At 38.6% G+C, this 144,179-nt stretch overlaps 1 protein-coding gene across 1 annotated transcript; it reads left to right on the top strand.

Annotated features, from left to right (window-relative positions):
- The first annotated feature begins 32,282 nt into the window (after positions 1-32,282).
- Positions 32,283-103,701, top strand: SLC27A6 (solute carrier family 27 member 6). The gene is made up of 10 exons (XM_052643912.1): positions 32,283-32,808; positions 46,354-46,557; positions 60,191-60,349; positions 61,629-61,753; positions 82,043-82,237; positions 89,443-89,533; positions 92,971-93,169; positions 94,171-94,268; positions 95,439-95,569; positions 103,525-103,701. The coding sequence occupies exons 1-10, from the start codon at positions 32,283-32,285 to the stop codon at positions 103,699-103,701; spliced, it is 1,905 nt and encodes a 634-aa protein (XP_052499872.1).
- Positions 103,702-144,179: the final 40,478 nt, after the last annotated feature.

Below are 144,179 nucleotides of genomic sequence, written 5' to 3'. Positions count from 1 at the left end.
GCTTCGTTGCCATAAGAGATACAAACTCTGACCACTTTTCTCCATCTTCACAATGGTCAGCCAGGTCCAAGGTACTCCCCTTCCTGGAATAGATGAGTGCAGTAGCTTCCTAACTGGTCTCCTGATTCTTCTCTGTCCCATCAGTTTGTTTTTTACCCAACATCCAAGGTGACTTTGTTAAATCGTATGGTAACCTTGCTCTTCTGCTCCCAAACACCAGTGGCTTCCCATCTCACTCAAGAATGGTTAAACCAGCAATACCAAGCAGGGATACCCTCTGACATAGGCACTTGCTTCTTACCCCTGTGATCTCAACTCATGTCAGTTCTCACCACCCCCACCGCTCACTCTGCTTGTTATACAAAGTTCCTCTTCACTCACATAACAGGTTCTTTGCCATTTCTTAAACATGCAAACCAGACTTCTCCAGCAGGCTGTTTAGACCTGCCTGGACCACTCTTTCTCTATATACCTGCTATGACTATACCCTCACCTCCTTCAAGCTGATGCTCAACTTTTACATTTTCACAGAGGCCTCTCTGATTACCGTTACTACATTTTACGTCCTCCGGTAACCACTATCCCCATGTCCTGCTTAATTTTTCTATAATTCAGGCTACTATTACCTAACATGGTGTATTTTCCGTTAGTTTTGCCCATTGACTTTCTTTTTCTACTATAGCATAAGCTCCATAAAGGGAAACTGTCACTTGTGTTTTAACAGAGCAATTGTGATCATGGAGAGGGCTGACAGTCCGCCACTTCCTTCATCTTATCTGCCGAGAGCAACCACAAACAAACATTTGAATTGCCCAGCTAGAGCCATGATACTTTGTTATGACTAATCACATATGTATGCGCTTTCCTCATTAGATATGATCCTCTTGTTCTTGTTCAGTCTGTACGTTTTGTCTGACTCTCTTTGCAACCCCATGGACTGTAGCACGCCAGGCTTCCCTGTCCTTCACTATCTCCCGTAGTTGGCTCAAATTCACGTCCATTGAGTCAGTGATGCCATCCAACCATCTCATCCTCTATTGCCACCTTCTCCTCCTGCCTTCAATCTTTCCCAGCATTGGGATCTTTTCCAACGAGGTGGCTCTTCGCATCGGCCAAAGTATTGGAACTTCAGCTTCAGCATCAGTCCTTCCAATGAATATTCAGGGTCAATTTCCTTTAGGATTGACTGGTTTGATCTCTTTGATGCCCAAGGGGCTCTCAAGAGTCTTTTCCAGCACCATAGTTCAAAAGCATCAATTCTTCAGCGCTCAGCCTTCTTTATGGTCCAACTCGCACATCCATACATGACTATTGGAAAAACCATAAGTTTGACTATATAGAACTCTGTCGGCCAAGCCATATCTCTGCTTTTCAATATGCTGTCTAGTTTTATCATAGCTTTTCTTTCAAAAAGCAAGTGCCTCTCAATTTCATGGCTGCCGTCACCATCTACAGTGATTTTGGAGCCCAGGAAAATAAAGTCTGTAACTGTTTACATTTGAGATATTTTATTTTGTTTCATTTTTATTTCTATCTCCAGCAAGGTGGCTGGATGACGAAAGATATTCAGTAAACATTTTAACTGAAAGGGACCATATAAAAACCTTCATAGTATATAGCTAGAACATAACAGTATATTAACAAACACACCAGAATTTATAAGTATAATGGAATATTTCTTTTTTATTTATCTTCAAAGAAGTTCCACTTTGTTACTGAGTCCAAGCTCATACTTCATGCCACATGACAGGCCAATAAATCAAGAGAGAAGCTGTTAGGGCAAGAAATAGTAACTTTATTCAGAAAGCCAGCAGACTGAAAAGATGATGGACTAGCTTTCCCCAGAACTACCTTGCCTAAGTTAGAATTCAGGCTTCTTTTATGCGAAGGGAAGGAAGTTAAACCAAACTTCCTTCTGGTCAGCCTCTGGAGGGGATGTGTTAATTTCTTCCTCCCTGTAGACATTCAAAGTAGGTCTGGTCAGAATGTTCCCTATGACCTAAACAAAGGTATTTTAGCTTAATGTTCATTACCCAGAAAGCAAGATTTCCAGAGATGGGTTATTATGCATAAATTAAGCTTATAAGCAGTGTCCCTTTGGTCATTAACTTGTGGTGGTGGTGGTGGTGGTTGAGTTGCTAAGTTGTGTCTGACTCTTGTGACCCCATGCACTGCAGCCTGCCAGGCTCCACTGTCCATGGGATTTCCCAGGCAAGAATACTGGAGTGGGTTGATTAACTACTAATAGAATATAAAGGTTCTTCCCTATTACATCTTGGGAGTCAAAAACATACAATTTGCCTTTGTGGGGAGGAACATTTCCTTTGTAATTGCCTTCAATGTCTGAACCAGGTTTTAAAAATCTTATCAATAATGTCAAATCATCCTTTGAAGGTAGATTTGTTATAAAGGCAACTCAATTTGGAGCTAAATTTAGTGAATACAGTGCATGTCACCTGGAATCCAAAACAAGTTGTGGTGATAATGTAAGATTTATCTTGTCTCGTATAACTTGTAAACTGGCTCTGATTATAAATTTTTAAAATATATTTCAATGATGATGACTAAATAATCCAGTGATAAACAGACCATCTAACCTTACTTGGAAGTGTAATGTGTATTTTTGATTTTTTGAAAAATTAGGAACAGTCTTTCAGGCACATCTTGAAACAATCTTATTTTTTCCAAAGAGTAAAAGTGAGACAGTAGCAGGCTTAACTACATATTCCACAATGTCAGAGTAAGACATACTAAAAACAATACAAACTAGGAAAAAAATACTCAAAATCTTTATTGAGGTCCTGAAGATGTTTCTTGACCACATATCCAAGTCATTTCCCGATGTGGTCACATATAAGATATTATATATTTTGGGGACTTATGTAACCAAGAGACCTCATATTAGTTTCAGTTTTGCTAGATCATTCTACTTGAACTCTCTCAATACTCATTCATTCAACAGACAAAAATGGTCCGTTAGGAGCAAAACATAATTGTTAGCTGGAAAACAGTAAAGTCTCATATACAGGAGTAATTATTATTTAAATACCTAATTAGAGAAACCTGATTAAAGTTTAAAATAATAATCAACGAGATGGAGAAGTACATAATTAGGTGCTAAAATAAGCAGATGAAAAATTAAGTGCTACAGGAATTCATATACATGACTGCCAAAGATATTGAGATATTTTAAAAACAAATTGGGCTTGAGCTAAAGAGCTGAGAGTTTAAGGGGCAAGCGGCATGAAAAGCGTAAGATAAGACAAAGTTGGAAGAGCACAGTTTTGAGGCACAGAGCAGTATTAAGTATTCATAGAAGACATAGGTGAATAGTTGAGGGGAAAAGAGTAGTTAGAAAGCATGTTATAAGCAGGATGGGAGATTCGAGTTCTGTCTTTCAAGATAGCTGAGGGGTTTTGAGGAAAAGAATGACCTAGAATTGGTATTTTAAAGATACTAATACAGCTGCTGAGTGAAAAATGGGTTGAAACAGAGATAAATTGTTTTTTAAAAAATAATGATTTCAAATAAGAAGCTATTGCTGAAATCATCCAATGCTCTCATCTGACTCAACCAGTCCAACATCTACAGCTCTGGCTGTGCACGTTTAGCTTTTGTGTCATCATCAGTCAAGCGCAGGGCTCGCCTGGTGGTTCAGATGGTAAAGAATCTGCCTGTACTGCAGGAGACCCCAGTTTGATCACTGGGTTGGGCAGATCTCCTTGAGAAGGGAGATGGCTACTCTTGCCTGGAGAATTCCATAGACAGGGGAGTCTGGCTTGCTACAGTCCTTGGGGTCACAAAGAATTGGACATGACTGAGCAACTAATACTTCCCCTTTTAGTCAAAGCATACACGGATGTTTCCCGCATCTATCTACATGAAATGTCTCTAGTATAGACAGTTGTTTTTTTTAAAGTGTGGATTCTGACCATCCTCTAACTCTTGGGTCTATATTGTGGCTAATTCTGTCTACTGCTTGACTATTAAAATGTAAATTGAAAAAAAACTCATCTGTGTTTATTAAGTTAGTTTATTAAAAAGAACTCATGGGGATCTATCTCCAATGAAATTAACACACTTATCTTTAATAAGAATATTTTCTAAAATCCTTAGACTTACCATTACTTTTGTAGACTTAAAAAGAAATATTCACAGCCTAAAAGTGACATTTTTGATTAGATTTTCAATTACTTCATGTTCATGAAACTGTAAATGATTTAAAAGTGGGGAAGTGAGAAATATTTGTGATGTGACCATGAGGAAGGTCAAAATATTCTCTGTTCTATCCAAGCAACTTGTAAACTAGGTCAGTACAGTCCTTGGCTCAATTATTTCTTTCTTTATACTCAACTTTGACTCCAGATAACTTGAGTTAGCCTATATAAAATACAGGAAGATTACTCAAATGCTCAAAGTAGAAGGAGAAAGAAAAAAATAAAACATGATCCTAGGAAACATAAAGTCAAGTCAGTAAAAGCCTTGTTTTAAAAAGATCTATAAAATTAACTTGATTATGGTAGTCTTTTCACAGTGTATACATTTATCAAATCATCTTATTGTACAGTAAAAACATACAATTTCATTTGTCAATTGTACCCCAATGAGACTGGAAAAATAAATAACTAAAGCCACAATACTTCTATATATATACAAAAATAGATGGATGAAAGATCTAAATAGGTATTTCTTCCAAAAAGATGTATAAATACCAATAGCACATGTTAAGCATAATTACTTATCATGGGAATGCAAATCAAAAGCACAAGGAGATACCACTTCACAACTATTAGGATGGTAAGTAATCAAAGAGAATAATAACAAACATTAGTGAGGAGGTGAAGAAATTTAAACCTTTGCACACTGATGGTGAGAATATGAAATTTGAAAAATATTTTGGAGAACAGTCTGGCATTTCCTTAAAATGTTACCAAAGAGTTACCAAATTATCTAGCAATTCCAAAAAGATATTTGGAGAGTAAGGTGAAAATTATGATTAACGTGCCCTTTTTTCTGGAGAAATGACAGGGTCAGGCCTTCATAGAGTATTTGCTTCTCTCTCCACACTTGAAAGGGCTTTCCTTGTAGCTCAGTTGGTAAAGAATCTGCCTGCAACGCAGGAGACCTGGGTTTGATCCCTGGGTTGGGGAGATCCCCTGGAGAAGGAAATGGCAATCCACTCCAGTATTCTTGCCTGGAGAATCCCATGTACAGAGGAGCCTGGTGAGCTATATAGTTCATGGGTTCACAGGAGTCAACTTAGCAACTAAACCACCACCACCACCACCACCACCACCACCACCACTGTAAATATCTTCCTCAATTCCTGGAAGTATAATAGAGATCTCTAAAGGAAATGTTCAATAATTCCACTAGAGTTCTGTTTTCTCCTCTCTTTGAGATTAAGACATATACATCCATTTAATATAAAGGAGTGAAACTTTACAGATTTTCTCAAAAGGTATATAACATAAACAAACCACCATTTGGCTACCATAGCTATTGGAAATGAATTGCTAAATGAAGAGAAAAAATGTAGGCTAAATAAGGACCTGGTAATATAGTTTCTGTTTCAAGAGACAAAAATTGTAAGCATGTTAACAAAGCTAATAACTTTGTTATTAATAAAGCAGAATAACTTAGCATTCAAGGCAAGAGAGAAAAATAAATGAATTATAATTTATAAAGAACTGAACCAAAATATCTTGCTGAATTTAGAACTTACAGCATTTTGGGCATTTTATATTAATCCCTTGTTTACCATATGGTCTATATATAAGTCAGTCTGTGATTGGTATTTTTTTTTAATTTTTTATAGCTGATCTACAATATTGTGTTAGTTTCAGGTATACAGCAAAGTGAATCAATTATGCATATATCCAATTCTTTTTAGATTCTTTCATTATTAAATGAAAGATACTATTTAGGAACTCTATTTCCTTCTAGTAAGATAAACTGTGCCTATTTTGAAGAAGGATGTTTTAGTACATTTACCATTTTGTTAACTTTAACAAAATGATGTGTTAATGTCCTATTCCTAGACCTCCAGGCCTAGGATACACCTTTTTGGGTCTTGCCTTTGCTTCTACATCAAAGTAATTGACAAGTTCTACATACATTCTTTACTTGGTTCCATCTTCCCTGCACTGCAATATGGCATTGGCGTAAAAATAGACACCTAGAACAATGGGACAAAACAGAGAGCCCAAATATAAACCCATGCATACATGGTCAATTAATTTATGACAAGGGAGCCAAGAATATACAATGGGGAAAGGTCAGTCTTTTCAATAAATGGTGTCAGGAATACTGGACAGTTCAGTTCAGTCGCTCAGTCATGTCCGACTCTTTGCAACCCCATGGACTGCAGCTTGCCAGGCCTCCCTGTCCATCACCAACTCCCAGAGTTGACTTAGACTCATGTTCATTGAGTCAGTGATCCCATCCAACCATCTTATCCTCTGTCATCCTCTTCTCCTCCCACCTTCAATCCTTCCCAGCATCAGGGTCTTTTCAAATGAGTCAGTTCTTCCCATCAGGTAGCCAAAGTGTTGGAGTTTCAGCTTCAGCATCAGTCCTTCCAGTGAACACTCAGGACTGATCTCCTTTAGGACTGACTGGTTGGATCTCCTTGCAGTCCAAGGGACTCTTAAGAGACTTCTCCAACACCACAGTTCAAAAGCATCAATTCTTTGGTGCTCAGCTTTCTATGTATCCAACATCCACTGGATCACTGAAAAAGCAAGAGAGTTCCAGACAAACATCTACTTCTGTTTTATTGACTATGCCAAAGTCTTTGACTGTGTGGATCACAATAAACTGTGGAAAATTCTGAAAGAGATGGGAATACCAGACCACCTGACCTGCCTCTTGAGAAATCTGTATGCAGGTCAGGAAGCAGCAGTTAGAACTGGACATGGAACAATAGACTGCTTCCAAATCGGAAGAGTACGTCAAGGCTGTAAATTGTCACCCTGCTTATTTAACTTCTATGCAGAGTACATCATGAGAAATGCTGGGATGGATGAAGCACAAACTGAAATCAAGATTTCTGGGAGAAATACTAATAACCCCAGATATGCAGATGATACCACCCTTATGGCAGAAAGCCAAGAAGAAGTAAAGAGCCTCTTGAAGAAAGTGAAAGAGAAGAGTGAAAAAGCTGGCTTAAAACTCAGCATTCAGAAAGCTAAGATCATGGCATCTGGGCTCATCGCTTCATGGCAAGTAGATTGGGAAACAGTGGAAACAGTGAGAGACTAATTTTTGGGTTCCAGAATCACTGCAGATGGTGACTGCAGCCATGAAATTAAAAGACGCTTGCTCCTTGGAAGAAAAGTTATGACCAACCTAGACAGCTTATTAAAAAGCAGAGACATTACTTTGCTGACAAAGGTCCGTCTAGTCAAGGCTGTGGTTTTTCCAGTGGTCATGTATGGATGTGGGAGTTGGAATACTGGACAGTCACATGCACATTGAAACTGGACTCCACCTGGGCTACTCAAAATAGATTAAAGACTTGACCATAAAACCTGAATCCATGAAATTCTTAGAAGAAAAGTGGTAAGCTTTTCGACATTGGTCAAGGCAATGATTTTTTTGGATTCATAAAAAGCGAAAGCAACAAAAGCAAAACTAAACAAGTAGAACTATCTCAAAGTAAAAAGCTTCTTTCTATACAGCAAAGAAAACTGTCAACACAACGCAAAAGCAGCCTATGGAATGGAAGAAAATATATCCAAAACATTAATCTGATAATGAATTAACATCCAAAAAAAATCTGTGAAGAGCTCATGTAACTCAATAGCAAAAAGCAAGCAAGCCAGTTTAAAAATGGGCAGAGGGTCTAGTTAGACATTTTTCCAAAGAAGACAAACACATAGCCTACAAGTACGTGAAAAGGTGACCAACATTACTAATCATCTATAAAATGCAAATTAAAGTGATATTTCACTTTCACTTTGGTTTCTAACTCTTGTTAGAATGGATATTATCAGAAGACAAGAAACTATAACTATTGGCTGGGAATCCTAGTGCCCTGTTGGTGAGAATGTAAATTGGTGCAGCCGCTGGAAAACAGAATGGTTGTTCCTCAAAAAATTAAATCTAGATCCAGCAATTGCCTAAGATCCAGCAATTCTCCTTCTAGGTTTCTATTTGAAGGAAACAAAAACAAGAACTCAAATATCTGTAGCCCCATGTTAATTGCAACAGTACTTACAATAACCAAGGCATGCAAATAACCTAAGTGTCTGTTGATGGATGAAAATGTGGTATATATACACACAATGGAATATTATTCAGCCATAAAAAGAATGAGAGCTTGCCATTTGTAACAGTATAAATGAATCCCAAAGGCGTTATACTACTGAAGTAAGTCCAAGAAGAGAAATATTGTATAATTTCACTTAAATGTGAATCAAAAAAAGAAAAAAAAATGACCACATAATTAAAAATGCAAAGAACAGTTTGGTGATTACCAGAGGTGGGGGTGGGAATGGCGTAAAATAAGCAAAGGTGGTCAAAAAGTACAAACTTTCAGTTATAAATAAGTTTTGAGATACACTGTACAGCAGGGTGACTGTAGGTAATATTACTGAATTGCATAGGTGAAAGTTGCTAAGAGAGTAAATCTTAAAAGTCTTTATTATCACGAGAGAAAAAAGTATTCCCGTGTGTGGTGATGGATGGTAACTAGACACACTGTGGTGATCATTTTGCTAATTATTATACAAATATATATATCAAATAATTTATATAGTGTAACTAAAATTAGCACAGTGTTGTACATAATTATATCTCAGTTTTTAAAAATGCACTATCTTTACCTCTTATATTTCTTACTCTCTAGCAGTTCACAGTCTGGTATTTCATATTCTCATGGATGACTTCTCTTTGTAGTTCCTGTGGATCACAGCACAGGTAAATTACAGAACAGTGTTTAATCAGCAGATAGATTATGCAGTTCATTGCGTCCTTCATTGCCAAGAATAGACGCTTTGGTGTAGTATACAGGGAGATCAACACGATGGTATCATGAGATACTAGGCCCCCCATAAGAATAAACAAGTAGTCTGGCTCTTAATTTGTTCAAGCTAATGATAACTCCCAGTTTTAGGGAGACCAGAAAACAAATAATGACAGAATATGGCAACATTAAACCTGTCTAGCATTACTGTAATTTGCAAAAATGCCAAATTATAAGCTTATACTTTATAGACCTTTTGATGAAGAATTTTTACACTGTGAAAAAAAAAACAAAGCAATTTCTACATGGTTTCTACTGCCTGTTCCTGTGTTTAAACTGAGATATTTCCTGCACTATCCACACGATTTTTTACCAGCCCCCACTGCTGCTTAGAACTATTAGAGGAGCTTATCATATGATCAGAAAATTGAGTCAGTTCTTTAGAAATCAAACTTATTTCCTAGAAAAATAATATTATGCTTATAGCCTACCTGATGGAGAAGGCAATGGCACCCCACTCCAGTTCTCTTGCCTGGAAAATCCCATGGATGGAGGAGCCTGGTGGGCTGCAGTCCATGGGGTCGCTGAGGGTCGGACATGACTGAGTGACTTCACTTTCACTTTTCACTTTCATGCACTGGAGAAGGAAATGGCAACCCACTCCAGTGTTCTTGCCTGGAGAATCCCAGGGACGGGGGAGCCTGGTGGGCTGCCGTCTATGGGGTCACACAGAGTCGGACGCAACCGAAGCGACTTAGCAGCAGCAGCAGCAGCCTATCTGATTCACACTTTGCTCAAATATAGCAGTAATAACACTGTTGACTCCAGCACTGTACTCCAAGCCCTCTCAGGGGATATGCAAAATGAATTCTAACTTGTGATGACAGGAACCAGATCCCACTGCTGAAACTTTTTGAACTTTTGTTCAATCACAGAATGATTATTAGGAACCGGATAAAGAGTTCAGGGGCTTCCCTTGTGGCTCAGATGGTAAAGAATCTGCCTGTAATGCAGGAGACCTGGGTTCTATCCCTGGGTTGGGAAGATCCCCTGGAGGCAACCCACTGCGGTATTCTTGCCTGGAGAATCTCCATGGACAGAGGAGCCTGGCAGGCTACAGTCCATAGGGTCGCAAAGAGTCAGACACCACTGAGCGACTAAGCACAGCACAGCAAAGAGTTCCAGACATCTGAGGCTTGGGTGAAGGACAGTGGAGAGTGAGGATAGTCCTCTGAGGTCCTTCCTTCTATATCAGCTTCTAAGCACATTTCTCATAAGGCCCTCTAAGGACATTTCTGAGAATGGCCCACTGATTCTCCGTTCTACTACACTGACCTGTCCCTCCTTCCCATAGTTTGTCTCCTCCCCCAGGCCACTGCCCTGCAAAACCGAAGTTATTCTCTAGTCTCCACATCTGTGGACATTGTTCTTTGGAGCAGAGGTTTTCATTTTTTTAAAAAAATTAAGACCCACAGTAATAGAAGCATTTTACATCATAATTAAACAGATATATTCTTGTGGCTCAGCTGGTAAAGAATCTGCCTTCAGTGTGGGAGACTGGGGTTCAATCCCTGGGTTGGGAAGATCCCTGGAGAAGGGAAAGGATACGTGCTCCAGTAATCTGGCCTGGAGAATTCCATGAGCTGTATAGTCCATGGGGTAGCAAAGAGTCAGACACGACTGAGTGACTTTCACTCTCACTACATATATACATAACTGAAAAAAAAGTTCTATGGACAAAACTCAACATACTATGTGATACGCTCAATGAGAATTTCTGTTCCATTCTAGTGTATTAAAAACATGTTTGTGAAATGAATCGCCAGTCCAGGTTCGATGCATGATACAGGATGCTTGGAGCTGGTGCACTGGAATGACCCACAGGGATGGTATGGGGAGGGTGGTGGGAGGGGGGTTCAGGATGGGGAACACATGTACACCCGTGGTGGATTCATGTTGATGTATGGCAAAACCAATACAATATTGTAAAGTATTTAGCCTCCAATTAAAATAAATAAACATATATAAAAAAAATGTTAGTCACAGCTCACTAACTGATTTCATGACTGACTTATAGGTTACATCCCCTTGTTTGAAGAACTCATTTTAAGGTTAGTGGTGGATTCATGTTGATGTATGGCAAAACCAATACAGTATTGTAAAGTAAAATAAAAATAAATAAAAATATATTTTAATAATAATTTTTTAAAAAGTTTAAACTAACAAGGGAAAATTCACAAAATTTCTAAAATGTGACTCTGCTGGTTTGACTCTCTAGGTGTTGAAGCTCATTCCTACTTTTGGAAAATTCTCCACCTCTTGATACCTGAGGAGGCAGGGCTTTCTCCTACTGCAAAATAATCCCTTTCCCCTACCCAAACACCCTCTTTCTCTGCCCGCTAGAAATGAGGGATAAGTACAACCTTCCTCCTTGGTCTGGAGCATGAGATCATCGGGCAGCCTGAATTATTCTTGGCCACAGACACCATGGTATGACAGTGTACATTATCCAGTGCCGGGTAGACCTGTACACGAGATGCTGCCTCCAGTATCTGTCGGGAAGAACAGCAGTGTCTGCATCCACAGGGTGTTTGGTGGTGTGTTTTAGCCGCAGTCATGCCCAGGCTCCTTCAGTTTTTGCCTTGCTTATGTCTTATTCTCTGCTGTACTGACAATTCTTCTCCTGTTTAAATCGGCATAGTGTAAGTTGATTTCTCTTGTTTGCAATCAGTTGCAATAATTTCCCTAAGGTTTAATTACATTGGGGATTTTAGCTCTACTTTATGCAAAAAAAAATATTCTGTCTTGGCGATTCTCAGCAAAATGTGCGTTACAAGTCCAGGAAAGATAAGGTTGGGGAATTCTGAGATGAAGGTTTAACTGGGAGATTGAGAATGTGGCTTGCTGATGAGGCATTATGTTGAGGAAAAATGCGTCTTGGACTTTTCCACCTTTCCCTTCCAGTTAGCTTGCTCATTATTTTCCTTCTTATTGACAAAAACTATGGGGCTACTAAAAGATCAAGATTCAAAGTCATAGGCAAAGAAAAGAAAGGAACCCTAGTTGCAGCATTGGGGAATAAAAGCAAGCCATCGTGGTGACTTCCAGAGATAGACTTTCACATGCAAGAGGCCAGTCCCGGGTATGTAAGAGTAGAGAACTATGCTGCTGCTGCTGCTAAGTCGCTTTAGTAACGTGTCCAACTCTGTGCGACCCCATAGACGGCAGCCCACCAGGCTCCCCCGTCCCTGGGATTCTCCAGGCAAAGAAGCTAAAATACATATCTACTACCCATGAGCATTCATCTGAGTAAAAATAATAATGATTCTTATTAAATAATATAAATACTAAAATAATTAAAATTATTTTATTTTATTGACAGGCTGTGATATCCAGTTTAGTGCTTCCCGATCAAGAGCCAGATTAACAGTATAAATTCTCTGGTTGGTTCATCCGGATGGTGCTCAATTTCTGTACAGTTTCTAGTCAATAGGACTGAAACAAGGAGTACCCACGTATTACAAAGATGCAGGTTGGTTGGGGCAAACACTCATTAAATTCCAGTGCTGCTCTTATTTGAAACATTATGTTGTCGCACTTTGGCCATGCTTACCGCACAAGAGATTTCAGACTAAATGTTTTGTGTACAACTCTAGTACAGATATGTTGAAAACTTTAATTCACACCCCAGATATCACCAGACTACCAAATCTGCACTGGATTGACAGATGTGTAAATGTGATGACTCTTTATGCCTCCTCCTAAGATGAGTGAGCGCAAATACATTTTTGTGAGCAAGTAAGTGCTTATGAAATATCTACGGAAACAAACTTGAAATACCAGTAGATTCACAAAAACAACAACAAAAAAGGATGACGTAAAAAACAATTTCATTTAAACTTAGGCTAATTTATCTTTGGTAGTGAACATATAGGTATAATTAATATAAATATTCTTTTAATGTCTAAATATCAATTTTAATATTAAAAATTTGGAAAGCTAATTTTACTGGCATTGATCTCATGAATTTTCATTAAAAATATAGACTTAGACGTATTTTATTTATTTTCTTAGACATTTTTCTTTTCTGAGGACTTTTCTTCACCTGCATTGTGATAATGAGTTATAGATATAAGGCAGATATTTTGTTCATATAGACTTTTGTGCAGTAGAGATTTTTGAACAGGGTGAATAAATGATCAAAGGGTATTACCTGTCATTTCAGACTTGAGTATAATTAAAGCTGTGCTGCGTACACTTGATGCAGTTCTGAGATGTGAAGAAAGAGATCTTTAGGGGCATCATCTAGTTTATCCAATAAAGTATTAATGTGTTGGAAAAATAATTCTTGCTAAAGGTAGCTTCCAGAAACTGACAAATAAATGTATCTTCACAAATAGTTACATAATCAAAATGAGAAGGAAAGTACCTAATACATTTTAAGTAAGAACAAATAGTTTTATAGTTTTAGTCTTTGATCCAACCGATAAAAAATAATTAAGGGTTTATCAAAACTATATGACTATTTAAAAATAATGTTTTTGAGTGTTGCCTTCATTAGGAATGAGAAGTTCAGGATCTAAACCTATTTAGAGTCAATAAAAATGAAAATAAATTCTGTTTCTAGAAGAGTTTAAATTAACTTTGGAAGTTATTTATGGAGATTAATTACCTGTGTGTCTGTGGCTAAACAGCTTCTCTGGGTTTACTTTTCCTCTGCTGTGAATCCTGAGCTAGATGGTGTGTACTAATACCTGATAAGATTAAATAATCATATAGTAATGCAAAGAGAGCAAGAAAGGATCATATCTACTAGAAACTTACTATGTGCAAAACAATGCTGTTCTTTATCTCATTTATTGTCCATAGTAGTCATGATGGTAAGTGGCTAATGTAAAACACAAGGAGACTAAGTAGCCTGGCTGTGTAACAGGAAGACCCAGGGGACACCCAGGTGGTCTGCCTGTGACTAGAGTACCCCTACTCTGATATGAGAAGCCTCAGAAAAGCTCATTTCAAGTATTACTTCCTTTAAAAAGATTTCTCTGGCTCTCCCAAGCAGTTCAAGAAATGTTTCCTTTTGCCCCATCAATATACCATATTAATATACTTTATACTTTATATTTATTATGCTTTATTGGGCTTCCCTGGTGGCTCAGATGAAAAAGAATCTACCTGCAATGCAGGAGACCCAGGTTTGATCCCTGACTGGGTTGGGAAGATCTCTTTCCTCAGATAGGGGGCTGTGATATTTCATGTTGTATCCCCAGAATATATAAAAACAAACTATACAGTAGGTACTAAATGTATATCTATTAAATAAGTGAATGGAATATTTAACATATTTCTATGGAAATAAAAGCTAATAGGCTGATAATCGTGCCAAGTGCATGCTAAGTCACTTCAGCCGTGTCCGACTCTGACCATCAGTTTAAATAAAATAAGACTATTATACTCTCAGTGGGAATGTAAACTGGTACAGCTGGTATGGAAAACAGTACGGAGATTTCTCAGGAAACTAAAAATTGAGCTACTGTATGATCCAGCAATCCCACTGCTGGGCATATATATCCAGAAAAAACCATAACACACCAAGATTCAGGCACTACAGTCTTCGTAGCAGCACTGTTCACAATAACCAAACCATGGAAATGAACTAAATGTCCATCAACAGAAGAACAGATGAAGATGCGGTACATGTATACAATGGAGTATCACTCATCCGTATACAAGAATGAAATAATACCATTGGCAGCAATATGGATAAACTTAGAGACTGTCATACTGAGTAAAGTCAGTCAGATGGACAAAGATAAATATCATATGATCTTACCATGTGGAATCTAAAAACATGATACAATTGAACTTATTTACAAAACAGAAATAGAATCACAGACTAAGAAGAAAAACTTATGATTACCAAAAAGGAAAGGCTGGGGAAAGGTTAAAGTATAACTTTGGGATTAATATATACACACTACTATAGAAGCCAGGTAGTCAACAAAGACCTGCTATATAGCACAGGGAACTCAGTATTCTATAACCTATTAATACATCCACCAATATCTAATTTACTAAAAGATAATTTGCTGAACTATTGAGAATTTCTTTAATGTTTCAAGGTTTCTGTTTTGCTTTTTGCATCTCTGTCTATTACTACCAATATCTCAGGCTTGCCCTTGTACCTTCCAGAGGCCATCAGACAAATACTAGAATGTGTGTAAAACAATTTATTCCAGCCCTATTTGCTACTTGAGGCAGGGAAGGGGTAGACCCTATTGCAGGAGCTGGGTGGCATTAAGCTGCAAACAGAATTTAAGGCTTAATATACCTTCAGTATGAAAGAGGAGGGTTAACACAGGGTCAAATGTAGATGGTGGAGCAGAAGAATGTGTAGGAAGCAGGGACACTAGTAGCAAGATGGAAACTTTCCAAATAGTCTAAGACTTTTCTTTCCAGGCACAGTGCTTGCTATATTTCCTTGCAGTGGATTGGGAGAAGGGTGGAGTAAATGTACAGATTACTGGAGATAAAACTCTGGGAGATAGTGAAGGACCGGGAAGCCTGGCATGCCACAGTCCATGGGATCACAAAGAATCATACATGACAGAACATCAACAATGGAGTTAGACTGAGGAAGGGATTAACAAATATGAATGAAGTGTTTTTTTTTTTTTTCTTAAAGCATCTTCAGTTAAGTTCAGTCACTCAGCCATGTCCAACTCTTTGTGACCCCAGGGTGCAGCACGCCAGGCTTCCCTGTCCATCACCAACTCCCGGAGCTTGCTCAAACTCATGTCCATCGAGTCGGTGATGCCATCCAACCATCTCATCCTCTGTCGTCCCCTTCTCCTCCTGCCTTCAATCTTTCCCAGGATCAGGGTCTTTTCCAGTAAATCAGTTCTTTGCATCAGGTGGCCAAAGGATTGGAGTTTCAGCTTCAGCATCAGTCCTTCCAATGAATACTCAGGACTGATCTCCTTTAGGATGGACTGGTTGGATCTCCTTGCAGTCCAAGGGACTCTCAAGAGTCTTCTCCAACACCACAGTTCAAAAGCATCAATTCTTCTGCGCTCAGCCTTCTTCACAGTCCAACTCTCTCATCCATACATGACTACTGGAACAAACCATAGCTTTGACTAGACAGAACTTTGTGGCAAAGTAATATCTCTGCTTTTTAATATGCTGTCTAGGTTGGTCATAGCTTTTCTTCCAAGGAGCAAGCATCTTTTAATTTCATGGTTGCAGTCACCATCTGCAGTGATTTTGGAGCCCAAAAAAATAAAGTCCGTCATGGTTCCCATGTTTCCCCATCTATTTGCATTAAGTGATGGGACCGGATGCCATGATCTTCGTTTTCTGAACGTTGAGTTTTAAGTCAACTTTGTCACTCTCCTCTTTCACTTTCATCAAGAGGCTTTTTAGTTCCTTTTCACTTTCTGCCATAAGGGTGGTGTCATCTGCGTCTCTGAGGTTATTGATGTTTCTCCCAGCAATCTTGATTCCAGCTTGTGCTTCATCCAGCCCAGCATTTCTCATGATGTCCTCTGCATATAAGTTAAATATGCAGGGTGACAACATACAGCCTTGACGTACTCCTTTCCCAATTTCGAACCAGGCTGTTGTTCTATGTCCAGTTCTAACTGTTGCTTCTTGACCTGCATACAGATTTCTCAAGAGGCAGGTCAGGTGGTCTGGTATTCCCATCTCTTTAAGAATTTTCCACAGTTTGTTGTGATCTACACAGCCAAAGGCTTTGGTGTAATAAATAAAGCAGAAGTAGATGTTTTTCTAGAACTCTCTTGCTTTTTTGATGATCCAATGGATGTTGGCAGTTTGATCTCTGGTTCCTCTGCCTTTTCTAAATCCAGCTTGAACATCTTGAAGTTCATGGTTCACGTACTGTTGAAGGCTGGCTTGGAGAATTGTGAGCATTACTTTGCTAGCATGTGGCTTCCCTGGTGGCTCAGAGGTTAAAGCGTCTGCCTGCAATGCAGGAGACCAGGGTTTGATCCCTGGGTCAGGAAAATCCCCTGGAGAAGGAAATGGCAATCCACTCCAGTATTCTTGCCTGGAGAATCCCATGGACTGAGGAGCCTGGTGGGCTGCAGCCCACGGGGTCACAAAGAGTCAGACACGACTGAGTGGCTTTACTTTTTTACTTACTTGCTAGCGTGTGAGATGAATGCAATTGTGTGGTAGTTTGAACATTTTTTGGTATTGCTCTTCTTTGGGATTGGAATGAAAATTGACCTTTTCCAAATGCTTGTTCAATAGATTAAAAGTAGAGATTCATCAACAATAGAAATGCATATACAGAAGTATCTACTGCTAAGGCAGTCACAGTAATATGTGGGTTCTTTTGTTTGTTTTAACATCTCAGCAAGGCAAATAATTCAGAATTAGTTTATGTGTCTATATGCAAAGTAATATATGTATGTATACATGTATATGTATGTACATATGTATATTATTTCACTGTAATATCCAATAATAAGAAATCTTATTATTAGTCAAATGTAAATGTTTTTACGTGACTCAGTGAATTTCTTAAGAACATCTTGTTTGTTTAAACAACTTTATTGAAGTGTAAAATATGCTAATATAGAAAAGGTAAAAATTCAAAATGTACAACTTAATAAGTCTTGATATATGTTTATGCCTGTGACATCATCACCAGTCAAGATAATGAAAATATCTATGAACCTGCAAAGTGTCTTCCTTTGAAATCCCTCCTTCCTGCCACTCCCCACCACCCCTGCCCCACTCCTGTCCCCAAGGACCTCCTTGACAATGCTTTCTCTCATTATACGTTAGTTTGCATTTTCTAGAATTCTATAAAAGGAATCATAATGTGCACTTTTGGTTTGGTCTGGCTTCTTTCATTCAGGATAATTTATTTTGTATTAAGCTATTTTGCTCTAAGTGGAAATGACTTATTTCTTTATATTGATAAATAGTATTGCCTTGAATGAACATGTCACAACTTGTTTATCCATCCACCTTTTAAAGAAAATTTGAGTTTTTTCCCCAGTGTTTGGTCATTACAAGTAAAGCTGCTATGAACATTACTGTATAAATATTTGTCTAGACATATTCTTTCTGTTTTCATAAATAAATAGCTGGGGGTAGAATGGCTGAGTCATAGGATGAGTATCTATCTAACTTTAGAAGAAACTCCCAAAATGTTTTTCACAGGGCTTGGACAACTTTTATTCTCATTGACAGTGAATGAGAATTTCAGTTGCTCCACAGCCTAAAAAACACTTAGTAAGCTAAAACATTTTCATTTTAGACATTCTAATATCCATGCAGTGATACCTCCTTGTGATTTTAAGTTTATATCCCTAGTGAGTAATAATGCTCTACTTATCAAATGCTAATTTGACATCCTACAACTTCCTTGGTGAAGTGTCTATCCAAATCATCTGTCTACTTTGTATTGTATTTTTTGTTGTTGTTATTTCCTTGTAGAGTGTTGAGAGTTCTTTCCATAAATATTCTGGGTAAAGGGTCTTTATCAGTCTGTGATTTGGAAACATTTTCTCCTAGTTCCTCAGTTTCTTTACTCCCACTCTCATCCCAGTTTTCATGAGTGTCTTTCAAAGAATAGAAATTCTTTATTCTGATGAAGTCTTACTTATTTTTTCTTTTATGATTCATGCTTTTTATATCCTATTTAAAGTTCTTTTGCCTAAGGTTTCATAATAATTTCTACTTGATGAATATGAATTTTAGGTTTTATGTTTTCATTTATGATCAATTTTGAGTTAATAATTTATAGAGTATGGAGTATGGATTAACTTCATTTTCTGATATATATTTCAGCAACATTTGTTAAAAAGACTTCTTTCTGCACTAAATGTCTTCTGCAACCTTGTTGGAAACCAGTTGTCTATAAATGAATGGTTTTATTTTTATAATCTCTCTACTGTTCTGTATGTATCTGTACAGACTTTTTTCAATATTATCATTATTCTAGCTGTAATCTTAAAATATGATATCATTTGTCCTCAAATATTAATTTTCTATTTCAAAGTCATTTTGGCTTTTCTATATCTTTTTGCATTTCCATTTGAATTTTAGAATCAGTTTTTCAATTTCTACGAATAAATTCTGTGGAATATTTATTCAGAAAGCATTGGGTTTTTAGATCAATTTAGAGAAACTTGATATCCATCTTAACATCATTGATCTTCCACACCAGTAACAAAATATATCTCTCCATTTATTCAGTCTCCTTTTAATATCTGTCAACAGCCATAGGACTGGAAAAGGTCAGTTTTCATTCCAATTCCAAAGAAAGGCAATGCCAAAGAATGCTCAAACTACCGCACAATTGCACTCATCTCACATGCTAGTAAAGTAATGCTCAAAATTCTCCAAGCCAGGCTTCAGCAATATGTGAGTCGTGAACTTCCTGATGTTCAAGCTGGTTTTAGAAAAGGCAGAGGAACCAGAGATCAAATTGCCAACATCCGCTGGATCATCGAAAAAGCAAGAGAGTTCCAGAAAAACATCTATTTCTGCTTTCTTGACTATGCCAAAGCCTTTGACTGTGTGGATCACAATAAACTGTGGAAAATTCTGAAAGAGAAGGGCATACCAGACCATCTAACCTGCCTCTTGAGAAATCTGTATGCAGGTCAGGAAGCAACAGTTAGAACTGGACATGGAACAACAGACTGGTTCCAAACAGGAAAAGGAGTACGTCAAGGCTGTATATTGTCACCCTGCTTATTTAACATATATGCAGAGTACATCATGAGAAGTGCTGGACTGGAAGAAACACAAGCTAGAATCAAGATTGCCAGGAGAAATATCAATAACCTCAGATATGCAGATGACACCAGCCTTATGGCAGAAAGTGAAGAGGAACTAAAAAGCCTCTTGATGAAAGTGAAAGAGGAGAGTGAAAAAGTTGGCTTAAAGCTCAACGTTCAGAAAATGAAGATCATGGCATCCAGTCCCATCACTTCATGGGAAATAGATGGGGAAACAGTGGAAACAGTGTCAGACTTTATTTTCCTGGGCTCCAAAATCACTGCAGATGGTGATTTCAGCCATGAAATTAAAAGACGCTTACTCCTTGGAAGAAAAGTTATGACCAACCTAGATAGTATATTCAAAAGCAGAGACATTACTTTCCCGACTAAGGTCCGTCTAGTCAAGGCTATGGTTTTTCCAGTGGTCATGTATGGATGTGAGAGTTGGACTGTGAAGAAGGCAGAGCACTGAAGAATTGATGCTTTTGAACTGTGGTGTTGGAGAAGACTCTTGCGAGTCCCTTGGACTGCAAGGAGATCCAACCAGTCCATCCTAAAGGAGATCAGCCGTGGGATTTCTTTGGAAGAAATGATGCTGAAGCTGAAGCTCCAGTACTTTGGCCACCTCATGCGAAGAGTTGACTCATTGGAAAAGACTCTGATGCTGGGAGGGATTGGGGGCAGGAGGAGAAGTGGATGACAGAGGATGAGATGGCTGGATGGCATCACTGACTCGATGGACGTGAGTCTGAGTGAACTCCAGGCGTTGGTAATGGACAGGGAGGCCTGGCATGCTGCAGTTCATGGGGTCGCAAAGAGTCGGACATGACTGAGTGACTGAACTGAACTGAACATTATGTTGGAAGTTTTGTTGCACAGGTATGGCCAGGCTTTTGTTAGATTTATAAAAGTAATTCATAATCTTGATATAGCTATATATAGTATTTATAAACTTTTTCAATATCTGATTTTTCATTGTTGGTACAAAGAAGTAATATTGATTTCTACTTGATAATCTTGTGCCCTGGAACAGTTGCTAGAAAAGGCAGAGGAACCAGAGATCGAACTGCCAACATCCATTGGATCATCAAAAAAGCAAGAGAGTTCCAGAAAAACATTTACTTCTGCTTTATTTATTATGCCAAAGCCTTTGACTGTGTGGATCACAACAAACTGTGGAAAATTCTTAAAGAGATGGGAATACCAGACCACCTGACCTGCCTCTTGAGAAATCTGTATGCAGGTCAAGAAGCAACAGTTAGAACTGGATATAGAACAACAGCCTGGTTCAAAATTGGGAAAGGAGTACGTCAATGCTGTATGTTGTCACCCTGCTTATTTAACTTATATGCAGAGGACATCATGAGAAATGCTGGGCTGGATGAAGCACAAGCTGGAATCAAGATTGCTGGGAGAAACATCAATAACCTCAGAGACGCAGATGACACCACCCTTATGGCAGAAAGTGAAAAGGAACTCAAGAGCCTCGTGATGAAAGTGACAGAGGAGAGTGACAAAGTTGACTTAGAATTCAACTTTCAGAAAATAAGGTCATAGCATCTGGTTTCATTACTTCATGGCAGATAGATGGGAAACAATGAAAACAGTGAGACATTTTATTTTCTTGATCTCCAAAATCACTGCAGATGGTGACTGCAGCCATGAAATTAAAAGACGCTTACTCCTTGGAAGAAAAGCTATGACCAACCTAGATAGCATATTCAAAAGCAGAGACATTACTTTGCCAACTAAGGTCTGTCTAGTCAAGGCTATGGTTTTTCCAGTGGTCATGTATGGATGTGAGAGTTGGACTGTGAAGAAAGCTGAGCACCGAAGAATTGACACTTTTGAACTGTGGTGTTGGAGAAGACTCTTGCGAGTCCCTTGGACTGCAAGGAGATCCAAACAGTCCATCCTAAAAGAGATCAGTCCTGGATGTTCATTGGAAGGACTGATGCTAAAGCTGAAACTCCAGTACTTTGGCCACCTCATGCGAAGAGTTGACTCATTGGAAAAGACTCTGAGGCTGGGAGGGACTGGGGGCAGGAGGAGAAAGGGACGACAGAGGATGAGATGGCTGGATGGCATCACCGACTCGATGGACATGAGTTTGGGTGAACTCTAGGAGTTGATGATGGACAGGGAGACCTGGCATGCTGTGATTCATGGGGTTGCAAAGAGTTGGACACGACTGACCGACTGAACTGAATTGAACTGATGTTACCTCAAGGTATGCTTAACAGTCCCAGTATTTGCTAAAATTTTGTAGCCAAGGCTTTACATCCAATGTGACAGCAATTCCCTCATGCATATATCATTAATAATCTACTGTAACTGCAAAAAAGAGAAATAATACTTTTGACACTAAATGGCCATGATATTCTTTAGACTCCAGAGAAAACTGATTAAAATAAAATCTTTTTTGAAATTGCAAAACCAGTTCTTCTTACACACGCAGTTAGGAAAAGTTTAACTTGTTGAAATATATTTTTGGAGCTCCAATTCTGCCTGGGAAACAAAAACAGGCCTAAGAAAAAACCTAAAGTTAACTCTTATCATGTCCTTGGGATACACAGCCCACTCTATCTGGGATTCCAGCCATAAACAAATTGGTGGAACTCAGAAAAAAAAAAAAAAATATATATATATATATCAAAAAGATATTTTAAATTTCAAGCAGAAAACTATGTCTGTCTGTCTATCTAAAATTATCTATGTCTCAATGTATGTCTTTCTTTTTGGATAATATGAAGTTAATGAGCTCTATTTAAATTCAAGTTTATATGAACTAAAAAATATTCAATATTAAATATAATGTTTTCACATATAAATATAATTTAAATAGATAATTTAAATATGATTGTTTGCTAATCTAATTAAGACATGTCTTAAGTCATCAACATTGTATAATACTTTTATTATGCCTAGATTTAAGGTAAAACTAAATTTGTCAAGAAAAAGATAACTCTTTATATAAATATATAAATAAGATGAAAACTTTTAGATAAACTATTAAAAATAATTATATTTTAGAAATGATAAACTAAATGATAAAATTTTATTAAATAGCTAGGTCATTTTCAAATAAAGTAAGATTTTAAAACATTAATTACTGAACACTAACTTCCTCTTACAAAAAGTTTTTCTTACAGAAAAACTAAAGAGCTTTTAGACTATTAATAAATATATAAATATAAATATATATTATATATTATATAATATAATAATTATATTCACCAATCTATAAAATGCTAACATACAAGACACTTCATAGTTGCTAAAGAAAAGTAAGACATATGATTTTAATAAAAAAATGTAAGAAATGGCAAATAAAATGATGAATACAAAAATATAAAAAAGGTTTAAGACAAATGAAAGAGAATTTTATGGCACATGGATGTAACTCATTGCCCTGAACTTTCTTCCTGTTCCTTCTTACATGTCTCAATCGATACAAATTCTTCTTTTATATGGGCCAGACCTCTCTGAGGTGAAACTACAGGACATGTTATAACCCACCTGTTATCTTACTTTGCAATAATGAGAACACCTAATTCTATAAAAACAGACAATGGCCCTGCCTATATTTCTAAGCAGTTCAAACAATTTTTACATTCATTCTCTATTAAATTACAGACATTGCTTATAATCCACAAACACAAGACATAATTAAACAAACACATTACACCTTGAAATTACAAATAAAAAATTAAATAAGGGGGAACACTTCCTTATCCAGAGCAGACTTTACTAGATTCCAATGCAATATATTCTTTAAGCCTATAACTATTGTTAATATAGCTTTATTTGTTTTAAATTTTTTAAACCTACCGCAAGGAGATATTTTGACAAAAGCAGAAAAACATTTTGAGACATTGAAGGACACCTCCCTTCCTCTGCCCATTTGGTATCAAGACGGGTTAACTAATCAATGGAAATCTAGGAAACTAATCTTACAGTGAAAGGGGTATGCTTCTATTTCTCCAGATGGATCCAATGAACTCACATGGCTTCCTCTTTGGAAGATTTGACCTAAGGGGGCCCCCAACATTCAAACTAGAGATGAAACAGCAAAAACCCCGGGAGGAAGAAATTCCAGTACAAGCCATGGTGGCTTTAAAGATTTCCAAAAAATGCCGCACTAGACGTCATTGACCTTATGATCTCCCTACTTGGAGAGAGATAAAAACCCTTACGAACCAAGCTGAAAATCTGATTCCTCAACAGGGAATGCCTCAGAATCCTGAAAATATTTTTGTCGGTATGCTTGCTTTGCTTGCTTTTGCTTCCCCCGCTCAGGCTGACTTGATTCATCACACTTATTCGGCTTATATACCTAACCCCCCTTTTTATTGTAGGTAAACAACAGAATGGGAAAGACTAGAGATCTCTTCAAGAAAATTAGAGACACCAAGGGAACATTTCATGCAAAGATGGGCACAATAAAGGACAAAAATGATATGGACCTAACAGAAGCAGACGATATTAAGAAGAGGTGGCAAGAATACACAGAACTGTACAAAAAAGAGCTTCAAGACCCAGATAATCCCAATGGTGTGATCACTCACCTAGAGCCAGAAATCCTGGAATGTGAAGTCAAGTGGGCCTTAGAAAGCATCATTATAAACAAAGCTAGTGGAGTTGATGGCATTCTAGTTGAGCTATTTCAAATCCTGAACGATGATGCTGTGAAAGTGCTGCACTCAGTAGGCAAACAAATTTGGAAAACTCAGCAGTGGCCACAGGACGGGAAAAGGTCAGTTTTCATTCAATCCCAAAGAAAGGCAATGCCAAAGAATGCTCAAACTACCGCACAATTGCACTCATCTCACACGCTAGTAAAGTAATGCTCAAAATTCTCCAAGCCAGGCTTCAGAAATATGTGAACCATGAACTTCCCGATGTTCAAGCTGGTTTTAGAAAAGGCAAGGAACCAGAGATCAAATTGCCAACATCCGCTGGATCATGGAGAAAGCAAGAGAGTTCCAGAAAAACATCTATTTCTGCTTTATTGACTATGCCAAAGCCTTTGACTGTGTGGATCACAATAAACTGTGGAAAATTCTGAAAGAGATGGGCATACCAGACCATCTAACCTGCCTCTTGAGAAATCTGTATGCAGGTCAGGAAGCAACAGTTAGAACTGGACATGGAACAACAGACTGGTTCCAAACAGGAAAAGGAGTACGTCAAGGCTGTATATTGTCCCCCTGCTTATTTAACTTATATGCAGAGTACATCATGAGAAACACTGGGCTGGAAGAGACACAAACTGGAATCAAGATTGCCGGGAGAAATATCAATAACCTCAGATATGCAGATGACACCAGCCTTATGGCAGAAAGTGAAGAGGAACTAAAAAGCCTCTTGATGAAAGTGAAAGAGGAGAGTGAAAAAGTTGGCTTAAAGCTCAACATTCAGAAAACGAAGATCATGGCATCTGGTCCCATCACTTCATGGGAAATAGTGGGTCCCACTTCACTGGGGAAACAGTGGAAGCAGTGTCAGACTTTATTTTTTGGGGCTACAAAATTACTGCAGATGGTGATTGCAGCCATGAAACTAAAAGACGCTTACTCCTTGGAAGGAAAGTTATGACCAACCTAGACAGCATATTGAAAAGCAGAGACATTACTTTGCCAACAAAAGTCCGTCTAGTCAAAGCTATGGTTTTTCCAGTGGTCATGTATGGATGTGAGAGCTGGACTGTGAAGAAAGCTGAGTGCCGAAGAATTGATGCTTTAGAACTGTGGTGTTGGAGAAGACTCTTGAGAGTCCCTTGGACTACAAGGAGATCCAAACAGTTCATCCTAAAAGAGATCAGTCCTGGGTGTTCATTGGAAGGACTGATGCTAAAGCTGAAACTCCAGTACTTTGGCCACTTCATGCGAAGAGTTGACTCATTGGAAAAGACTCTGATGCTGGGAGGGATTGGGGGCAGGAGGAGAAGGGGACGACAGAGGATGAGATGGCTAGATGGCATCACCGACTTGATGGACATGAGTTTGAGTGAACTCCGGGAGTTGTTGATGGTCAGGGAGGCCTGGCGTGCTGCGGTTCATGGGGTCGCAAAGAGTTGGACACGACTGAGCGACTGAACTGAACTGAACTGAAGGAATTGTTAATTTTATCTTATGTGATTATGGTACGGTAATTAGGTAGGCAAACATCCTTTTATCAGATATGCAGGCGCCCAGAGGTATTTATGGTAGAAATAGTCTATGTCATCTCTAACTTAAATATTTCAGGAGAAGAAAAAAAACGGTTGAAACAAAATCAGCAGAATGTTAACAATTATGAAACCCAGGTGATAAGTATGGGGGCAGAGGGCAGGCAGGTGGCCTTGTGAAATCAAGTCCCCCTAAACTGAGCTCCCCTGCTGAGTTTGTGATTAATGTCTCAATCAAAAACGTTATTCTCTTTCTTGCTCTCCCCCCTGTTCCTCTCAGGATTGAGGAGTAGCAAAGAAGAGGGAAGACTGAAAAGCAGGACTCTGCAGGGCCTTCCTGGGTACAAAAGCCCCTCCATATCCTCCATTTCTTGTTTGTAGAAAAAGGCTTTGGTCTCCTAGGCCTTCCCCAAGTTCTGAGGAGTAGACTCAAGTAATTACAAATTAGAAAGTTGAGGGAATGCAGAAACAAAGAAAAACACTTAAGCAAGAAAAATATGATAGCTTAAAAAATAGTTCAGCAAAAAGAGTCCTATTTCCTCCTGAAGGGATATGTATAACAATCTGATACATATATTTGAGTTTCTGCCAAAACTGATGCCTTGCCCCCCAAATAGAGGATGGGAACTACCATACTGACCACAAGCAGTAGACGCCAGACCGACTGGAACAAGGTTAATTGAAATTCCCAAAATATTACCCTGTTACCTCACTGCCAACAATCAGACGAAAACCCAAGAGCTGATCAGATACCCTACAACCTTCCCCCCTAAGTTTGACATTAAGAACCCTTCCCTTAAAGTCATCAAGGAGTTTTGGGCTTTTGAGCTTGTTCTTGCTTGGCTCCCTGCAGTACATACTGAAATTTTTTTTCACCACAACCAGGTGTCCTTAGATTAGCTTTGCTACGTGTTGGGCGAGCCAAACCAAGTTTGGTTTGGAAACAATTTTTTTTTTTCGCATTATTTCTCTTTTTCTATCTCGATGTATATTTGAAATTTTTCATTTAATAAAAGGCTAAAGAGTGAAACTTAAACAAAGAAACACCCACTAGGTGACTTCCCTGGTCCCCTCTGTCCTCCTCTTGGTGGCTGGGTATGGGCAAGAGCTGAAGTGACTGCCTTGCTTTTTTTATGGAAGGCACTCCCTGAAGTCTGTGGAGTCATGTCAGCTCTGGATAACACAGCTACCCAGGGAGAAATCATTACTATAATTAAGCCACTGGGGAACTTCTTAAAAATTTTAGATGTTATAAATTTGCAGATGTGTCAAGAAATTAGATCTATGCTCTGAACCTCAGAAGTCCTACTCACCCCTCCCTCACCTACCAGGCTAAACCTCAGGCTTTATCAGACATGCAAAAATTGGGGTCCTTGAATAACTCACTGCAATATTCAGAACATTGTTAGTTCCTAATAAAAGTTGCCCAAGAGTTACTTTGATTTATCTCACTAATGATCAAATAACCTGCCTCAATAAAGGTTCAGTTCAGTTCAGTTGCTCAGTCGTGTCTGACTTTGCAACCCCATGAACCACAGCACACCAGGCCTCCCTGTCCATCCTCAACTCCCAAGTCCACCCAAACCATGTCCATTGATGCCATCCAGCCATCTCATCCTCTGTTGTCCCCTTCTCCTCTTGCCCTCAATCCCTCCCAGCATCAGAGTCTTTTCCAATGAGTCAACTCTTCACATTAGGTGGCCGAAGTATTGGAGTTTCAGCTTCAACATCAGTCCTTCCAATGAACACCCAGGACTGATCTCTTTTAGGATGGACTGGTTGGATCTCCTTGCAGTCCAAGGGACTCTCAAGAGTCTTCTCCAACACCACAGTTCAAAAGCATCAATTCTTCGGTGCTCAGCTTTCTTCACAGTCTAACTCTCACATCCATACATGACTACTGGAAAAACCATAGCTTTGATTAGACAGACCTTTGTTGGCAAAGTAATGTCTCTACTTTTTAATATGCTGTCTAGGTTGGTCAAAACTTTTCTTCCAAGGAGTAAGCGTCTTTTAATTTCATGGCTGCAATCACCATCTGCAATGATTTTGGAGCCCAGGAAAATAAAGTCTGACACTGTTTCCACTGTTTCCCCATCTATTTGCCATGAAGTGATGGGACTAGAAGCCATGATCTTAATTTTCTGAATGTTGAGCTTTAAGCCAACTTTTTCACTCTCCTCTTTCACTTTCATCAAGAGGCTCTTTAGTTCTTCTTCACTTTCTGCCATAAGGGAGGTATCATCTGCATATCTGAGGTTACTGATATTTCTCCCGGAAATCTTGATTCCAGCTTGTGCTTCCTCCAGCCCAGCATTTCTCATGATGTACTCTGCATATAAGTTAAATAAGCAGGGTGACAATATACAGCCTTGATGTACTCCTTTTCCTATTTGGAACCAGTCAATAAAGGTGGTTTATATTAAAATAGAAATGAGGCTACACTGAGGACTCAGAATCAGTGATAAAACACTATACAAGTGTTTTATCTTTTCCAAATAGTGTATTTCACCAACACTGAGGAAGTTATCATAAACAGAAGTATTTGGGCATATGCAAACTCTTTTTAAAAATCATGAATAAAATATGAGTGTAAAGTGTCTTCCTGGCAGAATTCTGACTGATAAGAGTTTCTTGGCATAGTTTGTAGTTTGTAGCAGAAATGATAATTAAATATTTAGTTTATTTGGGAATTGTTCCCCAGACTGCTTTTATAGAATCACTTGTTTCCTACTATAAAAATTTTATACTTCAGGAAGTGTTTAGTGTATCTAAGACATATGATAAAGTTAATGCCTCCCAACTCTCTAACAACAAGCCTCATCATCTTTAATGTTGAGTTCACTTCATGTATCCTTGTGAGGAATAATTGTGGGCAATAATTGTTCATTAATACAAACAAAGAGATTGCAAGCTTCCCATTTAAAAAAATAATAAACTCTGATCAGAGAGTAAAACACTAATTAAAACTTGAGCAAAAGTCTGTTCTTTAACAGAATTTTAAAGGGAATAAATCTTACACTCAGCATTTCTCACCCTCCTTTCAGCATCTTTCTTCCTCACACATTCTACTCCATCCCCACCCTTTCCCCATGTGCCAGCTGCAGTGTAGGAACTCATTGCTTCTTGGCATGGTGCAAATACCTGCTGTGGTATTTTGGTGCCAACGTAGCATCATCTGGTGCCTTTCTAAGCTTCTGCCTTTCCCCCCATACTTCCCATATTTTAAAATGTGACTGCTGTACAGTTTCATCAGAAAACATGAACACAAGTAATTGATCTGCACAAAGTCAAAATTTTTAGCTTACATTGGTAAAACCCTATGGGCGTCAAGATGAGTCATGGCTCATCATATGAAGCTTTGTTCAGTTTTACTTTGATCTACTCACTAAACAATTCATCCTCAACATACTAAGGCTACAGAGGTGGGTAGGAGTGGATTAGAGAGGAAAGCAAGTCAGAAATGAGAGAGGGGTAGAGTAGAGCATATTTAGACTGAAAATAAGCATAATTTTTCTTCTACATAGATTTGTATTTAGTCACAATAATTATTTTCAAATTACATTAAAAAATACTTTTGTTTTTATATTCCCTGAAGGGGAACCTGAGAAATAGTGCATTGTTCTTAAATGTTAACAGAAATGTCTAGACTATGTGTATGTGTTTATTTCTCTTTATTTTAATTAAATGACAAGCTTACTTGTAATTACTGTTACTGCCTTTCCCCCATTATTAATGTAATAATTAACATTTATAATTAATGATTATATCTATTTTTACTTAGCTGTCTTTGACACTATTTGAAAGTGAATCAACATCCCTGGAAAAAATGAAAACAGATTCACAGGCTGATGTAGAAATACACACAACACTTCTAGCTGTCCCAAGATGATCACTGATTCCTTCTTTTGTGGTGAGATTTCAGGCATGGAATTGGCTCTGGCCAATATAAATTTTGGCAACATATATTTTAAGTTTTCCTAATAAATCAAACTGTCTTACATTTATGGTGCCAAATATTTTCTCAACTCACATACATCAGTAGTTACTAAAAATTTTGTTCCATGCCCTGTGATCATGTTAGGAGATCCATAATATGAAAAATCAGTGTAACACATGAGTTTTTCATGAAGTTAATTTGATTTATTCTCAAAGACTGTCTTTTATTATAATGGTATTCCTTTTCTTCTTTTTAATACTGAAGTAAATTCTTCTGTTTATGAAACAATGGTCACAGTAGATGATAATTGTTTTAATGTGAGCTTCATGCTTTTAATTTTACATATTAAAAATATGGCACACCTATGTTTCTTTACTCATTTTCCACTAGAGAAAGACAGATTTTACTTGTATTGGAATTCAAAAGTCTGAGACCAAGTGCTACATATTCTATTCTCTGCTTCAATTATTGTTTTCTAGGAGGTGTCTGATTCAAACTAGAGCTAGGAAAGAAAAGCATAGCATGTCAAAGATGCTTTTCAAGTTGTAAACTAACTTCTCAGTTGTAAACTACTGGATACTAATACTTCTCTTCAAATGGAAAGGTGTTTCTGAATTGAAAAGAGTAGTGTTTCTGAATAAATTTAGAAAGGATTTTCTTGATCTACACAAAAGAGTTTTAAGATCCTCATTCTTTTAAGCTTTTCACTATGACTTCAAAGTAATCATTTTCAGATTAATAAACCAAAGTCTGCCTTGGAGTTATAGTTTTTCATTTATTAGGAAATCTGAGGTTATCTAGAACCCAGCTGGAGAACATGATTGAAGAAGGAAAAGCTGACAAAGTGAGGCAGTGCTTAGTTATTTCAATATGTGCAATTAACCGTTTATACACACTTCTTAAAGGCAGAGCGCTGGAATGGTGGTATCTACAAGGAAAAAAATACATAATTAAGTACCCTTCAGTTTATCTTCAGTAAAATTTCACCGTTGTATAAAATTTATTGTTATTTTTAATTACCTGTTGCCTCTCCACTTTGCCCTCCCCCCTTTTAGAATCTTTAGTTTGATGTTCTGATCGTTTTTTAAATGATCTCACTGGAAAAAAATCATTTTATCCTTTTTTTTTTTAATGTGGTTGTGAATATGGACTTAAGCTCTCACTTCAAACAGTACTTTGGAAAATTTTGTAAAAAGCACCATCAAGGCACTCTAAGGATTGAACTTTAGTATAAATGTCAATACCAACCTACTAATATAAGTTTTCAAAACTACTTTTTGTATAACTGCAAACTCACTTTGTGATGTTTTATGAACAAAGAGTTCAAATATTCCTGCATCTGTCCAATTCATAAATATCTTTTTCGTCGCCTGTTTCCCTGTTCCCTGCCTATCCCGCCCCCGCCGCCCCCTCTCGCCCCCCCTGTTGGCAGCTTTAGTTTTTCTTGTCTTTAATTCTTCCCCTCGCCTCTGTAGCCTCTAGTTTAATTTCCTTTATTGACCATTTATGGAATGAATGAACTCCCCTACCGGGTTCCAGGAGCCTGGCTGCCCTCTGCCCCATGCTGTGCGGCTTTATCTCCTGGGACTCGGGTCGCTGCACACCAGCCAGCGGAGGACGGGCGGAGGAAGCTGCTGCATCGACCGCGGTCCAAGCAGGGTTGGCCCGGCGCCTGGTGGCAGACGGGAGGCGAGCCCCTTCGTTGGGGCTCGGAGGAGAGATACCCCAGCTCAAGAACCTAGCAGGGGAGCTGCGATCCGCGTAGAAGGCAGCTTTTCCCAGCGGGCGCGGCCGTCACCTGGGAGTAGCGCGGGGACCCATCTCGCCCGAGGGGAGCCCATTGGGCGCTGGGCTGCTACGCGGGGCACAGCCGAGGCGGCGCTGCGGGCCCGGAGATCCCACAAGACCTGGGGACACCCTGGACGGAGGCGTGGCCCCGACACCCTGCGCGGTTCTGCAAGATTGAGGCAGGAAGCCGCTGTGTATCTCAGTCTTCGCCACCCCAGCTTCTCTCGACTCGAATTCAGCCTCCAAGTTGCAGGCACCGGAGAGTATCTGCCCCCGAGGGTGGTGGGGTATTCTCAGTTGCTTGAGAGGCACCGGGGACTGATCCAACCAGCCCGGAGAGAACTGGTAGGTGCCTCAAAACTCCGCAGGGCGCGGGCCGCCGTCGGGGTTCAGAAGTCAATGTGTGCTGTGCTGCATTCCTCGATGCACCCCGGAGGCCTCTGAGCTTATCTCACACTCGAACTGCTCACCCGCCAGGTGTCCTAGGCCTTATCCCCAGCATTCTTTGGAGCACCTTCTGTGCAGAAGACTTTTAACTCAGTTTCGCAAGAAGTCTTCTCCCTCCCATAAAGGTTGGGGCGAACTGCAGGTGCTAGCCTTGCACGCTGCTGACTGGTGGTCTCGGCAGAGAGGGGCCCCCGGGAGAGAACAATGGCAGAACCGGGATCTGGGCTGCCTTCTGGTCTTGCGGCCCCCACGTTCCTACCGTGGCTAACAGGACTAGTAGCTGGAATGGTCTTCCTGAGCTTCTTGCAGAAACTCCTGTACCCTTACTTCTGGAGTGACCTCTGGTACCTGCTGAAGGTGGTTCGCTGTGGACTTTGGACAGGAAAGCACAGACAGAAAGGGGAGCTAGTCACTGTCCTGGATAAATTCCTGATCCAGGCCAAGAAGCGGCCGCAGAAACCTTTCATCATCTACGAGGGAGACACCTACACCTATGAGGATGTGGACAGGAGAAGTAATAAAGTGGCCCATGTCTTCCTGAACCATTCCCTGCTGAAAAGGGGTGATACTGTGGCTTTGCTGATGAGCAACGAACCAGATTTTATTCACGTATGGTTTGGCCTGGCCAAGCTGGGCTGCGTGGTGGCCTTCCTCAACTCCAACGTTCGATCGGTCTCCCTCCTGCATTGCATCCGCAGCTGTGAGCCCAGGGTCCTCGTGGTGGGTGCAGGTAAAGTGTGGGAAATGAGCTGCTTGAGCAGAATGGCAGCCCTGCCTCCTGTCCCACCCCCACCCGCCTCATTTTTTTGTTAGAATCAATTAGCAACTAGTATCCTGGGTATGTGATGAAGTATGGATGTTAAGGGTACAAGTGGTTTAATTTCCCCTTCTCTCACTTCAATCACTGTTGTAGATGACTAATTATCAGGACAGCTTCTGAAGAGCTTTACTGAAATCTCAGACTTTTCTGAAATCTTATTATTTTAGCAAAGGGACAGGATGAGTCTAAGGGGCACATTTTACTGTTCTTGCTACCTTCAGTGAGTACAAGAACACAGAGAGAGCTTGGTAAATTCTAAATTTTGTCAGATCTGACAAAATTATCTGATGTGAAGGAAGATGATCCTGTTTCATTGTTGAATACCTTCTGCCTCTAATAGTAGCACTATGGAGGTTGACTGCCTTTGCAGAAGAAACATGTTTAATTAGAAGTGCATGAATTCTTGTCTTTACATCTGCCCTTATTCTGCACTGCCTGCAAGCTAGGATTTGCCTGGCAAAGTTGGACTCCCACCTCCCAGCCAGTGGCAAGCTCTTGGCAGACTCTCAGTCTCTTTCTCCCCCGTCTCCTTACCCCACCGGTGCATCATTTATTTTTCTTTCAGTAAGTGCTGACCTTCTTCCCCTCCCCTTGGATTTAGGCTTTGGATATGTGTACTGACAGTGAACTATAAAGAAAAGGTTTTGGTTGAGTGCCTGACTAATGAAGAATCTAGGATGATAAGTTGCATAACAGGGGAAGTGAAGTATGAAAATTGGTAACTTATTTGGTATAATCTAAGTGGTCTATGCATATGTTTCTTTCATGAGGGTAGGAAGGTAGAGGATCATGGCAAAGACCTTAGTGAAAATATTTAAGTATTTTAGGTTAATAGATACATTCTGACACCTCATATGGACTTCTCAGATGACACTAGTGATAAAGAACCGGCCTGCAAGTGCAGGAGACATAAGAGATGTGGTTTCGATCCCTAGATCAGAAAGATCCCCTGCAGGAGGGCATGGCAACTCACTGCAGTATTCTTGCCTAGAGAACCCCATGGACAGAAGAGCCTGGTGGGCTATAGTCATATAGAATCTTTAGATTCACAGAGAAATATGGGGAGGGGGGATCTACATTTATATACCAGTGATTTATAAAGTATAATACTTTGTGTGTACCCTTTCTTATATAATAATTGTATAGCACATGAAAATGAGTTAGCCAATATATAGTGAAAAAAAAAAAAGGTTATTTATTCAAGGCTTTCACTTTTGCTTGTTTCATTTGTCCTCCCAGCTCAATTTGTGACTAGATGAAGAAGCAAAATGTTTGTTCTTTTTAAAGGCATTTTATTTTAAATATAGCAGTGTGTACATGTCAATCCAGGCTCCCAAATGTGTCTTATTACTCTTAAGGACTGATTTTATCTTAAATTGCTGGAGTGGAGAAACCAGAAATCCTCTTTTTTTTCTTTTTTAATTCAACAGTCATATCCTCCGAGATTGAAATTCAACTCTTCACCTTGGAAAATTTCTTTGAACTGTAGCAATAAGCAGAATAAAGGAGTCACACTAGGTTCCGTAACATGGTGAAGCAATGTTTACCTCTCGTGCCATGGGCAGTGACAATATGAATACAGCAGGGAAAACTATCACAGTTCATCTTTGGATATATTCTGACATTTTAGTTGCTCATTCTAATTTAGATTGCAGTTTCTGGAGCCAATCTAAACCTTAAATTGTGCAAAGAGATTAATAAAGCCATAAATTCTCTTTAGAAGAGCAAACTAGAAGGGGCACAATATCTCTGAAAAGATTTCTGTGGCTATGATGTTGAAGTCAACCTGAGAAACATCCCATATCCTGTCCCCTGAGGGACTCCTCCTGAAGTGTGTAGGGCTGTTTAACTCTCAGAGTTTTCAGACTTTGGTGTTGACTGAGCTGTTGCCCAATTAGGACCAATTAATTCTGCAGTTTTACTTGTGCCAGCTTTTGCTTTGCCAATAACTAATAGCATTGTTTCCTTGTTTTTGATTTTACCATTAGCAGACAAGTTTTGTATATGAAAGCCACCTTGGCATGCTGGAATTTTAAGCCAAACGTGTTTAATTACTTTGCTCAGTAAGTAGGTACCTGGAGAATTCAACCTTAAGTCCTAGTAACAGTTCTTTATAGCGCACCTCCAAAATATGTAAATAGCATATGTTTCTTTCAAAGATGGGACAGTTCCCTTTTAATTAACTGCTAGTTTTGTTTTGTTTTATAAGACAGCATGGTTTCCATCACAGTCACTTTTCTGTATTTGAAGCTCTTACCCTGAAAACTGTATTCTTGGCATCCTGAGTCTAATCCATGAGCAATATATACATACAATTTTTAGAACTTTACATTTCAGAGTTCTTAAATTCTCACTGGATGTTTCTAATGGAGATGTACTATTAAATCCTTATATCTCCAGCAAGAGTGTATTAAAGTGGAAAGCGCAGACAGTGGTTTAGAGAAGCTGGACAGCCCCAGGTCTCACTTCTGATCTGCCACTTCTTAATTGTGTGATTGAAAAACAAGGTCCTCAGCTGCTTTGAGTGATACTTCGCTTTGCTGTGAATTGGTGATAATACCATCTCCTTCACAATGTAATTCTGAGGATTAAATGGCAAAGTTTTGGTGAAATGACTAGCTGAGTCAGTAGTGCATACAAAGTAAATCCTTGGTGAATCAAAATAATTGCTATTATCATTGTAAAGTCATTGGAGGCTTTTACTAAGGGATTTCACTTGAATTTTGATGCCACTTTCTAATTTGGTATTAGCTACAAAAAAGACTAGTAACTCGTCTGTTTGGTCTAGGACGTTTAACACTTTGCTATGTTTTAGCAAAATTCATAAGTTATGTAAAACCAGTGTCAAACAAGTTTTATAGGCAGGCCAGATAATGTCCATGGTGGTCCGTGGTGATAGATGACATTACAATCATGACAGTTGCCTGATAGTTCTGTCTCCAGAATAAGAATAAACCTTATTCTTGCTCTAGTGCTTGCTAACAAAGATGTCAATGTTTCCATTTACTCAAGGCTGACTATGTAAAAGGTGCACCCAGTACCTTTTGAAAGGCAAGTGCACAGCTATAGTTTAGAAACGGAGAGGGAAAGAAGTTCACCTAGGGTCTAGGGTGACACAGCTTAGTAGGTGCAGAACAGACTCAAAACCTGGTCTCTGATCTATGACTCTGCTGTATTATACATTATAGCCCAGTGGTTTCTGGGGCTGTTAATCCCCTTTTGCTATAACCATGAAAAAATTGCATTCCAGTTATATAAATATAGTAAAATTAAAAGCTGCCAGTGTTAAAACATCAGGTTTTTCATGCTCCTATCACTAGAAAAAATGTAAATGCTTATAAAACTATTAGTCCTTTTTCTCAGTCTGAAGACTCAAAAATAGTTGCAAAGATGTATTAGTGTATTTGTGTAGTTTGATTTAGAAGATGTACCAAGTGGCATCCCAACTTTCTTTGGAAAATTTCAGCACTTATTGAATATTAAATCATCTTAGATCAAACCTAGTCCTTCCCCGCCAATATTTCAACTCTGATTTTGCCAACAATACCTACAGCCAATATTATCATCTACCTATATAGGCTTTCCTCTTTACTCAGAACAAACATGAAATGTTGAGGTATTTGTATGTAGTATTTAAAAGTTTATATAATTATATCCTTTGACATATTTAGCAATAATAAATGTCTTCCTGTTTAAAGCACTATGTAAGTAATAAGGTGTTTTTAGACACATTGCCTTTTGTCATCTTCACCACAGCTATAGTCTGGTTCCGAAGAGGAGGGAAGCATGGATTGGAGTGGGCAAGTACTTTGGTCAACTCGTGCATTTAGCAGAGGCAGTGTGGGAACGGGAGCCTGGATTTTCTGATGTTGAGCACACCTTTGTCTTTGTCCTCATTTCTGCTCTTGCCCATTTCCTCATCTCCATCTTTTCCCTTTCTCTTCCCTTCCCTCCAGGCCCCTCCGTCTGCCCTGCTGCTTTCCCGCAGTTCTCTCTGTCAGCTTCCATCTGGTCACCTACTTGGTTTCAGTATTTTCCCCACCAATCCTCTTGCCTCTGGCACTGTGTGCCATGGCTCTCTCAGTGACTTAGTGGAATGGCAAAGATGTGTTTGCCAGATCACGTAGAGGTACTTGTGCAACTTGGAGGACATGGCCAAGAGCTCAGATGTAAGCTCTTTGAGCTGAGGAAGTTTGTTCTGTTTGCTGTTAAATTCTTGGAACTTAGTGTAAAAGAGATGCTCAATAAGTAATTACTGCCTGGATGAATGAATAGGTGATTGACCTAATGAAAAACTGTAAGGTACACAAGGGGCATTCAGTAACTCTTTACTTACTTGCCTGTTTTTGCCCAGGAATTGTCCCTGTGCTGTTCTTCTGATAGTTGATTTTGGCAGTAGATATATCAGTGAGTTACTGGTTATGTTATTTTATATCAGTGTTGCTAAATGTTAGAATCATGACTCCCTGAAAGTCAAAAGCATTTTAAGCTTTGTAGTCTTTAGTTTCTAGACTTAGTATCCCCAAAATTTCAGATTTACTTGCATTTTTGTATTTTCTGGGCTCAGCAGTAAAGAATCTGCCTGCAGTGTAGCAGACGTAGGAGATATGCATTCGATCCCTGGGTTGGGAAGATTCCCTGGAGAATGGCATGGCAACCCACTCCGGTATTCTTGCCAGGAAAATCCCATGGACAGAGGAGCCTGGTGGGCTACGGTTCATGGGGTTGCAAAGAGTCAGACACGGCTGAAGCAACTGAGCATGCATGCATTCATGCATGCGTGTACTTTGCACTCTCTCCTTTCTCAGTGTATCACATATTAAATCATTATAATTATAAGTAAATAACTGAAAAGTATATATTAATATTACCCTGGCCCTTTTTACTTTAGATTCAATAGTATTTTGTGTCTCAGCCTTCTGGGAAGGGTTTTGTTTCTTTTCACAAGAAATCCGCTCTTATGTCGGTTCTCTAAACTTACAATAATGCGTGCAGTGTTGTCCTGTCTGTTTTCATGATCTGTCGCATTCACACTCTGCAGGGGCAAATGTTCCAGTGAACAATCAAACCATTGTTATTCTCCAAATGACTTTCAGCCGTAAAGACATCTGCTTTTCAAAGACCAAGGGGAATAGTTAGAGGAAAAAATAAAAACCCTTTAAGTTCTATAGAAAGGAAGATGTATTCAGATAGGTATGTGGCTCCTGTGAACTTGTATTATTTTATCCATGTACTATGCTAGTTTTGACATATCTATTTTCATTTTCAAGGCATTTTTATACTTTTATGTAGAGTAGAATGAATGGCCATTTTGCCTTTTTTTTTTTTCTCCCATTTTAGACTCAGCTAGGTCAAGGAATACCTCCATTCCGAAAATATATATATATATATATATATATAACTAATTTTGATTGTTCATGATTTACTAGTTGGAAAAGGTAGTATTCTAAGGATGATGGTTTTCTTCACTGATCATGAGGATACCGACCCTGGAGTTCTTATATACAGTTTATGCTGAACACATGTTTGCTATAAGGGAATGAAACTTGAATACTGACAGGAGCAAAAACAATTTAAAGAGGGACTGTGCCTCCTCAGAGAAGTCGCAAGGCCAAACTGGAAAAACACACATCTGAGTAATAATTATTTATTGGAAATAGAGTGTGTTGAAATAACAACAAATAAAGTATTCTACATTTTACTTTCTTGCACAATTTTGCCTATAATAAATATACTGTCTATGCCCTAAAAGATGTGGGGACAGCTGAAAATGAAACCCAGAAACCCATTTACAAACTTGTGTGTACCCATTCAGAGCAGTTAATAAAATTGCTTCAGGGAGGAATATGTTATCATGAATGAAATAATAATGTACTTCCTAAGGCTATTATTATCAGTAAACTATTATTTGTAAAAATAACTGACACATTGTTGATGATGAGATTAGTGTCTGGCCTGATAAGAACTATTGTTATCTACATCATGATATATATTGCTTTAGGATTGCTTACTTAAGCATCAGTTTCCTTAGGCACCATAACCTGCCCAGGTGTTTTGTGAGAAACCCATTAAGCTGTTGTTAAGCACCAAATTGGTAGTTAAGAGCATGCGATGAGATCTACAATTTCAATTTGGTTTCTGTGTAAATATTGCTTTGCAGTATGGAAACCTCACGTTAACCCTGTATAGTTGAATTTCATATTAGTTTTAGTAATGCATAGAAGTTTATTTTTTAATATAAATTTATTTATTTTAATTGGAGGCTAATTACAATATTGTATTTGCTTTGCCATACATTGACATGAATCCACCACGGGTGCACATGTGTTCCCCATCATGAAGCCCCCTCCCAGCTCCCTCCCCATCCCATTCCTCTGGGTCATCAGAGTGCCCCAGCCCCGAGCATCATGTATCATGCATCAAATCTGGACTGGCGATTCATTTCACATATGATAGTATACATGTTTCAATGCCATTCTCCCAAATCATCCCACCCTCTCCCTCTCCCCCAGAGTCCAAAAGACTGTTCTATACATCTGTGTCTCTTTTGCTGTCTTGCGTACAGGGTTATCGTTACCATCTTTTAAAATTCCATATATATGCATTAGTATACTGTATTGGTGTTTTTCTTTCTGGCTTACTTCACTCTGTGTAATAGAGTCCAGTTTCATCCACCTCATTAGAACTGATTCAAATGTATTCTTTTTAATGGCTGAGTAGAAGGCACTGGCAACCCACTCCAGTACTCTTGCCTGGAAAATCCCATGGACAGAGAAGCCTGGTAGGCTGCAGTCCATGGGGTCGCGAAGAGTTGGACACGACTGAGTGACTTCACTTTCACTTTTCACTGTCATGCATTAGAGAAGGAAATGGCAACCCACTCCAGTGTTCTTGCCTGGAGACTCCCAGGGACGGGGGAGCCTGGTGGGCTGCCATCTCTGGGGTCACACAGAGTCGGACATGACTGATGCGACTTAGCAGCAGCAGCAGCAGCAGCAATACTTCATTGTGTATATGTACCACAGCTTTCTTATCCATTCATCTGCTGATGGACATCTAGGTTGCTTCCATGTCCTGGCTATTATAAACAGTGCTGCGATGAACATTGGGGTACACGTGTGTCTTCCAATTCTGATTTCCTTGGTGTATATGCCCAGCAGTGCGATTGCTGGGTCGTATGGCAGTTATATTTCCAGTTTTTTAAGGAGTCTCCACACTGTTCTCCATAGTGGCTGTACTAGTTTGCATTCCCACCAACAGTGTAAGAGGGTTCCCTCTTCTCCACACCCTCTCCAGCATTTATTGCTTGTAGACTTTAGGACGCAGCCATTCTGACTGGCGTGAAATGGTACCTCATTGTGGTTTTGATTTGAATTTCTCTGATAATGAGTGATGTTGAGCATCTTTTCATGTGTTTGTTAGCCATCTGTATGTCTTCTTCGGAGAAATGTCTGTTTAGGTCTTTGGCCCATTTTTTGATTGGGTCACTTATTTTTCTAGAATTGAGCTGCAGGAGTTGCTTTTGTATTTTTGAGATTAGTTGTTTGTCAGTTGCTTCGTTTGCTATTATTTTCTCCCATTCTGAAGGCTGTCTTTTCACCTTGCTTATAGCTTCCTTTGCTGTGCAGAAGCTTTTAATTTTAATTAGGTCCCATTTGTTTATTTTTGCTTTTATTTCCAGTATTCTGGGACATGGGTCATAGAGGATCCTTCTGTGATTTATGTCAGAGAGTGTTTTGCCTATGTTCTCCTCTAGGGGTTTTATAGTTTCTGGTCTTACATTTAGATCTTTAATCCATTTTGAGTTTATTTTTGTGTATGGTGTTAGAAAGTGTTCTAGTTTCATTCTTTTACAAGTGGTTGACCAGTTTTCCCAGCACCACTTGTTAAGGAAATTGTCTTTTCTGTATTGTATATTCTTGCCTCCTTTGTCAAGGTGTCCATAGGTGTGTGGGTTTATCTCTGGGCTTTCTATTTTGTTCCAGTGATCTATATTTCTGTCTTTGTGCCAGTACTATACTGTCTTGAAGACTGTGGCTTTGTACTAGAGCCTGAAGCCAGGCAGGTTGATTCCTCCAGTTCCATTCTTCTTTCTCAAGATTGCTTTGGCTATTTGAGGTTTTTTTGTATTTCCATACAAATTGTGAAATTATTTGTTCTAGCTCTGTGAAAAATACCGTTGGTAGCTTAATAGGGATTGCATTGAATCTATAGATTGCTTTGGGTAGTATACTCATTTTCACTATATTTATTCTTCTGATCCATGAACATGGAATATTTCTCCATCTATTAGTGTCCCCTTTGATTTCTTTCACCAGTGTTTTATAGTTTTCTACATATATGTCTTTGTTTCTTTAGATAGATATATTCCCAAGTATTTTATTCTTTTGGTTGCAATGGTGAATGGAATTGTTTCCTTAATTTCTCTTTCTATTTTCTCATTATTAGTGTATAGGAATGCAGGGATTTCTGTATGTTGATTTTATATCCTGTGACTTTACTATATTCATTGATTAGCTCTAGTAATTTTCTGGTGGAGTCTTTAAGGTTTTCTATGTAGAGGATCATGTCATCTGCTAACAGTGAGAGTTTTACTTCTTCTTTTCCAATTTGGATTCCTTTTATTTCTTTTTCTGCTCTGATTGTTGTGGCCAATACTTCCAAAACTATGTTGTACAGTAGTGGTGAGAATGGGCACCCTTGTCTTGTTCCTGACTTTAGGGGAAATGCTTTCAATTTTTCACTATTGAGGATAATGTTTGCTGTGGGTTTGTCATATATAGCTTTTATTATGTTGAGGTATGTTCCTTCTAGTCCTGCTTTCTGGAGGGTTTTTATCATAAATGGATGTTTAATTTTGTCAAAGTCTTTCTCTGCGTCTATTAAGATAATCATATGGTTTTTATTTTTCAGTTTGTTAGGGTGGTGTATTACATTGATTGATTTGTGGATATTGAAGAATCCTTGCATCCCTGGGAGAAAGCCCACTTGGTCATGATGTATGATCTTTTTAATGTGTTGTTGGATTCTGTTTGCTAGAATTTTGTTAAGGATTTTTGCATCTATGTTCATCAGTGATATTGGCCTCTAGTTTTCTTTTTTTGTGGCATCTTTGTCAGGTTTTAGTATTAGGGTGATGGTGTCCTCATAGAATGACTTTGTAATTTTACCTTCCTCTGCAGTTTTCTGGAAGAGTTTGAGTAGGATAGGTGTTAGCTCTTCTCTAAATTTTTGGTAGAATTCAGCTGTGAAGCCATCTGGTCCTGGGCTAAAAGTTTAAAGTTAAATGTTCGCCAGTGTTTTAAGAGCTATGAGCAATTACCTTTGAAAACATCAGTTTGTTTTATGTAGAATAAAATAATTTATGGAGTCAGAAACGGCAACCCACTCTGGTATTCTTGCCTGGGAAATCCTGGTGGGCTACAGTCCACAGTGTTGCAGAATCGGACATGACTGAGCGACTGAGCACAGCACAAGATCATTTTAAAATAATGTCTGTAAGTCAGGCAGAGAAACACAAATATCATATGGTATCACTTATATGTGGAATCTAAAAAGTGCTTCAAATAGATTCAAATGGACTTATTTACAAAACAGAAACAAACTCAGAGACATAGAAAACAAACTTACAGTTACCAAAGGGGAAAGGAGGGAAGGGATATATTAGGACAGTACTATATATAAAGCAGTTAATCAGCAAAGTCCTGCTGTATAGCATAGGAAACTGCATTCAATACCTTATAATAAGCTATAATGAAAAAGAATATATATGTATGTATGACTGAATCATTTACTGTACATCAAAAACTAACACAGCAATGTAAATCAACTATACCTCAATTTAAAAAAAAGTTTTTAATGCAGAATGAATAGCATAATTCACACTAATGGTATATTCAAGGGATATATTACATTTTTACTCACTGATTTCATAGTCTCAGAAATGTGAATGAAACATAGCAATGGTATAGAAACAAGAAATTAATTTGTACAAACAGTGGTAAATGTTTATAAGCAGAGATCATAATTTACCTCTTTTTATGCTTGCAAACCCACCTAAACCAGTGCATGCGAGAAACAGTGTGTATTTCTTGGAAGAATCTATTGCTTTGAAAAGAGAGATTCAGTCTTTTCCTGTGTTGTAGACTTTGTTAAATCTCATAGAATTTTCATCTGTCTCAATTTCTTATGGTAATTTACTGTTACTACCTGTACCTACAGTGGAGCCCATGAGTTGCATTCCATACCCAGCGCCTATGGTTGTATGCCAGGCACAGCTGGTGAAAGGGTAGAGTAGGACAGCCATTATTCTTTTGAGGTGCTTACAGTTCTGTGGCTTTCAGTGGTAGGACACTTAACTAAGAGTAAATCTTCACGAAACACAGCCAAGTTTCATGAAGTACTTAAACAAAAGCTATTTTGGGGGGCAGGAATAAATATGTAAAATTTACATTCAAAGTGACACTAAAACTTGCCATTTAATCAAGAAAGCCTGACAGTGACAAGTAAATAATGATCCTTTATCCCCTACAAGATTTTTCAAATTTCTATCTCAATTTTCACTCTCCTCATCCATACTTCCTACCACTATTAAAGAAATAACTTGTTTAGATAAAATTCTGTTTGTTATTTCTAAATGTCTCAGCTAAGTCAATTTCATTATAATGTATGAAGGAGATTAAATTGTATCTCCTCTGATTCCTAGAAATCCACTCACTTCCTTTTTCTTATAAAGGTCATGACTCTTAGTAAATACTATGATTTTTCTAGAGTCTACGGTTCCAACAAAGATTTTGATCCACAGTTAATCATATTGTAACTTTCTTGGCACCTATTTTGCCAATTTAGACACACATATATTAAGAACATATAAAATTTATCTTGTTAATTTACAGTTCCACGTGACAGATTTGAAGTTAAGGGAATGAAATGGGTCAGTTTAGACTTGTACTTATATATTCAAAATGCCAGAGAGAATCATTTAAGCAAAATCTAGTGCCAAAAATTAAGAAAAAATACAAAGTCCAGATCATTTGCTTGTCTTGTTTTTTCATTTATTTATGACTCATCCTTCCCCTAGTATTCCTTATGATTTTTTCACTTCTCCTTCTTATCTAAGCAATCTGTATACAGCAATATGCTGTGTATGCTCAGTAGGAAAAGATTTTTCTCTGGAATCTGACATCTTATTTTATTTGGATTTGTTAAAAAAATAAAAATTAATTCAAAAAATTTCAATCGCCAGTTTGCCTCCCCAATCCTAACATATCAACTCCTTACCATTTTTCTGGGTTTCCTTAGTTTTCTTATGAGTTTCCCAGTCCTATTTGATATATTTCTCTTGCTGCTCCTTTGTAATCAATCTGGATTATAGATTTTGAGGAAGTAAATCATGAGTATTTTTTTCAAATGTTTTGTATTTATAGTAGAACTGAGTCAGGGCTGACAGATGGCTGTTTGAAAGAACCAGACACTGCTTTACATTTCTAGAAGTATGTTTAATGCAACACCCTGAATTTAACTTTAAAATAAAATATATCAAGTGATTATTTTTTAATTCTTGTTTAAAATTATTTTTAAAAAGTACTTAAATGGACAGGTCTATAATTGTGTGGACTTTACCATTCTGACCAGGGTATATTTTACATTTAGTTGTATTTTTATCACTGGCTTCATTTATGAGGTAATATATAGATTTTAGAGTTAGTTAGACTTAGGTTAGACTAGCAGTTCTATTCACCAACTTGTGACCTTGGTTGAGTTAGCTTCCCAGGGCTGCTGTAATAGAATAATACAAACTGGGTAAGCTTAAAATACAAAAACTCATTCCCTTTCAGATATGGGGACTAAAAGTATACAATCAAAGTGTCTGCAGGCCCATGTCCCCTCTGAAGGGTCTAAGAAAAAAAATCTTCCCTATCCTCTTCATAACTTCTGGTGGTTGCTGGTGACCTTAAGCATTCCTCACATTAACTCCAAAAGTGAAAGTGAAGTCGCTCAGTTGTGTCCAACTCTTTGCGACCCCATAGACTGTAGCCTACCAGGCTCCTCCATCCATGGGATTTTCCAGGCAAAAGTACGGGAGTGGGTTGCCATTTCCTATTCCAAAAGGCCACTGCTTAATGTCCCTGTGGATGTTAACAAAGATTTTAAAATAAATAATGTAGCACTCAGAAATCCCTTTTATCTCAAAAAGTATGATGTGTTGTAGGACTGTGAAAATAAAACTCCAGCACCCATGTAGAATATGAAAGTGAACATGGTTAAAGATCCATGTTAAAGGAAGGGAGCATTACATTTTAAAAGAATTTAAAGAATATCAAGAACTGTTTGTCTGTCTAATCTAGTGAGAAAAAAAAAAGATGCCTCACTTGCTTATACATCATCCAGGAATGATGATGCTCTGCTTCTTTTGTGTCCCATAGAGTGCCAGGTACCCTCACACTAAATATTTCCTCTTCAAGGATTTGCACCCACCTTCTAGCTCCCTCCTTTTCTACCAGTATTGTCCTCCTAGAGAGATGACAGTTTCTCCTACATTGAAGAGCAGATTAAAAAGGTCTAGTCAATCTCCCAGAGTACCTCAACACAGTCTCCCCTACACAATCACTCTTTGGTTATCTGTACAATAGATGATTCCTGAGATGAGTATCCCTTTGCCTTTCTCAAGCCTGGATTTCAACCCAGACCCTTGATATTGTGAAAATGCCTAAGCTCTTCAGGCCTGAGGACACCCGCGTTTGCAGATTTCTACTCTTTTGACTTCTTTTTTGCTTGATGCTGGTTCTAATGAGGCCTTGGATCCCACTGCTACTGTGCACTGTGAATCCTGCCACCTTTTCTGAAAAGCATTCTTTTGCTTTCAAAGACCTTTTACCTTTAATAATTCTGATCCAGAGGAAACAGCATCTCTACATCTCCTCCTTTAACTTTTCACTCTGAAATGGCATCTAAGGCAGACTGTTGTGAATCTGTAATCTGGAATCTTGTGCTTCCGGAGAAGTCAGATGTTTCTCTTGGATTGTTGCATTACAGTGGAGCTGAGCAGTGACAGACAGATGGTTTTTTAGAATAATGAGATACTGAGTTGTATTTCAGAAAGAATGTTCAGGGCAGTGTCCAGAATTTAAATTTAAGGCAAATTACAGAAACAGAGTTTTATTTAAAAATTGGGGGGAAAAAAACACATCCAGATCCCTGGATAATGGGATCTCCAAATTTCAGTTTGAATTGGGTTTTTTGCATTGATGAAATTAGGTAATAACTAGATTTTCCTCTAAGTTGGTCATGTTGAAACAGAATCATAAAATGGCTAGGATGTTACTTATCCAATGTGAAAACGAAGTTGGCATTGTATTTGCATTTCATCCCTGTTCCAACAGGCAAAAGAACGCACAAGGTGAGTGGTTTGAGATTTATGTCTTATTTACTTTTTCCTAATCCTTTGGTTTTTAGATTTTCTAGAAACTATAGAAGACATTCTTCCAAGCCTCCCGGAAGGTATCAGCGTTTGGGCAATGAAAGACTCTGTCCCACAAGGCATAACTTCACTCAAAGAAAAACTGAGCACAGCAACTGATTGTCGGGTGCCACGCAGCCACCATGCTATCTCAAACACCAAGTCTCCTTATCTTTATATTTTTACTTCTGGAACAACAGGTATGAGCCATTTGTTCTTGAAACTTAAAAAGAACACAATGTGTTATGTTTGAAAAGCAACCAGTTTGGACAAATCTTTGCCATGTGTAGCTGTAACTGAGCAAAGGACTTAAGTACCCAAGGTATAGAAAGCCAAACTCTGATAGCAGGAGATTGCCAAAAAATAAGGATTTATTGCAGCCCACCAAGCCTCAGATCCACTTCAACTTGACCTTTGAGTTGGGGGTTTCTTAAAGGAGAAGAATAAAGAAGCTAGGGTTAGTCATCATCTTGTGACAGTTCTGTGACAATTTTGGGAGTCAGGATGACTCTGGTTTACAAATCTCTGGCAAGGTGGTCTATGGCTTGAGGGTCTGTGAGCTCATCTTGCCCTGGAGAAACAATCTGTTAACAATAGCTATGATAATTACTTTAGTGCTTTAATTATGTCATCAGCAACAGCAATTTTAGTCATCTGACACTGGTTGATTACTGTTCAGTTCCCGGGGCGGGGCGGGGGGGGGGGTGGGGGTGAGGTCGGAGGGGACAAGCAAGGGAAGAAAGCTTTGGACAAAGAGTTGGTAAAAGAATTTTAGGTTTTAGTGGGGCTCGGTTTCATAGCTACCAAAAATCTGAGAAAGCATGTATCCAAGAAGACCTGGGTTTCTTTAGGTCTTTGAACTCTCAAACTTGGATGGAAAATGTAATTGCTTTACCTTTAGCTTGGCAAGTCACCATGTTCACTTGGCCATTGTTGCAAGTGGAAAGATTTTCAAGTTTGGTAGTACAAATGGCACTGGAATATCTGAAGACTTGATCCAGCCCAGTTACTCAGAGTGTGAAATTTGGACTGCTTCTTTGGCAGGATCTTTGCTAGCTTCCCTTAGATGCCTGATATATAAATGAAAAGATGTTTACATGTTTGTAATCATCCTTCTGAATTAAAAAATCCATTAGTCTACTTTAAAACAGGTTTCTCTATTCTAGTATAAAATGTTAATTCCTAAACACAATCCAAGCATAGAGCTGGCATTTAAAGACCTGTAGTAAGCTCTCCTGGTTTTCCTTGGGTTGACTGGAACATGTGAGAAACAGGAAATCTTGAGGTTTTTGCACGTTTGGGGGAGGTTACAAATAAGAATTTAAGAAACTAACTTTCCTTTTATCAGGTAAACAACACACACACACTTTGTGACGCAAAGAATAATGAAACTACCTGGGAATTCAAAAGAAATGTTAAACTTAATTCATTCTGAGAAAAATTGAATGGTATTCATGGTAGTTTGAATAAACTTTTGTAATTAATTTGAAGATGACCGGGAGTTTGAATTGAGATGTGTTAAAAGCAGGGTACAGTCCATGGGGTTGCAGAGTCAGGCTTGACTGAGCGACTTTCACTTCACTTCAAAAGTATTGATACTTATTTCTTATACACAGGTAGTATGGTAAGCAAAACTACTATTGCATAGTAAAGTTTCCTTTGTTCTTTCTTTTTTTCTATTTGGAGGTTAACAATAATCTCTCTTATCCTGGAGATGTGTTGTGCTTTTCTGTTGTTGCTGTTTTTCAGTTCAGTTTAGTTCAGTTGCTCGGTGGTGTCCGATTCCTTGCAACCCCATGAACCGCAGCACACCAGGCCTCCCTGTCCATCACCAACTCCCGGAGTTTACCCAAACCCATGTCCATTGAGTTGGTGTTACCATCCAACCATCTCATCCTCTGTCATCCCCTTCTCCTGCCCTCAATCTTTCCCAGCATCAACTCTTCACATCAGGTGGCCAAAATACTGGAGTTTCAGCTTCAACATCAGTCCTTCCAGTGAACACCCAGGACTGATCTCCTTTAGGATGATCTCTTTGGATCTCCTTGGAGTCTAAGGGGCTCTCAAGAGTCTTCTCCAACACCACAATTCAAAAGCATCAATTCTTTGGTGCTCAGCCTTCTTCACAGTCCAACTCTCACATCCATACATGACCACTGGAAAAACCACAGCCTTGACTAGATGGACCTTTGTTGACAAAGTAATGTCTCTGCTTTTCAATATGCTGTCTAGGTTGGTCATAACTTTTCTTCCAAGGATTAAGCATCTTTTAATTTCATGGCTGAAATCACCATCTGCAGTGATTGTGGAGCCCAGGAAAATAAAGTCTGACACTGTTTCCACTGTTTCCCCATCTATTTCCCATGAACTGATGGGACCGGATGCCATGATCTTCATTTTCTGAATGTTGAGCTTTAAGGCAACTTTTTCACTCTCCTCTTTCACTTTCATCAAGAGGCTCTTTAGTTCTTCACTTTCTGCCATAAGGGTGGTGTCATCTGCGTCTCTGCGGTTATTGATATTTCTCCTGGCAATCTTGATTCCAGCTTGTGCTTCTTCCAGCCCAGCGTTTCTCATGATGTACTCTGCATATAAGTTAAATAAGCAGGGTGACAATATACAGCCTTGACATACTCCTTTTCCTATTTGGAACCAGTCTGTTGTTCCATGTCCAGTTCTAACTGTTGCTGCCTGACCTGCATACAGATTTCTCAAGAGGCAAGTCAGGTGGTCTGGTATGCCCATCTCTTTTAGAACTTTCCACAGTTTATTGTGATCCACACAGTCAAAGGCTTTGGCATAGTCAAGAAAGCAGAAATAGATGTTTTTCTGGAACTCTCTTGCTTTTTTGATGATCCAGCAGATGTTGGCAATTTGATCTCTGGTTCCTCTGCCTTTTCTAAAACCAGCTTGAATATCTGGAAGTTCATGGTTCACGTTGTTGTTGTTACTCTATTTAAAAAACAGCTCTGATAAATGAACTGGGAAATGCTAATGTGTATCAAGTTGTCAACATAAAGATGACCTGACTTAACTTTGAAAGAGACAATAAAATTTTGGAAATTATATCTTTGAAAACTTCCAACAGAAGGTACTTGACAATTTGTCTTTATGCTGTTTTCTTATAAAAAGTGACTCTGGTCTTCAAAACAGTCTTTACCACTCTCCTCTCCCCACAACCCTCCTTACCCCAAAGAGAATAGTGTGGAGCAGACTATTAACAGCTCCTGTTCTTGAAGATTAAAACCAGTGTTTGATACATTTGCACAGCAGGCTGAAAGCAAAAGCACTATTAATTTTTTAAGTTGATATTTATTCATATTAAAGTTATACAGTACAAAGATGAAAATGCTAACAGTTTTAGAAATATTGAGTTCCAGAAAAACATCTATTTCTGCTTTATTGACTATGCCAAAGCTTTTGACTGTGTGGATCACAATAAACTGTGGAAAATTCTGAAAGAGATGGGCATACCAGACCACCTAATCTGCCTCTTGAGAAATCTGTATGCAGGTCAGGAAGCAACAGTTAGAACTGGACATGGAACAACAGACTGGTTCCAAATAGGAAAAGAAGTACGTCAAGGCTGTATATTGTCACCCTGCGTATTTAACTTATATGCAGAGTACATCATGAGAAACGCTGGGCTGGAAGAAACACAAGCTGGAATCAAGATTGCCGGGAGAAATATCAATAACCTCAGATATGCAGATGACAACACCCTTATGGCAGAAAGTGAAGAGGAACTAAAAAGCCTCTTGATGATAGTGAAAGAGGAGAGTGAAAAAGTTGGCTTAAAGCTCAACATTCAGAAAATGAAGATCATGGCATCCGGTCCCATCAGTTCATGGGAAATAGATGGGGAAACAGTGGAAACAGTGTCAGACTTTATTTTCCTGGGCTCCACAATCACTGCAGATGGTGATTGCAGCCATGAAATTAAAAGACGCCTACTCCTTGGAAGAAAAGTTATGACCAACCTAGATAGCACATTCAAAAGCAGAGACATTACTTTGCCAACTAAGGTCCGTCTAGTCAAGGCTATGGTTTTTCCAGTGGTCATGTATGGATGTGAGAGTTGGACTGTGAAGAAGGCTGAGCACCGAAGAACTGATGCTTTTGAACTGTGGTGTTGGAGAAGACTCTTGGGAGTCCCTTGGACTGCAAGAAGATCCAACAAGTCCATGCTAGAGGAGATCAACCCTGGGATTTCTTTGGAAGGATTGATGCTAAAGCTGAAGTTCCAGTACTTTGTCCACCTCATGAGAAGAGTTTACTCACTGGAAAAGACTCTGATGCTGGGAGGGATTGGGGGCAGGAGGAGAAGTGGATGACAGAGGATGAGATGGCTGGATGGCATCACGGACTCGATGGACGTGAGTCTGAGTGAACTCCAGGAGTTGGTGATGAACAGGGAGGCCTGGCATGCTGCAATTCATGGGGTTGCAAAGAGTCGGACACGACTGAGCGACTGAACTGCACTGAACCCTGCTTACCTATTCTGAAACCAATTGCGTTCGGTATTTTTCTTGTTGTTGTCGTTCAGTCACTAAGTCATGTCCGGCTCTGCAACCCCATGGACTGCAGCATGCCAGACTTCCCTGTCCTTTACCATCTTTCACAGTTTGCTCAAACTCATGTCCGTTGAATCAGTGATGCCATCCAACCATCCCATCCTCTGTCACCCCTTCTCATCCTGCCTTCAGTCTTTCCCAGTATCAGAGTCTTTTCCAGTGAGTCGGTTCTTTGCATCAGGTAACCAAAGTATTGGAGCTTCAGCATCAGTCCTTGCAATGAATATTTGGGGTTGATTTCCTTTAGGATTGACAGATATGATCTCCTTGCTGTCCAAGGGACTCTGAAGAGTTGTCACCAGCACAGATCTTTCTGTAATCACCTCTAAATATCTAAATAGCTTGAGAATTTTATTGGGTACTTAATAGGTGCCCCCCTCAAAAATAGATACTGCTTGTCCACAATGGAAGATGAAAATTTTATCTTCTTTCTTTACCACTCTCTCCCTCCAACTCAGATTTTTTTCTCTAATACAGATACTTTCTCTCTCTGACATCAACTCTATATATTGTTTCATCATAAATATTGGTTTGATTAGTTATCAATATCATAACTTAGTATTGATAGTTTGGTAGTTATCAGTATCATAACTATTTCTAGCTGTCCTCTATAGTATAATAAAATTATATTTATTTTCTTTCATGTAAAACTCTCCCCAATCTGGAATTGATCATTTGTTTTTTCATTTGCTTGCTTAGTTTTCTCTATATCTATGACCAGTTTGTACCCATCCTTCTATCAAAAAGTAACTCACCTTTAGACATTGAAAAGCTTGTCTGTATTTTATCAAGCCTATATTCTTTTTGTTGCTGTTGTTCTATTTTGTTTTGATTGGGGTAGAGTTGCTTTAGTTCCTCTTTAGTGAAGAGGAACTAAAAAGTCTATTGATGAGGGTGAGGGAGGAGAGTGAAAAAGCTGGATTAAAACTAAATATTAAAAAACTAAAATCTTGGCATCCAGCCCCTTTCAGTTCAGTTCAGTTCACTCACTCAGTTGTGTCTGACTCTTTGCGAATCACAGCCCGCCAGGCCTCCCTGTCCATCACCATCTCCCAGAGTTCACCCAAACTCATGTGCATCAAGTCTGTGATGCCATCCAGCCATCTCATTCTCTGTCATCCCCTTCTCCTCCTGCCCCCAATCCCTCCCAGCATCAGAGTCTTTTCCAATGAGTCAACTCTTCGCATGAGGTGGCCAAAGTATTGGAGTTTCAGCTTCAACCTCAGTCCTTCCAATGAACACCCAGGACTGGTCTCCTTTAGGATGGACTGGTTGAATCTCCTTGCAGTCCAAGGGACTCCCAAGAGTCTTCTCCAACATCACAGTTCAAAAGCATCAATTCTTCAGCACTCAGCTTTCTTCACAGTCCAACTCTCACATCCATACATGACCACTGGAAAAACCATAGCCTTGACTAGACGGACTTTTGTTGGCAAAGTAATGTCTCTGCTTTTTAATATGCCATCTAGGTTGGTCATAACTTTCCTTCCAAGGAGTAAGCATCTTCGGTCCCTTTACTTCATGGCAAATGGAAGGGGAAAAGGTGGAGGTAGTGACAGATATCCTCTTCTTGGACTCTAAAATCACTGAGGATGGTGACTGCAGCCATGAAATTAAAAGAAACTTGCTCCTTGGCAGGAAAGCGGTGACAAACCTAGACAATGTGTTGAAGCACACATTACTCTGCTGACAAAGGTTCATGTAGTCAAGGCTGTGGTCTTCCCATTGGTCACGTATGGTTGTGTGAGCTGGACCGTAAAGGAGGCAGAATGCCAGAGAATTGATGCCTTAGAACTGTGGTGCTAGAGAAGACTCCTGAGAGTCCCTTGGACAGCAAGAAGATCAAACCCATCAATCTTAGAGGAAATCAACCCTGAATATTCATTGGAAGGACAGATGCTGAAGCTGAAGCTCCAGTATTTCCGTCTTCTGATGCAAACAGCCAACTCATTGGAAAAATCCCCGATGTTGGGAAAGACTGAGGGCAGAAGGAGAAGAAGGATCAGAGGATAAGATGACTGGATGGCGTCACCCATGCAATGTGCATGAACTTGGGCAAACTCTGGGAGATGGGGAAGGACAGGGAGGCCTGGCATGCTGCAGTCCATGGGGCTGCAGAGTCCGACACAACTGAGCAACTGAACAACAAAAACAACATAGTTGCTTTACGTTGTTGTGTTAGTTTCTGTTACACAGTGAAATGAATCAGTTAGATGTATACATATATGCCCTCATTTTTGGATTTCCTTCCCATTAGGTCACCACAGAGCATTCAGTAGAGTTCTCTGGGCTATACAGCAGGTTCCCATTAGTTGTCTGTTTCATACATATTAGTGTATATACGTCATTTCTTGATCACATCTTTCCCAAAGCTTTCCTCCCTATGATTTCAATCTTGACGTGTCCTGGGTTCATTTCTTACCATCACCCTGAGAATTCCCTTCAGACCTTCTTTCCAATCCCCTGATTCTTAGATTCTAAATTTATTTCCTTTGTATGCTTTTCATTTTATCACTGCACTTTTTTTTTTTTAGCAGCTGCTTATTAGTAGGTAAGTTGAAGTTCTCACATGCCTGAATGTCTTTTTTTTTCCTACCCTTACACTTGTATAGATTTCTAGGTAAGAAATGATACTGGTACAGGGGTTTGAAGGCATTGCTTTTTTATCTTCTGTCTTCCAGTATATATATTGAGAAGTCCTTTTTTCTGCTTTCATATCCTTTACGTCAACCTGGTGTTATTTTTCTTTCTTTTGGCGGGGGCAGGGGTGGTGGGTGGCAAGGGGGAGGAATTTTTAGAATTTCATGAGCCTTCAGTATTCTATGATTTCAAGATTATTTGTACTGGGACTAGTCTTACTTATCCATTTTGCTGGTAAATTTGTCAGCCTTTTAAATCTAGAAACTCATGTCTTGCAATTCTAGATACTTGAAAATTTTTTTAAAGATGACTGCATGTTCTTTTCTTTATTTCCATTTTTTTTCTGCCCATTCTCTCCTTCTATTATTTTGTTTGTTTGTTCATTCTTTTATCTCTGGATGTCTAACTTTTTAAAGGTTGGCCTCCTTGAACTGTTATTAATTTTCTAATCTCTTCTATTTTCCTTCTCTTACCTTTTGGTTTATTTTTTGAGAGATTTATATTTTAGCTCTATGTTCTCTGAATATTTCTCATTTTGTAGCATGTTATTTTTGTATTATTGATACTTCATTGTCTCATACCTCTCAGATTATTAATATTTTTAAAAAAATTTTTTTCCTCTCTACCTTGTCCCTATTTTCTCTAATGTCCTTTTACCTTTTATTTTACAGTGGCCTCTGTTCTTTACTCTAGAGGATTTCTTCAAATATTGGTTGACCTTTGGCTGCTCATGTTTAAAGTTTAGCCACCAAAACACACATACCAAAACAAACAAAATCCTAACTAGAAGCTCTGTGTGACTGAGCGGGATTGAGAGCTGGTTAGTTTCAGTGTCCAGGACATTTTGTTGGCAGACTCATGACTATCAGTTTTACTTCTAGGTACTTTAGATTCCTCAGACCAGAATCTTGAAGGGAAAACTAGTAAACTGTAAAAAAGGAGCTGGAGGAGGATGCCCACTTTCTCTTATTCCCACGATATGTTCAGTCTCTCTCCTTGCTGATGTTTCCAGAGGCTCATCTTTTTCCAGAGAATACATATCAGATCTTTACCAGTGTGGGGGAAGCAATATGGTGCTGTAATTTCATTTTATTTTTTACATTTTAAAATGTCAAAACCATTTATTGACATTCTTTCACATTTGGAATGTGGATAATCCTATACAGGAAAAGTTACACAAATATCATCTCTCTTTAGCTTAAAGTTTTGAGCAACTTGGGGTCTTATAGAGAGCAAAGCAACATATAGAATTGGGCATACAGTAGATATCATGCTTTATAAATACAAAACTGTCAAAAAATGTAGCAAAATCACATTTGCTACAGACTAGGGTCCTTGGACTCTTTAATCAATAGAAAATGGAAAGGGATCAGATGAGGAATTCAGGCAAGGCTTGATTGGGACTCATGCCACAGCACAGAGAAGTGAAAACAAGTAACAAGCGCTCTTGCTGGCTCCCTAACTAGGGAGGGCAGGCTGCTTCCTAAAATGGGGTCAGGGTAGGGGTGGATTGGTGGGTGGGCTGCAGGGGTGGCTTAAGTGGTCTGCCCACCCCCTTGGAGGTGCTATTTACAGGCATCATGTACAGTAACCTCCTTTTGCTCCTGGCACCTCAGAAATGGCAGTTGATTTGTGCCCCTATTGAATGTTTTCATAATTGCCTGAACTGTACATGCATGCAGTTATTTTTAGTCCCTTATAGTTTCTTCTATTCTGTCACTTGAGGTACAGGGAGCCCAAGTAAAGGATCACAGGCCCCAGATCCCAGCCTGTCTCACACTGAGCGTCATTAAAGATTGAATTGATGTTTTTTTATTAAAAGCGTCTCTCTCTCTTCCTTGATTTCTCTCCCTCTAAACTGATGTTTTGCAGCTCGAAACCCAGAGCTGGATTAAGTGATAGTAGTTGTAATGATCATGAGAATTTATATTAGTGTTGCCTACTATCATAAGAATCAAACAGATTTTCTCAAACAAAAAATCTTATAATGTTGATAATGAAGTAAGTGTTGATGTAAGTTAGGGAGTGATGTAAAGAAGTGAGACTTAGAAAAGTTAAAAATGATGGAAGCAGTGTCTGCTCACAGGCCCTTTCAAGCAGGTTGTATGGGAGCCCTTTGGATGACATCAAACCTTCCCTAATCATTTTACTGCTGTGAAGCTCACCAAAATATTATATCCATCGACCTAGGGACAAACTTAGAATGTCTCTGAGTAAGGAAAGGACTGAGGTCAATTTTTATACCATTCATGCGTCTTCGACCTGGGAGATTCTGTGAGATCTTGATGAGCAAGAGAGGCTCCCCTTATTTATGACCAATGGAATTGCTTCTTAAACAGAACTCCCATTTAGCTCCCTCTTTATAGTTCCATATTGATACTCCACTTCGGGAGGTACCTAGTCTCCAAGTTTCTGAGCCTTGCTGGGATTTTGTGGGAGCAAATCAGCTTTCTTCAAGGCTCATCTTCTTGGGTCTGCTGTCTCAGCTGTCCACCTGCTTTTCTAAAATCACGTTGCTGTCACCTCCAATTCCATTCTTTTTTTGACTTGAGGGCCTATGTATGTGTTCAGTCTGCCAGTATCTACTTCTGAGCTGGCTCGTTGAGTTTCGTTAGGTGCCTCAAGATCTCCAGGAAAGGCTTTTTAACCCTGGAAACAGCAGCCTTCTGGTCAGCCACTCCTGCAAGCAGTGGAAGGAGAAAAAAGATGGAACTGCCTTCCAGGCTGCACTGGGACCGGTTGCAATCACCACTAAGTTTATTTCCTTTTGTCTTGCCTGCTTAATCTTAGGGATTCTTTCCTATTTCCAAAATCATCCCCAGATTCCCTAGATTTTTTCATCCCTACCCATAAATTAGTTTTGTCTTAATAGCATCTCTTCTTCCTTCTTCCTGCTAATCACCAATTCACTGGACAGAGCCTCACTCCCACCTTTATGCCTGGACCTCATCACAGTGGTCTCCCCACATCTGTGGACATGTGGAGAGTTTTAATGCTAGGGATCCACAGAAGGTTAGAAAAGCAGAGGATTTCAGAGACCATCTAAGGTAGCATTTTTCCAAGCTTGTGCCACACATATCCCTTCATGTCTACAAAGAAAAAAAATTAAACTTGAAGAGGTGCTTTATGACCACAGGAGTTTGAGAAACACTGTTGAAAAAAACAAGTAACATTTTTGCACAGTTGGGCCCCTCAAAGGCTTTAGTATGTTAATAAACCAACTCTTTCAAGAGAGACTCTAAGTTGCGGTTTTAACAAGCTTCATTTATTCTGTTGTTTTTTTTTTTTAAACTTTAAGCTGCATGAACCTTTGATCATTTTCATTGTTAGATAAGCTCCTGTTGTCTCCTTTATCCAAACATCTGAGTACCTTAAATAATTTATAATAACTTTTATAATAAGTTAATGAGATCATTATTTGCTTAAAACTAACCAAATAAAGAACCAAAACAGGAGTAATTTGTTTGCTACTAAAGCGCATTACAGGAGTGACATAACCACACAGGTGAAAAATAACTAGATAAAGCATCCTTATTTTTTGACACACTTCCAACTGAAAAATTATTTTTAAAGCTGGGCTGCCATGAGATCAGAAACAATATGGAAAGTAGGGAATGTGGTCACTGAAGAACAGCAGGTAGGAACTTCTCAGAGGCAGAAAATGAATAAATATTAGATTCTCTGGATGAAGACGAGAAAAGCAATTACAGTATCAAGAATCAAGGATGCTAGTCTCACTCAAAATCTTTATAATGGCTTTGACAAGAAATTTTGGAGGGATCCTCTATCCATGTGGAGACAAGAAGCTCTTTCAGGCTGTGAGATGCCTAGCTATCAGAAAGAGCCACACACACACACACACACACACACACACAAAGACTAATGATGCTATAGGCCATCTGTATATTTTCTCTTTTGAAATAACTGGTAAATCCTTCTGTCCATTTTAAAAAATTTTCATTGTTTATCTTATTATTATTGAATTGTAAGCATTTTTTAATCTTTGTCTGATTTATGTGTTGTGAATATTTTCTCTCAGTTTGTGGTTTGCCATTTCATTTTCTTAATTGTGTCTCCAGAAGAGTGAATTTTAAATTTTAATGAATGTTGATTTATCATTTTTAAGAAAAAAAAAAAAAAGAAAGAGCCACAGAAATTTCTTTTGAAAAAACTTAAAAAATGAATTTTAGTTAGGATTGTAGGCAAGACCATGCCAATTTTGTGTATGAGATCAAGTCTCTTCCAGTTGATGAAACTGAAGCACAAAGGCCATCAGAAAATGTCGAAGCAGGTGCAGAAACAAGGCAGACATGAACCTCACTCTGGAGGAGTGTCTGGAAGTCACTGTAGACTGGGGTTTGCAGTCACATGTGCTGCTCTCACTAAAAATTCCATGACAACTTTAGTTTTATTCAGTAAATAGGTCAAACCAGAGAAAAAACTGTGTATTTGGGGCATTTTTCTAGCAAATATGGCTCTTTGAAGCTTCCTAGATAAAAGAAATGCAAAAAAGCAAAATGGCTGTCTGGGGAGGCCTTACAAATAGCTGTGAAAAGAAAAGAAGTGAAAAGCAGAGGAGAAAAGGAAAGATATAAGCATCTGAATGCACAGTTCCAAAGAATAGCAAGGAGAGATAAGAAAGCCTTCCTCAGTGATCAATGCAAAGAAATAGAGGAAAACAACAGAATGGGAAAGACTAGAGACCTCTTCAAGAAAACTAGAGATACCAAGGGAACATTTCATCCAAAGATGGGCTCGATAAAGGACAGAAATGGTCTGGACCTAACAGAAGCAGAAGATATTAAGAAGAGGTGGCAAGAATACACACAAGAACTATACAAAAAAGATCTTTACAACCCAGATAATCATGATGGTGTGATCACTCCCCTAGAGCCAGACATCCTGGAATGTGAAATCAAGTGGGCTAAGAAAGCATCACTATGAACAAAGCTAGTGGAGGTGATGGAATTCCAGTTGAGCCATTTCAAATCCTGAAAGATGATGCTGTGAAAGTGCTGTACTCAATATGCCAGCAAATTTGGAAAACTCAGCAGTGGCCACAGGACTGGAAAAGGTCAGTTTTCATTCCAATTCCAAAGAAAGTCAATGCCAAATAATGCTGAAACTACTGCACAATTGCACTCATCTCACACGCTGGTAAAGTAATGCTCAAAATTCTCTAAGCCAGGCTTCAGCAATACATGAACCGTGAACTTCCAGATGTTCAAGCTGGTTTTAGAAAAGGCAGAGGAACCAGAGATCAAATTGCCAGCATCTGCTGGATCATGGAAAAAGCAAGAGAGTTCCAGAAAAACATCTATTTCTGCTTTCTTGACTATGCCAAAGCCTTTGACTATGTGGATCACAATAAACTGGAAAGTTCTGAAAGAGATAGGCATACCAGACCACTTGACTTGCCTCTTGAGAAATCTGAATGCAGGTCAGGAAGCAACAGTTAGAACTGGACATGGAACAACAGACTGGTTCCAAATAGGAAAAGGAGTATGTCAGGGCTGTATATTGTCACCCTGCTTATTTAACTTATATGCAGAGTACAACATGAGAAACGCTAGGCTGGAAGAAACACAAGCTGGAATCAAGATTGCCGGGAAAACTATCAATAACCTCAGATATGCAGATGATGCCACCCTTATGGCAGAAAGTGAAGAGAAACTAAAAAGCCTCTTGATGAAAGTGAAAGAGGAGAGTGAAAAAGTTGGCTTAAAGCTCAACATTCAGAAAACGAAGATCATGGCATCTGGTCCCATCACATCATGGGAAATAGATGGGGAAACAGTGGAAACAGTATCAGACTTTATTTTCCTGGGCTCCAAAATCACTGCAGATGGTGATTGCAACCATGAAATTAAAAGATGCTTACTCCTTGGAAGGAAAGTTATGACCAACCTAGATAGCACATTGAAAAGCAGAGACATTACTTTGCCAATCAAGGACCATCTAGTCAAGGCTATGGTTTTTCCAGTGGTCATGTATGGATGTGAGAGTTGGACTGTGAAGAAAGCTGAGTGCCGAAGAACTGGTACTTTTGAACTGTGGTGTTGGGGAAGACTCTTGAGAGTCCCTTGGACTGCAAGGAGATCCAACCAGTCCATTCTAAAGGAGATCAGTCCTGGATGTTCATTGGAAGGACTGATGCTAAAGCTGAAACTCCAATACTTTGGCCACCTCATGTGAAGAGTTGACTCATTGGAAAAGACCCTGCAGCTGGGAGGGATTGAAGACAGGAGGAGAAGTGGATGACAGAATATGAGATGGCTGGATGGCATCACCGACTCGATGGATGTGAGTTTGAGTGAATTCCGGGAGTTGGTGGTCGATAGGGAGGCCTGGCGTGCTGCAATTCATGGGGTCGCAATGAGGTGGACTTGACTGAGCGACTGAACTGAGCCGAGATTTCAAAGTCTTATATAATTTTATAGTTTTAATCCTCTGGGTTGATCCAAGATTCTAGAGATTAACTAAAGTCATAGCTGGCATTTGTATGGCCACTTTTATCAAGCATATAGACTATTTTGATGTCTTTTTGTCTCAGTTGCTGTTGTAGTTGATACCAACACAGTATCTTTTCTGTTACATTTTCTTTTTCCTTTTCTTCTAGGTCTACCAAAAGCAGCTATGATTTGTCATCTGGCAGCTATAAACAGTTCTATTGGATTATGGGCTTTTGGTTGTACTTCTGATGACATCATTTATATGACTCTTCCTCTGTATCATAGTGCAGCATCTCTTCTCGGGATTGGTGGATGTATTGAATTAGGTATGCTTTTATTGTGTGTTTGAATAAGTTTTCACAATGTCTAATTAGAACTTGTCTTCATTAAAGTTTGAAATGCTATTGGTGGGATTCAGAGGAATTGTGTGCATGTTATTCAACTATAAAACGTTTACTAAAAGGACACAGCTTCATCACTCATTGGAAAGAGCAGTGCTGTGGGAATTTAGCCTTGTGGTTGGAACTGGATGTTGACAGCATTTCCTTCTCCATGTGATCACTCACTGTTTAGTGGCCAAGCCCTGCCTCCTTAAGTGGAGGTAGGAGCTTTCCCAATCAGAAGCCTAGTATTTCTTAAGTCTTAGCTTTGGAAGTCACATGGATCATTTTATCTGCATTTTGCTGTTCAAAGCAAGTCACAAGACAGCTCAGGATCAAGATTTGACGAATGGGGAAATAGACCCCACTTCTTGAAAGAAAGGGTGTCAAATTCACATTGTAAAGGTAAGTGCAGAGGAGGAGTTATTGAGGCTATCTTTGCAAACATTGTACTCCAGATACCCAAGAAGTCATTTGGTGGAAATGACAACTCAGTAGATTTCATTGATAATCATGCTGAGATTATGTGTCTGTTACTAGCTCACTCAGAAATAATATTAAGAGATCACTCACCATGATTTATATATATATCTATCTAAAATACTATAAAGTAATTTTGTAGAAGGGTATGTTTAGAATGTGATAAATGTCCACAGTAAATAAAGATGAAGGTCGAGACATTAGCATTTTCCTCGGAACATATTCATATGACTTAAAATTGTTATTAAAATCAGGTTGTTAAAATTAGGCTCTGCAGTCATCAATGAACCTTTTTGTTGATGTTTTCTTACTAATTCTGCCTTGCTAACCCAACCTCAAAATATATGAGGCTGCTTTAAAATTTTTAAAGATAAATACTATGTATATATACGGGGTCAAAAGTAAGTGAATATTCTTGGTCTCTGTGACGAAGGATGGCCCTTCTCTATATTCATTCTCTACTACTTATAACTGTCCTGTTTATTTTGACTGCTTCTTTCATCCCATGTATTGTAAGAAGCGTATCTACAGTCAAATATAGAATTACAGCATGAATATTTTTAAAAGATTTATTGGACTGTAAAATTAATGTTTTCAAATGAACTTGACATAAATGGCCACTGATAGATTATAAAAGCCTTGAAAGTGAGCAGAACTCTTCTGGACAGAGCAACATCATTTGTGTTTTATGTTCATTCCGCCCTTGAATTTTTTCCCTTGTGCGTTTTTATGCCTTTTCTCATAGGTGCCACTTGTGTGTTAAGGAAGAAATTCTCAGCAAGCCAGTTTTGGAATGACTGCAGAAAGTATAATGTGACTGTGTTTCAGTACATTGGAGAACTTTGTCGCTACCTTTGCAAACAACCTAAGGTAAGACTAATCTTTGCCAGAGAGAAAAAGTAATTTCAGAAAGAAAAGGTATTGAGAGATAATAATTTTTGTTTGCTTATACTCCATTTTTTTTTCCAGAACATACTTTAACTGACTTACAAGGATATATGCAAAACTCCAAAATAAAATAAATATGAAACAATCAAAGAAAATAAAAGAAGAGCTATTTAAGAATGTACTAATGTGCTTTTTATTGAGGCAAGGGAAGAGAGACTCACAATCTGGTCTACTTCATGCTTATACAGATTAAAATTTCTGTAAACAACAAAAAAATTTCTGTAAACATAGCATGCATCTGATTATGAAATTACTTTCTATTTACAGAGAGCAGTTATTCCAAGGGTTGAATTAGATCATCTTTTAAAATGTTGGTCTTTAAAAAAAAACACAAAAACTAATGACACTGATTATACTTGTTTTTCTATTTTTTTTCTTTTGAACAAGTGATTACATTAGAATATATTTTTTTGTTTGGTTTTGCTGTAGACTTAAAAAGAAATGTTGCTTTGCACTTTGCACTTATCTTCCAGCTAAGGTGGTCATTTTCACGACCTTTTGATAAATCACCCCTTCTGAAAACAGACAGGTAGGGACAGCCTGAAGGCTGTCTTTATATTAGTTGGTTTGCTTTTTTGCCTTCAGGAGTTATCGTCCTTTTCCTGGTCTCATTTGTATTTCAAGACGCTTAATTTTTAACTATCTGATGGTCTAAACATACTTGAGGCTACAAAGAAGGGACTCTGTCTGTAATCAAATCTACACCAGCCCCCTGAAGGGTGCTAATAGAGGATGCCTCCCTATGCAAGGTGGAGCAGCAGAGCCTGACTGATGACCTGCCCTTGACCTTTGAGAGAAACACGTTTTCTAAGACATCTCTCACTCATTACCTTTCCCCATCTTCACCCTGGTTTAAGGCATGGATGGTGCACTGGAATGCCTTCTCTGGCAGCTAGAATATGGACATGTAATCCTTCCTTACCCACAGCACAGCTGAGGCTAGGCTGGAGGCATTTAAATAAGACTGTATTAAAGATATGGAATTACACAGGAGAGATAACACAGAGAAGAATCTGAAACTGGAGAATCTTATTTACAAAATGCTTGTCATTTTAAGCTTGGAGTTCACCATCATGAGATCTCCCATCTGACTCCTGACCTGCCTCCTGTGGGGGAGGCCATCCTACCCTTTTGTTTGGTCAAGAGTGCAAATGACCAAATCCATAGGGGTCCAAATCCCTATGGATTCCCCACATTCATAGCTTAGACAAGGAGTCTCATAAAAGTGTTTCAGCTTTTTGACTTTTATTCTTCTCTAGGAGAGTTTGCCAATATCAGAATTGTGGTCTTACCTGAAGATTCCCAGTAGAATAATTATAGGGGTACAGACTGATTTATTTCTGCTTACAGATTTTATTGTATTTTTTGATGATGTGATGCCTGAACTATTTGAGGAATTAAATGCCCTCTAGTAAAATGGAAGGCATTTTCAGTGCAGGTAGTCTAACAAACTTCTTCATAGCCTTTCTAGACCATGGCCCTAGCCATTCCTATTTCCTCTCATCCTTTATTAGCAACATGAACTTTTGCAAGATCATTTGCTCTGTAAGTCATTATTAAATGGTTGGATACATTCATTAATTTTTTTCTATAAGTTTTACCATCTTAAATGATGCTACATTTAGTGTCTTCATGGAATATAGTCAATGTAGGGCCTCAGAAGTGAAAGTAGTCAAAGAACATGGACGTTTTGGTGAGTTTTATGTCATGTTTCCAGATTGCTGTTCAGAGTGATAGATGTGATTTAGAATCTCACTGACAGTTTGGAGTATGCCCACCGCACAGTCTCCTATTGATACTGAGTGGTATTAAAAATAACGGTCTTCCAGTGTCCTTCACAGAAAACTAGACACTAGTTGTCTTTGTCATTGTTGTTGTTAGTAACGCTTACATATTATTTATGTGGGTAGCGCTTAAAATACGTTATGCTTTGTAAGTTTCTTCAAAAGTCCCTGTAGGATGGAGAACAGGGAGAAAAGACCAGTGTCCCTGGCTCACTCTTTCAGATATAGTGGATGAAACCCAACTTGCTTGGGCTTTGTAGTAATATTGTTTGAACAAAGAATATTGTTTCTTTTTTTAAAAAATGAGGAAAAGAGTTCTAATTTTATTTCTAATTTTATAAACCAGAAGCTAACATATTTTTAATTTCTTTGTTAAGATTACTGGCACGGTGGGGTAGTTTTTAAATTGTAATTCCCTTTTAAAATACCTCTTTTACTTATTTATCTCTTTGGCACATGTTTTATCTTATTCATTTGAGCTCCTGTTTCATATAATAAATTAATTAACAGTTTGTTATATTTGCTATAAGCCTTTTTTCAAGATGTTTTCCTTTGACGTTTTTAAGTGAGGTGAAATATTCTTTTCTCTTCTCTAAACTTGTACTGTGCTGATTTGGGAGAAATACTGTAGCTGAAGAAAATTTGAGAGAACTGAACTGAGAGCAGAACTCCTGGTTGCTTTTAGTTAATTAAGTATTTTAATTCTTAAAGTTCTTTGAGGAAAGACATGTGTTTGTGAAATAATCTCTAAGCACTTACCTAAAGATAAGTTGATGAGGAGAGAGGGAAATACACATATTTGCCAAAAGGAAAATGTAATGATTTATTTTTTTGAACAGAGATACTTTGTATTACCTAATCTTCTTTGTTGATTTCTCACAGAAAGAGTACAAACAGTTCTTGGCATTAAAGATTGGGAAAAGAAGAAAGTCATTTTGTTATGACATCTTATCCTTTCAAGGGGATCTTGTTCTCTTGCTGTCCAATGTTCATTCCTTTCAATGAACTTCCCCTGAAAGGATGTGGCAGTGTGTGCTGTGCAGCCAACATAGCAGCGGGTTCAAGTAGGGCCGTAGAGTTAACAAGTGACACAGTCCACACACCCTCAAAGAAAGTAAATTGCATGTCTCATGAGACATGGTTTTAAGCCCCAAAGATATTTAATAGACATATTTAAAAGAAAGCAAAACCACACATTCTCTATATCTAGAGTTGTTGTCCATCAGGGTAAGTCATATATCCTGGACATTTACCTGAAGGCAGAAGCCACAGTCTGAGTTGAGTGTTTGTATGTAGTTGCATAAAAACCTCCTGGAGTTGACTGTCCCTAGCTGGAAGCACTTATCCACCCCCTGACTCAACCCCATCATTTTTCTCTTTTTAAAAACTTCAGTTACAAAATCTCCTTTGGCGTAAACATTTGGATGTGCCTCAAACTTCTGGCAGCAGCACTGTCCTTAAAGAAAATCTAAAAAAATATATCTGAGGTACTCGCTCCTCTTAGTCATAGAGTGTTAGGGGAATTATCCTCTTCCCCTGAGACTAGAAAAGCAGCTCTTTCCCCATCTTCCAATCTTACATACTTTCTACATTACTGAAGGCCATCATACATTATATCATAGATCTAGCTGTATATTTTCTTAATATTGGGGCTTCTCAGGTGGCACAATGTAAAGAATCTGCCTGCCAATGCAAGAGACACGAGAGACACTCAGGTTCAATCCCTGGGTCAGGAAGATCCCTTGGAGGAGGAAATGGCAACCCACGCCAGTATTACAAAAGTGATTACAGATAATGATAAATATTACGAAGAAACAAAACCTTTTGAGGTGATGGAGACCAATGAGTGGTGCGGGATTGCTGATTAGATTGAGCAGTCAGGGAAGACTTCACTGACATGGTGACCTGTGAGCTGAAGAATCATGATGGTGTGGGTGGGATACCACCAAGGCAAAGCTAGGGGACTGCAGTCACGATGGAATAAACTGAAAACAACGCGGCCCACAGAAGACACACCGCCGAGTGTTTAATGAGATGCAAACTGTGGCTGGGCCATCCACGGACCAGATCTTACGAGGCTCAGTAGATCCTGGAGGTGACATTTGGATTTTGTATCCTTCGGAGTATTTGTGAAAAGATGAAGGTAAACTGGAAAATATACCAATTCGGGAATCCATTTTGAAGGAAAGATAACAAGATAATAAGATTCCTATTAGTTCAGGAATAGGGAGAGTGCAGAAATGGATAGAATAAAGGAAGAGTCAGTCCCAGGATTGCAGTTCAAATGTCTAGGTGAATTGTGAACCATTTGTCGAGATAAGGAAAACTGAGATTCGAGAAGTGAAAATTAAATATCTTTTGGACGTGTTAAGTTTGGTGTGTTAGACGTCCGGTTTCGGTAGTAAAATAGGCAGTTGAATGCAGGACTCTGGAGCCCCAACGGTACAGGGGGCGGGGCCTAATTAGCAAAGCCCTGTGTTATGATGCATATGTATGATGCCTCTTTTTCAAGTTAACATTATAGCTTATCATTTACACTATGTAGTTTGTCTATAGCTCTCAATGCAGACCACCCACATTTTGACATTCTCAAAGCATAGCTTATTTTCTTTAGGATATGTACATTTTTATATGTGTTTTCTATTAATTATATCCGATTTCCCTTATATTATTTTCTTACAATTTAAGAAATTTATTGGGAACTAGAAAATATACTTATGATTCTGAATATTATAGTGAATATGAATGTTGAGTATTAAACTTTGATAATATTGAAACTTTGACAAAATAGTTTATGCTCAACTCTCATCATGAAGAGAGACATTTTTAAACATATTTGATAAATATTAATTGAATATTTTTCATGAAATATTAAATATTCTTCATTCAATTCCATATGGATTATACTAAGCTTTCATTAGTAGTGTTTAGACAGTCCTGAAGTGAACCCCTAAGTGTTTGCTGTGTTTTTTTGAAGGTAGCAAAATGAAAATGTTGACATTGATGATGTGAGATTTTTTTAAGACTTCGTTATGAAAGGGAACCTGCTTTACTTTCTTCAAAGAGAATCCATCATTTCTTTCAAGCTTTCAGAGGTTTCCTTCCATGGACAGAGAAGCCTGGCATGCTACAATCCATAGTGTCACAAAGAGTCAAACACAACCAAGCAACTAACACTTTCACTGTGTCCTATTTAGATAAGATGTAAGGATAAAGACAATTCACTAGTACTAGAGAATAAAATTCCAATTTTTGTGGTTTAATCCCTAAGTCCTTTCCTACTCTTTTGCAACCCTATGGACTGTAGCACGCCAGGCTTTGTTGCCCAAGGGGTTCTCCAGGCAAGAATACATAGGTGGGTTGCCATTTTCTTCTCCAGGGGATCTTCCCAACCCAGGGTTCAAACCCCCCTCTCATGCATTAGTGGGCAGATTCTTTACCACTCAGTAACAAAATGATGCTGACTTAACCTAAATCTCTTGAACTTGTATATTTGTTTTATCAGTTGTGTTTTTAACGGGTCTGAAGACAGTTACAGGCTTTCATTGGCATCACCTTGTCCCTGATTCAGGGCGTTACCGTTTATTCTTTTCTAATTGAAAAATGAATATTTTTTAAAGCATTTGTTCTTTTATTGTGTTTTCATTTTCTGAGTCTCTGTATAACTTCAAGTGTTTTACCGTTAGGTTTTCCCCATTTCACATCTTGTGAAAGATGTAGTTTCTCAAAGCATTAAGCTTTGGAAACTTTGCTCATCCCATGTAGTAACTTCCAAAGAATGACACTTTAAAATTAATGTGAATTTTAGTTGTTATCAAGATGTTCTGATTTAGTTTCATTGCCATTGTCTTCTTGACAGCACTCAGAATAATTGATTTTATCTCCAAGACCTAGTTGTTTAAAAATATTTAGCACTTTTTAAATTTTTTCTTTTCCTCAGATATTTGAAGCATATTTTTACATGGTTGAGAAAATCAACTCTCTTTTAAAACCCAGTTTTTCTTTAATAAATCAGAGATGCGTTTACTATCTTCATACTAAATATGAAAGCTTCAGAAAAGTTGGCAAGGAACCAGAACTTTCTTTTCTGCTGAGAAACTATAAACATAGAAATATGAGGGACTAATATTTAAAAAATAGCTATTAGCAATCTAAATGTTGGTAGAATTAGAAGGGAATTAATGTTTTGGCAAGTTTTAGAACTGTGTACATATTAAAGGCATTTTATAAATGCATTTTTAATACTTAGTGATTCATAGTTCCTGGGTAGTGGTACATATAAAGCATACATATCTTTTTTTGTCTATCTGCTTAAATCTTTCCTGCTGTTCCTTCACTAGAATACATATATCCTTTTTTACTAGATTTCCCCACAAATTTGCTCTATATGGAAAGCCGTCAGGTAGTGTGTTGGCTGTGGAATCAAAAGACACAGGCTCAGTTCAAGCTTTTATTATGTGACTCTCTACTGGTCTCTTCTCTTGGAGCCACAGGTCCTGTCTTTATATTTGTTGTTGTTCAGTTGGTCAGTAATGTCTGACTCTTTGTGACCCCATGGACTGCAGCATACCAGGCTTCCCTGTCCTTCACAATCTCCCTGAGTTTTCTCAGACTCACGTCCATTGAGTCAGTGATGCCATCCAACCATCTCACCCGCTTTCGTCCCCTTCTCTTCCTGCCTTCAGTCTTTCCCAGCATCAGGGTTTTTCCCAGTGAGTCAGCTCTTCACACCAGGTGGCCAAAGTATTGGAGCTTCAGCTTCAGCATCAGAACTTCCAATGAATATTCAGGGTTGATATCCTTTGGGACTGACTATTTTGATCTCCTTGCTGTCCAAGGGACTCCTAAGTGACTTCTCCAGCACCACAGTTCAAAGGCATCAATTTTTCAGTGCTCAGCCTTCTTTATGGTCCACATCCATACATGACTACTTGGGAAAATCCAAAGCTTTGACTTTTGCCCACAGACTTTTGTTGGCAAAGTAATGTCCCTGCATTTTAATATGCTGTCTAGGTTTGTCATTGCTTTTTTTCCAGGGCACAAGTGTCTTTTAATTCCATGGCTTCAGTCACCATCTGCAGTGATTTTGGAGCCCAAGAAAGGAAAGTCTGTCACTCTTTCCATTGTTTCCCCACCTATTTGCCATGGAGTGATAGGACCAGATGCCATGATTTTCATTTTTTGAATGTTGAGTTTTAAGCCAGTTTTTTCACTCTCCTCTTTCACCTTCATCAAGGATTTCTTTAATTCCTCTTTGCTTTCTGCCATAAGGGTGGTGTCATCTGCATATCTGAGGTTATTGATATTTCTCCCAGCAATCTTGATTCCAGCTTGTGCTTTATCCAACCCGCCATTACATGATGTACTCTGTATATAAGTTAAATAAGCAGGATGGCAATATACAGCCTTGACTTACTCCTTTCCCAATTTGCAATTAGTCTGTCGTTCCACATCCGATTTCTAACTGTTGCTTCTTGACCTGCATTAAGGTTTTGCAGGAGGCAAGTAAGGTCATCTGGTATTCCCATCTCTTTAAGACTTTCCCGCAGTTTATTGTGATCCACACAGTCAAAGGCTTTAGTGTAGTCAAAAGTTAATTCATGCTTTTCTGTAACATCTTATGGAAAAACCTGAATGAACTTTTTGGCTAACCCAATATAAAATAGATAACAGTACCTACCTCTCCTAATTTGGCCATTGATTCTAATCATCCAGTTATGAGATATATGTGAAAAAATATGAAGTGATAAGCCAAACACAAATGGAAGGATATTATTTTTAAGCAGGATGTGGTAATGTTTTCCATGAATGTCATTATAAAATTAGAGTAATTTTGTAGCATTAAAAAATATTTGGCCTTTGAATAATAAAAACCATGCAATGTTGATTGCAAAAATCAATTTAGATCATGATTATTTTAAAATAAAGCTTTACTAATGTTAAAATGTTAACAGGTTTATATTGCACTTGTCACACAAAAACATTAGAAATAAAAATACAAAATCGGAAACCCTGACAATATTATACCTGTTTCCTCTTGGGTTATATCCTGCTGTTACTATAATCATGGTGTGTTAGTTAGGTTTTCCTACCTTCCATATTGATTTAACATTTTAACATTTATATTCAAGATAATTTATTTTACTATTTATTTGCTATTTTCCACATTGCCTCTTCATTTAATAATCTGTTTCTAATGTCCATGCTATGGACATATGAAGTCAAGGTCAGAAATGGTGGATCTCTGCCTTTCTAATAAGGCTTACCAGAAAATACAAGATTCTTTAGCAAATTATTAGCATCCTGAATTTTCCAGCAGATGATTTTATTCCCAATGAAAGAAAGACAATGAATTTGAATAAAAAAGAGAGTTCTAAGTCCATTTTTTCCATTAATTCATCATGTGGCATCAGGCAAATCATTTAATTTCTTTGCACCTTGGAGTTGGAGCTTCACATTCAAGCCTGTCTTCCCCATCTTATAAGCTCTGTGATCATGGATGAATTGTTCAGCTTCTCTGAGCAGCCCCCACACCAGTTTTTTCATCTACAGGAGTAGTATAATAACAATTACATCCAAAGCTGACATAAGTATTAATGAGCTAGATATTGAAGTACAAATGGAGACAGATGGGCCATAATGATGGGTCTCCTGGAAGAGGAGATAGCCTTCTCCAAAGAGGCCTTATGAGATGTTTTTGTTATTGTAACAAATGTGCCAAAGTTGTTCTAGTCTCCAGCTTGACGGGTTTGCAATTGCATCTATCAGCCCCTATCTCTATATTAGACTCATATAAACCAAGTTCAGGAATAGCTGAACCAGCCAGTTTATAGCTTTAAATTGGCTCTATTGCTGAGATCTTCCTCAGTCTTCCTGACCTCTAAATGTTAGCATGTCCAGAACTCTCAGTCAAGCCTTTCCCTTCTCTCTCTCTCTGGACATGTTCCCAGCTGTAAATACCATCTACAACTCAACTCTCAAACGTGTATCTGTAGCCCCGTCATTCATCTTCCTTGCAGCCTCTTTTTTTCTCACACCTCCATGAGCACATCCTGCAGTTTCAACGTTTAAATATATCCAGACTCAAACCTCCTCTTACTGCCCTGCTGCTCTCATCTGCACTGGCACAACTTCTCCCCCAAAATCCCAGAAATGACCTCTTCTGAATTCCATTTTGCCCTTCTAACTTTGATTCTTATCTTACGTAGCAGTTGGAATAATTCTGTTAAAATGTAAATCAGATTATGTTACTTCACTATTCAAATCCCTCTGATAGTTTTGCTGGAGGAAAATCCAGATCCCCTTAGCATGGGGCCATACAGCTCTGTGGGATCTGCTTGCCCTGCTAGGATCCCCCTGCCCCCACCCCGACACACACTCTGCTTGTTTCATCCACCCCAGCCGCAGTGGCCTCCTAGCTTTTTCTTCCATGCACCAGGACTCTCTGTTCCTCCCCTTGAATGTTCCCCCAGATATTTGCATGTTTCATTCCCTGGCTAGTCACATCCTCCTCAGAGAGGGCTTCTCTGGCCACAGCCCATATTTGTGTCTGGTACAAGTCACCTTCCCAACTCACGTGGACCCCACACTCAAAATTGGGTTGTAGTGTTGAGACTAATGATGTCACACATGCACTAAGAGAATGTGAATGGATTTATTACTCACACAATGTGACTTTCTGGGGAGAGGAGGACAGGGGCCCAAGCAGGTCAAAAACTGGCTTGAGATAGCGGAAGAAAGAGACCAGTTCAGCTTTTATTGTGCTAAGAGGCTGGCACTAGGGTGAGGGACCTTGTGCACGTAGCATTGCTCAAGTGCTTTGAACTTCCTGTTGCTGCCAAAGGAAGGAGCCCTGGCCATTCTCAATAGTTTGCGCAGATTTAGGGCAGAAGAGGAAGGGGCATGGGGGTGGTTTGAAAGCTCCGTGCAGTCAACCATAAAGAATGGAGTCAGGCTCTTCACTACAGTCTCCTGGTTCTCTTTCGTGCCTTATTTTCCTCATAAAACTTATCACCTCATTATATATTTCATAGATAATTTTTATTTGTTGTGTTTTAATCTCCCCACCCTAACTATTATATAAGTTCTAGGAAAGCAGATTTATCATTTTTATCAATAGTTATATCCTCAGTACTCAAAATGGTGCCTGACATCGTAGTGCTCAAAAAAATTTGTTGTATTATTTTTAAAAATAAAGTAACAAATATGAGAAGACCAGTTGCTGGGACCCACAAGTGTTCCTGATTGGCACAGTCTTTGCCTAGTCCCAGACCTGCAAGGGAAGCTCAATTGCAATGAGAAAGTCAAAGTTCCTGGGGAGGACAGAGTCCAAGGAGAGTTCAGAAAAATCCCAGTCGGCATTATTGCCTAAAGGGCCTGAGGCTAATGCGGCGTTCAGCAGAAATTATCCTGCATTTTTCAGAACATTCTTTAGTGACTCATGGCAGTTGTGGCTCAGGTGAACGTTTTCTGGGTCTCCAGGGAAGATCATCCTCCCTTTTAGGTGAGTGAACTCAGTCATTTGGGTTAGAGGTGAGTCTTGTCAACTCCTGGAGCTGGTCTTTCTCTACAAGGCCACTTTGCAGCGCTGCTGGTCTGAAGCACTGCTTTCCTCCCATTTTCAGTTTTCCCACTGCTGCCAGGATAGAAGGCACCTGTGCAGAGTGGTCTACAAATGATAATCTTGATTACTTATTATTTTCTAGAAAATGAGTGGAAATAAGCCCATTAGGTGTCACAGTGTGATTAGAAGGACTGATGCTAACGCTGAAGCTCCCTTGATGCAAAAAGCCAGTTTATTGGAAAGGACTCTGATGCTGGGAAGGATCAAGGGCCGGAGGAGAAGGGGGTGACAGAGGATGAGATAGTTGGATGGCATCACTGACTCAGTGGACATGCTGCTGCTGCTGCTGCTGCTAAGTCGCATCAGTCGTGTCCAACTCTGTGCGACCCCAGAGACAGCAGCCCTCCAGCCTCCCCTGTCCCTGGGATTCTCCTGGCAAGAACACTGGAGTGGGTTGCCATTTCCTTCTCCAATGCATGAAAGTGAAAAGTGAAAGTGAAATCGCTCAGTCATGTCCAGACTCTTTGCGACCCCATGGACTGCAGCCCACCAGGCTCCTCCGTCCATGGGATTTTCCAGGCAAGAGTACTGGAGTGGGGTGCCATTGCCTTCTCCACAGTGGACATGAGTTTAAGCAAACTCTGGGAGATAGTGAAGGACAGGGAAGCCTGGCACGCTGCAGTCCATGGAGTCGCAAAGAGTAGGACTTAGGGACCGAGCAACAATGTGTTACAGCTTTTTGTGGTAACACTTGCAGTCCCAGAGGTCTTTTCTTACTGTTATTTATGACTTAGATTGGTTTGTTGAACTGATGACTGTCATCTCTGGAATCGTGGCTTGCCCATACCCAGGCTGGAAAGGCAGCTTGACCATGACTTTTAGGGGCAGCTGAGCCTATACTGTCTTAGCAATCTCTGCTTTCAAATCCTCTTAGGTCCTTTCTGGAAGGAGTCCCCTGGCCTCTCCCCTCCACCACTGCTTTCCTGCTTCAGTATAAAATCTGCTCTTTTGTGCATGTTTTCTTGTCAACAGGATTCTCTCATACCCTGTTTGCACTTAAGTTTCTTTGTCCCTCTTCTGTGACACCCACTGGGCTTGCTGTCTGTATTTTTCCAGTGTGTAGTAGTAGAGTGTCCATGAAAGAAGCAAACTGTTGGAGTGTTATAGCCATTCTTTTATTACAGGGATGTGTGTGTGTGATACTTGTATATATGTGATTACAGTAGGTTTTAGAGAAAAGAGGTCTTCTGTTAAATAGAATCAAGATGGAAGAATCGTAATCCCTAACACAAGTTGTTGTATGTTTTTGATGATCCTTTACAAATTACACCATACTTTTGTTTTGTGCCTTAACTCACTGCTTATCCAGGACTAAAAGGCAGAAAAGATTTGCCCCTTTGTTTTCACTGTGAGTTGTGGTTTTTTTTTTTGTTTTTTGTTTTTTGTCTCTCCATCTATCAACAGTCTTTGTTTCCTGAGAAATCAGGGTTGATACACAGAATTACCTATATTAAAACAGCCTCCAGAGTTTCACTTTTCATAAGTATATAAAGAGGCTATTCAGCCTGGGTGTGTTGTAGAGTCACTGAATAGGATTAAGCACGTGGTCTGGAAGAAGGAGGCTTTGTTTCTAAGAGGCATTGTTAGAGACCTGTACATTTCAGCACAGGAATAAATCTGTGACTGGGTAGGAGGTAACTGCAGTTCAGCCACTCCCTCAAGTACAGAAGCCCCACAGACACTCCTGGAAAACAGCTCCCAGAGGATATGTTGAAGAAACAAGAGCCTTGGTACAAATTACTGTGATTCTTCCACTGCTATGGGCACATCGTTGTGATGCGTGGCACTGAAAGCCAGAGGGAAAAACTGTGACCCTGGAATGTCGGCATTGAAAGCTCTGATCCATTGAGCAAGTTCTCTCTTAAATTCCAAATGGGATAAAACGTGTCTGTTCTGTGTACAATGCAGTAGCTTACTCTGTGTGTGCACCAGTGTGTAAACACTTGAGCCCTTACTGCTAAATTAGAGTTTCCTTTTTTTTATTGTTACTAAATAGTTTTATGTGTTTATTTAGTTTTGGCTGTGCTTGGTATTTGTTGCTGCGAGGGCCATTCTCTAGTTGTGGAGAGCGGGGCCTAGTCTCTAGTTGTGGTAAGAGGGCTTCTCGTTGCAGTGGCCTCTCTTGTTGCGGAGCACAGGCTGTTGCAGGCTTCAGCGGTTTGGGCTCCCAGGCTCTAGAGCACAGTCTCAATAGTTGTGGCACACGGGCATAGTTTCCCCACGGCATGTAGGATCCTCCCAGATCAGGGATCAAACTCTGATCTGTGTCTCCAACGTCTCCTGCATTGGCAGGCAGATTCTTCACCACTAAGCCACCAGGGAAGCCCAGACGCCCAGGTTTCAATTGTTTTCTATTACTAAAATCATGGGGAAAGGCTTGGGAAAATAGAGCAGGAGCTGTTGAGGGCTTTTGAGTTGGTTTTCTCCCTGCTCCCCTTCTTTCTTTCCTTCTGTCCGTTCCTCCTTCCTTCCTTCCCTGCCCACAGAGCACTTAGGCTTCGATGAGTTCACATTCTATCTCTATTTGATGTTTGACTTTGGACCTGAACTTCATTATCCCAATGTGCAAAATGAGGATAATGCTTCTTATTTCGTAGAGTTGTCATGGTGATTAAAATGAGACAATATAATAACCTGGTCACGGAGTACAGACATACTCCCTTGCTTCTTCTGACATGACTGCAGGCTTGTCTTTCATTCCCGTCCCACACGGTCCAGATTTCTGCTTGGCCCTCTTTCTTGGACTCTCTCTGTCTTGGTTTCTGATCTTAAGTCTCTCTATTTGCACATGTCTCATTCTGTGTGCCTCCACACTGATGCCTCTGCGTGCAGCTGTGCATCTCTGTGTATGTGCTTCCCTCTGTCTTCCAGGATGTCCATGTCTAGTTTATATCTTTTTGGTTTTTTTTTCGGCTTTGTGTGCATGTGTATGTGTGAGAGAGAAGACATCCCTCTGTGCGCATGCATCTTTGTCACTATCTCTCACTCTGTGTTGTGGTTCTCTGTGCTGTGTGACTGTGTCTCACTTTACATCCCTGTGCACACGTGTGTGTGTGTGTGAGTGTGTGTGTCTTCAGCTGTCTTGAGTGTCACTGTGTCCATGTTTCTGTGTTGCTCTATTCACTGTTTCTTTTTTTTTCATCTTCTCTCTCTAAGTTTTACTCTCTGCCTTTCCTCTTCCATCTGTCTCTTTGTCTCTGCCACTCTGTGTCTTACTTTTGTGTATGTGCCTATGTAGGTGCTATGTGTTCATTTGTTCATCTAATTGTGCTTATATTTATGCATGCTCTCCTCATCCTGTTCCCAACACAGCCTAGATATCCAGTGACATTTAGGCAGTAACCTCATAACTCAGGAAGAAGTAAAAGGAATTGGAATTTTTCTAAAAGAAGTCTTTAAGAGACTTTCAGACAGAGAGGAGCTTCTTTAAATTATAGATTGGCATTAGGAAGATTGAGACCTCCCAGGTGACGCTAGTGGTAAAGAACCTGCCTGCCAGTGCAGGAGATGTAAAACACAAGGGTTCAGTCTCTGCGTCGGGAAGATCCCTTGGAGGAGGTCATGGCAACCCATTCCTGTATTCTTGCCTGGAGAATCCCATGGACAGGGGAGCCTGGCAGGTTGCGAAAGAGTCAGACACAACTGAAGCGACTTGGCACACATGCATTAGGAAGATTTGGTTGCATTTTAGATGATTTACCACTGATTTCACAAATCACCTTCAAAAAGGACACACATGAGATTAAGTGTAATTCACAACCTCAGACCCTGCTCTCGATTTCTGTATCAGTTCAGTTCAGTCTCTCAGTTGTGTCCGACTCTTTGCGACCCTGTGGACTGCAGCATGCCAGACTTCTCTGTCCATCACCAACTCCCAGAGCTTGCTCAAACTCATGTCCATCAAGTTGGTGATGCCATCCAAACATCTCATCCTCTGTCATCCCCTTATCCTTCTGCCTTCAATCTTTCCCAGCATCAGGGTCTTTTCCAACAAGTCAGTTCTTAGCATCAGGTGGCCAAAGTATTGGAGCTTAAGCTTCAGCATCAGTCCTTCCAATGAATATTCAGGGCTGATTTCCTTTAGGATTGACTGATTTGATCTCCTTGCAGTCCAAGGGACTCTCAAGAGTCTCAATTTTCATATATGCCAGGGTATGCTTGAAGTCTCTGTTTACCAATCTTGTTAATTTTTTCTTCCACACATTTGTCTTTTTGCTGACCCTCCTCTACCATTTCTCTGACCATATAGTGGGTTCCTCCCCTTACCATCTTTTATCTGGATCATTTCAATTGCTGTCTGCTACAAAACTCTCAGTCCATCATGCCATTGGTGCCAGCTTACTGTTGTTATTACCTCAGGCTCTGCTTGGTACCTTTCCTTGGCTTCCAGTCATCTTGCAGGGTCACCAAGAGAGCTTCCCAACATCACTAGGTGGGTAGGATTTTTTTAAGGCTCATCTGAACAACCTTTTGTCCACCAACCAATGTGCTTGTATACAAAAGAAACTCTTCACCTGTCTTACAAATAAAATGAACTCCCCTTTATTTCCAATAAGATAAAGCCCTTCTTTTAGGAAGAAAACATAGAGTGAATCTGGATGAAAAGGCTTAATGAACTAATTTGTAGCACCAGTGTGTTGTCCAGTTTACCAGGTGGTGTTAGCTATGTGTTAATATTAAGTTGTTGCTTTTCTCACTTTGTGTATAATTTAGGGCAGAGGTCAATAAGCTTTTTCCATAAAGCACCGGATTAGTAATTATTTTAGGATTTGTGGATTATGCTGTCTGGCACAACTACTTAGTTCTGCATCTGTATTGCACAAGCAGGGTAGACAATTCAAATAAATGGGTATGATTCTGTCCTAATAAAACTTTATTGACTAAAAGAGGAAGTAGGCTGGATTTAGCCCCAGGTCGGACACGACTGAGTGACTGAACTGAACTGAACTGAACCCTTGATAACATCTTGATGACATTTATGATAGCATCTCCCTGGGTATTATATATCTTTCAGGTAAAGTTTCCACTCCTGTGTAAACAGTCTTTTAAAAACTTCTGTTTCTCTTCTCCCATCACCTCTTCATATATGTGTATATATGTGATTTTGTGTGGGTATATGCCAAATATAATTATATAGTTTGGCCTTGCTCCAGAGCTTCATATATTTTTATATAATTATTTATTATTTATAGAAAATTATTTATATAAATAAATATATTATTTTCATTTATATATTTCCATGCTCATGATTTTAATCAGATAAAAATCTGAATAATGTCATTGAAACTTTAGATTATATCTCAATAAACTATAAAATAACTGTAATTTATATACCTTATATTAATTATGTCATTTTTGTTTTAGGAGTATATGCATACGAACAAAAGAAGAAATATTCATTCTCTTTTTTCCCACAACACTAAATAATGAATCTGTTGACCTTTCTTCAAACCCCTCAAAGCATGATCTTCTGGGTTTTCTTTTAAAGGAAAGAAAAGTAGAATAATTATTTAAACATTTTAAATAAATACATATCTGAAGAGTTAAATACGTGAATTTAATATTTTTAGACAAAAGCCTTATCCTAGTTTTGGTGATTTTATTTTCTATATTGTTGAATGACTCTAAATGAATATTCTTATTTATTGATAGTAAGCTTATATATCTATAGACCACACAGGTTAAAATCTATGTAATTGGGTTTCAAACAACCTTCTTACTGGTTTTCCAGAGTGTGCCAGTTCATTTTATAATTAATGGTACTTGCTAAAACTCATCTCTTACCTGAAAAGCATCCAGGAGTCATGCTGTACGAAAGATTGTCCTCTGTTAAAGCAGAATAAATCCTAAGATTGCAGACTACTATTTTTATATACGAAGATGGCAGTGAAAAATCCTTAAGCTGGTTCCATGCCAGGTGGGCAGTATTGGACATGCCCATGGGAGGAGGAACCAGGACAGAATTGCTCCTGGTTGTATTTAGTGGTAGAGAAGAATCCTCTGTCTTGCAAGAAGCTACTGTGATTGAGTGCGTTTGTGTTTGTTTATTCATTTTGTTTTATCAGTGGAATATTTACCTTAAGAATTTAAAGGCCTAACAAAATCAGCAGGTCAGATTCTGATGTATCCACAGCCCTTGGCTCTTATTTTATTTTTTTAATTTAATTTTTATTTTACTAAACTAGTACTTTTACAATTTTTTAAAAAATCAGATAGCACTGTCATGAGAAAATGGTACCCAATCCTGTCAATACTTGATCTCTAGAGGTAAATATATTTAATTATTTTAAGATATTTTGGTTATTATTTACTTCCATATTTCTTTTTTTTAAAAGAATAATTGTATTTATTTATTTATTTTTGGCTGTGCTGGGCCTCCACTGCTGCACAGGCTTTTCTCTGGTTGTGGCGAGCAGGGGCTACTCTCTAGGTGTGGTGCATGGGCCTCTCATTGAGCGGCTTCTCCTGTGGAACACGGGCTCTAGGGTGCCTGGGCTTCAGCAGTTGCAGCGTGTGGTTCGGTAGCTGCGGCTCCCAGGCTCTAGAGCACAGGCTCAGTGATTGTGGCACCGGGGCTCAGTTGCTCTGTGGCATGTGGGATCTTCCTGGATCAGGGATCTAGCCCATGTTCCTTGAATTGGCAGGAGGATTCTTTACCACTGAGCCACCAGGGCTGCCCCTACTTCTATATTTCTTAATAAAACATGCATGTTACTACTTCTTGATTTTTCAGTTTTAGCTGTCATCTGCTGCCCTTCCTACTCACATAGTCATTCACGCACACATATGTTTCTTCTCCCTCTGTGGCACCAATCTAATTATATTAATGTTTCAAAATATTTTGTTTTAAATATGTTTTAAAATATGTTGATGATTAGTTGTTTTCATTTTAAAAAGTCATATATAGTTTGTTCGTAGCATACACACAATGTAATTAAAATACAATGATAATTTTTAGCTTTTTATCCCTGATACTAATTGACTTCAAAATTTTGTTTTCTAAATGCCTGTTACCAATTCATCTCAAAACTTTCTGTTATAGCTGAAATTTCTGAACATGATTTAACACTTCAAGTATTTTTAATCAATTTTATTCATTTTCTTCTTGAAAATATTCCCCTAGGTATCATCAAAAATCAGTCATTGTTCTACCAAATGCAAACAGTATTCTGATTTCTACCCCTGCAGATTAGTTTGGCTCTGAGATCTCACCACTTAATATTCAGACTTGCACTGAATTTACTGTTTTCAATAGATTCCTACCCCTGAAATGGTATCTGGTTGGCCTTCTCTAGAGAGTAAGTCTCAAGTATTTGACCAATGTGCAGAGGGCAAACCCCAGATACACTGTCTGTATTAGGATGTCTCCGAGTGCAGCTGCTTCCTAAACAAATTTCCAACCAAGATTTCTGCCTTCCTCATGTTTTTTTGTTTTTTGTTTTGATGCTTTGTTGACACACTCTGGACTGTGTATTGTGTTCCCAAATACAGGCTTAGAGTTCAAACTTATCCCCTCTGCTTAGTCACATGCCTCTTATCTCTTCACTTTTCAGGTTGAGAAATTACCTTTCCCATTCTCTGTGTTATTTAAAGTTAATAGATAAAAATCTCCTTAAGACTGAGAAGGAACTGAGATAAAGAATGTTCATTAGGCCATTTTTAATTGTGTCAGGGACATTGTGTTCTCTATTTTATTATTATTGCTGACATTATTATTTCTTGTTATTTTATATTACTTTTGTAAGGATGATGGTACATCAGAGGGAATCATGGTTTTACCATGACTAAGCTGATATTATATCCTTACTGTAACTTTTTAATTGAGGTATAATGAACATGAACATATTAGTTTTAGGTATGCAGTATAATGATTCAGTATATTGTATGTATTGCAAATTGATCACCAATGTAAGTCTAATTAACATTCAAGACCGTACATAGTTTCAAATTTTCTTTCCCTTGTGATAAGAACTTTAAGATTTACAGTGGCCCTTGAATAGCATGGATTTGAACTGCAAAGGTCCACTTATTCGCAGATTTTTTTCCATAGTAAATATCATAGTATTACATGATCTGCTGTTGTTGCATCTGGGAATGTGGAACTGATGATACTAAGGGCCAGCTAGAAGTTATGTTTGGATTTTCTACTGCATGGCGGGTCCTTGTCCTCAATCCCTGGTTGTTTAAGAGTCAACTCTGGTGCCTCAGACGGTAAAGCGTCTGCCTACAATGTGGGAGATCCAGGTTCAATCCCTGCGTCAGGAAGATCTCCTGGAGAAGGAAATGGCAACCCACTCCAGTATTCTTGCTTGGAAAATCCCATGGATGGAGGAACCTGGTAGGCTGCAGTCCATGGGATCGCAGAGTCAGACACGACTGAGCGACTTCACTTTCTACTCTCTTAGCAACTTTCAAATATGTAATTCAGTATTGTTAATTATAGTCACCACGCTGTGTTGTGCATCCCCAGGACTTGCTTATCTTATGACTAGAGATTTGTACATTTTGGCCCCCTTCACCCTTTTTTGCCCACTCCTTACCCTGCCCCTGGCAACCACCAATATGTTTTCTGTTAAGGGTTTGGGGGTTTTGTTTTTGTGCTGTTTGCTTGTTTCTCAGATGCCACATATATATGAGATCATACAGTATTTATCCTTCTTTGTCTGACTCATTTCACTTAGCATAATGCCCTCAAAGTCCATCTGTGTTGGTAAGGTTTCATTCTTCTTTATGATGGAATAATATTCGTGTGTATCTATATCACATTTTCTTCATCCATCTGTTGATGGGCGTTAGGGTCTTCCATGTCTTGGCTTTTGTAAATAATGCCACAATGAGTATTTGTTACTGCTGTTCAGTAGCTCATTCATGTCTCACTCTTTGCGACCCTGTGGGCTGCAGCATGCCAGGCTTTCTTGTCCTTCACTCTCTCCTTGAGTTGTGTCCACTGAGTCAGTGATGCCATCCAACCAGCTCATCCTCTGTTGCCTCGTTGTCCTCGTGCCTTTAACCCTTCCCAGCATCAGTGTCTTTTCCAATGAGCTGGCTCTTCTTATCAGGTGGTTAAAGTATTGGAGCTTCAGCTTCAGCAACAGTCTTTCCAGTGAATATTCAGAGTTGATTTCCTTTAGGATTGACTGGTTTGATCTCCTTGCTGTCCAAGGGACTCTCAAGAGTCTTTTTCAGCACCACAGTTCGAAAGCATCAATTCTTCGACTCTCAGCCTTCTTTATGTTCCACCTCTCACATCCATACATGATTACTGGAAAAACCATAGCTTTGACTTTATAGACCTTTGTCAGCAAAGTGTCTTTGTCTCTGCTTTTTAAAATGCTGTCCAGGTTTGTCATAGCTTTTCTTCCAAGAAGCAAGCATCTTTTAATTTCACAGCTGCAGTCACTGTCCACAGTGATTTTGAAGCCCTAGAAAATAAAGTCTGTCACTGTTTCCATTTCTTCCCATCTTCATGGGGTGCACTATATTGGATCACATGGTAGTTCTGTTTTTAAATTTTTGAGGAACTTCCATTCTGGTAAGGAAGAAAATATATATCAGGGAAAATAAGACTTCAGCATCTCAAATTTAGGAAGAGATTTTCCCAGATATAGGAAAATAAAAGCTGGATTACTGTGGGCCAGTGTTAGTTCATTAGCTAGGGGACCCAGTTATGCCAGGGACTTACATGAATTTTTTTACTCTTTGCCATATACAACTTCTGGATTGTTGCCATTTAAGTAAAGCAATAACAGAAAGAATTGGGATTTGAAATTAATAAATTAAGAGGAAAATATTTTCTTCTAACAGAGAGAAGGAGAAAAGGATCATCGGGTGCGTTTGGCAATTGGAAATGGAGCACGCAGTGATGTATGGAGAGAATTCTTAGACAGATTTGGAAATATTAAGATATGTGAGTTTTATGGAGCTACTGAAGGAAACATTAGCTTCATGAATCACACTGGGAAAATTGGATCAGTCGGGAGAGTGAATTTCTTCCACAAAGTAAGTACAATATTTTATTTAAAAAAGAGGTATAGTAAGATCTGCTGATCTCTCTTCTAGACTTTATACTGTAACTTATAGGAAATATTATCATTTTTTTTAATTAAGAACTCCTATAAATAACATAGTTGCCTCTAGGTAAACTGTGGTGCCATAGATTATGAAAACCTTGGCTATCTCCCATCTTTTCCCTCTGTAATATGGGGATAATGATAGTTAATTCTTTTGCTCAGCTTTCAAATTTAATGATAAAATGTATAAACAGCAAGCATAGGTTCTGATATATATTAATTTGATTCTTTTCATTTTCTGTGTTTTCCATCCACAATTTCCACTGTCATTCATTTTTATATTACTCAAAAATTATATGTAGGCTTCTAATATATAGTTTCCTTAAAAACTATGCCAAGATATTACTAACATTTTAAAAGTAGCCAAGAAATTACATTCTTAGGAGTAAAATACAGCTGATTTCTCAATAGCAACCTTGGAAGACAAACTATAGTGGACAGATACCTTCAACTTGCTTGGAGAAAATAATTATCAAATAGAATTTATATTCAATAATAATATTTTTAAAGAATAAAAATGAAAATTTGAAATAAGCAAATCCTCAAAGGGAAATAAGCAAATCCAGAATCACAGTAGAATATTTTCTCTCTTTGATAGAACATGCAAAAATTTTTTCAATGATATAATGTATTAAATAATACAGTAAAGAAACTACTTGCACTGATGAACATATATAGGACACTGCATTTAAAAACTGCTGAATATCCATTATTTTTAAGCATTTATAAAACATTCACAAAGATTACAGGACCAGTTAGTGAATTCCAGCAAATTTCATAGGATCAAATATATATGGATTATGTTCTCTGATAACAGCTTAATTAAGATAGAAATGTTTAAAATAACAGCTAGATCTTTTCCTAAATATTTGAAAATGAAGCATCTCTAAATATCTATGAGTTAAAGAAAAATTATAATAGAAAAATAAAAATAAAAATAATTTAAGCCAAATGATAATGAAAATGTTACATTGAAGAATAAGAATAATAACTGAAGAGTAACTGAAAATTAGTGAGCTAAATATCCATTTCTATAAGTTAATTTTTAAAAACAGCTAAAACAAACTCAATATAAAAGGAAGGAAATGATAAAGAGCATAATTTAAAGAAGTAGAAAAGAATTATTTAGTGAGTATCAAAAGAGATAAAAGTATAATTTTTTAAAGTAAAGAAATAGATTCAAAGCTGGTATTAATTGCTCTGATATTTGAAACTTAAAGAAGGTACAGACTGTTTTTATAAATATGTTCTTTGGGATTGTGAAGGTCTTATTGACATTTTAGAAATTCATATGAATTGTGAACAAAAATAATTGGTGGAATAATAAGTGCTGATATTATCAAGTACTACATTCTTTATGGTTAGTTTTCTCAGTGAATTGCACTGGTTCCATTAAAAATTTGCTATTAATATTAAACATTTTTGGTGAAGCTGAGTCATTCCTAAGTAATTATGTAGTAGGAATACAATGAAGCTTGACTTCATTGTAATTTTCTAATATATTAAAGTCCCTGTCAGACTGTTATAATGTCCATAATACAGAAAGTTATGATTGTCTCCAGTTTATTTGGAAAAACTTCTGATTTTTTTTTTTTCAGTTTGGAAATAGAAGGAAAAAATGTACCTAATGTCATATGAATTCTAATCTTTCATCATTTCATTTGCATATTGTTTCATTATATAACAGGTAATCAGAAAAAAATTAGACCAATAATTGTTTCATAGTTATATGAGGAAATTTGATAAGTGTGTCTCTCAAAAATGTAAACCTATTGGAGGCTTACAGTTACCCTCTCAGAAAGGAGTCTAAACAGAGGTGGGATGTTATAACCAAAAGAAAAAGGTGAAGCAACAGCATTAAGTTCCTGTGACCCAGATGTCCTTCTTGTGTGCTGTGTCTTATTTATTTAAATGCATGAAGGGAGGCGTGTCCCATAAATGCCTCCAAAGCAAATAATATAAAAAATTTGGTGACAGCTCAATTGAGAGACATCCACGTAAAAGTTGTAGACTCCCTTCTCCTTTTCTATGCCTAGTGATTATAACTGGGAAGGAACAAACATGAAATCGAAAGAAATAAAACTTGAAAAAAAAGAAGGAAGAAAATGAATCTAAATAAAAAACTGCTAAAAAAATATGGATGAATATCAAAATAAGTCCCCCCAAATAGCCAGAAAATGTTTAGAAAAATAGTTTCCCATGGTTCAAAAACTTGTAATATTATTCTGTTTAAAAATAAGAGCCCAAAGGAAAGTGCAAGAAAGGCATGAATCAACAAAAGGAGTTGAAAAGTAGCCATGCTCAACCCAAAGGAGAATAATATAAGAGAAAAATGAAAATGTTACAGAGCTAAACATCACATTGAAAGACTTAAAAATAAATAAGACTGTAAACACTACTAGGGAGCAAGATGGATGGGATTTAGAAGTCACACAAACAATATAAAGAATAAGCAAATACTAATATAAAATAAATGAAAAAGATAAAATGAAAACATAGACAATGATCTGACATGTGCTTAATTTGTGTTCCTACAGGAAAAAAAAAAAAACTCAAAGTGAAAAAAACTACTTGAAACCTAATAGAAGAAAACTTCCTGAAAATAAAGATATGAATGTTTAGCAAAAAGAGCACATATTTCAGGGGTGGAATATATGGTACAGAATGATTATCAGAAAATATTTTCTAGTGAAATTACTGAATATAAATTGAAGAACCATAAGCAGATGCTAAGGCAGAAAAAGCAAAAGATGTACAAAGTAGAGGGTGAAGATGGGAAATGGCTCAGGCATCTTTCAAAATGAAAACATCACACCCAGTTCCCCTCAAAAGGGAAAGTAATGTTTTCAGCTAAGAATGCTAGTTTAAGGAAGTTCTCCGGCAAGTCCAAATGCAACAAAGTAGCATCCTCAAGCTTTTAAGAAATCAGAGAATGTAATTCCTATGTACTTACAGGAATATACTACTGCTTTATATTCACTGAATGAAAAATTCTGGTGAACATGAAGATAAAGCAGGCTTTAGAAATGAAGGAACCACCTTCTATTAAAAGGTTTGATTGAATCCATTTAAATGTAGAAGACTTAAAACTCTGAATTACGTTTGTAGATGGAATGGAAATGTAAATCCTGACAACATAGAAATATTCATAACTAACAAAAATGGGAATTGGGTGAGAAGAAAGAAGAAGGTATAAGTGCTAATTATCTTCATCTTTCATGGTGGTAAATCCATAGATACAAAAAGTAAAGTATGAGATTTGGTAAAAAGGCTTCTTTCCTTCACATTGTATAAACATTTCTGTTGTCTTAAAGTAAGTATCTTTTGAGCTTTCCTGGTGGCTCAGACAGTAAAGAATCTGTAAAGGAAGACATGGTTAGCAACTGAGAGCCTGCTCACAGCTTGGTGGAGGATGCTGATCTCTGGGTCTCTGGAGCTGAGACTGGAGCAGCCCCTTGCCTCCAGGCTCTGGCTGTCGCTCGCCTGCCTCTCTGCCTCCTGCAGGGCGGAGGGGCCTGCATGCAGCCGGCTTGCTCTCCTTTGGTGTTCGCTCAATCCTTTGTGAGTGAGCGGGCCAGGCTGTGAGTTAGAGCCTTGTTCAGGTCAAGTTCTCTCTCTGGCAATCCCACAGTTTGGGCTGCTATCTCACATTAGCTCCCTCAGATTGTCCTCAGGGCATTCAGGCCTGGTCCTTACCCTAAGAACTGATAATGACACCCACGCCTCCCTGTCCAGACCCTGCTCGCTGGTGGCAGATGCGAGCATCTGGGCTACTTCTCTGCTGGGAGTTGCGGTTAGGCGCCTATTCTGCGGGCTTTTTTCCCCCTTTCTTCTTGGTTATGTTGCCCTCTGAGATTCCAAAACTCCCCACAGACCCGCCTGTGAGAGGGTTTCCTGCTGTTTGGGAACTTCTCCTTCATGACTCCCTCCCCAGGCCGGGTCTCCATCCCTAACTCTTCTGTCTCTCTCTTTGTCTTTCATATTTTGTCCTTCCTCCTTTTGAGGAGAATGGGCTGCCTTTCTGGGCGCCTGGTGTCCTCCGCCAGCGTTCAGAAGTGGTTTTGCGGAAGTTGCTCAGCATCCAGATGATCTTTTGATGAATTTGTGGGGGAGAAAGTGAACTCCCCACCCCATTCCTCCACTGTTTCGGGACCCTCCCTCACAAATGATTATTTTTTAAAATATAACTCTGTGAACCAATCAGAACTATGCTGTTGCACCTAGAAATATGTATTCATAATGGCCCAACTCTATATAATATTACATGTTACTATATATAAATATATATTTATAACAGATGGGAAGTTTATATTTGTGTGTGTAGGATAAATGAGCTGGTAATGTACAGGTTTAGGCAATGTGGTATAATGTTGAGGCCAAACATCCCAAATTAGAATCACTGTACCTAGGGACTTAATTCTAGCTCTGCTTTTTCACTTTGACAAGTCACTTTCTCTGGATTCAAAGTATACTCATGTGTTAATCGAGGAAATAATTTTTGTGTTCCCTTTCCAACTTCTGAATTTGAATATGAATTTACAAATTTGAATATGCAGAAGCATACAGGTGTGGGAACTCTAAGGGCCAGTGTGCACAGCCACACAGATGAGTGCCACACAGTTCTGGGGACCCATTTGCCTAGACAGTTACAAATGAGACCCCCTGTAGCTGTGTTCTAGACATGCATACCTCTTCCTATATCTGTATGTATACATTCAGGAGATATTAAAATGTGGCATCTACTTTTTATTTGTGTTGTTATAACACAACCATTTTTGTAACCTTGTGGGATCTCTTGAAGGTAAAGGAAAAAAAGTAGAAATCCTTATAGCTGAGACTTTTAATACTCTGATCCTGGCTACTTCTAGAAGATGCTATGATATGTTTAAATTTCATTTGTATTATAAAATTACTTGATTTCTGACCATCAAGTCCTCTGTATCCAATAAGGAGTGCACTGACAGTGATTTGATGCAGAATGAATTTACTCATGAATGTGGTTGCTAAATTAATCTCAAAGAAATAAAGTTAAAGCTGATATTAACAGTTGCTGGGCAAATTTTTCAAGATAGAAAGCATGTTAAAACAGGTAAAACAGGAGGGAGAAAGATGGGTCATAAACAGAGTTCTGTTCTTGTTTGCCCAAAATGACAAATGCAGTTCTGGAGTTTCTTGAATCTTTCTTCTTACCAGTTATTAGGAAGTGGCCAGTCTCTGGTTATGCCAATTAAAGACCAAAACCACCAAGATGCAAGCTTGCATTGTAACAAGAATCTTTATGTCTAGAGTAACAATATATTTTGCTTTGCTGTCTCTTTCATTGGTCCCCATCTTAAAACAGGATAATATTAACTTCTACCTCATACTGTGTTTAATGATTAAACTAAAAGCTCTATGCACAGTGACCGGAAAACAGTAAGTACTCAGTTACTATTAGTTGCTCTCATTTGTATTTAATTGAAATTCATTAGCTCATTTGAATTGTGATTGTGGTCACATGTTGATTATCCAGATAGTGGTGTTTAGTCTTTGATAGCAAATAGTATTATTACACTTAGCTCATTGATCTTATCCGTCTTTTCTCCTTTGTTCTATGTTTGTTCGTTTCTTTCCTCTTCCTCACGCTCCTCCTCCTTCTCTCTTGCTCTCTTTTATTTGTCCTTCCTAGGTTTTGTTTTTACTTTATTACCTTCATTTTAGTTTACTATGTGCTGGTTCAGCTTAATAAGATTGCTTTTTTAATTGACTGGGAAAACCTCAATTTTCTTATGTATGACATGAGGGAGTTGGATTGAACCAACCTGCAGTTCTCTCCCAGGGTCAGATTTTGAGGCTCTGTGAATCTGCATGATATGGTAATATGAATGTCACAGGAGCAGAGGAGAAGGAAGTATGGCGGGTCAAGGAGAGGTGTCCAACTAGCTTGTTTTCTGGTGTGACAGTGAGTGAGTGAAAGTCGCTCAGTCGTGTCCCACTCTTTGAGACCCCATGGACTCTACAGTCCATGGAATTCTCCAGGCAAGACTACTGGAGTGGGTAGCCTTTCTCTTCTCCAGGGGATCTTCCCAACCCAGGGATCAAACCAGGGTCTCCTGCATTGCAGGCGGATTCTTTGCCAGTTGAGCCACCAGGGAAGCCCTCTGGTGTGTTCCAAAAAAATTCCCATCTTACACAATAGAGTGCAGAAGTGCTGAGGGTTAGTTTAAAGACATTAAGGTGAAAGACTGGGGAAAAGGCCTAGGTAAGTGACAAAAACAGTACTTTTAAGGCATCCAATCCCTTCTCAGAGGATGATAAGTTAAAATATACAGCAAAATCCTTGCATTCACATAGTATCTATTTTGTTGTTGTTTAGTCACTAAGTTGTGTCCGACTCTTTTTGCAACCCTATGGACTATAGCCTGCCAGGCTGCCCTGTCCATGGGATTTTCCCAGGCAAGAATACTAGAGTGAGTTGCCATTTCCTTCTCCAGAGGATCTTACCAGTTTACATTTTAGTTCTATTAAAATTTCCATTTCAAAGGATGTTTTGAAAGATTGCAAAAAAGAGAAGGCAACAAAGTGGTCCTGTTAACTGTAGTTAGCAAAGTATGTGATTTAGTGCACAGATTGCTTCCTGGTATTCATTCAAGATTAAAACTTGTAAAACTTTTCTAAGGTAATATGCAACATAAAAGAAGTGCAAGTGAATGCCAGTACAGGAGTGCCGGTTAATAACAACTTCAATTTTGATTTTGAAATATTCATTTAATTTTTTTACCAGGAAAGCTTACTTGTTTTCAGTAAATCCACATTCTAATCCTATATTTCAATTGTTCTTGTTGTTGTTCAGTTGCTCAGTAATGACCAACTCTTTGCCACCCCATGGACTGCAGCACGCCAGGCTTCCCTGTTTTTCACTATCTCCTGGAGCTTGCTCAAACTCATGTCCATTGAGTTGGTGATGCCACTGAACCATGTCGTCCTCTGTCATCCCTTTCTTCTGCTTTCAATCTTTCCCAGCATCAGGGTTTAAAGTTCAGTCAGTTGAAACAAACAGTATTTCAGTTGACTAAACTTTAAATCTCCTACCAGTGGATGTTACTGCACAAATAAGTTACTAAATTTTGTTTTTGTTTAAATTTGCTTTTGCAGCTTTTTTTCACTTTTCACTTGATAAAGTATGATTTTCAGAAAGATGAACCCATTAGAGATGAGCAAGGCTGGTGCTGTGATGTGAAAAAAGGTAAGATTGTTGTATTTGAAGATGCCTCTTCAGGTAAATTTTCTGAATTTCTCTTTAGTTACTGAATTTAGAAAAGAAACAGTGGTTATTTCTGATATGTATTTGGATTTTTAGTGCAAGTTGAATGGTTTAATTGTTAAAAGTTAGAGGCCCCATGTGGGTCACTCAGATGGTAATTATAAAAATTTTCAAGTGATTACTCTTGGGCTTAAAGTTTTCTTAATCCACCACTCCTACAGTTGCATATGTCTAATGTCCTATGTCATCAAGATATAACAATGAATGGCAGTTTATGATTCTATGTACAGAGCAAAGTGAGACAGTCTTGGATTTAAATCTGGGCTCTCACACTTAGAAACTGTCCAACTTTGGGCAAATCACTTAACCCATCAAAGTCTCATTTTCTTTCTATGTGGGGTAGCAGTGACAATATTTTTTCATTAGGTTGCTGTTGACAGCTAAATGAGATGATGTTTGCAGAGCCCCGTGGAAGGCCTGGCATGTAGCTTGCTACCTCCCTCCCTTTCTCTTCCTCATCCAGCTCCTCCTTCTCCAAGCTAGTCTTTCTTATAGTTTTGGATTAGAAAATTTTTAATCAAATCAAGTGCCCCAATTAACTAGCAGCTACATATAATCAAGGTAGAAAATTAAATGTAGAGATGTGCCCTTAAAATTGGTTTGAGATCCAGTCTGAGACAATCAGGCCAAAGTTACTTTTTATTGCTTCATAATGTTTCAACTGCATTTCAGAAGATGACTTCAAATATGGAGATAAAGTTCATAGACCTGTTCCCTGCCTCCCGTCTGCCCCCACACTACCTGAAAGATTGGACAAAAAGATGAGCCTTATCTATTAAAAAGCAAATACTCCAATCCTCTGAATTTCAAGTCTAAGAGCGTTTATCAAATGTTTCTTTCTAATTCAACTCCATAGACAGGGTCTAAGGAAAAAAGACCTTTGTTTATCCCCACTTTTCTAGTGTGTTTTTTTTATTATATTTATCATAATATATGATATTGGAACTTGGATCCCCAAACTGCTTATGAAATCTCAGGGTTTTTCAGAAGCAGATTGTCCCCAAATATCCACTTTATAATTTTGCCATTCTTGAAAAGGATTGCTCAGGTTTTTTCCCATTAAAGCGTTGTGTCTTTCTCTGTGCTTTCACTGCAGTGAGGCATGGGTTTGATCACTCCCTAGTCAGGGAACCAAGATCCCACATGCCACGCATGTGGCCCCTCCAAAACAAAATCATTGTGTCTTTCATAAATTATTCCTAAGAGGGAAAGATAAGAATACACTCTAACCTTTTTAAGCATTTGCAATAATTAATTTGTCAGGTAAATAACTATCACCTGTGTCCTGAAGAAGAAAAAGAAAAAATATAAAATTTAAGGAAAATATAAGAGGCTTAGAAAATTCTGAGATGTATATAGGAAATGTGGATTGTTGAAATAAGCAAGGGAGGAGAACCTTTGGAGTCAGATGAAAGTGAAAGTAAAAGTCGCTCAGTCGTATCTGACTCTTTGCGACTGCATGGACTTTACAGTCCATGGAATTCTGCAGGCCAGAATACTGGAGTGGGTAGCCTGTCCCTTCTCGAGGGGATCTTCCCAACCCAGGAATAGAACCCAGGTCTCCCGCATTGCAGGTGGATTTTTTACCAGCTGAGCCACCAGGGAAGCCCAAGGATACTGGAGTGGGTAGCCTATCCCTTCTCCAGCGGATCTTCGCAACCCAGCAATTGAACTGGGGTCTCCTGCATTACAGGTGGATTCTTTACCAACTGAGCTGTCAGGGATGCCCTGGAGTCAGAAGGAGGCAGGCATGGAGTCAGATGGAGGTGGTTAAAGAAAAAACCTCCAACATTTGGCAGCTATGTGAAAGTGAAAGTCACTCGGTCATGTCCAACTCTTTGGGACTCCATGAACTATACAGTCCATGGAATTCTCCAGGCCAGAATACTGGAGTGGGTAGCCTTTCCCTTCTCCAGGGGATCTTCCCAACCCAGGGATCTAACCCAGGTCTCCCACATTGCAGGTGGATTTTTTACCAGCTGACCCACAAGGGAAGCCCAAGAATACTGGAGTGGGTAGCCTATCCCTTCTCCAGCAGATCTTCCCAACCCAGAAATTGAACTGGGGTCTCCTGCATTGCAGGGGGATTCTTTACCAACTGAGCTATTTTTTCCCTTCAGTTTCTTCACCTATAAAATGAAGATAATAACAGGGCCTGACTCAATAGGTTTCTGATGAGACTGAGATGGAATACATACGTAAAGTGCTAAGAATAGTGACTGGTACCCAGAAAGTGCTCCTAAAGTGTAACAGTGGCAGTGATGGTGATGATGATGGTATTGGTGATGACAGTGACCGTGAGGGGTCTCTGCTGAAGGAGGGCAGGCGAATTTTGGCAAATGGCTTGTGTGCCCTGGGAACCCTCAATGTCCAGAAGGAGTGGGAGCAGTAAGAGTTGGAAGGAGTGTTAAAATAACAGAAACTACTTTAGAGTTTGCTGGAATATAGCCTCACCAGACTCATCACACAGATGTTAACTGTCTTCACAGTGGCCGAAATAAGTCATTGGCCTTGAAATCTTCTGGGGAAGCGATTGCTGGTCCCCTTTGTCTTCTACTATTAGAAGTAGTTTTTTTACCTTGCTGACTGCTGAGCAATATCATGATTAATTTGAATATACCTGATTAAAATTATTTTAGATAATGTGTCTAAATGTAAGTAAAACCAAAAAATTTCATGGCTTATCTCCTATTGAGGATTTCCAGAGGAATAAACATTTTCTTAAACTTTTAATAACATATCAATTAAATAAAATCTAATATTATACAGAAAGATCATAGAGACTTGAATTTGAGTTCGAGGCCCCTTCCTTTCTGTCTGTTGAACTTTACTAATATACTTCACTCTTTTGGGCCCTAGCACCTTCACTGTGAAATAGGGATTATATTGATCAACTTCAAAGAATCTCAGAAAAAGTAATGACAGTTGCATTTCTCATGGGGCTTGCTCCATACTAAGTGCCCAATAAATAAATATTGCCACCATCATAATCTTTTTTAAAATTATCATTTTAGTTGTTATTTATATTATGGCCATTATTATCAGTGTTAGAATCTATGTAATCCAAAAACAGAGCCATTAGTGTATCCACTCAGGATGTAAAATAAATTTAAAATTACTTTTTTACATTCTCTTTCCTTTTTGTTAGCTTTTCCAGAGTTATTTATACTTTGGTAGTCTGTAAAAGGGTATGCTAGACTTAGGCATCCAGAGTAATTGATGTCAAATATAATAAAAATAAGTTCAGAGGAAAGAAGGATAAGCTACACTGGAGGTATTGGTCAGATGTAACAAGGTATACACATAGTGTGTGTAATAATAGTTTTAATCAAATCATTGAAAATGCCTGTCTCTCTCAGGGGAACCTGGACTTCTCATTTCTCAAGTGAATGAAAAGAATCCCTTCTTTGGCTATGCTGGGAATAAGAAGCAGACAGAAAAGAAATTGCTTTGTGATGTTTTTAAGAAGGGAGATGTTTACTTTAACACAGGAGATTTAATGGTCCAAGACCAGGAGAATTTCCTTTATTTCTGGGACCGGATTGGAGACACTTTCAGGTATGGAATAGCATTGGTTGCAAAGCTTGTTTTTCGATTGTGAACACTGCTCTGAGGGAGGCTCTGTGGAAACATTATATACCACCTGCTCTCTACCTTCAGGGCACAGAGTGCTTTTATCTCAGTAATGGCTCCCCATTTAAAAATTCACTGCCCATCTGTTTCTAGATTGAAACGTAAGTTAAATTTCGATGTCATTTTTATAATTATCTTAGTGAATCACTTGGATCACTTGGATCCAAATCAGTGACTTTTTTTTTTTTAATATGATACAGGCAGGCTGATGTGAAGTCTAAACTATAGGGTTAAAACAGAAAACAATTTAGTCAAATATTGTCTTAATTCTTGACTTCATGGCAAAAATAAAGAAATAGCAAAATTTACCTTTCTTATATGTTTTTTTAATTCTTTATCTTAGGCTTATGAATTTATTTTCCTTTCTAATCAATGACTATAGAACAGTGGAGGACCAGATTATAGACAGTCCAGAAACATCCTTTTTCCTCAGCTTCTTTGTGTCATGTTAGAAGGACACCTTATGCAAAATCATTTTAAAAAAATATTCATTCATATGCATTAAAAGAGCCAAAGAGTTTAATCCCTAGAAAATAAAGAGGCACAATAAACTGAAAGACACCTATCACTTTCCTTTCAGGTTTTCTATTATTATAGATAGAGAATGCTTTATACTTAACTGTTATTATCAATATATTACAAAGCAGAGAGATTTGTAGTTATTTTTATGACATTTTAAAAAAACATTTTACAGTAAGCAATTTATACCAATAAGACAACAGATAAAGTAATTTTAACTGAAAAACAGATACTGATTTTGCTGACTTACAAAGTTCTTCTTTAGAAATGTCTTTCATTTTGAAAACTGCCATTATTTTTGGTAATTAGGTGCCTGCACAGAGACAAATGCAGGGCACTGAAACTTAAAACCGGGTGCCTCATTCTTAACATATAAGGGTACTAACTGGAACTTGTTTTTTGTGTAGGTGGAAAGGGGAAAATGTAGCAACCACAGAGGTTGGTGCTATCATTGGAATGCTGGATTTCATACAGGAAGCAAATGTCTATGGTGTGGTTGTGCCAGGTATGAATAGATTTCAGGTTTGGAAGGGATTCTTAGAATGAAATGAAAGTTTTCTTTCATTTGCAACAATCTTGCCAATTGAACATTTCATTTTTCACATATTAAGATGTCTTAGTTTGGGCTGGCAAAGTGATGTCATAACCCCAAGCTAGCAAACTTCATGGGCACACCTGGAGAATGGTACCAACTGCATTTTAGTGTATGTATGTATTTTTAAGCACATCTTTTGAAAACTGTGGTCAAGTTATAGTGCTAGAAATAGTTACAGCTTTTCAGTGGCCTATTGTTTTTCTCTTGATGATGAGAAAAATGACTAGAATTTGTACATACCACAAAGTGTAATGACTAGATGACTGGAGTTTATACATACCACTAAACAGGAACATGTTCTAATTTAAATGTTTAATAACACTGACTTGTAGTTGAGTTGAATCTTTTTCAGAAATTATTTTAAAATCTGTTTGGCCTCAACTTTATAAATATGTATATTAGTATTGTCTCATGCTGGCGAAAATGGCAAAGAGAAATAACCAACTTGAAATCACAGTATAGCTATTCCCTTTCACCATGTTTTTGTGTTGTTTTTTTTAAACAAATGACAGTATTTTCCAACTGATGTTTGCATGTGCAGGGGATACTGATGGTGGGGATGTTTGGATAACGCAGCAAAAAGAGAGTCTGTTTAATAGTCTCTGGGTCCTGGGGAAATGCTACAAGAGATTCCAAACCCCTGGGGAAAAAGATGGGATGTTAAGCAGTAAGCGATCTGTGGATTTAGTCATGGAAATATCAGTCTCTAGTTTCTTATTTTTTTCACTGATACTTAACATGACATTAAAAAAAATATTTGTCTTTAAAATGTTTCCTGTTAATATTTCATATTAATAGCAGTGGCATACAAATTATGGGTAATTTATGGTGTTTTCTATTCCATCTATTTCATTTTTGTAGTGTAGGTAATTAAACATAGATTCTGCACTTTCTCTTTCCTAAATCATTTCTAGAGAGTAAATCATAAGCTCAAGGACAGTCCCACTCATTCATGCTACTGTTGCAGTTATTAATGCAATAGATGTAATGTCTATATTTGTAACAGTGTATAATGAACAGGATTTTTTTTTAATTCACCTACTGCTTATAAAACTAACTTTTTTACAAACTTTTTTTCAGGTTATGAAGGAAAAGCAGGAATGGCTTCTATTACTTTAAAACCAAACAAGTCTTCAGACTTGGAAAAAGTTTATGAGCAAGTTGTTACATTTTTACCAGCTTATGCCCGTCCACAATTTTTAAGAATGCAGGTAATTTTACCTACCCCTAAAATTTAAGACCAGGAATTTACAAGATAGTTTAATTACAAAATAATACTTACCACTTAGACAATATGCTCATTTTGTTTTTATTAGAAAATTTCAAGAACAATGAAAAGCATTAGGATGCTAATTTATGCCATATTTGAAGCCTAATTACAGACAAGAGCACAATAAAATGCTAGTCTTTGCCCTTGTCCTATTTGTTGCCCTCCTCCTCTTCAATCGGGATAAATGATGGTCCCCGTGATGGTGGCAAGACAAACCCACATCTTACACATGCCTTTGTGCTTTGTGAAGATATTTGATGCTGTATACCTAAAATTAGATTCCACCAGGCCGCCTCAGAGTATCTGCAGAATGTGTGTAGACCCTCAAGGCAATTGGATTTAAGCAATTTTGCTTTTAATTTTTATCCTCATTCTGTCAAGTCTCCCTCAGTGACTATATATCTTGGGGGAATTCTGAACTCACTTGTTTTGAGAGGTGTGTGTGTGTGTTAGCCGCTTACTCGTGTCCAGCTCTTTGTGACCCCATGGACTGTAGCCTACCAGGCTCCCCTGTCCATGGGATTCTCCAGGCAAGAATACTGGAGTGGGTTGCCATTTCCTTCTCCAGGGGATCTTCCTGACCCAGGGATCAAACCTGGGTCTCCTGCATTGCAGGCAGATTCTTTACCATCTGAGATATAGAGAAGTCCTTTGCGAGATATAGAGAAGCTATAGAGGTGAGCCCTCTCTTGTTAGGCTGCTGGAGAAAAGTCCAGTAAAAAGAAAGCAAATTTACTCAGCTACTAGGTGACTTTGCATGCTCATTTATTCAGCCATTTATTCATATAATACTGTGCCTCAAAAATAATCTCCCAAAATTAGTCCTCAACATCTCTTAACATCAGTTCAGTCACTCAGTCATATCTGACTTTGTGCGACCCCATGGACTGCAGCATGCCAGGCTTCTCTGTCCATCACCAACTCCTGGAGCCTACTCAAACTCATGTCCATTGTGTCAGTGATACCATCCAACCATCTCACCCTCTGTCGTCCCCCTCTCCTCCCGCGTTCAATCTTTCCCAGCATCAGGGTCTTTTCCAATGAGTTGGTTCTTCGCATCTGGTGGCCAAAGTATTGGAGTTTCAGCTTCAGCAACAGTCCTCCCCATGAACACCCAGGACTGATCTCCTTCAGGATAGACTAGTTGGATCTCCTTGCAGAGACTCTCAAGGGTCTCCTCCAGCACCACAGTTCAAAAGCATCAATTCTTTGCACTTGGTTTTCTTTATAGTCCAACTCTCACATCCATACATGACTACTGGCAAAACCATAGCTTTGACTAGACAGACCTTTGTTGGTAAAGTAATGTCTCTGCTTTTTAATAAGCTGCCTAGGTTGCTCAGAGCTTTTCTTCCAAGATGCAAGCATCTTTTAATTTCATGGCTGCAGTCACCATCTGCAGTGATTTTGGAGCCCCCCCAAAATAAAGTCTGTCACTGTTTCCATTATTTCCCCATCTATTTGCCATGAAGTGATGGGATCAGATGCCACAATCTTAGTTTTCTGAATGTTGAGTTTTAAGCCAACTTTTTCACTCTCCTCTTTCACTTTCATCAAGAGGCTCTTCAGTTCTTCACTTTCTGCCATAAGGGTGGTGTCATCTGCGTATCTGGGGTTATTGATAGTTCTCCCAGCAATCTTGATTCCAGCTTGTGCTTCATCCAGCCTGGCATTTCACATGATGTACTCTGTATATAAGTTAAATAAGCAGCATGACAATATACAGCCTTGACGTACTCCTTTCCTGATTTGGAATCAGTCTGTTGTTTCATGTCCGGTTCTAACTGTTGCTTCTTGACCTGCATACAGATTTCTCAGGAGGAGGTTCAGGTGGTCTTGTATTTCCGTCTCTTTAAGAATTTTCCACAGTTTGTTGTGATCCACACAATCAAAGGCTTTGGCAAAGTTAGCAATGCAAAAGTAGATGTGTTTCTGGAACTCTTGCTTTTTTGATGATCCAGCAGATGTTGGCAATTTGATCTCTGGTTCCTCTGCCTTTTCTAAAACCAGCTTGAACATCTGGAAGTTCATGGTTCACGTACTATTGAAGTCTGGCTTGGAGAATTTTGAGCATTACTTTGCTAGCATGTGAAATGAATGCAATTGTGCAGTAGTTTGAGCATTGTTGGGCATTGCTCTTCTTTGGGATTGAAATGAAAACTGACCTTTTCGAGTCCTGTGGCCACTGCTGAGTTTTCCAGATTTGCTGGCATATTGAGTATAGTACTTTCACATCATCATCTTTTAGGATTTGAAATAGTTCAACTATTTCTTATCTTAACATAATCATGTAGAATTTTTCTGGGTCATATCACTGTTAGATCCCTAATAGAGCAACAGCTGACCTAATATTGTTTATTAAAATATTTGCTGAATAATCGCTGTGGCCAAGTCACTGCTTGGCCAATGAGATGTATCATCTAAACTGTCACACATACATCTCCATTGATATCATATTTTAAGACCTTTTACATGTATTATCTCAGATTATTTTTATAGCAATGCTCTGAAATGGTAAATGTAGTCCAAAGTGCAAGTTGCTCAGTCATGTCTGACTCTTTGCAACCCATGGACTTTACAGTCCATGGAATTATCCAGTAATTATGAAAAAGAAGTAGCACATTTTTAATTGAAATTTTTGAAATAATTGTAGATTCACATGCATGTGTAAAAATCAAAACAGAAAAATCATCTGTGCCTTTTACTTAGCTTCCTCTAATGGTACCATTTTTCACAATGATTATTGAATATTGACAATGATACAGTCCACTCATCTTATTAAAATTTCCTCTTGTACAAGTTTTTACTTGTACTCATTTGTGTGTATGTGTGTCTCATTCCATACATTTTTATAACCTTTATGGCTTGTATCAATTACCATAGTCAAGATGTGAACAATTCCACTGCCACAGTGCTCCCTCTTGTTACCCTTTTATAACCCAGCTCTCTTCTGTCCCTCCCATCTTGCCCCAGAAGAATATATTTTAATGGAGTAGAAAGTTGATGGATCAAATAATATTTTAAACATGTACCTCCAAGGGCAACTTAAAATTCATGATCATTAATCAGAAGAAATATTTTGGCCACAAGACTCCTCCAAAGATTAAATCAGTCTTGTCAAATTTAGAAGATATTTTAGAATCATTAGACACCTAAAACTCATGATCCATGAGTGGTATGTTTATTATAGTATTTGCCATAATGTCATGCATAGTGCATGATAGTTGGCAGCACAATTAATTAATTAATTAATTAATTCATGATCTGATCTAAGCAATGCAAAAGTATAAGTTACTTCTGGCAAAATGAATAGGATGACCATCTTATTAAAAATTTGTTTAGCACATATTTTAAAAGGATCCTTTTGCCAATAAATTTACAAAAAAATTTTTAAATGTGATATTACTCAATATGGCCGAGATGCAGTTAAACTGGTCCTTTCAGTCTGCTTGTGGAAGCACAAATTGCTATCATCACTCTAGAAAACAGTTTGGTAAGTGTGTGATCACACTCTTAGAATATGCATATATTTTGATTTTGTAATTTCAGTTCCAAAAATTTACTCTTAGGACATGACTAAAGATGCACAAATGTTATGTATAAAATGTTATTCTTTATAGTAGTAAATTTTTTTTTCTGTTCTCTGTAAGTTCAAGAATAAGTGTAAGGTTAATTAGCATATTATAATTATGGAACTTTTATGAAACCATTAAATTGTGATATTTTTATGAAAATTACCTTATCTGGAGAAAAATACCTAGTATAATGTTTTTGTTATTTCTTTAAAAATGGCAGAACATCAAATTTTACATAGTGAACTTCTAGTTTTCCAAAAGGAAAAAAATAATATATGCTTCTACACAATTACATCTAATTCTGTGATGACAGTGCAGGATAGGGGATGAGATTAGAGAAGAAAGTTCAAAGAGAAGTAGATTTAGTTGAATTAGCTCATAAGGATGTATAAAAATGGCCAAACTACTCGTAGAACCTGTGAGTTATATGGACCCTACATGTCATCTGACTTAAAACAAGGTTGCTTCTTTATGCCTGAAACTACCACACAGATCCTTTAAATTCCTTGTCTCCTTTAAGTTCCTTAAAGCAGAGATTCATAAGCTTTCTAGATCCATAGCACCTGTAGTGCCTTAGTAATTATTTCATAGCACTCTTGGGTCAAAACCTACGGACCCCCTGTGGCATCTGTCTGCAATGCAGAAGACCTAAGTTCGATCCCTGGGTCAGGAAGATCCCCTGGAGAAGGAAATGGCAACCCACTCCAGTATTCTTGCCTGGAAAAATCCCATGGATGGAGGAATCTATTGAGCTACAGTCTATAGGGTTGCAAAGAGTTGAACACGACTGAGTGATTTCACTTGGGTCAAAACAAATACCTAAACATTCATTTATTCAGTAGTTAGGACAAAGTAAAATAAATATTTAGGTTTAATAAATTAGTTGCTATTTGTAAAGATAATGCATATAAGTGGAAAGAAAATGCTTTTATTTCATTTTTTTAAATTTTTTTTAATTTTAATTTTAATTTTTACTTTATTTTACTTTACAATTCTGTATTGGTTTTGCCATACATTGACATGAATCCACCACGGGTGTACATGCGTTCCCAAACATGAACCCCTCTCCCACCTCCCTCCCCATAACATCTCTCTGGGTCATCCCCATGTACCAGCCCCAAGCATGCTGTATCCTGCATCGGACATAGACTGGCGATTCGATTCTTACATGATATTATACATGTTTCAATGCCATTCTCTCAAATCATCTCACCCTCTCCCTCTCCCTCTGAGTCCAAAAGTTCGCTATACACATCTGCGTCTTTTTTGCTGTCTTGCATACAGGGTCATCATTGCCATCTTTTAAAATTCCATATATATGTGTTAGTATACTGTATTGGTGTTTTTCTTTCTGGCTTACTTCACTCTGTATAATCGGCTCCAGTTTCATCCATCTCATCAGAACTGATTCAAATGTATTCTTTTTAACTCCTGAGTAATACTCCATTGTGTATATGTACCACAGCTTTCTTATCCATTCATCTGCTGATGGACATCTAGGTTGTTTCCATGTCCTGGCTATTATACACAGTGCTGCGATGAACATTGGGGTACATGTGTCTCTTTCAATTCTGGTTTCCTTGGTGTGTATGCCCAGCAGTGGGATTGCTGGGTCATAAGGCAGTTCTATTTGCAATTTTTTTAAGGAATCTCCACACTGTTCTCCATAGTGGCTGTACTAGTTTGCATTCCCACCAACAGTGTAGGAGGGTTCCCTTTTCTCCACACCCTCTCCAGCATTTATTGCTTGCAGATTTTTGGATCGCAGACATTCTGACTGGTGTGAAGTGGTACCTCATTGTGGTTTTGATTTGCATTTCTCTAATAATGAGTGATGTTGAGCATCTTTTCATGTGTTTGTTAGCCATCCATATGTCTTCTTTGGAGAAATGTCTATTTAGTTCTTTGGCCCATTTTTTGATTGGGTCGTTTATTTTTCTGGAATTGAGCTGCGTAAGTTGCTTGTATATTTTTGAGATTAGTTGTTTGTCAGTTGCTTCATTTGCTATTATTTTCTCCCATTCAGAAGGCTGTCTTTTCACTTTGCTTATATTTTCCTTTGTTGTGCAGAAGCTTTTAATTTTAATTAGATCCCATTTGTTTATTTTTGCTTTTATTTCCAGAATTCTGGGAGGTGGATCATAGAGGATCCTGCTGTGGTTTATGTCGGAGAGTGTTTTGCCTATGTTCTCTAGGATTTTTATAGTTTCTGGTCTTATGTTTAGATCTTTAATCCATTTTGAGTTTATTTTTGTGTGCAGTGTTAGAAAATGACCTAGTTTCATTCTTTTACAAGTGGTTGACCAGTTTTCCCAGCACCACTTGTTAAAGAGATTGTCTTTACTCCATTGTATATTCTTGCCTCCTTTGTCAAAGATAAGGTGTCCATATGTGTGTGGATTTATCTCTGGGCTTTCTATTTTGTTCCATTGATCTATATGTCTGTCTTTGTGCCAGTACCATACTGTCTTGATGACTGTGGCTTTGTAGTAGAGCCTGAAGTCAGGCAGGTTGATTCCTCCAGTTCCATTCTTCTTTCTCAAGATTGCTTTGGCTATTTGAGGTTTTTTGTATTTCCATACAAATCTTGAAATTATTTGTTCTAGTTCTGTGAAAAATATCACTGTTAGTTTGATAGGGATTGCACTGAATTTGTAAATTGCTTTGGGTAGTGTACTCATGTTCACTATATTGATTCTTCCAATCCATGAACATGGTATATTTCTCCATCTATTAGTGTCCTCTTTGATTTCTTTCATCAGTGTTTTATAGTTTTCTATATATAGGTCTTTAGTTTCTTTAGGTAGATATATTCCTAAGTATTTTATTCTTTTCGTTGCAATGGTGAATGGAATTGTTTCCCTAATTTCTTTTTCTACTTTCCCATTATTAGTGTATAGGAATGCAAGGGATTTCTGTGTGTTGATTTTATACCCTGCAACTTTACTGTATTCATTAATTAGCTCTAGTAATTTTCTGGTAGAGTCTTTAGGGTTTTCTATGTAAAGGATCATGTCATCTGCAAACAGTGAGAGTTTTACTTCTTCTTTTCCAATTTGGATTCCTTTTATTTCTTTTTCTGCTCTGATTGCTATGGCCAAAACTTCCAGAACTATGTTGAATAGTAGTGGTGAAAGTGGGCACCCTTGTCTTGTTCCTGACTTTAAGGGAAATGCTTTCAATTTTTCACCATTGAGGATAATGTTTGCTGTAGGTTTGTCATATATAGCTTTTATTATGTTGAGGTATGTTCCTTCTATTCCTGCTTTCTGGAGAGTTTTTATCATAAATGAATGTTGAATTTTGTCAAAGGCCTTCTCTGCATGTATTGAAATAATCATATGGCTTTTATTTTTCAATTGGTTAATGTGGTGAATTACATTGATTGATTTGCGGATATTGAAGGATCCTTGCATCCCTGGGATAAAGCCCACTTGGTCATGGTGTATGATCTTTTTAATGTGTTGTTGGATTCTGATTGCTAGAATTTTGTTAAGGATTTTTGCATCTATGTATTTCATATTTAAATAATCAGATGTATTAAGGAGATGTTATGTAGGGTATTACACAGCTCCTCAAATTTTGGAGTTACAAAATATTGAACAGGACCAGACTAATTCCATACTCCACATTGATTTTTGGTTATGCTTGCTTTTTATGATAGCAACCACTGAAAACCCTGTTTCCCAGAGACATGACATCATGGGAAAAAATGTATCACAAACTAATATTGAAACTGTGAACTGTTCAGTACCTTGAGCCAGTAGTTTTCTTATGTGATATCAGATGTCACTAGATTTACCTTGAAAAATTTAAATATCCCATGGAGACCCTGGCAACTCACTGAGGTACCATGAAGCACCTCGGTATATGGTTTGGGAACCCAAGTTTTAGATTATTCCTTATGCTCTCTGGTCCTTGCAGGATTCTGCCTTGTGGAATAGATTGCTGTCTTTTGTAATTTTTATCTCCTTCCAGGCTAGTAGCATTCTTTCTACATGATATTGTATTGATATTGGACTGGACAGATAAATCTGTATGTTTTAGACATGTTTGTAATCAATTATTAACTATATTCATATTTCTTATATATTGAATGAAGTTTACAGGAAAATCAAGGTAAAGATTTAAGTGTTCTAAAGGGCACTTAGAATTTAAAAATCTAAAAATTTTAATGTTAAATTATTAGTAGTAAAAATAGAGATGCTTACTGGACATAAAAATGTTATAATTAAATATTATGCTCTGTATTATTGAATATTTATTTGTATATTATAGGTAATGTTAAATGATTCCACTAATCCAGATCATTGCTTTATAGGAAAAGATGGAAGCAACAGGAACATTCAAACTACAGAAGTTTAAGTTGGTGGAAGAAGGATTTAGTCCATTGAAAATTTCTGACCCACTTTACTTCATGGATAACTTGAAAAAATCATATGTTCCCTTGACCAAAGAAATTTATGATCAGATAGTATTAGGGAAGATTAAACTTTAAGATGTTTTTATATATGGGATTTTCATACGCTGCTTAGAAGGAATGAGAACAGAGTGATTCTTTAATATGAAAATGGAAGTGGGAACTGACATTAATTACGCATGTGCTGTATTTACTTAATATGAAACAATTTTTCCTTAAGTAATAATTTAAATTTGTCTCTATTGATAACAAACTTCAGTTGATTATTCTTTTTATCTATTTGGAGACCCAGTACATAAGTAAATATCTGCCTTAAAGTTTTAAAATAATAAACAAGTAGTTAATAATTTAGACACATGCTAAAAATGTACATATTAATATTTAAAATTTCTAGTTTTGAGTGAAGGGTTGAATTTTACTCAAATATTTGATTTTTATGTGCCCTGTCTTACAACTCAATAAACCTATCCTTATTAATATGAGTTTTGAGGTTTTGTTTTGATGTTTTTAATTGTAAATTTTCATTCAGGAAGGTAACTGACTAAATGCATACACTCCTATATCCCTTTTCCTAAATTCACATGAAGATGCTAGAAGAAATATAAAAATATGAAACAATAAAGCAGGAAACTGGTAAGCCCCAAGCATTTAGGAATTTGGGGAAAATATATAAATGGGATCAAGTTGATGCTAAAACCCAGCAGAGCTATGCTGGTGGTGCTTTGGTTGCTAGGTCATGTCCGGCTCTTGCGACCCCATGAACTGAGCCCACCAGGCTCTCAGTCCATGGGATTTTCCAGGCACGGATACTGGAGTGGGTTGCCATTTCCTTCTCCAGGGGAACTTCCGGACCCAGGAATCAAACCCAGGTCTCCTGCAATGCAGGTGGACCCCTGCATTGCAGGCAGATTCCTGCATTGCAGGCAGATTCTTTACTGGCTGAGCTACAAGGTAAACCCTCAACAGAGCTATAGAAACCACTAACAATACAGGGAAATGATAGGCTAGAATAGGACCCATGTGTTAACACCAAGATCAGATGCATAAAGGCTTTGAATGTGAACAGGTTTTCTGAATAGTTAACCAGGAAATGTATCGCAAGAATTGTGTAAAAATCACAGTGGTACTTATCTCCATCTGGAAGCACCAGGCTCCAGTGTTTGACTGAAGCCAAAAGCAGGTGAAAGACTCTCTTATCAGAGTAAGCTAACTTCCTCAGGAGTGGGTGGTGGAGCTGGTCTTCAAAGTACTGTATAGCACAGTGAACTCTGCTCAGTGCTATGTGGCAGCTTGTATGGGAGGGGTGTTAGGGGAAGAATGAATACTCGTATATGTATGGCTGAGTGCCTTTGCTGTCCACCTGTAACTCTCACAACATTGTTAATCAGCTAAACTCCAATACAAAATTGGAAGTTGAAAAAGAAGAAGAAGACAAAAAGCAGGCCCAGCAGGCAACTCCTTTGCCCATAAACCTAATTCTCTGTACAACCAGAAAGAAAGTTGGCTTTGCGTCCTGTTGCTTCCCCATGCTAAAACATTTATTTTAGCTGGAAGAGAAGTTGCAGATAGTTCCTTTTTGGCATTGTTAGAAAAATATATATTATAAAGGTAAAATATTTTTTAAATGTAAAGATTAATCATAAGTAGCATATAAACAAAAGGTCACACTTTCTAATGAAGAAAATGAAAGAGAAAATAATGTCAACTTTGAAAAAATCCATAATTTTAAGAGAAAAATTTTAAATCAATAGGAATAGAAAAACTTACATAAATCTAAGGGTACCCATGCTCTTACTATGTAAATGAAAATGGATTATTGTCTTTATTAAAAATTTATTAAGTAAGTGCAATTTTAATTTAATTTTTATATTGGTTATCTCTTATTTACCTTTCCCATTAAAAAACTGTTTTGTTTTTATGTTTATATTTTTAAATATAGATTAAAATGCTATAAATTTGAATGAACTTTTTTTAATATACTAATTCATAGCTCCTTAAAATCTTTGAAGACTAGATTGAGTGACAAGATGGTGGAGTAGAAGAACATGAGCTCACCTCTTCTTGTAGAAACACCAAAATACAACTAACTGCTGAATAACAATCAACAAAAAAACAGTAAGATCTACCAAAAGATGCCCTTCATCCAAAGACAAAGAATAAGCCACAACAAGATGGTAGGAGGGGTGCAATCATGATAAAATCAAATCCCATACATGCCATGTGAGCAACCTACAAACTGGAAAATAATTATAACACAGAAGTTTTCCCACAAGATTAAAAGCTCTGATCCTCACACCAGGCTTCCTATACTGGGGGTGGCAGGGGGCAGGGAGCAGTCTGTCAATGGGAGGAGGAACCCCCAAAGGATCTGGCTCTGGTGGTCAATGGAGTTGGAGCTCAGGAATTCCACAGGACTGGGGGAAACAGAACCCTCTTGGAAGATGCACTCAAAGCCTCATGCACACCAAAGCCCAGGGGAAAAGCAGCTACCTCGTAAGAAACTAGACCAGACCTATCTGCTAGTATTGGAGGGTCTTCTGAGAAGGTGCAGGTTGGAGGGTGGCATGAGGGGAGGGTGCCATTCACTGCTGGGACAAAGACAGTGGCAGCAATAATTCTGGAGAGTACTCATTAGTGTGAATCCTTTTGAAGGTCACCATTTTCTTATCAAGATGTAATGCCACACAACAGTCTGTAGGCTCCAGTGTTGGGACTTGTCAGGTTAAATAACCAATAGGGAGAGAACACAGCCCTACCCATCAGCAAACAGGCTGCTTAAAGTTTTCATCAGCACTCAGCTACTCAATAAATAAGCTCCCTGACACAGCCCTGCCCACCAGTGGGACAAGACCCAATTTCACCCACCACTTGGCAGTAACCAGTCCCTCCCACCAAAGAAACCTGCACAAACCTGTTAGACAGCCTCATCCAGCAGAGGGCAGACACCTGAAGCAAGGAAAACTACAACTCTGCAGCCAGCAGAATAAAAACCTCAGTCATAGAATGTCACATAAAATGAGCAGCAGAGGAAGATGTCCTAGATGAAGGAACAAGGTAAAATCCCAGAGCAACTAAATGAAGTAGAGGTAAGCAATCTACTGGAAAAAGAATTCAGCATAATGATAATGAAGACGATGACCCACAATTTCAGAAGAAGAATGGAGGAGCAGATTGAGAAGATACAAGAAATATTTAACAAAGACCTAAAGAACAAACAGAGAAGAAGAATACAATAACTGCAATGAAAAATACACTAGAACAAATCAATAGGAAAGTAACAGAGGCAGGAGAACGGAGAAGGATGCTGTGTAAGACAATGGTGGAATTTGCTGCTGTGGAACAGAATAAAGCAAAAAGAATGATTAGAAGCGAAGAAAGTCTAAGAGACCTTTAGGACAACATTAAATGCACCTAACTTTGCATTAAAGGGGTCCCAGAAAGAATAACAAGGAGAGATAAGAAAACCTTCCTCAGTGATCAATGCAAAGAAATAGAGGAAAACAACAGAATGGGAAAGACTAGAGATCTCTTCAAGAAAATGAGAGATAACAAGGGAACATTTCATGCAAAGATGGGCACAATAAAGGACAGAAATGGTATGGACCTAACAGAAGCAGAAGATCTTAAAAAAAGGTGGCAAGAATACACAGAACTGTACAAAAAAGAGCTTCATGACCCAGATAATCATGATGGTGTGATCACTCACCTAGAGCCAGACATCCTGGAATGTGAAGTCAAGTCGGCTTTAGAAAGCATCACTATGAACAAAGCTAGTGGAGGTGATGACATTCCAGTTGAGCTATTTCAAATCCTGGAAGATGATGCTGTGAAAGTGTTGCACTCAATATGCCAGCAAATTTGGAACACTCAGCAGTGGCCACAAGACTGGAAAAGGTCAGTTTTCATTCCAATCCCAAAGAAAGGCAATGCCGAAGAATGCTCAAACTACCGCACAATTGTACTCATCTCACTTGCTAGTAAAGTAATGCTCAAAATTCTCCAAGCCAGGCTTCAGCAGTACATGAACCATGAACTCCCTGATGTTCAAGCCGGTTTTAGAAAAGGCAGAGGAACCAGAGATCAAATTGCCAACATCCGCTGGATCATGGAAAAAGCAAGAGAGTTCCAGAAACACATCTATTTCTGCTTTCTTGACTATGCCAAAGCCTTTGACTGTGTGAATCACAATAAACTGTGTAAAATTCTGAAGGAGATGGGAATACCAGACCACCTGACATGCCTCTTGAGAAACCTATATGCAGGTCAGGAAGCAACAGTTAGAACTGGACATGGAACAACAGACTGGTTCCAAATAGGAAAAGGAGTACATCAAGGCTGTATATTATCACCCTGCTCATTTAACTTATATGCAGAGTACATCATGAGAAACGCTGGACTGGAAGAAACACAAGCTGGAATCAAGATTGCTGGGAGAAATATCAATAACCTCAGATATGCAGATGACACCAGCCTTATGGCAGAAAGTGAAGAGGAACTAAAAAGCCTCTTGATGAAAGTGAAAGAGGAGAGCGAAAAAGTTGGCCTAAAGCTCAACATTCAGAAAACTAAGACCATGGCATCTGGTCCCATCACTTCATGGCAAATAGATGGAGAAACAGTGGAAACAGTGTCAGACTTTATTTTTGGGGGCTCCAAAATCACTGCAGATGGTGACTGCAGCGATGAAATTAAAAGATGCTTATTCCTTGGAAGGAAAGTATGACCAACCTAGATAGCATATTGAAAAGCAGAGACATTACTTTGCCAACAAAGGTCTGTCTAGTCAAGGCTATGGTTTTTCCTGTGGTCATGTAAGGATGTGAGAGTTGCACTGTGAAGAAGGCTGAGTGCCGAAGAATTGATGCTTTTGAACTGTGGTGTTGGAGAAGACTCTTGAGAGTCCCTTGGACTGCAAGGAGATCCAACCAGCCTATTCTGAAGGAGATCAGCTCTGGGGTTTCTTTGGAAGGAGTGATAACTGAAGCTGAAACTCCAGTACTTTGGCCACCTCATGCGAAGAGTTGACTCACTGGAAAAGACCCTGAACCTGGGAGGGATTGGAGGCAGGAGGAGAAGGGGACGACAGAGGATAAGATGGCTGGATGGCATCACCAACTCGATGGACGTGAGTCTGAGTGAACTCCGGGAGTTGGTGATGGACAGGGAGGCCTGGCGTGCTGCGATTCATGGGGTCACAAAGAGTCAGACACGACTGAGCGACTGAACTGAGCTAAAGTGAACTGAGAAGGAAAAGAGAGAGAAAGGGACTGAGACAGTGTTTGAAGAGATAATAGCCAATAACTTCCCCAACATGGGAAATTAAACAGTCACTCACGTCCGCAAAGCACAGAGAGTCCCAGGAAGGATAAACTCAAGGAGGAGCATACAAGACACATAGTAATCAAGTTGTCAAAAATTAAAGATGAAGAAAAACATTAAAAGCAATGTATAATGTATAAAAGAATTCCCATAAGGTTACCAGCTGATTTCTTAGCAGAAGCTTTGTAGGCTGAAAGGGAAGGGTACAATATATTTAAAGTGATGAAAAGATAGAAAAACCAAGAATAATCTACCAAGCAAGGCTCTCATTCAGACTTGACAAAGAAATCAAAAGGTTATAGACAAGCAAAAGGTAAGAGAATTCAGCACCACCAGACCAGTTTTGCAACAGTACTAAAGGAAGTTCTCTAGGTGAAAAAGAAAATGCACAACTGGAAACAAGAAAATAATGAATGGGAAAGCTCACTGGTGAAGACAGTCATATAGTAAAGGTAGGAAATAATTCATACACAAGTATGATATCAAAACCAGCAGCTGTGAGGAGAGCACAAATGCAGAATATTGGAAATGCATTTGAAATGGAAAGACCAGCCACTTAAAACAATCTTGGCTATATATAGACTGCTTTATCAAAATCCCATGGTAACAACAAACTGAAAATCTACAATGGATACACACAGGAAATAACAAAGAGTCCAAACATAACACTAAAGTTAGTCATGAGATCACAAGAGAAGAGAACAAAGGAGGAAGGGACGAAAAAAGACCTATAAAAAACGCATCCGAAACAATGAACAAAATGGTAATAAGAAAATGCATGCCAATAACTGTCTTAAAGAGATTAAGCGCTCCAACCAAGATAGACTGACTTAATGGGTACAAACATAAGACCTGTACGTATGCTACCAACAAGAGACCCAGTTTAGATCTAAGAAGACTTACAGACTGAAAGTGAGGAGATGGAAAAAAGTATTCCATGAATATGAAAATCAAAAGAAAACTGAACTAGTAATACTCACATCTAACAAAATATCTTTGGAAGTAAAGACTGTTACTAGAGACAAAGAAAGAAACTGCATAATGATCAAGGGATCAACCCAAGAAGGCGATTTAACAATTAATAAATATGCACATTGTATTTCAATATTTAAGGCAGATATAAACAGCCATAAAAGGACAAATCAACAGTAACACAGCAAGTGTGGGGGACCTTAACACTTTCATCCGTGGGCAGATCATCTGGACAGAAAATCAATAACGAAACACTGGCTTTAAATGACATATTAGGCCAGATGGAAGTAATTGAAATTTAAAGAGCATTCCATCCCAAAGCATCAGAATACACATTCTTCTCAAGTGCACATGAAACATTCTCCAGGCCTGATCACATGCTGCACAACAAAGTGAGCCTTGGTAAGATTAAGAAAATTGAAATCATATGAGACATCCTTTCCTGCCACAACTCTGTGAGATTAGAAATCAACTACAAGAAGAAAACAACAACTAAAATACACAAACACGTGGCAGCTAAATAGTATGGAAGAACTGGTGCTGAAGCTCCAGTACGTTGACCACCTGATGCAAAGAACTAACTCATTGGAAAAGACCCTGATGCTAGGAAAGATTAAAGGCAGGAGGAGAAGCAGATGACAACCAGATGGTTGGATGGCATCACCGACTAGTTAGACATGAGTTTGAGCAAGCTCTGGGAGTTAGTGATGGACAGGGAAGCTTGGTGTGCTGCAGTCCATGGGGTCACAAAGGGTCAGACATGACTGAACGACTGAACTGAGCTGAACTAAACAACCAATGGATTACTGAAGAAATCAAAGAGGAAATAAAAAAATACCTAGAGACAGATGAAAATGAAAACACACGATATAAAACCTGTGGGACAAAAGCAAAAGCTGTTCTAAGAGGAAGTTTATAGCAACACAATCTTAAATTATTTACTTAATAATTTACTTGAATTATTTACTTAAATCTCAGTAAATAAAAATCTCAAATCAATAACCTTAACCTTACACCTAAAGTGACTGGAGAAAAATAACCAAAAAAACCCAACAGTAGTAGAAGGAAAGGAATTATAAAGATTAGAGCAGAAATGATTGAATAGAGACGAAGAAAACAACAAAATAACAATGAAACTGAAGACTGGCTCTTTGAAAAGATGAATAAAATTGATAAATGTTTAGCCAGACTCATCAAGAAAAAGAGGTAAAGAGCTCATATCAATAAAATTAGAAACTAAAAAGAAATTGCAATGGACACCATGGAAATACAAAGGATCAAAACAACTACTCAAGTGGCACAGTGGTAAAGAATCCACCTGCCAACGCAGGAAACACAGTAGATGCAGGTTTGATTCTTGGATTGGCAAGATCCCATGGAGAAGGAAAAGGCAACTCACTCCAGTATTCTTGCCTGGGAAGTGGACAGAGGAGTCTGGTGGGCTGCTGCAATCCATGGGTCAGAAACAGCTGGACACAACTTAGTGACTAAACAAAAGCAAAATGCAAATAATAATTATAGCAGAGACAGTGTGAAATTCAATGGAAAAATGATAGATATTTATGAAGCACTGGGTGTGGTATTGGAGAAGACTCTTGAGGGTCCCTTGGCCTGCAAGGAGATCCAACTAGTCCATTCTGAAGGAGATCAGCCCTGGGATTACTTTGGAAGGAATGATGCTAAAGCTGAAACTCCAGTACTTTGGCCACCTCATGCGAAGAGTTGACTCATTGGAAAAGACTCTGATGCTGGGAGGGATTGGGGGCAGGAGGAGAAGGGGACGACAGAGGATGAGATGGCTGGATGGCATCACTGACTCGATGGACGTGAGTCTGAGTGAACTCCGGGAGTTAGTGATGGACAGGGAGGCCCGGCGTGCTGCGATTCATGGGGTCGCAAAGAGTCAGACACGACTCAGCAACTGAACTGAATGGGGGAAGGAAATCTTAAAGTTCTTTACACATTCGGAAACTACAACTTAAAATAAGGATGAGATACTTTTTACCAATGAGAGTTGAACAATTATGAAGATTGGATGTGTCTAGAGCTGGCAACATACTAAAAACAGAACTCTTATAGGTATTACTGGTAGGCCTATAAATGAGTGCAACTTTCTGGAGAATAGTACCTGTCAGAATATAAAATGCATATAACTTTGACCCAGCTATTCTACTCCTAGGAATAAAAAGTTATTGATAGTGAGCCAGCATTGATGTTAGCTTACATTCAATTCAGGGCAATGTTATTAATTGAAGACAACCTAAAAATAGAGAAAACTAAGTAAATATGGGTAGAATCTGTATTTTGTGATGCTCTGCAATGATTGCAAAGATGTGACTAAAATGTCAGTATGTGCTAACATGGAGTCATCTCTAAGTTATATGAGTGAGTGTAGAGTTTCCAGAGAGTATCATTTGTTAAAAATACATTGAGAAATACAAATATTTGCAAGGGCATTTTCAAATAGTCTTAATTGATAAAGAAGCATAGAATTGGATGGGCAATGGATGGGTTTTTACTTTTTACTCCATACACTCTGTGTCATTTGAATTGAAAACCTCTGCTTGTGTATACTTTTAAGACAGCTTAAAAGTTCACTATCTTGACATCTCTAAGGAAACCATAAGATAGATAGCAGAGAATTGAATTAGTTATTACAGGAGAAAATGTCATATACTCAACCTTTCTCAGTAGAAATGATTTTTAAGTTGTCATCTTCTCTTTCAATATATTTTATTTCCCTGTAGATTATATCACTTCTTGACATTAAATAAGATGAATTAAGACAGTTCAAGAGAAGAATTTTTAAAACCTGATATTTTTTATAAATTTCATACACGAGTGCTATCTTCTTGAGGAAGCACACTCTGGCTATTAATTCTGCCTACATTTCAGTTACTTTGCAAGTAAATTTTAAAATATATAACAGAAACCAAGTTTGAACCGCATTCTTGATGATCTTTCATGATTTGTTACACCTGTTTTTTTTCACTGGTGAAAGGATTTATCATTGGGGCTGTAGTTTTCAGACCGGAAAGCTCTGGGTAACATCTTCACCAAATTAAAAGTCAAAGTTAATATGCAATATTAAAAATGTCTGTGGAGTTTATTGACCTCTTGCAGTGCTCTCATTGTCTTTTGCTTAGTCAGAATTTTGGTTTCCTGATTTAAACGGACATTTCACCCATGTAACTATTTGACTCACTTCCTTCTGGAGAAAGGGGCATAGCTGTACGATTACCATCTGTGTACTCTGTCATATTTCAACAATGAGGTAAAAGGGTGAAAGTGTGATTGCATTTCTCAGTCAGCACAGCCTGACCTTGTGAAGAGAGATGATTTCTCCTCTTCATCTGATTACTACAGGAAGCCCTTATTGCCAGAGTCCTCCAGCCTCTCAGGGTCAGAGTGAGCAACAATCATTTGTGCATCTTTTAATATGTAGATTCTCAGGTGCTCCCCCAACTCTACTGAATCAGGAACTCTGTTGGATATAGGTCCTGGGAACTTGCATTTTAAATATCTCCTCTAAGATTCAGTCCCAATCTTCATTAAACCAACTGGTTGCTCATGTTTTCTTTACTATATCATACTTCTCCATGTTTTCCCAATCTTCCAGGCCACATCCACCCCACTGCATTCAGTTTGATAGCCTGCCTCACACTTATTGAGAATATGCAAATCACCATCTGGGAACACCGTCATTTTCATAGCACTTAAAAAATTGTAAGTCCACATGCCACTTACATTCATTTTTCTTGCTGTGGAATGAACGTTCCTTTTATTATCAAAAGCTCTTACCTTCTATGTTCTGGAAGTCATCTTCTCTCCCCCAACTTAAGAATTCTTCCTGATTATCTTCCTTTCTCTGCTTAATTTAATCTCTCCTCTCTATTCAGTTATTTTCCTCAGAATATAAATATGACTTGTTATTTCCAACATTTAAAAAGACTTCCTGTTTCTAGAACTAAACTAAACTTGAACTAGGTGATTTTAAAGTTTGTGTGGAAAAATAAACAGGCAAAAGTATCTAAGATAATTTTGCAAAAGGATGAGCCATGAGGGCTAATGAGTCATATCTCATATTAAAACATTTCATAAACACTCAGCAGTTAAAGCAGTGTGTTCCTGGTTCATGGATAGACAGTTGGCTAATGGAAAATGATCAAAAGGTTGAAACAAAGACAAGAATTTTAATGATGTGGATAACAATGATGGTGTGGTCACTCACCTACAGCCAGCAATCCCGGAGTGTGAAGTAAAGTAGGCCTTAGGAAGCATTACTATGAACAAATCTAGTGGAGGTGATGGAATTCCAGCTGAGCTATTTCAAATCCTAAAAGATGATTCTGTTAAAGTGCTGCACTCAATATGCCAGCAAATTTGGAAAACTCAGCAGTGGCCATAAGACTGGAACATCAGTGTTCATTCCAATCCCAAAGAAAGGCAATGTAGACTTACATTTTTCAAGTACTATGAAAATGACTTTGTTCCCAGATGGTGATTTGTATATTCGCAAATTACCATACAATTGCAATCATTTCACATGCTAGAAAAATTATGCTCAAAATTCTTCAAGTGCTCAATATTCAAACAAAAATATGCTCAAAATTAAAGCTAGGCTTTAGCAGTACGTTAACTGAGAACGTCGAGATGTACAAGCTGGATTTAGAAAAGGCAGAGGAATCCGAGATCAAATTGCCAACATCCATTGGATCATAGAAAAAGCAAGGGAATTCCAGAAAAATATCTACTTCTGCTTCACTGACTACACTAAAGCCTTCAACTGTGTGGATCACAACAAACTATGGAAAATTCTTAAAGAGATGGGAATACCAATCCACGTTACCTCTCTCCCGAGAAACCTGTATGCAGGAAGAGAAGCAACAGTTAGAACTGGACACGTAAACACCGACTGGTTCCAAATTGGGAAAGGAGTACATCAAGGCTGTATATTGTCACCCTGCTTATTTAACTTATATGCAGAGTACACCATGCAAAATGCTAGGCTGGATGAAGCACAAGCTGGAATCAAGATTGCTGGGAGAAATATCAACAACCTCAGATATGCAGATGATACCATTTTAATGGCAGAAAGTGAAGAGGAACTAAAGAGCCTCTTGATTAAGGTGAAAGAGGAAAATGCAAAAGCTGGTGTAAAACTCAACATTCAGAAAATGAAGATCATGGCATCCAGTCCCATCATTTCATGACAAATAGATGAGGAAAAAGTGGAAATAGTAACAGATTTCATTTTCTTGGGCTTCAGAATCACTGCAGACAGTGACTGCAGCCATGATGCTCGCTCCTTAGAAGAAAAGCTATGACCAACCTAAATAGCATATTAAAAAGCAGAAACATCACTTTGCCGATAAAGATCCATATAGTCAAAATATGGCTTTTTTCAGTAGTCATGCATGGGTGTGAGAGTTAAACCATAAAGAACATTGAGTGCTGAAGAACTGATGCTTTTGAACTGTGGTGTTGGAGAAGACTCTTGAGAGTCCCTTGGACAGCAAGGCGATCAAACCAGTCAATCGTAAAGGAAATCAATCCTGAATGTTCATTAGAAGGACTGATGCTGAAGCTTAAGCTCTAATACTTTCACCACCTGATGCGAAGAGTTGACTGATTGGAAAAGACCCTGATGCTGTGAAAGGTTGAAAACAGAAGGAGAAGGGCATGAGAGAGGATGAGATGATTGGATGGCATCATTGACTCAACTGAGATGAGTTTGAGCAAACTTAGGGAGATAGTGAAGGACTGGGAGGCCTGGCTTGCTGCAGTTCATGGGGTCACAAAGAGCTGGACATGACTGAGGACTGAACAACAACAAATGACAGCAATAGAACAAAGATACATTTTTAAATAAATGGTCTTGAGACAAAAAGATTGCCATCTGGAAAAGATAAATTCATTCCACATACTGTATATGAGGATAACCTCTAAACACATGAAATATTTAAAAGTGAAACATTGAAAGAAAATATGGGCCAATATATCTATAACACTGGAGAGGCAAAGGCCTTTCAAATATAACTCAAAATTCACAAACCAGAATGGAAAGATAAAAATATTTAACGACATAAAAGGAAAGAAGGAAAAATGAGGAGACAGCAGAGGGAGACGATGGGGAGGAAATATGAAAGAGAAAGAAGAAGGAAAGTTGGAGGAGGAAGAAAGAAAAGAGAACTTCCAGTTTTGGGGAAAAAAATACCGCAAAATCAAATGACAAATGAAAAACTAGGGGAATATCTGCAAGTCACATCACAGATAAGGAAAATCTCTTAAAGATCTCTTAGAAAAGGTAAGTAGTGTGGTACATATACACAATGGAATATTACTCAGCTATTAAAAGAACACATTTAAGTCAGTTCTAATGAGGTGGATGAAACTGGAGCCTATTATACAGAGTGAAGTAAGTCAGAAAGAAAAACACTGATATAGTAACACATATATAGGGAATTTAGAAAGATGGTAATGATGATCTTATATGCAAGGCAGCAAAAGAGACACAGGTGTAAAGAACAGACTTTTGGACTCACAGCCTGTGCACTGGCACAACCCAGAGGGATGGGATGGGGAGGGAGGTGGGAGGGGCTTCCGGATGGGGGTCACGTGTACCCCCGGGGCTGATTCATGTCAATGTATGGCAGAAACCACCACAGTATTGTAAAGTAATTAGCCTCCAATTAAAATAAATAAAATTTTGTTTTAAAAAAGAAAAGGTAAGTAGTACAGTTAACACAAACAAACAACAACAAAAAATAGACGAAGGTTATAAACACAAATAGTTTGGAGAAAATAATTTTCTCAAGTGTATTAAAAATGTCCTTGCTTATTCATAATAAGAGAAACACATACATACTGAAAGTACACTTTGCTTCTGTTTTGCACTTATATTGTCAAAATTCAAAAATTTCCCAACAGTTGGCAAGGGAATAAGAAAACAGGCCTTCATATATTTCTAATGGAAGTATAAAACTATATAATCCCATAGAAATCACTTTAGCAATATCTATAACTTGACAAAGCAGGTATCTTTGGTCTAGTGATTTCATTTCTGGGAATTTATTCTAAGAGTTGCACCTGGACATATACAGAAAAATATTTACAATGTCACTGACTTGGGCATTGTCTGTAGTAGTACAATACTGGGAACAATCCAAGTGTACTCGTCTCCACCAGTTTAGATCTCAGTGGATGGTCTGAGTTAGAGAAAAAAATTGGAATTGCCACATAAATAAGATATTTAGAATTAAGGAGCTCAGGACACTCAAGGAGCTCAAGTAGCAGGATGAAAGGTGATACAAGACCAAGCTCAGAAAGCCTAGGACCAAAGTATAAAGAGAACCAACAGAGCTCAGGTGGAGGGGGAAATATAGGAGTGATCAAAGAAGTAAGGGGCGAGTGAGTGCTACATTGTCACAGACCTATGAAGGCAGAGTTCAACAGGGTAGAATGATTCTGATTGACCTAGAAAGACAAGGCTAGAAAGAAAACTGTTCCATGGGTCTGGCAATATAAGTATCATTAATCACCATCTGCAGTGATTTTGGAGCCCAGGAAAGTAAAGTCTGCCACTGTTTCCACTGTTTCCCCATCTTTTTGCCATGAAGTGATCGGACCAGATGCCATGATCTTAGTTTTCTGAATGTTGAGCTTTAGGCCAACTTTTTCACTCTCCTCTTTCACTTTCATCAAGAGGCTTTTTAGTTCCTCTTCACTTTCTGCCATAAGGCTGGTGTCATCTTCATATCTGAGGTTATTGATATTTCTCCTGGCAATCTTGATTCCAGCTTGTGTTCCTTCCAGTCCAGCGTTTCTCATGATGTACTCTGCATATAAGTTAAATAAGCAGGGTGACAGTATACAGCCTTGACGTACTCCTTTTCCTATTTGGAACCAGTCTGTGGTTCCATGTCCAATTCTAACTGTTGCTTCCTGATTTGGATGTGAGAGTTGGACTGTGAAGAACGCTGAGCGCCGAAGAATTGATGCTTTTGAATTGTGGTGTTGGAGAAGACTCTTGAGAGTCCCTTGGACTGCAAGGAGAATCAACCAGTCCATCCTAAAGCAGATCAGTCCTGGGTGTTTTTTGGAAGGAATGATGCTAAAGCTGAAACTCCAGTACTTTGGCCACCTCATGTGAAGAGTTGACCCATTGGAAAAGACTCTGATGCTGGGAGGGATTGGGGGCAGGAAGAGAAGGGGAGACAGAGGATGAGATGGCTGGATGGCATCACCAACTTGATGGACATGAGTTTGAGTGAACTCCTGGAGTTGGTGATGGACAGGGAGGCCTGGCTTGCTGTGGTTCATGGGGTCGCAAAGAGTCAGACACGACTGAGCGACTGAACTGAACTGAACTGAATGACTTCAACAAGAGTAGTTTATAACTGGTGGGGACACAATAAGACAGATTCAAATAGGTTGAAGAGTGAATGGTAGGTGAGAAAGTAGAGATAATTTTATGAAGTTTGCATTAAATGGGGACAGAGATGAAGAACTTGAAGAGTACGTGATATCAAGAGAGAACTTAAATATTTGTATTTTCTTTTAAATAGACCATATTGTTTTAAATAAAGCAAAACATAAAGCAAGATGAAAAAATTACACGATAAGTCTTTGTTTCATCCTCATTTGTCTCTCACCCATGGTAGGGAATTATTTTTATTTATTTCTTGTGATAACTTTCAGTGTGTCTTTATGACAATATAATAAATATAAATATATATCCTTATTTCTGTGGCCATTTCAAACATAAAATGCTATTCTGTTTTCCATTTAATAATGTATATGGGAGATCTTTGCAAATTAGTATGCAAGGAGCTTTCTCATGTTTTATAGTAGTTTTTGATGCAAATATCATTGATTATTTAAGTAGCCCAATGTCCCCCTCCTCCCCAAGTGTCCTTAGCACACTGTCAAAAACTTAGACCCAATGTTAAGAGATATTATAGATGTAAGAAAAGTCAAAATTGCCTGAAATTAAGTGCTGCAATCTTGCCTTTTAAAATGGAAACTAATTCTGGTTTGAACTGAAATTTAAATTCCCTAACTTTTAATTCTTGACATAGAATTATAAAGAAGCCTCTCTATAGAAAGACATTCAGAGGACTGTTTACTGACTGTGCTTCTTGGGGTCTTCTAGAATGATTCATGGAGCAGATCTCTTAGGATTGACAGCTATTTTACTTCTCTCCATTTGTCTGTGAATTAGGTCTGGAATAGGAAGAACAGCCAAGGGATTACTATGGCCTCATTGTGCATGATGAATGAACAAGGAAGCCATTATCAGTAACGGTGTGTCAAAGAAAGACTTGTGCTGACACCGAGCTGCCAAGTGTGGAAATGGAAATAGGTAAGACATTTGCTATCTTTATTATCATAGCTCTTTGTGCTACTTCTTGAATGTACTATTATCTGTAAGTGAACATCTGAGCCAAAAAATGATGTTTTCTGTAGATACATGTTTTATATATAAGTTGTCAATAACTTAATGGAAAGTTAAAGCAATTCTTCATATATTAAGAACTGCAGCATGGAGACCAGATATTATATTCTCATGCAGACATCTTAAAAGTATTGAAGATGATACATGAAAGCTTATGCCAAAGAGGCAATAACATAATGAAAAATTGCTATCAGACTGAGTTTAGTAAACAAACAGGAAATTCTTTTTTGACATTGCCAAGAAAGTCAGTAAGGGAGAGATATGAACTAATTGGTTTATATCAAAGCTAATGATCAAACCTATGCCTATAAATTCTGTGTCAAATATTTTGGTGATTGATAAGCAAGCCAAACTATTAAGCTCAAAAAGGAAATCTATGAATGGTCAACTGTTTTTAATCTTCATCAAAATACCCGATTTTACTATTCAGTTGCCTTTAAAACCTATTTAAATAAAAAAAAATTATTTGACTCTTTTAAGATCTAATTGTGTGCTATATGAAAGCATGAAAGACATTTAGTTCAAGTTGAGTTTTGTAGTAAAATGAATGAAATTTTCATAGGCTATGTGGGAAAGTTCTGTATGTAAGGAGAGCAAAGCAATAATACAGACTTCTTATATGCTTTCCTTAGACATTAGTTACTGACACAGAGCTAAAAAAAAAAAAAGACAACATGTAGACAATAACTTATAGATAAACCTAATCTTATCATGAAAAAGAAATTAAGAACTTTTTACAAACTACCTGTCTTGTACTCCTTAAAACTACCACAGTCAGTAAAAACAAGGAGTTTAATTAAATAGCAATTAAATGAATGGATAATATATGGTATATTTATTTACTTTTATTTAGCAGACCCCTAAAGAGAGAGAAATTGCTTGATTGGGGAGGTTTGCAGGAGGGGCATGGGAAGGAAAGAATCAGATATAAAAAATTTAGAAAAAGCCTGCTTGAAGCTCCATGCTGAGGGAATAAGCCCTCAGGGTATAACTGGCAAGAGGACGAAGTGGAAGTCTCTACTAGAAAAAAGAAGTTCATAAATGAGCAGTCTGTTTAATTTCCTAAATCTGTCTGAAATGCTGATGATAGTGATGATGATAATGATTTTCTCCTTCTAGTTATAAGATCTGTGTGATTGATCTCTTGGGGTAGAAGTGGTTGGTCTTGCTATTGTCTTTACTGCTGCTGCTGCTAAGTTGCTTCAGTCGTGTCCGACTCTGTGCAACCCCATAGACAGCAGCCAACCAGGCTCCCGCGTCCCTGGGATTCTCCAGGCAAGAACACTGGAGTGGGTTGCCATTTCCTTCTCCAGTGCATGAAAGTGAAAAGTGAAAGTGAAGCCGCTCAGTTGTATCCGACTCTCAGCGACCCCATGGACTGCAGCCCACCAGGCTCCTCCGTCCATGGGATCTTCCATTTGTCTTTACTAGTGAGTTGTTAAGAACAGAAATGAGCTTCATATTCTAGTTAATGAGAAACCAGGGCAGGTTTTCTGAGAAAGTCCTTCCTTATTTGGAAGAACAATGGAAAGCCAGACTCTCCAGCCAGACATGAATGAATGAAGATGCAGGATGCCATTACTGTTGATGACAACATTGTTGATGACATTCTGTTACAATGATGAGGGGAATCAAGCTAAAACAAACAAGCAAAAGAACCTGATACCTCTGGAAGAACAGGGCTTCCCTGGTAGATCAGCTGGTAAATAATCCACCTGCAATGCACAAGACTCGGGTTCAATTCCTGAGCGGAGAAGATCTGCTGGAGAAGGGATAGGCTACTGACTGTGGTGTTCTTGGGGTTTCCTGGTGGTTCAGATGGTAAAGAATCTGCCTGCAGTGCCAGAGACCTTGGTTCAAACCCTGGGTTGGAAAGATCCCTGGGAGAAGGTAACGGCTACCCACTCCAGTAATCTGGCCTGGAGAATTCCATGGACAGAGGAGCCTGGCAGACTACAGTCCATGGGGTCACAAAGTGTCACTGAGGGACTTTCACATGGAAGAACAGAGTTTGACAACTGCAGATAAGTGGAGCTAAAGCCCTAATTGGACCACTCTATAATTTGTTCTTCTGGATTATTAGTTATAGGAGGCAATAAATTCCTGTTAGTTTGAGCAGAGTTCCTGCTACCTGTCATTGAAAGTATCCTGAAGTGATCACTGTCTACTAGGAATCACATCAGGGACTTCCAGGAAAGCAGCTGAGTCAGGTTCATGTGGAAGTCAAGCACAGTCTGATAGTATTAGCAGCAGTAGTGGACCATAAGCAGAAGGAAAAAAAGGAGAGTGAAATTAGAAGTGGCCATTATTATGGAAAAAAATCACTTACAAGAACACATTTTGCTACATATTACCTTATATAAATTGTACTTTAAAGATGGATTAAATATGCTTTCAAATGGCAAAGTAAACTACACGAGTGAAGATACTGGTGTACTTCTTTGCTGCTCGCTGGTGTTAGTAGCTGGCACGCTAGTTCCTGAGTGCCCAGAATAGCTGGGGTTGGCCTGTGTGGCCCAGACAACCATGCCCAAGTTGCCAGCTTCAGACTGTTCGCTTTACAGAACCATAGCATTACATTAATCATAGGGATAAGTAGATTGTGTACTTAGATTGTGTACTTATACCAGGAGAATATGAGGCTTTTATGTACTGGTGCCTGGATCCTTTTCCTGTTACTATGTAGAATGAAACTTACGTTGTGCTTTGAAAAATAGAATCCTCTAGCAAGAACACAAGTATTACTTTAACAACCGTTTGTTTGTTGTTTAGTTGCTAAGTTATATCTGACTCTTTGCGACCCCATGGACTATTGCTCGCCAGGCTCCTCTGTCCTTAGGATTTCCCAGGCAAGAATACTGGAGTGGGTTGCTGTTTTCTACTCCAGGGGATCTTCCCGATCAAACCCAGGTTTTCTGAATTGGCAGGTGAGTACTTTGCCTCTGAGCCACGAAGGAAGGCCGTTAGTGACAATATAAAAATATAAGTTTGAGAAAAAGAGAGAGAAAGAGAACTCCAGTCCATAATATTTGATAGGTTATAAAAATGAGTGGATTTTTGCCCCAACACTTTCCATTCCTCATAGCATTAAAAAAAACCTTAACATTTAACTTATTTTAAGAAAAATGTTAACTTCTAACTTCTACCAAATGTTAAAAGTGAGTTTAAATATTAACTGACATTCAGAGTTATTATTCATTGTATTTTACTGATCTTGAAGGTAAAGGTAATCTACCAAGAGCTAGTACATGTTCAATTCAGTTCAGTTCAGTTGCTCAGTCGTGTCCGACTCTTTGAGACCCCATGAATCGCAGCACAGCAGGCCTCCCTGTCCATGTTAGAAGGATGTAAATAAAATTAAGGCTGTGGTGGACAGAATAAGGTCTCCCCCACATACACCCTAAGGTGTCTATGTCCTAATTTCCAGAACCAGTGAATACAAAAGGTTCTGAATTTGGAAAACATAGATCCCTCAGTTGATCGCTGTCTCCGCAATAAGTTGGTTGCACTGACCTGGAAAAGGGGGCCACAGCTTTTCTCAGTTTCTCAAAGTAAGTCTAGAACCTAAAAACCTTTAAGAAAGAAGCACTACATTAGAACCATGGTTTGTTGTTCAATTTAATAAAGGAACAATTTAATTTACATTGTTTTTAACAATTTCTTTAAATCTCCAGTTATCATTGAAACTGAATCTGTATGAAGATGTGAAATAACTGAAGCTTCAGTGACTGCTCATGGGTTCTTTCTGACCTGCTGAGATGTCTGAGTCGTGCATGCTCACCACACAAGGATGCTCTCACGGATGTTCTGGATCTCCTATCAGCATAGTGAGTGAGAAAGCTCAGTAGTGTCCGACTCTTTGCGACCCCATGGACTGAAGTCTACCAGGCTCCATGGAATTTTCCAGGCAAGAATATGGAATGGGTTGCCATTTCCTTCTCCAGGGGATCTTCTGACCCAGGGATCGAACTTGGGTCTCCTGCATCGCAGGCAAATGCTTTATCATCTGAGCCACCAGGGAAACCCTCCTATCAGCATAGTGTTGGTAACTAATGGACTCTGGGATTTGTGATCAGACACCTTGGTAGCCATTTAACTTAACATGTTCTAGCTTAATTCTTGGAGCTTCCTGGGGGGTCACAAAGAGTCTCTCCTGAAGCACATGACTAATCAGAAGTGATCTGGGATTTCAGTGCACACCAGAATTTTCACTGACTCTAGGAAGTTAAATGGTGATGGCATTGGGTGGGTGGCTGGGGAATGAATGGGGGTTTCTCAAGTAAGTCACAAGGAAGAAGATATTTTGAGCAGCTAGGTGGAGCTGGGCAGTGGTTTTCAAGAGTGGTTCTGGAGCTGTGGCAGCAGCACATGAGAAGTTGTTAAAAATGCAGTTACCTGGTTCTTCTCCAAACCTACTGACTCAAACTCTGGAGGCAGGCCCAGCAGTGTGTTTTAACAACCCTCCAGGTGTTCATAAGGTGAAAGTTGGTGAATCATGGAGCTATAATATCCCTAACCTATCTGTTGAATATTTTTCATTGATTTTTGTATTCAAGAAACAATATTCAAATTATTGGGTTTTTAAGATGGGAAGAGAGATAGGGAAGGGAAAGAAGGAAGGAAACATAAGTTAACAGAAGACGGAGAAATTAATTTGATTTCCTTTTTATCACTGCTTTTCTCTCCCCGTGTGTGTGCGTGCTAAGTTGCTTCAGTCGTGTCCGACTCTTTGCAACCCTGTGGACTTTGCAACCCTATAGCCCACTAGGCTCCTCTGTCCATGGGATTCTCCAGGCAAGAATACTGGAGTGGGTTGACGTGCCTGCCTGCAGGGGTTCTTCCCCACCCAGGAATCGAACCCGCATTCCTTATGTCTCCTGAATTGACAGGCAGGTTCTTTACCACCACTGGTGCCACCTGGAAAGCCCCTTTTCTCTCCTTAAAAAAATGTTAATACAATCCTTTCCTAATCACCTGTGGCTGCAAATAAATGCTTCTTTCTAGGGCACTGGGTTTTAACCTAGGAGCTAGCAGACTGTGAGAACGCTTCCAGGGCCTTATGAGCCTCTTAGACATTTTTCCTGGGATAGATTTTTATCATCAGGTCAATAGTTCAGTCTTAGCTAATTTCCCATAGTCTGAACAACTAAACTTATATTACCAAGAATAACACGGTCAAATTAGATTAAAGCAAATTACACTGGGAGTAGCTTAGGACAAATTTCAATAGACATCACCATCTGATTTAAAATTCTTGGCTATCCTAACTTGACATATTCACTCAACTCCAGTGTGACCTTCCTTAGTGTTAACGTTCCACTGCTGCTGCTAAGTTGCTTCAGGCCTGTCCAGCTCTTTGCAACCCCATGGACTGTAGCCTGCCAGGCTCCTCTATCCATGGGATTCTCCAGGCAAAAATATTGGAGTGGGTTGCCATGCCCTCCTCCAGGAGATCTTCCCGACCCAGAGATCTAATCCGCATCTCTGATGTCTCCTGCATCGACAGGCAGGTTCTTTACCACTGGTGCCACCTGGCAAGCCCTTCACATTCAACTAGGTGTGCCTAAATCTAAGCTCACCATATGACAAAGGCTAAATAGAAAAGGAGGCTGGGATAACACTTGTAGACCAGGCAAACAGGGATGTGTGATCTCTGACTAAATTGCAAAAGTTAATATGAATGGAAGATTCCTAGGTGCAGCAAGTTGTAGTGAAAGCTTCAAAAGCCCTTTTCTGAGCTCTTATGTTGTATCATATCTTTAGTCATGTCCTCTGCTTTGACCTCTGCTGTCTCAAATACTCACCCTATCCTGAGGGACTGTATGTACTTAAAGTCTCAGGGTAGCCTAACTGATGAGAATATAACCTTTGTGGAACATGAGCAACTCCCTTATATGCCATAATTGTCATTCAGCCTCAATCTTGTGTGCAAGATTTTTATTAAAATCTAATTCTTGGATTTGTTCACAGTATAATTTATCTTATTTAGATACTTTATTATGTGGATGACTATTATAGATTGTCATTCCTCGTAATTATAACATTTACATTAAAATCAACTTCTACTGAGTTTTCAGAGTGCAGCTTAATCAATGTTATCTTGCTCTGCTCAGGGTCTGGGTCATCCAGCATCTACACAACTCATCTTCTATAAACATATTCACATCTATATCTTCCTTAAGCAATTTCACCTATCCTCAGTTGTTAAACATGTCCTTCTACGTTATGGCCAACCACTTTCTATTACTTTCTGTTAAGACCCCCTTTCTCACTTGGTATTTTCTCCAGCAGTTATGAACATTTCCTTCTGTATGTATCCTATCAGTCTCCTGAGCCTTCCTCAGTCTCTAAGTTTATTCTTCTGGAGGAAGAAAAAGAAACCCTCCCTCAATCTTGCATTTCTTTACAGCTGCCATCCCATCTCACTGTGACTGAGACAGTGAAAGTCCTGAAAGTCTACTCCGACCTTATTTCCAGTTACTTCCTTCCTTTGCATCTTAACTCAGTGATATCTTATTTTTGATGCCAAAATTGCTCTCTACAAGTCCTTACTGATCAACATATTATTAAGTCCAATGACTTTGCAATATTTTCTGTTTAGATATACAGACTTTATTTGACATCTTTGAGTGCTTATTTCTTCTTGAAACTCTCAAATCTCTCCACTTCTAAGACACTACTTTCTCCGGCATTTCTGCGTTATCTCAAAGTGCTTTGCCCCTCTTTCTCAACTTAGTTCTTAAATATTGATGCATCACAGGATTTCAACCTACTACATTTCTGGTAACAGTAAATGGCACCATTATCCATCCACACAATTACTCAAGTCAGAACCTTGTGTCTTTTTAGTCAGAAATTGCTCCTTTGGTGGTCACATAAAAATATCTTAAAATATATCTCTTAGATGTCTCCTTGCATCAGTTATCCACCCCCTATGCCCTTCTCAACATTTCTAATTCATTCTCATTATTCGATAGTCAAAGTTTTTTCTTTATCAGGGAATCTTCCTTAATCCATAAACAGTTTCTGAACAAAACTGCATTAAGCAAAACTTGAAGTATTAAAGTAACTGAGTCCATCTCTTGCCAATTGACTGCACATTGCTCATTCACACTAAGAAAAGCAACTGAAAGCCTTTGAGTTATTTAAGACTAACTTCTATTTATTTAAGTTCTGGTAGCTGTCTCATCCAGCCTGTTAACTGGCTATACCATCTGGCTTTGTTTTCATTATCAAGAATAGCCAAGCATAAAGTTGTGAAACTGAGATAGGAGAAATATTCACATGAGCCCCCAGTTCAACATTATTTGCATACTAGGAAAACTGCCAGCTATTCTAGAACAGCTGCAAAGAGCCATAGCAGATCCTAGGAATACTGAGAGATAGTGGAATCTGTCTTCTACACATATCTACCTTGATTTCTATCCTTCCTTTTAGCTTCATAGTATTCCTATCTTGTTTCTTCTGAGCTATAAATATTTGGAGTCCACTTTCCCCATATCCCCAATATTTTATTTGTGCTCCCTAAGTTTTTCCTTAGTGTTAGCTAAGGTAAAGGAAGTTGATGTTAAACATGTTTGCATAAAGCTTATGCCTGTTTTAATATTGATAGAATTGGGTATAACGCATTTCATACCCTGAACCTGTTAAATGCTTGACTTATAAATATTAAATACAATATTATTGATTGAATTCAGAGATTCTGACTTTCTATGAGATCTTATGCTATTCTATTAAAACTCTTAGTTTTAATAAGTTTAAGAAATAAATAAGCCATTTAAACTAGATTACAAAGAGATGAAATGATAGCCCTTATGCACGTGAAAAGCAAGAGGGGAATTATCTTTGCTGGTAATAGCAAATTAGGTAATTAAGACCACTCTTCTCACTGAAACCAGCTAGAAAACTTGCATAAAATTTGTTATAAAACATTTATTTGTAAAGATCACTATCCTAACAAGACAGTAAAATAATTAGTGGCTGAGAAGACAGAAATGCTGAGAATTAAGTCTTGACACAAATGCAGAGACATGCAGCATCTCTTTGGGATTTTGGTCCAGGGGTCTTTGATCAGCCCTGAAGTTGCGGTAGGGAAGCTGAGCAACACTATGGAAGAAATTGGGAGGATATGGGACGAAAGTTATCCTCCAGAGCCCACCAATGATGGGGAACCTTATACACCCCCAATGCTAAAAATTAAGGCACAAAAATTACATTCTAGAAGTTAAGGTAAACAGAATGAATGAGCTTCTGCAGAGACTATAGAATAGCTTTAAGACATCTGAGATGTTCTGAAAAATCCCAACCCTAGCACTTAGTAATTTACATTTAATGTAATTAGTATTTGAAATTATAACCAGTATCAATAGTATTTGAATTAAAATTTACCATCTTGCTACTTTCTACATAGTGTATCTCTTTACCTTTCCTTTCTCAACTGTTATTACTTCTTTAAACATGTTCCTATTTATCTTCCACTAGCTTAAATTTATCTTGATTAATATCTGAGTTTCTTGAATCTAGTGATTGAAGCTCTTCATCAGTTTTAGGAAATGCTTAGTTGTTCTCTCTTTAAATATTCCTTTTGTCCCATTCTTTCTCTCTCTCTCCTTTTTCCTTTCTAGGACGTTAGTTAAATGTATGTCACATCTTCAGAAAAATACAACTTACTTAAGCTGGTGCCAAAGAAAATGGTAAATCTGAATACCCTTCTATTAAGTAAATTCAATTTTTAATTAAAGGTTTATTATACAGTTAAATTACTTATGATATTATCATAGCATCACAAACAGAAAAATAAAATAAAAAAAGAAAATAGGGAAGTCATAAACATACCTGTATGCATGTAAATTTCTGATTTATGAGAAAAGTAGCACTAAAGAGTGGTGGGAAAATTATATTGATTTCAAAATATTATGTTAAGAAAATTGGATTATCCATGTGGGAAGAAAATGAAACTTGTTTTGGCATCATGCCACAACCAAAAATCAATACAAGTTGATAGAAAATCTCGGTGTGAAATGAAAAACAATAAAATTTTTAGATAATGAGAGATTATGAACTCAGGATGTGAAACAGTTGAACAGAACCAAAACACTAACTATGAAGATGGCTAATATCTCTAATTCAGTTCAAATTGAGACCATATGTTTCTCTAAATTTATTGTTAAGAAGATGAAAATTCAAGCCACAGATTATGAGAGAACATGTACATGTGCAGAAAACTCACTTTTTATTGAGAAAGAATATTTAACACTGAGTTTATGGCTAGAAAGGGCTTCCCACGGGGTGCTGGTGGTAAAGAGCCCACCTGCCAATGCAGGCAGAAGCAAGCTTGATCCCTGGGTCGGGAAGATACCCTGGAGAAGGGCGCAGAAGCTCACTCCAGTATTCTTGCGTAGAGAATTCCATGGACGGAGGAGCCTAGTAGGTTGCAGTCCATAGGGTCTCATAGAGTCAGACACAACTGAAGTGAGTTAGCATGCAGGCATATGGCTGGAATAGCAAAACTCGTTAACCCTGTATTAAACTTATCTTTGAATTTTACCTTGCATGAGCATGGATATTTTTATATTGCAATCATAACTCACATAGATGCAATGGATATAAATAATAAGCTATTATGCCTAATAAAATTTGAAGCTAATATATATTAACATTTTAAAGAAAAGGAACTTTACTGGTACACAAAAAGTTTGGCATAGTGATAACACTTGGGAAATACTAAATTAGTTTTACCATTTTATATTTTATGGTTTCCATTACAAAAATTGAATAAATTAAAGCAACTTAAGTATAAGAAAAGCTTTCAGATTTAAAATTTTGATAACATTTTGTGAAATTAAAATTTCCCTGAGGTAAAGCCTTAGTGTTTAAATTAAAATTACACCAAATTATTTAGAAAGTAGAAGAGTAAGCCCATAGTCATAACAAACATTAACAATATATGATTATAAATAATGGAAAAATATTTCTAAACTGAAGATGATATTTTCATGTGTTAGTTTAAAATTCCAGAAGAACATGACCTTGAAACCATACCATTGAAATTGTAATTTGATTGTTGTTTGAAATTCATCATGGACTACTACTGTAATTAATCTTAATTAAAATATTTAAGCCTCAAAGTTATTAGATATAATGTAAGATTATGATCACAGGAACTAGATTCTGTTCCATATTCTGCCACTTATATGATATGTGACCTTGGATACACTTAATTTCCCTGTGTCCAAGTGCTGTTTATTATATAAAGATGCTTACGTGGCAAAGGTTATACTTTTTAATTTATAATACATTTTACATGTTTGTATACCTGATTTATGCATGGGTACATTTACAGGAATATGTAAGAACACAATGGTAAGACACTCCTCTACGTAAAATTGTTTTTTCATATTTCATGTTCATTGTTAGCCATCCACATGAACTGTATCTCAGCAGTTATATTCTACACAGCAAAAGAAATACTTCTAGTCCAAAAGGGAGAGTTTGATCTACATGATAAATAGTCACAAAAACCAACTAGTTGTCAGGCGCTGTGTTCGATGTTCTCTGAATGTAAGAATATGTGAACAATTATATTGTTTCATTTTAAGAACTTTTCATAACTGTCATTTAGATGAGTGCCAGCACCAACAGACATGAATCACCAGGTGATGTATTTAAGACACAGACTCTGATTTTGTAAGTTTCAAGACTCAAGATTCTGCATCTCTAACAAATTCCCAGATGATCCCCATGCTGCTAGCGCAAAGATCATGCTTTGACAGCAGGAGCGAGTCTCCTTCACTGACTTCTGTTTAAAGGCTCCCCATGTGTTTTTCTTTTCAATTGCTTATTCCCCTTGGTGTTTGGCAGTCTGTACTTCTTTCAGGGTTATTTCATTATTTCCTAGTGTCCCTCCTTTTGACGTTTAATACACATATTAAAAAATATCCCCATACTTTCTCATCTATAATTTATTTTTCAGCCAATTGTGCCATCAGTTAATGAAAAGAGTTGCTCTGTGAAAATTCCCCATCCTTGTAAAAAAATATTCCCTTTCTGTTTATAGATCTATCTTCAGTAGGGGAAAAATCAGTTGGGACCAAACAAACTAGATGCCAGAAGCGCAGACACTGGACTTCAGTCCAAATGAGCTCAGGGGCTTATAGACCACACATGCAGGACAAGGGGGGAAGAAGATGAGGTGGAAATAGATGAGAAATACATTTGCTAAAGGAGTCTGGAGTTTAAATTTAGTCAGCCCCACAGGGGAATTTAATTTTTCAGATCTAGAAAACTATAAACATGCCTGGGATAAAAGTAAACTGTGCCATTATCTTTAGACAGACTACATAGGAGTTTTAACTTCATCAGATTAATTTGGCAAGGTATTGAGTATTGGAAGGCCCTTGTGTCTATCTTTTCCAGGTGTTGCCTTAGTTTAGCATGAATAAAATGCCTGACTGATCATGCTCATTGGTAAAAGTCACAGAAGAATTACCACTAAACTAGTATTTTTCAGCAGATCTTAACTTCCTGAACTAGCCTCCTAGTGCGGCCAGCATTAGCCCATGCATACCCTAATGTATGGTATGTGTGTGCATATGTGTATGTGTGTGCTGGACTTTAACTTGTTGAGTTAAAGTTAACTTGTAGAGTAGCTACATCCAAAGCTACTAAAGTTAACTTGTAGAGTAGCTACATCCAAATTTGAAGTAGAAACTGATGACTATAATGCAGAGATCCAAGATTTTGAGCTTAATGCCATGGCTGAGTGGGATTTTTTTTTTTTTTTTTTGGTTCTACCACACAATATTCAGTTTATTTAGTTCCCCAACCCGGGATCAAACTCATGCTCCCTGCTTTGAAAACCTGGAGTCTGAACCACTGGCCCACCAGGGAAGTCCCATGAGTAGGATTTTTGGATTGTCTTTCTTGGAGTAGGGGTAAATGTAATCTCTTTGTGGGGCAAAGAGTGAACCATTGAACCAACATTTTTAGAAACAGAGTGACGGTTTTAGGTAGTCACTATGCTCTTTGCCAAAGATCTCCAATTTCTTTCCAGGCATATCATGGAAAGTCTATCTGTTATAGGTGGCCATGAAATTTGCTGGGGACAACCAAGTGTGGTCAGAAATGATGTATACCAGCTTCTCCAACTTAGGGAGAAGGCTCTGATCACAGAAGCTTTCACCTCCCAAATAACTGCATTGGTCAGAGCCTACTCTAACCCATACTGAATATGTAATGTACATAAGGAAAAATTATTTGTTGGGTTAAGTATTATACTAGGGGTTGTCTGTTACCGCAGCATAAACTCTCACCTATTCTGTCTCAAGTAGACTTCAATTTGATCAATTTCTGTTCTAATCTTTTCTGACTCTTCTCTTTCTTACATCTCTCTCATGCCTCCCTCAAGCTTAGAGAGAGTTCTTTCAGTCCATACCTCATCAGCTGTGAAGAATGAGTAGGCTTTTTCAGCGTCTTTCAGTAAGTCAACATATAAGAAGCCACCAGTATCTACTGTTAGGGTCAACCCTGGGAGACGTCACACTATTCAAGTGAAATTCATACAGACAATATAAATGATCTCTCTATCATCTTATCTGGAAATGACTCACATTAGCTAATGACTGACATTCTAAGTGCTGGCCACATGGTTTTGTTGTAAATACTATTAACTGATGGACTGTAGTCATTATCTAAATTAGCAGATATTTAAGCCTGGATACATTGGAAAAGGCTCTGATGCTGGGAGGGATTGGGGGCAGGAGGAGAAGGGGATGACAGAGGATGAGATGGCTGGATGGCATCACTGACTCGATGGACGTGAGTCTGAGTGAACTCTGGGAGTTGGTGATGGACAGGGAGGCCTGGCGTGCTGCGATTCATAGGGTCGCAAAGAGTCGGACATGACTGAGCGACTGAACTGAACTGAAGCCTGGATGAGCAGTACGAAAATCTTTGACAATTGGCAACATGTTTAGATTCTGTTGTGTTTACCTGCAGGGAAGATGAACAACAAGAGATTCAGTGCAATTGCATACATGCGTGCTAAGTCACTTCTGTCATGTCTGACTCTGTGCCACTCTATGGACCATAGCCTGCCAGGCTCCTCTGTCCATAGGATTCTCCAGGCAAGAATACTGGAGTGGGTTGCCATGACCTCCTCCAGGGGATCTTCCCAACCCAGGGATCAAACCTGCATCTCTTGCATCTCCTGCATTGGCAGGCAGGTTCTTTACCACTAGAGTCGCCTGGGAAGCCCATCAAGCAATAACTGTGTAACAATTCCTTTAGTAAGTGTTTTAAATAGAGTAAATTCCAATTAATTTTCAAATCCCCTTGAGAGATGATTATCTCAACTAAAAATTAGACAGTGTGTAACTTGGCTAAGAGCTCCAACTTATGAGGACCAGAAAAAGTGAGTGAAGTGAAGTTGTTCAGTTGTGTCCAACTCTTTGCAACCCCATGGGCTGTAGCCTAACAAGATCCTCCATCCATGGGATTTTCCAGGCAAGAGTACTGGAGTTGGGTTGCCATTTTCTTCGCCGACTCAGGGGATCTTCCCGACTCAGGGATTGAACCCGGGACTCCCGCATTGTAGACAGATGCTTTACTGTCTAAGCCACCAGGGAAGTCTATGAAGACCAGAAGCTAACATTCAAATCTGGACATATCTATCTGTCCTTGACACTTCTGTAGTCTGAGTTCTGGGTCTATATCCCCACTACATTGGGTTTTTTTTATATTCAGTTTTATTTCTTTTGAAAAATTAATGCGGCAGAGGCTGTTCATTAATCAACAAAAGATTAGATCCTTTTGTATCTGAGTACATAGCTTGATTACATTCCCAAGCTCTCTTTCAGTTAGGTGAATGATGAGTTTTCACCAGTGGAAGGTGGGGGGAGTTATTTCTGTCACCTCTGGGTTAAAGCTTTAAGTGAATGTAGCTTCCCTGTGCTCCCTTTCCTCTTCTGTTTGCCAGGTGCAGATGACGGTGGCATAGGGGATGACAATGCTTTAGAAATGGATTAGAAATGCTTTAGAAATGCATTTAGAAAGAAGTCTCCTCATTTCTAAGTCATCTCTAAGTCAGGTTGTCTAGGAAAGTCACCCTAACCAGGCTTCCTCAGTACTCACATAAGTGAGAACTTAACTTTTGTGTTTAAACCATTTACATGTTTGGAATCAGTTACAGCACCTCAGCCTACAGCAACTTATGCAATAGAATTCTTAAATCAGAGATCATTAATATGTTTTAAGATTTGTGATACATGATGTCAAGTTGTTTTCTTAAAGGGTTACATTAATTTACAGGCTGACCAGAAATATATGAAGAACTGTCATCTTGCACCTACCCACATATATTTTTAAAAATATTTTAATTCTATGATTATTATTCTTTGAATACATCCTTCCAGTATTTTGTAGAATAGCAATACCTGTGGTGTCTCAGAACTGGTAGGACAGCTTAAGGCTATAAACTGAAGTGCATGTGAGCTCTCATGCTAGTCTGGCCAAGGGAGAATGAGATTTTGTGGAAGGAAGATGTAGCCTTTGGGTCAAGTGACCTGACCCTCAGAGTGTGGTGATGTGAAGAACTATGAAATTTGTTTAGGTTTATGGGGGAGAGGAATAGAAAATGATTTCACTAAGAAGGTGCTATAAAGAATGTAGACTTTGAGAAGGGTATAGATAGCTTTCTGGAAGGACCCCTAGAACATGCATACAGATGTGTTTAAACAGCCTGCCCTGAGCAAGATGCAGAGATGGATGGGTCAAACATTTCAAGGGGCAAAAATCTTCTGGTCTCCATAGCCCAAGGGTTCCAGGATTGTCTGCCAGAAGTGTGACAAAGCTGATGCCATAGGATGTTTAATCTAGAAAACCTTCTCCTGGGATCTATGAATGGCTGAAGAAGGTTTAACTGGCTGAAATATTGAGAGTACAGAATCTAGAAAGCTTTTCTAGAAGGGTCTGTCTTCAATGTTAAAGATGATAAGGAGTACCTGGCTTACTTACTGCTTATTGTTGACAGTGGTGTTCCTTTGATGGATTGGTTGAATGTCCATTCATTCAGTAAATATCTCAACAGAATACAGTTTGTACAGCATACTTTTCACATTACTCTAAAAGCCCTGCACTTAAATTGATTGTGTATGTATGAAAGGATAAAGTACACACTAGAACAAGGAGTCCTGCCAAATAAGAGAAAGTGAGGGAAATTCCATAATCTAGGAGAAAACTTTAAAGGAGAAAACTCTTTTCATTTGATCTCTGTCTTGGCACCTTCAGCTGGGAAAGTACTTCTATAGGAATGATAGAACTTGGGTTCAAATCCAGATACTGCCATTTAATGACTATTTCTTCTTGGAAAAATTGCATATTCTCCCTGTCTCCATTTCCTCATCAGTAAATGGAAATAACTGTATTATGGCTGTGTGAATTATATGAAGTATAATGTACTGTACATGTCTGACTCTTGACCTTCACAGATACGTGTGTGTTATTCAGTCAGTTGTGTCCGATTCTTTGTGACTCCATGGGCTGTAGTCCACCAGGTTCCTCTGTCCATGGGATTCTCCAGGCAATAACACTGGAATGGGTTGCCATTCCCTTTTCCAGGGGATCTTCTTGACCCAGGGATTGAACCCAGGTCTGCTGCAGTGCAGGCAGATTCTTTACCATCTGCGCTACCAAGGAAGCCTAGCTCCCACAAATATCTGGTCCTGATCTCTGGAACCTGTAAATGTCTTCTTACACGGCAGAAAGTGACTTTGTAGGTGGGATTAAGTTAAGGATCTTGAGATGTGGAGATTATCCAGATAGCCCTAGAAGTGACCACATGTATATGCATGCATCACATGGAAATATAAGAGGGAGGAAGATGTGACTACAGAGAGACATAGGAAAAGGTGATGGGAAAATGGAGGTAGAGATTGGAATGAAACGACCACAAGCCAAGGAAAGCCAATACCCACCGGAAGCTGGAAGAAGCAAGAAGTAGATTCTCCCCTAGAGTCTCTCCAGAGAGAGCATGGCCTTGATGACATTTTAATTTCAGCCCCAAACTTAATGGAAATGACAGAATCAAAAATTTAGGGCATGGCTGGTGGCTCAGCTCGTAAAGAAGCCACCTGCAATGAGGGAGACCTGGGTCCAATCCCTAGGTTGGGGAGATCCCCTGGAGAAGGGAATGGCTACCCACTCCAGTGTTCTGGCCTGGAGAAGTCCATGGACGGTATAGTCCATGGGTTCACAAAGAGTCGGATATCACTGAGTGACTTTCACTTCACAGAGGCAATATGTGTTACGAGAGTGGAGAAGGTACAAGGCTTCCCCGGCTTCTTCCATCGCAACGCTCATGTGTTGAAAACATGGCAAGTTTGCTAGTAGAGTAATGGAGTGGAAACTGGGGCAATTGCCATCTGCTGCCTTCACTAAGCAAAGCCAGAAAAGGAAGACTGGACTAGCCTAACCTTGGGGTAGTTATAGCCCTTATTCTTCCTTGTGCCTCAGAAGCCATTCCCTCCTTCTTCCTTAGTACTAAAATACCTGCTTCTACTAATATTTCTACAGGTGGCTGTGTGAGCCGCTTCTGGCCAATGACATGCCAGCAGGAGTTTGTCCAGGATTTCTGGAAAGGATTTTTTCCTTTCAATAATGGCCAAGGAAGTGGATAAACTTTCTTTCCGTTGTGCTGCCCTTGCTGTCAGGCACTGAACATAATTGTGTGATGCTTGGAACTGCAGTGCCTATCATGGGACCAGAAGAGGCAAGGTGAGAGAATTAGATGCCAACCTTAAACCAGACATCACTGCAGCCATCACCCTCCTCTGGACTTGTAGTTATCAGTTCAATTGCTCAGTCGTGTCCGACTCTTTGCGACCCCGTGAATCGCAGCACGCCAGGCCTCCCTGTCCATCACCAACTCCCGGAGTTTACTCAAACTCATGTCCATTGAGTCGGTGATTGCCATCCAGCCATCTCATCCTCTGTTGCCCCCTTCTCCTTCTGCCCCCGATCCCATCCAGCATCAGGGTCTTTTCCAATGAAGCAACTCTTCACATGAGGTGGCCAAAGTATTAGAGTTTCAGCTTCAGCATTAGTCCTTCCAATGAACACCCAGGGCTGATCTCCTTTAGAATGGACTGGTTGGATCTCCTTGCAGTCCAAGGGACTCTCAAGAGTCTTCTCCAACACCACAGTTCAAAAGCATCAATTCTTCGGTGCTCAGCCTTCTTCACAGTCCAACTCTCACGTCCATACATGACCACAGGAAAAACCATAGCCTTGACTAGACAGACCTTAGTTGGCAAAGCAATGTCTCTGCTTTTGAATATTCTATCTAGGTTGATCATAACTTTCCTTCCAAGGAGTAAGAGTCTTTTAATTTCATGGCTGCAATCACCATCTGCAGTAATTTTGGAGCCCCCCAAAATAAAGTCTGACACTGTTTCCACTGTTTCTCCATCTATTTCCCATGAACTGATGGGACCAGATGCCATGATCTTAGTTTTCTGAATGTTGAACTTTAGGCCAAATTTTTCACTCTCCACTTTCACTTTCATCAAGAGGCTTTTTAGTTCCTCTTCACTTTCTGCCAAAAGGGTGCTGTCATCTGCATATCTGAGGTGACTGATATTTCTTCCAGCAATCTTGATTCCAGCTTGTGCTTCTTCCAGCCCAGCTTTTCTCATGATGTACTCTGCATAGAAGTTAAATAAGCAGGGTGAGAATATACAGCCTTGACGTACTCCTTTTCCTATTTGGAACCACTCTGTTGTTCCATGTCCAGTTCTAACTGTTGCTTCCTGACCTGCATACAGGTTTCTCAGGAGGCAAATCAGGTGGTCTGATATTCCCATCTCTTTCAGAATTTTCCACAGTTTATTGTGATCCACACAGTCAAAGGCTTTGGCATAGTCAAGAAAGCAGAAATAGATATTTTTCTGGAACTCTCTTGCTTTGTCGATGATCCAGTGGATGTTGGCAATTTGATCTCTGGTTCCTCTGCCTTTTCTAAAACCGGCTTGAACATCTGGAATTTCATGGTTCACGTACTGCGGAAGCCTGGCTTGGAGAATTTTGAGCATTACTTTACTAGCATGTGAGATGAGTGCAATTTGTGCAGTAGTTTGAGCATTCTTTGGCATTGCCTTTCTTTGGGATTGGAATGCAACCTGACCTTGTCCAGTCCTGTGGCCACTGCTGAGTTTTCCAAATTTGCTGGCATATTGAGTGCAGCACTTTCACAGCATCATCTTTCAGGATTTGAAACAGCTCCACTGGAATTCCATCACCTCCACTAGCTTTATTTGTAGTAATGTTTTCTAAGGCCCACTTGACTTCACATTCCAGGATGTCTGGCTCGAGATGAGTGATCACACCATCGTGATTATCTGGGTCATGAATATCCTTTTTGTACAGTTCTTCTGTGTATTATTGCCACCTCTTCTTAATATCTTCTGCTTCTGTTAGGTCCATACCATTTCTGTCCTTTATTGTGCCCATCTTTGCATGAAATGTTCCCCTGGTATCTCTAATTTTGTAGCTATGTGCAAATATAAATCCTTTGCCAGGAATTCGATTTCCTGCAAGAAACGTGTTTCTAATAGATACAATACATATAAATGAATTCAGGTTGTCAATGATTTAGGTTCAGGGACCTTGGAGCACAGAATGATGTAACTGTATTATAACATCTTTGGGGAGAGAATGGGAAATAACTTTGAATTATTCAACCAGAGAATTTAAAAAAAAAATGGTAAGGAGAAACATGAACCTATTAGATTTAATTATTCACTTTTTTGTTCAAGTATTTACAGAGTTGTTTTTGACCGGTACTGAGCTACTGGGAATATTTTGATGAAAGAGGTGAACAAAGTATCTGCCTTTGTGTGGTGTGTTCATGTCATCAATAGATTTATGGAAAACATAAATACTGGATGGCAAGTGCTAAGAAAAAAACAAAGACAGTAATATGGTGAGCAAATAGGGGTTCCAATGATAGAATCTCCTCTAGATAGAATTAAAGGATGAAGAAGGAGCCCAGCAGGGAAAATCTTGGAAAACAATGTTGCAAGCAGAGTAAGTGTAAAGCTTTGAGGCAGGAACATTTCTAGAGGATTCGATGTTGCTGAAGCAATGTGATATAAAGACAGAAGTAAGGTGAGCACAGAGAGCTAGTGGCTAAGGCAGGCTTTGTGAGCCTTAGCAAACTAAGGTAGGAAAGTGGATTTCATCTCACTTTAAATTGGAATCTACTTTTTTGCATTTTCAGTGAGGGTTTTCAAGCAGAGAAGCAGGATGTTCTCATTTACATTTTCAGCAGTTCACTCTGTTTGGAGCATGGTCTAGGGGCAAGAGTCGAATCAGGGAAACCACTTGGCAGTAATCCAATTAGAGCTGGTATGCTTCAACCTAGAGGACTTCAACCTGAGAGTCATTGGTTGGTAGGAGCAGTGGACTTTGCTCATAAAATGAATGTCGTGTTACTGAAGGGGGGATAAGTCAAGATGGACTCACAGGTATCTAGCTTGATCATATCGAGGCGCTCTCATTTTCTAAAATAGTGCCACTTTCTAGGATGGGGGAAGACTGAAAAAAACAATTCATAGGATGAAAAATGAAAAGTTCTGCTTTGACCGTGGTATGTTTGAGAAGTCCTGGAGACATTGGTGGAGACATATTCACATGAATATGAAGGTCAAGGAAGGAGTCAGCACTGGAGATATAAACTTGATTATATCAAGTTTAACAAGTTGTAACATCTAGATGGTATAAAACTGATGGGAATAGATCATAATCATTTGAGAAAACTGTGCAGAGAAAATAGGATTCAGGACTGAGGCCTGCTGTGTGCTGACATTTAACAGTCGGATAATGAAAGAACATTTTTAAAATAAAGGCTGGTGAGTACAGTCAGTGAGAAGGAAAGTCAGGGGCATATAAAGCAATGGCAGGTACAACCTAAAAAGGTTTCAAAACGCAGAGAGTGATCAGAGATGTATCGAATATATTTGAAAAGTCTGGTAAGTTCAGGGCATAGGCAGGTCTTTGGCAATAGACATGGTCACAGGATTCGGCAATAAGATCACTGGCGACCTTGACAAAAGCAGCGGACTGAGGAAGGCAGAAAGCCACAGCGGGGTGAGTTAAGGAATAAATGGAAAGAGAATTGGAGGCACCTTTCCCAAGAAGTTTTTCTGGGGAGAGCAGAGAAATGGGTTCCTATTTATAGGAGAAGAGGAAAAGAGTTAATTCATTATCATCTCACTTCGTGTCTAATCTCTCACTGAGAGATCAGTAGAGAGGGAGAAAGTGTTTATGTAGGGCAGCCATGGAGATGACTGGGAACAGAAATCTCTAAGAGATGGAGGAGCCCTTCAGAGGAGCAAGGATGCTTCTTTCAGCTTGTGAGGAGGGAAGATGTAGGTGATAAATGCTGTGCTGACCCGAAAAGTTCTCTATACAAGGGCATCTTATATAAGGGACTTGAGTATTCACTGCAGCCATGAAATTAAAAGACACTTGCCCCTTGGAAGAAAAGTTATGACCAACCTAGACAGCATATTAAAAAGTAGAGACCTTTGCCAACAAAGGTTTGTCTAGTCAACGCTGTGGTTTTTCTGGTAGTCATGTATGGATGTGAGAGTTGGACCATAAAGAAAGCTGAGCACTGAAGAACTGATGCTTTTGAACTGTAGTGTTGGAGAAGACTCTTGAAAGTCCCTTAGACTTCAAGGAGATCCAACCAGTCCATTCTAAAGGAAATCAGTCCCGAATGTTCACTGGAAGGACTGATGTTGAACTGAAACTCCAATAGTTTGGCCACCTGATGCGAAGAGTTGACTCATTTGAAAAGATCCTGAAGCTGGGAAAGATTGAAGGCAGAAGGAGAAGGGGACAACAGAGGATGAGATGGCTGGATGGCATCACCGACTCAATGGACATGAGTTTGAATAAACTCGGGGAGTTGGCGATGGACAGGGAAGCCTGGTGTGCTGCAGTCCATGGGGTCGCAAAGAGTCGGACATGACTGAGCAACTGAACTGAACTGAACTGAACTGAGCATTCACAGATTTTGGTATCTGAGATGCGTAGTGTCTGGGAACTAATCCCCCAGGGAAACCACGGGACAAATGTGCCAACTTTTGTCAAAGAATGGTGAATCACAAAATTGCATTTGCCACGCATGACATGGCCATCTGCAGCAGAGCAGTGGTGACAAGCAAAAATGTGATGAAGGACTTCACACCAGCCATAACTGAGCTTAGGGAAATTAAAGCCTAAGTGTAAATTGTGATAAAATTAATTGGGACTAGTGAGAGGTTGTTAAACTCTCTTAGGTTGATGATTTCAAGAACTGAAGATAATTTTAGACACAACAGGAGTTCTGGGTTTGGGAAAGAGTTTATAATTTTGCTTTCTCATTTCCACTCCAGGAACCCCTTTATTGAAAACTGAACCAAACTCAGCAATTGACAGAAACTTCTTGATGAGATATGTGGAAATTCTAAAATACAGAATATAATAAGTTATAAACACCTTTCTATCTTCCAAAGATGATCATGGTGAGATGACTGTTTTAAAACAGAAATATTACTGTGAAAATATGCTCTTTGAAAAGAAAATAAGACAGGTAGGAATACCTGACTGGGCTTCCCTGGTGGCTCAGAGGTTAAAGTGTCTGCTTCCAATGTGGGAAACCCAGGTTTAATTGCTGGGTCGGGAAGATCCCCTGCAGAAGGAAATGGCAACTCACTCCAGTGTTCTTGCCTGGAGAATCCCATGGACAGAGAAGCTTGGTGGGCTACAGTCCACGGGGTCGCAAAGAGTCGGACACGACTGAGTGACTTCACTTTCACTTTCATTTCCACCTGACCAGGTCAAAATTATGACTGCCTGTAGTGTATATTTATATCTAAATAATACCAAGAAATAAAGATAATAGACATTTAAGACAAAGCTATAAATAATATAAAAGAAAATATGATTAGGCAATTCCCTCATTTTCTTATTCCAAAGTTATTAACCTGCTTGTGTGTTTATCTAAATTTCATTTTCAATAGAACAGTTGTCTTTGCCCAACAGGAAGCCCAAACTCCCTTCAATCTTATTCATTGATTGAGTGAATTCATGAAAAATTCAAGCAATTCAAGTTTATGTTAATGTGAGGGTGAGCAGATTATTAGTGACATAGCTGGATACACTAGCAATTAACTGTAAGATCTTTGATGTGGTAATCAAATAATAAATTCTAGCAAGAAGGTTCTGCTAGATGTCTCCATTAAATGATCTCTAAGATCTATTCTGTTTTAAATTTATCCTGTAGCTCTTTAAATCATTTGACTGTACCATAATCTATCTATGTATAAAGTGACATCTTGACACTCTTCCTTTCCCTGGCAGAATATTGTCAGAATTTCCAAGGAGGAGAGGGTAAAAGCTGTTTTGATACTTGATTCCTTTGCTTTCCTTATCACAAACTTTCCAAAAAACACAAATGAAGTCAGATAATCTTGTTTGGAGCCTGCTGAGAAATCCAGTAATCCAATAAGTTATCTCAGGATTCATTTACAGTGAGGACAGAGCACTTACCTAAAATATATCCCTTTTGACAGAATATACCCTGGATTTCTCAGTATGGTGAGCTTGAAAATATATTCAGGGTAACAACCCTTCAACAAATATTTGCAGAGAGCCTGCTGTGTACCAGGTTGCGATTTAGCAGGGAACAACAGAGGCAAGCCTCTGTTCTCACAATGTATACAAATGGTGATGAGTGTTAAGAAAGAAAAGAAAATGAAGCAGGAAATGAGTATAGACTGTGATCACAGTAAGTAATCTATTTTATATAAGATAGCAAGGCTGAACTCCTTTGATTTGAGGTCCCTATTTGAATACAGATCTAAATTAAATGAGGGAACAAAAACTCATATAGACATACAAAGCTCAGAGAGTATAGCTCTCCAAGAGAAAAATGGTTTCAGGCACAAAGAACAAGTACAAAAGATGAGGAACGACAAGGGGTCAATGGGACAGGAGCAGAATGAGTGACAGAAATTAAAATCAGAGAACTAATATAAGACATTGAATTATACTTTTTATTTTGAATTATTTTAAGGTAAAAATTCATGTACAGTAAAAGCATAGATCCTAAGTACACAAATAAAATACAGAGTATTTCCATTACCCTAGAAAATACTGTCACCCCACCTCCAATCATTCCAGTCCTCTCATAGACAATGACTGTTCTGATTTATATCACCAAAGATCAACTTTATCTCTTTTCAAACATGATTTGAATGGAATTATACAATGCATATTTTTGGTGTCTGGCTTCATGTTTTTGTTTGTTTTCACATTCAACCATGTTATTAAGATATCAGATATTCATTCTTTTCTATTTCTGTGTAGTATTCCATTGTATAAATATATCACTACCTGCTTATCAAATCTTATTGATATTTGGGTTATTTCCAGCTTTGGAAAACTGTGAATGGAGCTGCTATGAATACTGATATGTGATCCCTTTTGTGGAAATATGTTGTCATGTCCCTTGCATAAATAGTTAGAATCAAGATTTGTGGTTAAAGGCCAGGTACATATTTATCTAAGTAAAAAACTTCCTTATTAATTTTTCCAAAGTGGTTGTGCTATTTACACATCCACTGCAATGCATACAAATTTTAGCTCTATATTATTGCCATGTCCTTTCAATTTTAGCTTTTTTCAGTGGGGTGAAATAGTATTTTTTGTTGGTGTTGATTTCATGTGTACTTTCCAGACAACTAGTGACGTTAAGCACTTTTTCATGTACTTGCTGGACATTCATTTATCATTTTTTATGAAATCTCTGTTCCAGTCTTTTCTCCCATTTTAATTCGGCTATGTATTTGTTAGCCACTCAATCATGTCCAACTCTTTGTGACCCCATGAACTGTAGCTTGTCAGGTTCCACTGCCTATGAGGAACTAGGCAAGAATACTGGAGTAGGTTGCCATTCCCTTCTGTAGGGGATCTTCCCAGCTCAGGGATGGAACCTGGGTCTTCCGCATTGCAGGAAGATTCTTTACCATCTGAGCCACCAGAGAAGCTTAACTGGGTTATCTTTTTATTATTGATTAATAAGAGTCTTTTATATATTCTGGTTGTCTACCTGGTAGGATAATATTTACCCTCTAGCAGCTCCTTTTAGGGAACATTACTATATGATATGAAAATTGTCACATTCGGTGCTCATTCCCATATGAACGCATTCGTGTGTCTATCCCAGATCTCTTTGTTCCTGATTGTCCGGTCTTTCTTCCTCCAGACTCCTGATTAGCTTGCCAAGCCATTTGCCATTGCCTATGATTCTGTGTATTTTCTAAGCTCTGTTCAGGCAACTTCTCTTTCCAAGGAAAGTGGATGACCAGGTCACTGGTCGCTGGGAGTTTTGCCCACTGGGAGGATTTCCCCTCATTCTTGTCTTACACCAGGATATTAAGCCAATCCAAACTTTTTATCTCCCAGCAGCTAGTGATAATGGATTTCCAGTGGGACCTGAGGGACAGGCACTGGTGAGACAGAGGTGGCTGGTGCAGGTATCTAGACTAGCTGCTCTTATAGTTCACTGTTCTGTCCAGCCTTGCTTATTCTTGATTCCATAAGCATCATGCCAACTTTCTATTTCCTCTTGCATTTCTCAATCATAGGCTTTGGTGGATCTGACAGAAATCAGCTCAGGATGGGCTCTTCCACCTACATGGTCACTTTCTGTCCTAGCAGAGTATAAATTTCTGCTGCACGTGCCATGGCTTCGTTCCAAAAC

This window comes from Budorcas taxicolor, chromosome 7, assembly GCF_023091745.1.
Source record: "Budorcas taxicolor isolate Tak-1 chromosome 7, Takin1.1, whole genome shotgun sequence".
In the NCBI taxonomy this organism is placed as follows: domain Eukaryota; kingdom Metazoa; phylum Chordata; class Mammalia; order Artiodactyla; family Bovidae; genus Budorcas; species Budorcas taxicolor.
Note: the sequence above shows the minus strand (reverse complement) of the source record. Positions and strands in the feature narration are given on the sequence as shown.

Bases quoted from the DNA above. Each gene is read 5' to 3' on its own strand.
- SLC27A6 (XM_052643912.1), top strand. From the start codon at position 32,283: ATGGCAGAACCGGGATCTGGGCTGCCTTCTGGTCTTGCGGCCCCCACG. The intron at 32,809-46,353 runs GTAAAGTGTGGG...TTTGGTTTTTAG, and splicing joins GGTCCTCGTGGTGGGTGCAG to ATTTTCTAGAAACTATAGAA. The intron at 89,534-92,970 runs GTAAGATTGTTG...TGTCTCTCTCAG, and splicing joins GTGCTGTGATGTGAAAAAAG to GGGAACCTGGACTTCTCATT.